Source organism: Neolamprologus brichardi, chromosome 20 (assembly GCF_056152115.1).
Source record: "Neolamprologus brichardi isolate AB-2024 chromosome 20, ASM5615211v1, whole genome shotgun sequence".
Classification (NCBI taxonomy): domain Eukaryota; kingdom Metazoa; phylum Chordata; class Actinopteri; order Cichliformes; family Cichlidae; genus Neolamprologus; species Neolamprologus brichardi.
In genome coordinates, this window is record NC_142123.1 from 31,448,453 (window position 1) to 31,589,955 (window position 141,503).

General features: G+C 42.4%; 7 protein-coding genes across 11 annotated transcripts in view; 3 read left to right on the forward strand and 4 right to left on the reverse strand.

Moving 5' to 3' along the window:
• Window positions 1-9,495: 9,495 nt before the first annotated feature.
• On the reverse strand, window positions 9,496-28,324 carry cdk16 (cyclin dependent kinase 16). Of its 2 annotated transcripts, XM_087834409.1 has the most exons (17): window positions 28,198-28,324; window positions 27,001-27,195; window positions 24,254-24,406; window positions 22,380-22,498; window positions 20,715-20,843; window positions 19,739-19,795; window positions 19,378-19,492; window positions 19,188-19,282; window positions 19,042-19,104; window positions 18,047-18,170; window positions 16,186-16,306; window positions 15,907-16,004; window positions 15,577-15,682; window positions 14,214-14,256; window positions 13,983-14,073; window positions 13,824-13,901; window positions 9,496-13,730 (listed from the first exon to the last, which is right to left on the reverse strand). In XM_087834409.1, the coding sequence occupies exons 2-17, from the start codon at window positions 27,122-27,124 to the stop codon at window positions 13,693-13,695; spliced, it is 1,554 nt and encodes a 517-aa protein (XP_087690535.1). In that variant the 5' UTR covers window positions 27,125-27,195; window positions 28,198-28,324; the 3' UTR covers window positions 9,496-13,692. The 2 variants fall into 2 exon arrangements, with proteins under 2 accessions (XP_087690535.1, XP_087690536.1); XM_087834410.1 differs by lacking the exon at window positions 24,254-24,406.
• Window positions 28,325-28,723: 399 nt separating this feature from the next.
• abt1 (activator of basal transcription 1) lies at window positions 28,724-35,155 on the reverse strand. 2 transcript variants are annotated; one of them, XM_087834230.1, is made up of 5 exons: window positions 35,088-35,155; window positions 34,593-34,952; window positions 31,429-31,604; window positions 31,124-31,309; window positions 28,724-31,033 (listed from the first exon to the last, which is right to left on the reverse strand). In XM_087834230.1, the coding sequence occupies exons 1-5, from the start codon at window positions 35,146-35,148 to the stop codon at window positions 30,854-30,856; spliced, it is 963 nt and encodes a 320-aa protein (XP_087690356.1). In that variant the 5' UTR covers window positions 35,149-35,155; the 3' UTR covers window positions 28,724-30,853. The 2 variants fall into 2 exon arrangements, with proteins under 2 accessions (XP_087690356.1, XP_087690357.1); XM_087834231.1 differs by having other exon boundaries at window positions 35,075-35,141.
• Window positions 35,156-36,070: 915 nt separating this feature from the next.
• Window positions 36,071-39,310, forward strand: rad51c (RAD51 paralog C). The gene is made up of 4 exons (XM_006803706.3): window positions 36,071-36,236; window positions 36,616-36,856; window positions 37,003-37,219; window positions 37,311-39,310. The coding sequence occupies exons 1-4, from the start codon at window positions 36,119-36,121 to the stop codon at window positions 37,809-37,811; spliced, it is 1,077 nt and encodes a 358-aa protein (XP_006803769.2). The 5' UTR covers window positions 36,071-36,118; the 3' UTR covers window positions 37,812-39,310.
• Window positions 39,311-40,598: 1,288 nt separating this feature from the next.
• grm6a (glutamate receptor, metabotropic 6a) lies at window positions 40,599-74,071 on the forward strand. The gene is made up of 16 exons (XM_087834431.1): window positions 40,599-40,620; window positions 43,511-44,140; window positions 49,871-50,087; window positions 50,166-50,301; window positions 51,925-52,079; window positions 52,196-52,336; window positions 52,428-52,628; window positions 60,797-60,936; window positions 61,036-61,158; window positions 61,612-61,876; window positions 61,964-62,199; window positions 62,290-62,451; window positions 62,557-62,706; window positions 68,415-68,555; window positions 68,642-68,757; window positions 73,474-74,071. The coding sequence occupies exons 2-15, from the start codon at window positions 43,556-43,558 to the stop codon at window positions 68,729-68,731; spliced, it is 2,742 nt and encodes a 913-aa protein (XP_087690557.1). The 5' UTR covers window positions 40,599-40,620; window positions 43,511-43,555; the 3' UTR covers window positions 68,732-68,757; window positions 73,474-74,071.
• A 10,094-nt stretch (window positions 74,072-84,165) lies between these two features.
• On the forward strand, window positions 84,166-91,908 carry tsr2 (TSR2 ribosome maturation factor). Its single transcript, XM_006803707.3, has 5 exons — window positions 84,166-84,321; window positions 87,608-87,698; window positions 89,434-89,525; window positions 90,642-90,800; window positions 91,537-91,908. The coding sequence occupies exons 1-5, from the start codon at window positions 84,244-84,246 to the stop codon at window positions 91,639-91,641; spliced, it is 525 nt and encodes a 174-aa protein (XP_006803770.3). The 5' UTR covers window positions 84,166-84,243; the 3' UTR covers window positions 91,642-91,908.
• Window positions 91,909-92,919: 1,011 nt separating this feature from the next.
• On the reverse strand, window positions 92,920-111,174 carry srpk3 (SRSF protein kinase 3). 2 transcript variants are annotated; one of them, XM_087834439.1, is made up of 17 exons: window positions 110,672-111,174; window positions 109,583-109,676; window positions 104,049-105,178; window positions 103,827-103,935; window positions 103,651-103,738; window positions 103,471-103,558; window positions 102,564-102,670; window positions 102,312-102,477; window positions 101,939-101,964; window positions 99,348-99,440; window positions 99,204-99,255; window positions 98,907-99,125; window positions 97,827-97,924; window positions 97,617-97,724; window positions 95,564-95,633; window positions 95,309-95,401; window positions 92,920-95,141 (listed from the first exon to the last, which is right to left on the reverse strand). In XM_087834439.1, the coding sequence occupies exons 1-17, from the start codon at window positions 110,679-110,681 to the stop codon at window positions 94,957-94,959; spliced, it is 2,736 nt and encodes a 911-aa protein (XP_087690565.1). In that variant the 5' UTR covers window positions 110,682-111,174; the 3' UTR covers window positions 92,920-94,956. The 2 variants fall into 2 exon arrangements, with proteins under 2 accessions (XP_087690565.1, XP_087690564.1); XM_087834438.1 differs by having other exon boundaries at window positions 109,583-109,679.
• A 2,005-nt stretch (window positions 111,175-113,179) lies between these two features.
• Window positions 113,180-141,503, reverse strand: part of plxnb3 (plexin B3) — a 105,285-nt gene continuing 76,961 nt past the window's right edge. For both annotated transcript variants that reach the window (XM_087834380.1, XM_087834381.1), the window contains 35 exons: window positions 139,489-139,617; window positions 139,237-139,337; window positions 138,847-138,979; window positions 137,172-137,331; window positions 136,834-136,942; window positions 136,632-136,740; window positions 136,434-136,550; window positions 133,276-133,389; window positions 133,082-133,172; window positions 132,152-132,321; window positions 131,673-131,824; window positions 127,490-127,592; window positions 127,271-127,407; window positions 127,012-127,188; window positions 126,768-126,933; window positions 126,551-126,682; window positions 125,692-125,796; window positions 125,441-125,602; window positions 125,130-125,281; window positions 124,799-124,899; window positions 124,369-124,586; window positions 124,092-124,270; window positions 123,664-123,730; window positions 123,248-123,394; window positions 123,088-123,168; window positions 120,808-120,886; window positions 120,529-120,632; window positions 120,335-120,422; window positions 119,990-120,156; window positions 119,393-119,553; window positions 119,149-119,296; window positions 118,989-119,053; window positions 118,764-118,839; window positions 118,596-118,670; window positions 113,180-117,177 (listed from right to left, as the gene is read on the reverse strand). In XM_087834380.1, coding sequence (XP_087690506.1) covers window positions 117,073-117,177; window positions 118,596-118,670; window positions 118,764-118,839; window positions 118,989-119,053; window positions 119,149-119,296; window positions 119,393-119,553; window positions 119,990-120,156; window positions 120,335-120,422; window positions 120,529-120,632; window positions 120,808-120,886; window positions 123,088-123,168; window positions 123,248-123,394; window positions 123,664-123,730; window positions 124,092-124,270; window positions 124,369-124,586; window positions 124,799-124,899; window positions 125,130-125,281; window positions 125,441-125,602; window positions 125,692-125,796; window positions 126,551-126,682; window positions 126,768-126,933; window positions 127,012-127,188; window positions 127,271-127,407; window positions 127,490-127,592; window positions 131,673-131,824; window positions 132,152-132,321; window positions 133,082-133,172; window positions 133,276-133,389; window positions 136,434-136,550; window positions 136,632-136,740; window positions 136,834-136,942; window positions 137,172-137,331; window positions 138,847-138,979; window positions 139,237-139,337; window positions 139,489-139,617 — 4,380 coding nt within the window. In that variant the 3' untranslated portion in view covers window positions 113,180-117,072. The remainder of the gene's footprint in view (window positions 117,178-118,595; window positions 118,671-118,763; window positions 118,840-118,988; window positions 119,054-119,148; window positions 119,297-119,392; window positions 119,554-119,989; window positions 120,157-120,334; window positions 120,423-120,528; window positions 120,633-120,807; window positions 120,887-123,087; window positions 123,169-123,247; window positions 123,395-123,663; window positions 123,731-124,091; window positions 124,271-124,368; window positions 124,587-124,798; window positions 124,900-125,129; window positions 125,282-125,440; window positions 125,603-125,691; window positions 125,797-126,550; window positions 126,683-126,767; window positions 126,934-127,011; window positions 127,189-127,270; window positions 127,408-127,489; window positions 127,593-131,672; window positions 131,825-132,151; window positions 132,322-133,081; window positions 133,173-133,275; window positions 133,390-136,433; window positions 136,551-136,631; window positions 136,741-136,833; window positions 136,943-137,171; window positions 137,332-138,846; window positions 138,980-139,236; window positions 139,338-139,488; window positions 139,618-141,503) is intronic.

A 141,503-nucleotide genomic window follows, 5' to 3' on the forward strand; every position in this document is an offset into this window, starting at 1 on the left:
ATCTAAATCGTCATCTGTGAGGATCCTGATCTATCAGAATATGTAATTTTTGTTCTTTTTAAAAATGTTCTCACAAGTCTATTCTAATTGGCATACATAAAAATCTGTTAAGTTTTTTTTTTAATGAAAAAGTACTTCTTCCAGGCTACAGCTGGACACCAATGACAACTAAGACCTCAGTGTAGTAGTAGCTTTTTTAAAAGTCTAACAAATCATTCAGTGTAATTTATAACACAAAAATGTGAAACATGAGTTGGTATAAGATACAAATATCTTACTGTAGCTTTAAATTTGTCTCAAAACTATGGGTGAATTAATTTTCTCTATTGTCATTATACAAACAAATTGTGAAGAACGGTTCACTCAAGAGCTCAGTGAATTCCAGTGTGGTGCCAACAAGTCCAGTCATGAAATACTAAATACTCCACAGTCAGTTGTTAGCAGTATAATAACTGTGGAAGCAGTTAGAAACGACAGTTACTCAGACAGAATGAAACATGGGGATAAGAAATGAGAAACTTTCACTTCTGCAACAGAGTATTTTTGCATTGTGTTAAAACTAAAGTTATTCAGTAAACAGCCTGAATACTTAATTCACAGCTGGATGTCAGTGATCTGCCAAATTAAATCTAGCCTTAAAACAGCTTGGTAGCTTATGTTTTTAGGCTAAATATTTTCTTTTATTACACTACAAAATGAAACCTGTTCTGTAGATTATAGTGCAGAAACATCAGCATTACACACACTAAAATGTGCAAATAAAACACAATGAGGCAGAGAGATTAAACCTTCAGGTGGCCCGACAGTCATCCAACATCAGGTCTTTTTATCCAACTGTCTGAATGAGAGCAAACATACAAAAAGGCACACAGCTGTACTGCACGAGCACGATACTTACTATTATGTTCAGCTGCATAAAGTCAGTCATACAGACGATGAAAGTGCAATGATGCTGAAAGAGGCATCTCTTATTCCCAACGGCAGGGTTCTCTGTATAAGATTTTTTTTAAATACCATTAGCAACAAGTTGGACTGTGTTTAGATAGACAGTCTCTGCTGAATACACACCTACAGGGAGCTGGATCCCCCCACCCCCTCCAAAAAAAACACGTTTTCATTACCATTATGTGATTTGCCTTCATCGTCATTATGTTCAGAGCATTCTCATTCCCAACACGTAACATACCCACGATTTTTCATGGCCTGAGGCGTCTCAGGATGCAAAAGGTACCCTTCAGTGTCCTTATGAGACACTCTGGGTTTTCAATTGCATGCAACAGAATTCACATGCGTCGCTATGTTACGCTTTGGGATGAGAACGTGTTATGTTATAAATAATCAGACACCAACAACACCAGTCCTATAAAAAGAAACATAAAACATGACTCTAGAAATGGCAGAAATCATGTGTATTTTGTTAGCAATTTCCAAGACTATGCTGACTGTAACTAGCTTATACTTTAATACAGCTAGCTACTCTAACAAGCTGACAGCCAGTGACATGACTCAAACGCCCAGGTGTGTAAAATCGACTCATGATGCAGAGATGGACATGGCTTTACTTCTAGCTAAGCTAACTCAGCTAACTTCCACAAACTAAGCTAACTACTATCAAAGTAAACAAATGAAATAATAGCTGTGTCCCAATTCCTAGGCCACATCCTTCAAAGGACCCGGCCTTCGCGTTCTACGTGGGCGGGTCCTCTGAAGCCAGAGAAGAGGCTGTGGATTGGGACGGTCTAGGCTTCAGATTTGCATCACCAGCTGTCTCGGTGGAGTTTAATAAACTCAGCCGTCTGCTCCTTGCTATCTAATATATAACAGGACACTGGAGTATATTCTCGACCATCTCACACTTCTGTTTATTCAGTTTTCTGTTTGATGTTTATTCAGCTGTGTGAAAACTATAACTTTAATCCCAGCCAAACTGATTTACTCAGGAACAAATAAAACACTGATAAAGCCAAACAATAACATTTTTAAGTTATCTAAGTGACTTATATATCATATTTAATTTAAGTAGCGAAAGACCGCGGGGGGTCTGAAAACGATGTGCCGGGAGTTCACTGTTCTCGCCGGCTCCAGTGAGCCTTGAACTCCCAGCTAGCTAACAAGCTGGTGGGTAACAGACGTCTCCGCATACGTCGCAGCACTTTTGCAAATATGTGATGTCTTGATAAACCGAGCAGATATTTGAAGTTTACACAGCTACATTCTTGCCTGGAAATATGTTAAATGTTTATTTTGTGACCCAGAAAGATTAATAAGAGTAATATTAAACTAACTAGCTTCCGCCATTGTTGGAAACTGGACTTGGCTGTGAATTCTGGGATAGGTTGGGCCATGATGGATACGCCCGACCCATCCTTCAAATGAAGGACACATTTGTCGGCCACATTTGAAGCAGCCTTCGAATTGGGACAGCCTTCGTCGCCTGGCTGTGACGTAATCAGCCTTCAAATGCAGCCTCCGAAGGATGCAGCCTAGGAATTGGGACGCAGCCAATTTGTTGCTAGTGGAAGTTAGCTAAGATAATTTAGCTAACTTAGCTAACTTTTGCTTGTTGAGCTAACTAATGTCAAAGTAAACAAATGAAATAATTTGTTACTGGTGGAAGTTAGCTAAGATAATTTAGCTAACTTAGCTAACTTTTGCTAGTTGAGCTAACTAATGTCAAAGTAAACAAATGAAATAATTTGTTACTGGTGGAAGTTAGCTAAGATAATTTAGCTAACTTAGCTAACTTTTGCTTGTTGAGCTAACTAATGTCAAAGTAAACAAATGAAATAATTTGTTACTGGTGGAAGTTAGCTAAGATAATTTAGCTAACTTAGCTAACTTTTGCTAGTTGAGCTAACTAATGTCAAAGTAAACAAATGAAATAATTTGTTGCTGGTGGAAGTTGCCTCATTCAAGTATCTTCCCCCACATTTACAGCTAGACTAGCAGCATTTAGTTATTTTTAATAACATTTATTTGTTATTATCATCTCCACTCACCACTGTCATTCTTTTTCTTTCCTCTTTTTTGTTTTTTCATTTTTGACTTCTCTTTGGATTTATCTTTTATCATCGTCGATTTTGATGTTCACTTAATAAAAGGGTTATTTTATCTTGTTCTGCCTGCTTGGTGTCCTGCATTTGAGTGAGTCCAGACATAAGATTTGTTCCCTGCACATCATAACAATTAGATATCTGTATGCCAGTATAAGTGTGCTGTGGATACCATTGTACCAGGCCTCACTCCTCTCCTAAACCTACCTATGAAAAAAACTTGATGTGCAAAACACCAATTCTGAAGCCAACCACAGTTTCCTGGCTGACAAACATGCAATTTATGTCAACATCACTGCTCCAGTAACCACCTAATGTGAACTTTGTAGATCTCTAAAAGTAGAACGTTACATCCAGGCAGCCACTCTGTCAGGGCACTGATGCCACAGCGGGAAGATGCAGAAAGCATCTGACAAAGCAGTTGCACTTGATGCCTTGGGAAAGGAACAAGTTGTGTTGTTTTGAATAGCAGGCTATCCACTCTAGATGACACTGTCAGTGGTGAAGACTGTTAGCTCAATTGTCTTTCCCAGTTTCCATGGCAGACCCCTGAGCTGAAATGAAAAGGAAGACTTTTCTTCTCCGTGCGTGTGTGTTTGCATGCGTACAAATGCTGCACTTATCTAAATATAAACAGGCTTTAAAGCACAGATTTGAAAATATATCAGAGTCTCTGCTGCAACGCTGTAACCAGTGGAAGAGAGAAACGAATAAGAAGACGACAGGCAGAGGAAGAAAAGAAGACAGATGAAGGAGATGCAGAGGAGAGTACAGAGCAGAAACAGAGGGAAAAGACGACAGTCTGAGGGAGGGAGAGAGAGATGCAGTGACATCACAGCAGAACAGTGAGGTAACGTCTGTGACACAGAAGCTGAACCCATAGAGCAGACTGTCATTTTTCACATCGATCAGAGCTGTTGATGCTGCAGCTCATGAATACTTAAAATGTTTTTATAAATATATTTAAAAATCTGACACCGGAATTAATTTTTTAAAGGAGCTGTTTACCAACTGAGAGTACTAGACGGTAATTTTGCAAGCCTGGGTTTTTCAAGGTCGATGCACTTTAAGGCTGCAGTAAGTAGAAGGAAATGAGGAGGCGGCAGAGGAAGTCGCATACTAGGACACTTTTTCAAACACCTAAGATCTGAGTAAGAAGGTTAGAAGTGTTGTTGCTAGTTTGCTAAATAATCCTCAGACAGTGTTGCTTGACCTGTGGTTTTCAGTCAGCCTCAGTGATACAGCTGGGATGTGCACGTTCCTAAGAAGCAACCTAGAACACAGATTGTGTGTCATGTTGTGTAACGTGCAGGAAATCTTGGACAGAAATCATTCTGACACACTTCTGAGCTTTTAAGGTGGAGACAGTGGCCTGAAAACACAAATTTAAAAGCTTGTTATACCCTAACTCTTATGTCTGCACCCAGGCACAAGAGGACAGCAGAATAGTTACTTTTGCATGAATAATACGACTTCTGTCTTTGTTTGTATCTAAACACAGGTTCCCTTTCAGTTGGTACAACACACAGTGTGGAATATCACAACCCCACATGTCATCCCGTACGCTATATCTCACTTCCCTGTATCTTCAGGGAACAGAAGTTACAGACATAACTGTTTGCCTTTTATTGTTCTTTCGTTAGTACTATGTACTTTTACTGGAATAACCGTGTACCAGCCTCACTTTCTGAAACATTTTCTTTGTGAGATACCTCTCTGCTCTCTCATTGTCTTTAAAAGTGTCGCATAAACACAGAACTTCACATGCCTTCCACATCTGATACCGTGCTTCTGGCACAATCTTTGTCGCTGTCACTCCATCAGGATAGAAAAGCCTCTTAACAGCTTTGACACAGAAGCTGCATTCACAGCCCGCGTTTGGAAGAAACCATCTGAAAGCAGAGAGGGTTATGCTGACAGCTATAGTATTAAAGTAATGTGCTGGTGTGTCTGATCTATCAGCTTTACTTCTGTGTTCAGGGTGCCTACGCTGGCTTGATGGGACACTGATGCTGTCTTGCTGCCATCTGCTGATTACAGTCTGTAATGACATCACGATCAGAGAAGATGAACCGATGCACTGAAAATCTAAAAAAAAAAAATAATAATACCTTTAATAGTAACTATTAATAGTTACTTTTCCTTAATTAGTAATAGTGATTGCACTGGCTAATTATTATTAACCACTGATTGCTCAGATGTTGCAAGTTAAAATGTTTCGAGATCATAGAACTAAACTTTGTATAATATAACATATAATTTGAGTAAATAATCCATTATTGTAACAGGACAGAAAGGAGATAAAGGAAGGTGTAATAGGTCCACTCTAACTTTGCTCTGCCCCTCTCTGCCTGCCTGTGTTTGTCAACTCTGAATTAGGACTAATAGAGTCTTAGCATAGAGGCAATTTAAGATCCACCCATCCACTTATCCACTTCAGGGAATCTGTCCCAGCACAGGACAAAAAGCAGGGTACACCCTGGACAGGTTACCAGTTTTGCCAGGGTAACAAAGGCTGTATCCCAATTCAGGGTCTGCAGCCTTAAAGTACGCAGCCTCAACGATCCTCAAGGGCCGCGTACTTAAAGACCGCTAAGGCCGGAAGTGCGAGGCTTGTGAAATGGGACGGTCTAGCCTCCGTTGCGCTGCCCAGGTCGCCTAGCAACCATGATACTAACAGCTGGAAACGTTTCATACAGCTTTGTTTGACAGAAATGAAGGAGAAAATCTTTTGTTCATTTGTTTGTTTGTTTCTACATGAGCTTTGATCATTCTCTGTCAGATTAAGCTCAGCTATTGAACGGTGTATATTTTAAAGTAAAGGCTTTAAAACCAAGTTAGTACAAACGTCACTAATGTCACATAACTTTGCAGCCATGTGGCCAACAGTAATGTTTTAATGTTCTTCGTTATTAAACATTTGCTCATAAATAAGTGACATAATATTCAGTACTTACTTAAAGTTTACTCTTCGGGCGCCCCTCATCCGCCGTTTTTTTCGTCAAAATTATCCACACCCTCCGCCGCGCTATGCATTCTGGGATATGTTGGGCCACGAAGTCTACACCGCCACGTCCTTAAAATTCAGGAAAATGAAGGACGCATTTGAGGGCCGCATTTCGAGCAGCCTTCGAATTGGGACAGCCTTCGTCGCGTCGCGGTGACGTAATCGGCCTTAAAATGCGGCTTTAAGGCTGCAGAACCTGAACTGGGATACAGCCAATGACTGACCACCTCGTACAGTTACATTCACACCTGTGGCCAATTAAGAATTGCTAATTAGTCTAACCCATGTGGGAGGAAGCCTGGGCGCTCGAGAAAACTCATGCAAGCATAGGAAGAAGTTGCAAATTCCATGCAGAAACAATGATAATAATAATAATAATAAACTCAGACGGTAGCTGATTTGGTAGTAAGATATTTGGTTATAAGTGTTATCGTGGCACTTTGCAGTTCAAAAATCTTATAATTGAATCCAGCTTCACAGCTTGTGATATAATTCAGCTGGTTTGAACTCAGACTTCCAGCTGAAACCTTTAAATTATATAAGTTTTAACTTGAATAAATTATGTTTTCTGTCTTTTTTGTTTCAAATGAAAAACATCTCTGCTCACAGTTTAGAGACTGCTGAGCTCTTATATCGAAAAAGACTTGAGCAGGTCATTCTGAAGTTTTTATCAAGGATGATGGTTTTTATCCAGTATTTCATCTTCCTCTGCTTGTCCATGCAATAACAAACTAACAGCCAGACAACATAAATCAAAACCTGCAGCAGATCAACTGGAAAACTTTCACAGACACACAAAAATAGTTTTGAGAAGGAAACAAAATCTAAAAAAAACAAATAAATAAATCTGTGTTCAAGAAGAATAAAAATGTGAAACGGCCAAATTAAAACAAAGAACTTTATAAATTAGGCAGGAAAAACATAGAAACACACTCTTCAAATGAAGGTAAGTCATGCTGAACTTTTACCTGCATTGAATCGAAGCCTCGGGTTTAACGTGACTTTGTTGAATCCCAAACCGACTTCATCACAAACACTAAAGAAAGAAAAGAAGACTAAACACGCTCCAGCAGCCTATAAAAACAAAATCACTTTACAAAAGAAGAGTGTGCTCAGACAGATAGCGCTGGATGTTCGTGCACGTCAGCAGCCCGCTCTCACACGTTTCATGTTTATGGAGAGAGAAGCTCAAATCTGCAGCAGCGTTTTGACTCCATTCTGGCAAAAAGCACCGATATCTTCATTTGTCTCTGCATAAAATGAATTCTGACGTCTCAGCCCATTGTATGCAGTTTATCATTATCACTCTCACAAATGTTGCCTGTAGGAAGCCTCAACATGCAGACTCAGCAGGCTCAGAAAGACAGAACGGGAAAATGAAGAGGACGTGGAGATAAAGAACAAGTGCAGTGGGCAGGAAAATGGCGAAGATAAGGACTATATAAGTTGTAAATGACTTTAGTTTTATATATTGAGGGATGTCCTAGTTAGTAAAAGTGACTGACTTCACACAGTATCTGTGTTTGAAAACATTCCCTAATTACATGTATCGATTACACCAACTTTACTGTGGAGAAGTTTGTTCATAAAACAATTAGATACTGTCTGTAAGCGCTGTGTGAAGTTTCCTCACAAGTCAGATTCACTTCATTTATCTTCCATCCATCCTTCTAACAGCGTATCTGCCTGAGACTCACCGGGCAGCTGAAGCCTATTCCAGCTGTCACACAGTAAGGTCCAGCCTGTACATGTCAGACAGAGTCTATACTTTTTATGACCGCCTTTATTCTCAATTTCATTTGGTTTACAGATTAGGTTGCTTGATTCACTGCACTCTTTACTGTTTAAGAATATTTCATTCACTGAACACAGGCTTTTTTTGTACTTGGTCATTTAAGTTACTTTTCTTTCTGTTTTAGATTTAGTTGCATTTTGTAAAGTGATTTTGTTTTTAGAGGCTGCTGGAGCGGGTTTAGTCTTCTTTTCTTTCTTTTAGTGTTTGTGATGAAGTCGGTTTGGGATTCAACAAACTCACATTAAACCCGAGGCTTCGATTCAATGCAGGTAAAAGTTCAGCATGACTTACCTTCATTTGAAGAGTGTGTTTTTATGTTTTTCCTGCCCAATTTATAAAGGTCTTTGTTTTAATTTGGCCGTTTCACATTTTTATTCTTCTTGAACACAGATTTATTTTTTTTATTTTTTTTTTAAATTTTGTTTTCCTTTAAAAAAAAATCCTCTCAAAACATTTTTATTTTTTCAAACGTACTCCTCTCTGTCTGCATCTTATCCAGGATTTCCACTTCACTCAGTCCTCCAAACAAACCTGTTTTAGCAGTTACTCTATATTTCCAAAGCATCTGCTTCTCTGCCTTCACACACATATGAACTTATCTCACTCTTAATCCACAGGTCTAATATTACAGCCGTCCACCCTTTCGGGCTATAACTGCTTCAACCTTCCTGGGAAGACTTCCCACAAGGTTTAGCAGTTGTTTATGGGAATTCTTTTTTTTTTTGTAATTGAAGTCTTTATTTGTTTTTAACATTTAACCACATGAAAACACAAACAAAACCACAAACAAAACAACAACAGAAAAGAAAAAAGAAAAGACAGCTTCCAATCCCATGGTTAATACTTACTAACTATCAGTAGACTCGCAAAAAAAAAAGGACAATAAAATCAAATACTTAAGTTATTCCATTACTGAGTGCCTACACAAACATACAACGCAGCAAGCATAAAATTTAACTAAAGATAATTGCCCTGACCAAATCAATTCCAACCATCTCAGCCAAAAACACGTCACCATGATTTGTCAAAACCCTCCCTATCGTCATTAATCCTAGCCAAGAACTTTTCATACGACACCATTTTCAGCGTATTTTGTTTCCACCTATTATATTCTGGAGGAGATGGTTCCTTCCACACACTGAGAATAACTCGGGCCGCTGCAATCACCCCCACCTTTATAACCACAAAGTCATATTTTGAAACCCCAGGTAACGTTTATGGGAATTCTTGACCATTCTTCCAAAAGCACATTTGTGAGGTCGCACACTGATATTGAACAAAAAGGCCTGGCTCCTGGTTTCCACTCTGATCCCGAAGGCGCTTTATCGGGCTTGAGGTCCGGACTCTTCCTACAAAATTGGGAACATGAAATTGTCCCAAATGTCTTGGTGTGCTGAAGCTTTAAGAGTTTCTTTGACCTGAACTAAGGGGACAACGCCACACCATAATCCACCCTTCGGCACAATGCAGTCAGGCATGTACTGTTGTCCTGGCAACACGGCCATGGAAATGATGGAAACACCTGAATTCAATGATTTGGATGGACAAGTGAATATTACAGTACAGCGTACCTGTGTCTGTAAGGGTAACATCAAAGTAGAAACACTAATAAAGTCTAATAAACAAACAGCCAACACTGATAATAAATAAAGAATTTTAATATTTATGTACTTTAAATATATCCAGTATACATGAAGTAAACATAATTGTACACAATAACAGGATATACTTTCTTTTTCATACTTGGACTCGTATTTCAAGTATGCAGATCCATTATAGCATCAGATATGTCGCAGTGCTTTCTTGGCAAATGGAAGATTATTCAAATGAACAGCATAGAAGTTATCTGGAAGAATCCCATCATGCAGTGCAGTATATTGCAGATAACTTTGGTATGGTGTCGACCAAAACAAAGCATGTTAGTTCATTTACAAAAGCAGAGAAAACAGCATTTGCATCTATGTGGACCAGAAACATGCATGTTTCTCCACAGGTCACTAACACGTTCCTAAACGTGACAAACGTAGCAGACATGAACCCTGCTGCTGCCTCGCTTTGCACGATTTTGAATGATTCTTGTTTTGTGTCCCGTTTGGTTTAAGAAAAAGCAAAATGTCCAAATCTGATAAAAGCTGTTAATACAACAAAAAAAAATCCCCTTTAGCAACAGCGGATTTGAAGTTTAGCATCAGGAGCACCGGCTTTCAATTTTGAGGACGTTAACTTCCCTCTAAAAGGCATCAAGTGTGTTTTTGTTGTATGAAATAGAGGCAAACTGAAGATTTCATACACCAGGATGTACTGCTCCCATCACAGAGCCGTGCAAACTGGATCTAAGCAAGAGGACGCATATGTACACGTACAATCTCTCTACTTCCACAAAGCAGCACGATATGGGCACATTTAACAACGCTGCCAGTTCAGGGTCTGTGAAACGTTTGGTTTGTGGTGGGAGCAGCACACAGCTTTTGATTTTAATGACGTCTTTTTGTTGTTATAAATGGAGGCTATTTAAAGAAGGGAAACGAATGGCTTCATACATCACGATGTACTGTTCCCTTCCCTGAGCTTCAGTAACTGGATATTATTAGAATGGAAAAGAGAGAGAAGACATGTACATGTGAAAATACAGCGTTTGTAGTTTGAGAACCAGCCCAGTCGGACTTACGTGCACCTTTTAATAAAGTAGTACACGCCATTGTATGATGATCTGTTAACTTTGCATTAGGCAACACACTGTATGTGGAAAACTCAAGTGATGAATGCTGAAAATGTACCTGTAAAATGCTGTCCTGAAGGATTTCTGACCATTTTGCTTTAATCTCAGATTAAAAAAGTGCTTTTCTTTCAACAACCGGGACGTAGCGTGCTCCTGAGTTCTTTTACATCATTTCATATTCCTAAAACCGAAAATGCAGATCGATCAGTGACCTCTGAAGAAACATGCGCTCTGAGCTTTCACATCTATACGCCGTTTCCTGTGCGATTGAGCAGCAGCTGAGGAACAACAACACTGCAGCGTGCAGATTAAAACCTGTGATTATCTCTAATAATCAGTAACTCTGTACACATTATTACTGTAAACCCAGTCAACATTAAACTACTGACCACATCAACGGTTTAGAGTTACATTCAACAGTCATTTGTTTTAACCCAGCATTAGCACGGCTCACAGAAGCTTCACCTTTAGTCTGACTCTCCCCCCCATCACATCACTTTGAACACATTTAAGTCCTAAAAGAAAAACACACAGGTTGCAGTCAAATAGTCAGTTTTCCTCAGGAAAGGTAAGCAGCTAATACCCATGCCTAATTTGCAACAATTATATGTAATTAGGTCAAATAAAACAGCCACAGGGAAGGTTGTAGTCTACCTCAGTTTGCATGGATATGTTCTCTCTTTGTGCATTGCTGTGTTGCCAGCTTTGAGGGTTATTACTGTTACTTCAGAGATACTGAAAGCTTTAGACAAAGGTTGGTGAGGAAGTCTGTATTTATACTCTTCCTGAAACAGAACACATGGGACAAAATAACTAAGACGAGATTTTTGCATCGCTGGAGACACAAACACCAAAGCATCTGCTGCCAGTTTAGTGTGTGAGCAGTCTGAGCACTGTGGCTCGCTTTGAAGTCCTTATAAATCATCCTTTTGTAACAGGTTTCATTGAAGTTAAGGAAAAGTGATTAGAAAATTACACATGTGATCATTTTTTTGACCATTTGACTGCAGCCAGTGTCCAATTTTATTCACAGAAACACAGTAAACACTCTGAATTACTACCTATAACGGCAACTCACCTCCACAATGTTGTATTGTTTCGTTTCAATGATTCGCGGGGAGCAAAAGTCTGAATATTTTCAGTCTGATATCTTTTTCTGGTATTTAAAAAAATGTACACCTCTAGAATCCATTCGAACTTTTTAAGACTTCAGACTTCTGCTGCCGTTCAATAAAACAATCAAACATAACGGAGGTGCGCTCGTTTACGGGTACTGGGTGTCTCTAACCTCCCACAAACATACAACTGTATGCAACATTTTTACAGCAGATTGAAAAGTCAGCTTCCTCTGAGTCAAACGCCTTGTTCGATGGTTATTATTGTCTTATTATTTCTCTATTGCTAAGATTTCTTCACAGCTAAAAAATAAAGATTCACATCAAGAACAGCTTATCTCTTAAAAATATGAACACTCTTAAAACTGATAAAAATACAAAAAAAATGAAATAAACTTAAAAACTGGCTTTTTGAAATTACATGTTTTTGAAGGGATGAAATTTGAAAACTACCTGAAGGTTATATGAATCCCATCCAGCAACACCTGGACTGTGCAGGGGAAGATTAGCTCTCAACGAGGATGCGAATCTCTTTAAAATGTTCTTTTGCAGTCTGTTTCCACACGGGCTAAAAACTACGAGCTGCAAAAAGTGCTTTATGAAAGAGAACGCGATGCTGCGCGTAATTTGCCATCAAAAATTGGGAATTTCCTATGAAACGCGCAACAGACAATCGGCTGACTGCTGGTTGAGTTTGTGCAGAAACAAACTTGTTTGCTGCTGTTTAAACAGAATTAGCCAATCAGAGCCCTGCATTTTCCTCTGGCATGTCATGGGGTCTAATGAGGCAAAGGCATCACACTTTTTAACAGTCTCCATGACTAAAAAAAAAAAAAGAAAAAGAAAAAAAAAAAAAAAAACAACTTACTCATCTCCAATAAACACAAAAAAACAATAAATAAAACTGAAATAAATTCTCTGTGATAAGCTATATACGGCAGATTTATGGTGTTACCGTCTCTTGGTATTAATATATATATATATATTAACAGTATTACAGTATAAAGTTCGAGTGTACGACACACACATGCAGAACAGCAGAAATCAGGTTCACACTTTCAAAATAAAAGCAAAGGTTTAAATTTCCACAGATGTTGTGTTTGGCTTCTCCTGCAGGCTGTTTAATAGTAACACTGAAGTGTAAAATGCAACACTGTAAACCGAAACACAATCGGCAGCTCGACACCGATAAGGAGACGGCTGAAGAGCTGCGGGTTTAAAACAGAGAACATTCGTCTTCAGCCTTTAATGTGAAAACCGCGCCTGCTTTCCTCTCGCTGCAGGGTCGATGTTACTCTGACGGTTTCATCTCGTGGTCGGTAGCACGTTAAAAAAATATTTGAATAAATCAAAGCTGCAATTTAGGGAAAAGTTTGGAGTCAAAATTTTTGAATTTGTTTTTTGTGTTTAACAAACTGAATTTTTATTGTGTTTCATCAGGTGTTATTAAAGTTTAAAGCAGGTACAGTTCAGCACGCTGGGACTGGATCGTGGCTTCAGTTTAACGCTGACGTTGCTGCCGCAGATGTTCACACGGGTGATATGACGTATACGGCTGTTTCCAGGCGTTTCCATGACAGCAGAGCTGAATTCCAGGTTTTCCAGGACTTTCACCAACTTGATATTTATGCGTTTAATCTGTGCAGTGAAAATGGAAGACAGAACCTCCTGGAGAAGCTTTTACTACTATTCACCCGTTCATCTCCGAGGTGTACCAAGGTGAAGCTCTGAAGCCTGTTTCCTTTAGTCACAATAATCTGTGCTCTGATTGGTCGGGTAGCTGCAGCGAATCATAATTTCCTCTCTGTGTAAACAACAGGCTTCATCTTCTCATCATAAATAATAGTAACTTCTGTTTTCTTCTACTCTGTTGCACTTGCTGTTAGTCAGTAAAGTAACTTGCAGTAAATCCTCTAGGAAAAAAAGCATCATCATCGTCGTCACTTCCTGTCCTGTCAGTTTCCCTTTGTTTGTCCAGCAGCAGACTCCGCCTCTCCACCATGTCAGAAAAGCATACTCCGCCTCCTGTTTGGACTGTTTGCTGGACAGAAAGACAAAAATAGACGATGTCAGTGTCAGACGACCCCAGCAGGGAGCCACGTGGCTCCGCCTCCTTCCCCACACAGACTGTTACCTGGATCCGGCGCTGCTGCTGTTGGTCTCATCGTTTCCTTTTCAAGCTGAATCTCTGGCAGGGTGAAGATGGACGTCGCTGAAACAAAAGCAACCACAGCGCCTCTGTGACGTTACCGTAACAACAGGGACCAAATGGGACCAGTAACTTTAAACTTACTGTCAGGAAGTAACTTCACTCTCTTTCCAAGGTTACTGAAGTAAGAGTGGTTCATCGACTCGTCTGCAGAGATCCTCTTCTTCCCCTCAAACTAAAGTTTAAATGAAGTTTAAACTTAAAATTTTTATTTTCCCATCACATAAATGAACACAAAAAACCCCAAAATGTTATTTATTCGTTATGATTCAGAAAGAAAAGGAGACGCACAAACACTGTGAGAGGTTAACTGACCTGTAGGAATTCGGACAACAGCTCCACTCCATCAGTGCTGAGCCTGAACACAAAAACAAACTTCGTTATCTGGTGCAGTGAGCCTTTAAGATTAATGCACATCTGTGTGCAGCTGCAGATCTGGTGACTTAAACTAAAAGTAAAGAGGAAGGCTCTGTGGAGGCCACTGCAAAGGAATCACACGGATCCTGGTGGGTCAGCAGTAGGCTGGGTTTTTATAATCGATTTATCGATTAAAATCGATTCTGGCTTGGATAACGTAAAATCGATTCATTAAAATCCTGAATCGATTTTTTAATATAAATTTATTTTGCCTGAAATGCCAGAATCTCTGGTGAAATCTCACAAAATTTCAACAACCACCAAACAGCTAAGACAGTAAATGAGAGCAGGAACACGGATTCTGCACAAAGACGTAAACACACAGAGGGACCCGCGGATCAGAATCAGTTAGATGTCGCCTTTCTCACGGTGGGGGCTGAAAGCCGACAGCTCGCTGATTCTGATCTGTTGGCGGGTCCGCGCTTCGTGTTCACGCCCTTTATGCGCTGATCATAAAGCTGTTAGTTTGATCTCTCTCCAAACAATACTGACCGAGCCAGCAGCAAAAGAAGATCCAAACTAAGCTTCACATAAACATCGTCATGAATTCACTCTGACGTTTACTGTTTTGCTTCGACCACGATGCACAGCTCTCTCTCTCTCTGTACTGTTTTCTGCATTATTCGCTTGCTTGTTACGCACAAGTCTACCGTTGTTTACAGCGCTGTCGGACGCTGTTTGTTTTTTTTTTCCCTTTTACATTCTTCCGAACAGAAAACCTAATTTCTGTCGTTCAATACTGAACAAATTTAAACTTTTTAAAATTATGCAAAATGCAAAACGCTTAGCCGTGTCTCTAATAAAAACCGCTGTAACGTCAGAGGTAACGTTCATGTGTTGATTAATGGTTTTCTTTCGTTTTTAAAATCCCAGGCCAGGAAAACCACCTTCATGTTTTTCTGTGTTTTATCTTCAGCTACTTTGACACAAAGGCATCTGCTGTGATGCTCACACCTTTGATAAAAGTCTTGCATGTGTCAGCTTCCTTTTTATAGATACAAAAATATGTAAATGTACTGATCTGAATTATAATATTTCTGACTGTCAAAATTTCCCAGATTCAAATCGAGTTGAATTGAATCGTGGATCGAATCGATTCGGGACCTTGTGAATCGGAATAGAATCGATTCAAGAAATCAGTGATGATACCCAGCCCTAGTCAGCAGCAACAGGCTGGACGTATGGATGAGGAGGCTTAGTGTTTTAACCCCCGGCTACAAAAACATGTGTAGTTACGGTGTACATGTGTGCAGCTCTGCACCTGGGAGTGTGGTTACTCAGTCTCTCTGCTTTGTATTGAGGATAGTTAAACGCCACAAACTCCTCATTAGAAGTGATTCCAGGCCAGGTCTGCTCTGTGGGAGTGCCTGCACACAAAATACAAACGAGGTTTATTATAAATATAAATAAAAAGCTTAACAGCTACTATTTCTTTGAAACATACAAATTTAAATTAATTTACAAAATAAAGCTAAAAACAGCAGCATCTGGTGAGACGTCCCTCCCACGTCCAACCTGAGGCATGCTTTTAATCAACAGAGGTCGACGGTGTCCTCAAAAGATCACGAAGTAGAAGACGATTGGTTCTCACCCAACAATTTAAAGATAAAGTGAAGCTCCTCCTCGACTGTGGAACCAGGAAACAGAGGTCGACCTGTCGCCATCTCGTAAAAAATGCAGCCAACACCCCTAAAAACAGAAAAGCAGACAAGCGCAAAGACACGCACACACGGCAAGAGGTTCGTCTCATCAGATGGTTTAACCATAGTTGATCATTTCACCACAGAAGATAGATTTTTTTAAATGTAATTTATCAAAGTTTCTAGTAGCAGTACTACAATAGAGTAGTACAGTGTACTGCATCACTGACCACATGTCGATGTGAGTGGAGTAGTCGGTGCTGCCCAGCAGGATGTCAGGTGGTCGGTACCACAGCGTCACCACCTCGTTGGAGTACGTCTTTGTTGGGATCGACTTCGCTCGAGCCAAACCTGAAACAAACACACGTGTCATTAAAGCCTCATCATCACTGTCTTTACACTGATTCAGATTACATTTGTATCCTAACAGCTAAAATAAATGTATTCATTCTCCGTAAGGACCACGACTCACACGGCCTCAAAAGGCATTTTAAATACTTTCTGGGCGTTGCATTACAAACAGAGTGACTCTGCTGTCCTGAATTCACCGAGGAGGTCATCCTGTCTCTGGTTGTGGAGGTCAGACGTGTGTCTGTAATCCTCCTCTGCCAAACTGCACAGAGCAAATCCATGTCTCTGGCTCATCGTCAAAGTCCAGGCATAAAAAGGAATCGGTCGCCCTCTGTGTCTTTAACCGCCTGAAGCAGTTTTAATATCCAATCCTCACAAGAACCAAAAATCGACTCTCTTCCAATAAAACTGTCTCCACAGGTAATACAGGAAGAACGGCTCTCTGCAACGCTGTGATAAATAAATAAATGAAGGTCTGAGAGAGGTCCCTGAAGAACTTCACATCTTCATCACTAACATGACATAACTGCCAGCTGGTTGGAATGACAACAACAACAAGATGAAGAAAATCACGAGGTTTAGTGATAATCGTGGAGCTGGAGAGGCAGGGATTCAGCCGGGGCTCCCACTGGCCAAGCGTTCGGTCTGCAATTTAATAAGTAGCACTTGTTGTGTGTGTGTGTGTCACAGATGGGCTTGGCAACAGCTGGGCAGCTCTTCACACACAGTTGATTTGGTCTTTTACTTTCTTGTAATCCTCTTCCAGTGTCTTAATTTTCTCTCTACGCAGCTTCACTGAAGTCAGAAGTTAAGAATAAATAAAATTTGATATTTTGTTTAGACAAGCACGATGTTCCTCCAACCAATAAATAACGGACTTGACTGTCGGTCCATTTCTTCATGTTTTGTTCCACCTTCAGAGCCAACTGGTCTTGTTTTCTTGTTTGCCTTTTCCTTAGTTTTAGTGTGACAGGTGCCGGTAGCTCACGCTTACACCATTACACATTTACATCACTCAAAGGTGCGTTTTGCACAAGAAAAACCTCAGACGCTAAGATTTAAATAGTAGAGGTGGGAATCACCATACATCCCACGATACGATATTATTGCAATTTTTTAAAATATTTTGCGATATTCAGATTCTGTACATAAAGGTAAACTTTATCAATATTCATTTTCTCTAATAACAAAGTCTCGCACTCAGTCTTTCTCTCATTTCAGTTTTATTGTTGACAAACTGAACGGTTTGTATTACAGTCTAGTCCAACTTAACTGAATCAACCATCTGGTACAATTATAGCTATTCTGAACTATGCAGTTTATGAAAACTATGCAGCCCCTTCAGCAACTGAAGAATTTGAAAGTAAATTAAAACAAAATATAATTTTACATTAAATAAAAAAGTTTTAAACTTAATTAAAATAAAACACGTCTTAAATTAAAATAAGTAAACTGTCATGTTTATTGCTGACAAAACAAGTTAAACACATTTGGACAGTGAAGGAATGTCAGGATTCTTGTTCAGAAAAAGGATCAACATGCTCTGAAGTCAGAGCACAAAAACCTTTTTGTAACAAAATATCGATTTCTGCTGTCCCTGTATCCATACATTATTAGCAAACAAAATATCACCATACTACACAGAATCGATTTTTTCCCCCACCCCTAGTAAATAGGTCCTAACTTTACAAAAAAAAAAAACAACAAAAAAAAAACTAAGACAGTGTCTGCAGGACTCACCAAAGTCTGCTAGCTTGAGCTCTCCTCGCTCGTTGATCAGCAGATTTTGTGGTTTTAGATCTCGATGGAGAACTTTCCTCCGGTGGCAGTACGACAAACCTCGCAGCAGCTGGAAAAGGAAAAGCTGAGGACAGAAACCACTGCAGTTACAGGAAAAGTTGATGAGCACACGATGCAAAGAAAAAACCCTCAAAAACAGGGAAACAAAAGAAGAAGAATTCCTTCTGCTTTTTTTTTTTAATTTATTTTTTATCATTGTTTAAAAATCTACCAAAATCAGAAAAGTTAAGGCTACGTCCACACGTACACAGGTATTTTTGAAAACTGAGATTTTCCGTTTTCGTTTTAAAAAATAATCCCGTCCACACGTAAAAGCAGAAATGAAGGAAAACGCTGCTAGGAACATGCCAAAGCAGCAGGTGGCGCTATATTCATAACCGTGTAGAAATGTTGGCCAATCAGAAGTCTAGAAGCCTCGGTGGGAAATAGTAAACAAAGCTGGGGAATAGAAGCAGAACCGAGTCGTATGTGTGGAGGGACAGTAACTGTGTGTGTATATGTAAGCATTTAAACACTGCAGAGACAAGTAACAGTAACAGTATTGTAGAAATTCATTTCACCGAAACAATAACGTGGCGCACACTGTGACGTCAAAAAAGGCGCACACCTTTGACGCTGCGTTTTCTCCGTTTTTCTCGTCCACACGTAAATGCAAAAACGGAGTTTTAGAAAATATCCACCCTGGCTGGAGTTTTTAGAAATCTCCGTTTTCAGTGACCGAAAACGGCGTTTACGTGTGGACGAAAGGCGCAAACGCATAGAAAAATCTGCGTTTTCAAAAATACCCGGGTACATGTGGACATAGCCTCAATCACCAGCAGGTTTGTCACATCAGTTTGTGCCACACACACACACACACACACACACACACACACACACACACACACACACACACTTAATTTCATTATACTAAGAATAAAACAAACTTTTCTCACTTTGACATTGTGAACATGAATGACATTTCCACAGTCGTCCAGATACTGCTTCAGATCCTTGTCCTGAAACACACGAACACACACATTCAAACACACCAAAGAAGAAGAAGAAGAGGAGTTTGTGTATTATTGTGTGCGTTTCTTACCAGGTACTCAAACACCAGTGTGAGGGATTTCTGCGTGTGGATGATGTCATGAAGCGTGACGATGTTGGCGTGTTTCAAATCCTTCAACAGAGACACTGACGAGTAAAAAGCACAAACATGCTGTCATTAGTACTTCTACTACTGTAGTACCAGAAATACTTCTGTTGGTTCAGTGTCAGTGATGCAGTACCTTCTCTGATAGCAGTGCACGGAGCTCCTTCTTCATGTTCCAGTCGAATTTCCTTCAGAGCCACGAGATTTTCAGTCAGTTTACTCCGACCTTTATACACTGTGGCATAGGTCCCCTACACACAGGTGAGACACAGAGAGGAGAGAGGCGGGGCATTTATTTATTGATTTCTGGAGCCAAAAGCAAACATTACAACACAAAGAAAAGCTTTTTACACTTAATTTGTAGAAAAGGTCAGAAAAGTTTACATGTAGTTAGTAAGTCTGAAATGAAACCTTTAAGGAGTGTCACAGGGCAGCACGGAAACAGTTTCAAAGATCTGTCTGACATCAACAGACAGAAGGAGATAATGTGGCCTCACCTCTCCCAGTTTGTCCAGCTTGATGTAAGTCTCCAGCTTCCCAAAACCAATCTCTGACTGCAGGCAAAGAGGCAGACAGACGGTTAAAATAACCTGCGCTGGCACACTAAATGTACGAGAAACAACACAACAAACATCCTGCATTGCTTGAAACAACAGAATCAGAAACCGGTTTCACACTTGCATCCCCCCTACAGACACACAGTCTGCAGCCCAGCGTATCCAAATTCAGGGGCCGCATCTTTCCGAGGTCGCATTTGTAGGCCGATTACGTTACAGTGGCGCGACAAAGGCTGTCCAAATGTCTGCGTCACAAAATAAACGTTTAACATATTTTCAGGCGAGAATGTAGCTGTGTAAACGTTTTCGGAGATGTCTGTTACCCACCAGCTGGATAGCGAGCCGGATTCAAGGATCACTAGAGCTGGTGAGAACAGCGAACTCCTGGCACATCGTTTTCAACCCCCGCGATCTTTTGCTACTCAGGTTAAACATGATATAGAAGTCAGTTAGATAAATTAAAAATGTTATCGTTTGGCTTTTTTCAGTCTTTTATTTGTTCCTGAGTAAATCGGTTTAGCTGAGATTAAAGTTATAGCTTTCACACAGCTGAATAAACATCACACAGAAGTGTGAGATGCTCGAATTTACTCCAATGTCCTGTTATATATTAGACAGCAAGGAGCAGATGGCTGAGTTTATTAAACTTCATTGAGACAATCTGCAAATTTCATTAAAAGTTTAAGAAACCATCATCTTGTCTTTATTTTTAGTTAGAAATGATGGTTATATAAGAGCAGATGCTGTTGGTCCAATAAGCTGTACTTTCCACGTCCAGTGGATGATGATCTGATTAGTCGACTAATCACAAAAATAATCGGTGACTAGTCGACTATCAAAATCATCGTTTGTTGCAGGCCTACGCAAAACTGTCCCAAACACCTGCGTGAAAACGAAAAGAAGCAGTTACACATACCAGAGACACTCTACGCAGCCGCCTGCTGATTGGCTGCTCGAACAGAGCTGGACCAATCACATTAAACTTCTCCAGGTAATCGTCTGGAAGACGGATGTCAGCCGGTAACGACAGACGTTTGTTGATGTCCTGAAACGGAGAAGAAACACAACAGAATTCACGTGAACGTTCGCCTTCATCCTCCGCAGCACCTGACAGTTTATTTTCATCAGCAAAGACCTTTTACCGCTGCCGGTAAACGTTCAGTCGTCATGAAAGGAACCGTTTCATTTTAAGATGAAATGTCTGCATTGGATCTGAAGTAGCACTAGAAACAAACAAAGGGCAGACAGCACTGGAAATGCAGGCCCTGAATGCAACCTGTGACCGCTGCAGCAAACTGTAATCGCACCCGATTCCTCTTAAAGATGGCTGCCTGAGCGAGATTAGAAAAAGAACCCACGAACTCCACAGCTGCTCGTTTGGCTCTCGGTCTCAGGGTGAGACCAACAGGAATCCACCTGTGCTTTAATGTAGCAGCAGAGGTCAGGATCTACAGGAGGAGGCAAAAGAAAATACAGGTCTGACCTGATCTGACCCAGCGGTGGCTGCAGACACATGGAGGAGAAGGCCTTTACAGACTAATGGAAGAACAATGTGAGATTATGAGCTGGATCAAGTCTGTCCTCTGACCTGAATCCATCAGAAAACCTTTGGAGGATTTTAAAACAGAAGGCAGAGAAACAAAACCTCCGGCCAGGAGTCAGAACATCTGTCCACAGATGTGTGACAGACTGGCATCACCCATTAGCCGCGAGGGGAGGTGTGTGTGGGAGTGTGGGGGGGATGGGGGGTGTCACATCTGCCTGCAAAAACAAAAGCCCACATAGAAAATAAAAAGCTCACAGATGAAAGAGTCCTCGCTCTCTAAGCTGTTTGCTTTCAATCAGCCCACACTTCAGCCTGAGTTATTGTAGCCTATTGGCTCATTCACAGCTTTACCAGCACAGCACAGGTAAACCAGCTTTGTTAAGCACCAGCTCGAGTCTGACGCTGAAACCAACACATTTTGCTCGCTCGTTCCTTAAAAGCAGGACCTGGACCAGCCTGCATCACAGCTGTGCATCTGTACCCGGAGACCAGCCGAGTCTTTCAGTCGCGAAAAAGACGAAGACAAGCTCGCTGACATGTTTGGGAAGCTGCAGGCTAAAGCACTCCAACGCATCTTTGCATCTGATAAATATTAATGTTAGAGAAACACACGGCACCATCTCAGTCGGAGCAGCGTGAAGGGCCTCCGTCAGCAGCTACGACGCGCTGGACCGAAGAGGCAACAAGAAATCTCAAACCACACTTAGCTCTGTAACACATTTGGCTGAAGATGTTTCTTTCCTGCAGAGCACGCGAGCTGAAACACCCACATCCAAACAACTAAAGAGCCAGAAAACTAGCAGCTGGAGAAGAAAATATCAAAAACAAAACCAACCAAGGAGGCGAAGAGCTGCACCAAAGCGCTAAAAGGTCCTCAAGGCTTTGCAGAAAACAAATAGTGAGTGCTCTTTAAAAACCGGGGAATATCCCAACATCTCTGCTTTACTCCAGTAAGCTCACCGTGTGTGTGTGTGTGTGTGTGTGTGTGTGTGTGTGTGTGTGTGTGTGTGTGTGTGTGTGTGTGTGTGTGTGTACCTCAGTAGAGATCTTCTTATTCCTCATTCTGACTTTAACTGGACTCTGAACATCATCAGAAGAAGAAGCTGGATCGCTTTCTCCATCCGAGCTCATTTTCACATCTTCGTGGACGATCTCTGAAAACACACACGAATAACAGTCACACGCATACAAAGAGTAGAGCAGGCCTTAAATTCCCCATATCACCAAATTCACCAAACAAGTCCAATCTACAGAGGCTCCTCCCTACAACTCGTCTCAGAGATCCCGTGTCCAGGCAGGTCAGAGCTGTTTTGGTGGCATGACTCACGACTAATCCTCCTCTGCAGTCGCGTCAAAAACGGGAATATCCTGCCTGAGAGTGATGCTGGAAACCCACTCCGCTGTCTACTGTAATTGATTTGTATCAGGATGTACTCATAGCTCCCTGAAAAGCCTCCAGCTGATACAGAAATGCTGTAGTACGAGCACTAACGAGGACTAGAGAAAGAGCCATTTCTCCCATATTAATTCTCTCATATTAACTCGTCTTCATTGGCCCCTTGTGAACTCCAGTATAGAGCTTAAAATCTTTTTCATCACATACAAAGTCCTGAATGAGCAGAGTCCATCATGTCTTAAAGACTTAATAGTATCGCATTATCCCAGCAGAGCACTTCGCTCTCACAGTGCAGGCTTATTGTGCTTCCTGGAGACTGCGAGGCAGAGCTGATCTCTTCTATGGCACGACATCATTTCCTGCGACACTCCATAGAATTGGAGGCAGAGCCCTGAGCTATCAGACGTCTCTCCTGAGTCAGAGTCAGACACCCTCCCTGATTTTAAGCTTTTCTTTTTGGAAACAATCACATTTCGGGCTGGATCAGGTGACTCGGTCACGTTACACAACTTCTCATATTACGCACCTCTCCTGTGCTCTCTCTTACTTGTTATATGCTGTGATTGCATTCATTGTGTTTCTTCCATCTCCCCACAGTCTCTGCTCTCTCTGTATCTGCTCTGCAGGCCAACCTGCTCAGTGTTTAATCTTATATTCTTTCTATTTCTACGTCGCTCTGCTTGTTCCTGTCACTGCGACCGGTTGCAGCAGATGGCTGTTTAAGCCTGGGTCAGCTGCAGGCAAATTCTTCTTTCTCAGTTCGGAGTAAATGGTAAAAAATGGTAAATGGCCTGTATTTGTATAGCGCTTTACTAGAGAGCTGATATGCAGCAGAATGCAACTATGCAGAGCATGTTCTGCACAGTCAGTCTGCAAAAATTTGGGAAAGAATTCCTCAGTTTATGGACAAAACGCAGCGCTGTTTGGATGACGTGGCTAAGAAAACATCCACAGAGTAGACTTTGTAAATTTACAATTACAAGAAGAAATACAAAAACCATTTCTGTGTAAAATAATCGTGCACGCCGTGTAAAACAAAGTATTTTGACTGGTGTGTTTTTATATTTATGTAGTGCATCTCTGCAGCACGTACACTCGAGCCCAGAGAAGCCACTTTCATTGATTAGAGCAGAAGTGTAACGTTGCAGCATTCACTCTGCCAACACATGAAGCCACAGCGACGTGGGACTGTTGTTTTCTGGTGGTGCTGTACTGAATTTAAATGGAGGGGAAGGCCTCTTTCACTGCTCCAGCATTCAGATTTAAACTCACCAATTATGACTTCATTCCTGTTTCACAGCCAACAACTGATCTACGTTTTCACTTCACAACAGAAATTAAATTTAGTTAGTCGTTAAACTCCTCGTCTACATTTTCAAGCACACAGCAAATTCAGCTTCTATTTTTATGTTGATAGATGCGCAGTACATGATTCTACTGTATATATTCAGCACGCATGTGTGTATTAGTGGTGCAGTACTTGTGCATGTACATGTATTTGCGGCATTAGTACCCAGTCTGGTGGCGTGGTTCAGGTAGGAGCTCAGGCTGCGTCCGAGGCCTCTGGGCTTCCTCAGAGAGGTGCTGTACGACTGAAGTAAAGACTGAACTGAAGAGGATGAAGATCGAACCTTCAAACCTCCAGAGGAACGAAGAGACACCACCTCTGAGGGGAGAGATGAAGGGGCCAAGTGAGGGAAGGATGTGGGGAGGAAAGGAGGTAACAGGAGGGATGAGGGAGGTGTAGGAGGTGAGGGGAGGAGGCGGGTAACGGTTGGTTGATTTGGAAGGGAAAAAAAATGAAAGTGGGGTTAAAGGAGAAAAAATAAATTCAAATTAAACAAGTGTTATATTATTGATTAATTGATTGATTGACAGGTCCATAGGCAACCAATCAAATCACAGATCCAACCAACCAGTCAGATTAGAGGGAATCAGGCAGGAAGTGTCAGGAATTAAACCAGCAAGCTTCCAGTTACTGGTTTGCTGTGTGAGTGGCAGACCAGTTTATAAAGCTGGTTAGCAGCTGGTTAGTTCTTGACTGTTTTAACTGGGACTAATTTTAATTAGTTACATATTTAAAAAAAGAGGGGGGAAATAAAATGAATAAATATATTTTATTCATGTTATTTACATATTAAAGCATTCAGCCAATCAGGACAAAGTTCTGCCATCACAGAGGTGGTTCCCTATTGGTGGAGCTGGAGGAAAAGGTCTGCAGCTCACTGCAGTCGCCAAGCTCACGGCAGGTTATGTCACCATGTGACACAGTGACACTCGGCAGCACCAGCGGCCTTCAGACAAATCTTTAACCAGCATGCATCACGGCAAGCCAGCGCTGCACAGCCGGTCACGTGGTCGCCCGAACTACAACATATGTCCAACATGCTCAGAATATCTTTGCCTTATCGGGCTTCACTTTCTCTCACATCCACAGTCAGACTGAACAGTCACACAAAGGTGGCCATCAACTCCACAAGCTTTCAGTCAAGTTACAAGTGAGTTCCCACGAGCTGTGACAATCTGCTGGGATCAAAAACACAAAATATAACAAACACTATACAGTTGCTGTGGTTCAAATGGAAGCGTGTGATAGGAAAAGCACTGGATACACAGCATTTAAATCCAAGGGGGTGGGATCTGTGTAATTAAAGCTGCTTTTCCTTATTTTCTGTCATATATACATATACTGTTAAAGCAGTCGACGCTAGGGCTGGGAAATTGATCAAGTGTGTAGTCTTTGGAACAAAGTCTGGAGTTCAAATCCCAGGTAGAGCAAGCATCCAGGCTACTCAAGCCTACTGCGGAACATGAGCGAGGTAATCAAAGAAGCTTGCAAAGAAAAGCGTCTGGACTTCTTTAAGTTACTTGAAGACGTTTCACCTCTCATCCGAGAAGCTTCTTCAGTTCTAAGGTCAAATGGTGGAGAGTCCCAGATATAAACCTAGTGGGAGTTTCCCCCCACAGAGGGACAAAAGGACCCCCTGATGATCCTCTAATCGCCTGAGCCAAGGTGTGAAACTGGGTGTGGGTCCCAATCAGCCAGAGTTTCGGGTGAGCTCATTGTGAAACCTGGCCCCACCTTATCATGCGAATTCCTGAGGTCAGATGGCCCAGGATGTGAGTGGGCGTTAAGGCATCTGGGAAGAGATATCAAAACTGGATTAACTCCCACTGGGTTTAAATCTGGGACTCTCCACCATTTGACCTTAGAACTGAAGAAGCTTCTCGGATGAGAGGTGAAACGTCTTCAAGCAACTTAAAGAAGTCCAGACGCTTTTCTTTGCAAGCTCCTTTGACTACGATGACCTGGATGACTGAGAACCTTCACAGACATGAGCGAGGTAAGCATGGAAGCAGTCCCAGCTTAACAAGCTCTGTGTCAGGTGTTGCCGGGACATACTGATGGGAAGTGGGTTACTCTTTGCACTGTGTGACATCAGAAAGCGAGGACGACCCCAACGTGGTCACCACGGAGGATAAACACATAAGCCCCAAACAAATCAGGAGCTAAACTACTGAGCACAAGTCTCCTTTAATAGACCTGTCATGGCAGCACGAGTGGATACGACTATAATTACAACTGTGTATTGCATTAAACGAACGCGTTGCTTCGCTGTATTCTAATGTGTAAAACAGAATTAGCATCATTGTTTCCCTGAGGCTTTTTGACTGTCTGAGAACAAATGGGAACATAATTCTAAATGGTAAGTAGGCTGCTTTGCAAATTTCATATAACATATAAAGTATTTAACCCTAGAACACTAACGTCGGGTGATGTTCACCCACGCGGTGAATAAAAATCACTTTACCTCCAACACATGACAGTTAGCTGGTCATTTCTCTCTCTCACATGTCAGTAATGTAGGGAAACTGGACAAAGCTCACATGTCCCAGGAATGGGTGCACCAACGAATTTCCCAGTTTCATTATTTTTTTTTAGGACTTTTTTGTTCCACATGTTACCTTTTTTCTCTTTATGACATGTTGTATACGGGGAAAAATAAGAGTACTTTAATTTCCCGTTTATTGTTGTATGTTTTTATATATAGGTCTCTGTCCATCAAGGTTCAAGACATCTTCTAGGAATGGTGACAGTATATCCAGTGGACAGCAATTTTCCATGCCGATCTCTCATCTCAAGCATGACCTGCACCTGAGCAGCCAGGTGTGTGGCATTAATTAAAGCCACCGTCATAAAACTTGAAAACCCAGCGCTAAATCTCAGCACAGGCCTCTGTTCACACCTGACAGGATTACCTGAGTCGCTGTGTGACGTTGCTTCCTGAGTGATGGTGTCACTCAGTGTCCTGTCCCCTCCCCCTGACCCACCCCTCCCCAGAGTGAGTGACAGCTGCCGTTTGATCTTCCTCATCCTCTCCATTAGCGGGGGCCGAGGGGGGAGAGGGGGACGTGACGCCAAGGGGGGCGGGGCTGCCAGTCTGGAGACCACGCCTGGACAGGTAGAAATAAAAGGACAAAAATGTAAATACCCAAACAGTTGGAAACACCTGAACGCCTCAACATCTGACTCGTGCCTGAATTAGTAGTTATGCATATTCATCTATCATTCAGTCACCATCATCATCCTCACCTGCCACACCACAGCCGAATAGGTCTACCTCACAAGAATCACTCTTCTTACCTGAACATCATCACCTGTAGATCATCAGCTATAGATTCAGCTCACCTGTATTCATGCCACCTGTATTCATGTCACCTATGGATTCAGTTTACCTGCACGTCACCACCTGTCATGTCACAGCTAAATTGGTCTACCTCAGGAGAAGGACTGTTCTCATCTGAAGATCCAGTTTACCTGAGACATCATCATCTTTATGCTCATCTCACATTGAAACCACTACATGCACTCTCATCTCACCTGCAGGTAATCGCGTGACACTTAAAACTAATCCCACGGAACACCCTGAAAACGCGGGCACGACTTTCCACAGGTGAATCTGACGCACACAGGTGAGTGTGATGTTACTCAGTGTTGATGAAAAGCCTCGGGGCCTCGGGTTTGTGTAGCAGGAAGTACCCGCACTCACTAATGAACCCAAACAGCCACTTAGATCCGCTTCATGTCACGTGCACACCTGACGGCTAACACCTGGCTGAGTGACAGGACATGTACCTGACAGATGCGTTACGTCACTGCCCGTGGATCTGACGGCACGGAACGGGAACTGAAGCTACGTGTGTGTCCCCGTGGCAGCTGTTGTTTGTGTTCTGCCGCTTCGGGTGTCGTGTCTCCGTGGACCTGCCTACGCCTGTGTGTTTCTGAGCCGGAGAGCCGAGGACGGGAGCCGTGTATTTCCTGCAGTAAACCGTCCTCCTCACTGTTATAAATAGCAGCGGAGGCGGAGCGGCCGCTGCTCCCTCAACGACTCACTCACCGTTTGATAAAGACGGTTTTCCGGTTACACGCGAGGCCCGGGGGTGACCGTTACTCACCGGGAGGGTTTATCCCGGTCTGTCCCGGGTTATCCGTGGCTCGGTTCAGTCTGACGGCTTCTCGGATCTTCCTGGCTCCCAGTAATCTGCAGCCATGTTGCTGCTCTGCTCAGCTCCGCTCCTCCGGTGCGTCCTGACGGAGACGCTCACGGCACCGTCGGTGACGTAACAACCCGGCACGTGTCCCCGCCCCTTTTCATTTCTTTATATATATTTTTTATTAAATAATATGTAAACATGTTGATTATACAAACAGAGCAGCTAAAAACAACAAGAAATCTGTTCCGAAAAGAAGCCAGTCGTTTGTTTGCTATACAAACAATTTAGTTAATAATAAGACACACTTGAATATTTATTTTATTTATTTATTTATTTAGGACAGTGCATGTTAATGAACATAAATGTAAAAAAAAAAAAAAAATTACATGAATGTAAACATACCAGATTATAGCCAAGAGCTAATTTCCATCTGTTGTCCTTAAGCATAAAAAATAGACATAATTCTTAAAAATTCATCATTCATTCATAATAAAAACTCCATCACCAAACTTACACATACACACCATTCTGTTCCCAAATAAAACATTAAAACTATACAACTCATACATGATCACACACTTGATTTGTCCATAACCAGTTTTTAACCTTTGCCTTAAACAAACTGAGTGTAGAGCATTCTCTAATGGGTTGAGGAAGACTGTTCCACAGATGGCCACCCTTGACAGAGAGGACGTTCTGCCCAAATGCTGTCCGTCTGTGGGGTATAAACAAGTCTCCTCGGATTGTAGCTCGAGTGGTCCTGTCTGAGCTTTCTTTATGCCTAATGAACTGCTTTAGTAGTGGAGCAAGGGAGTGTAAGACTTTATATATTAAGCACACTCTTTTAAGTTTCACTAAGTTATTGAAGTTCAGTAATTTGTTTTTTTTAACACATGACAGTGGTGGTGGGAATATGAGGGATATTTTTATACTTTTACTAAATAAAAAGTTAATCACTTTGTTAGTAGCTTGTCACAAACACATAATTTGTTCGTTCATTGCTTTTCAATCTATAAAAAAAAATGACCAAACATGACTGTTAGACCAGCAAGCTGATTCGCTGTTATGTCCATATGTTGACATAATGTGGAGAGTAACTGGACAAGTGGAGTAATGTCCTTTAAGAAACAGGGAAAAAAAGCCCTGACACAGGCCCTGAGACATGTCTGGTCTTTGAGTTGATCCACTCATCACAAATGGTATCAGTGGAAGGATGGCTACAAAGGAACATGACTCAAAAATCCTGCCTCAGGTTGTCCAGAGTTTGGTTTAAGTAGTCATCAATATGTATGGAGGAGGTCAGGAGAGAGTGAGCGTCTGCAGCCATCTATAAAACAGTCTCTGTCATCATGTGGGTTTGCATTTCACTGTTATTGGAGATTTAGTCAAAATTGATGGAATTATGAATGCAGAAGAGAATCAACATCTTTTGATACATAAAATATCATCTGTGGGATCTCTAATTAGCAACAACTTCATTTTTGAACATGACGGTGATTGCAAACATACTGCCAATGCAGTAAAAGCTGCATATAAAAACACAATCAGTCATGGATCGGCCTCCCCAGAGCCCACACCTCATCACTGAAGCAGTGTGGGATCATCGTCACAGAGAACAAAAGGCAGCCGACGTCCAAAGAAGTTTGGAGAACTATTCCTGAAGGCTGTGCTGAAAAAATAAAGGCGTCATATCAAATATCGAATTTCATGCTCATGAACCCAGGAGTTTATTCAAACTGTTTCCCAATTTCCAAACAAAATATCAAGAAACCAGAAGTGGATCAAGACCTTTAAATAGTAATTCTCCAGTGATCAGCAGATCCAGCCCACAGATTTTGTCCCCAGTGATTTTCTTCTCTCAGAAATGATCCAGCTTCTGTCCTCAAGCCTGACGACATGTGAGCTGATCCCGAAAAGATACCCAGGCAGAAATGTCTGCTCACCAACACCGTGTCGCTGGAACAGCTCACAAACATTAACATAAAATAACACGTGAAGAAAAAATATTGAATCTTTCCAAAATCTTTTAATATAATCCAGAACTCCCACTGCAGACTCACAGTGGACACTCACAGGGTAGCGTGTACCATGAGGCCCTGTGGATCTTCGACTGCAGTCAAATATCTTTCTGAAGGTTTAAGAGACCTCGCAGCACCACATTCTGCTGAAGTGAGTATCAGAGAATTTCTGCCAGCATCCTGGATCCACACATGGAAACTTCCTGCTCTGGTTAAACTAAGCTCGTAACGCCTGTTGGAGTCATCACTGGGAAACGAGGCTTCGAGGTGACAACCAATCAGCATGTTTTAGCAGAATGCTAGCATCTTATGAGCAAACTCAACTTTGCTTTAATAAAATCTAAATATAGGTGTTGTGTAGTTCAACTCAGACATGTTAGCTTCACTGGGCGCCCTCTTCTGTACCTGTAAGTTAATCACAACAATTTCTATACAATGAGCTGAAAAGGAAGTGGAATGACTCCACCATATTAGCTCTCCTCCACTCCCTTTGCTCCGCCCCCTCCCCTGCCAAAACTGGCCTTTGATTGGTTGGGGAAAGGACTCTACACTTTCTACAGAAACATTTGTCCAGGAGTTCTTGAAGCATCTCTCTGTTGTCATTGTGACGGTTTGGAGTTGAAAATTTTAGCCAAAAGCGAGACGTTCGATTGGCTCTTCTGCTCCATGAGGCGGGCCTTGTCCAGGTGCTTCTGCAAAACAGAGTCCTTCTTCTTCTTCTTCATCTGGATCTCCTCCTCCGTCTGGCGCTGAGTGAAGTCCCACGTCTTCTCTTCCACCTGACGATGACAAACAGTTTTAGAGCGAACGTGCGTCTCTGCCTGAGCAGGGCTAACGTTCATTGCTTCAGCTCGTGCTTCAGCGTTTACCTGCTCTCCGTCTCTCTGCCTCTTCTTTCTCAGCTTGTCCAGGTGAGCGCTCTTCTCCACGTTGTTCAGGTAGAAGTTTGTTTCTCTCTTTGCCTGCGAAACTTCAGTCCTGAGCCTCTGGTTTAGGACCGTCTGCTCGTAGGCCAGCCGCTCACTCAGGTGAATCCACTGGAACCTGTGCAGGTACTGCGGACACACAGGTAAGCAGTAGGGACAAATTATTTGACACTATGATGACATTAAACAACTGTGTGTCTGCATTTTCAGCGTAATCGGTGTGCATTAACAGGGAAGAAGAGACCTACCTTCATGCACCACAGGTCAGAGGAGAAGCGCTGGCGTTTCCTGGTTCCCATCGGCGTGTTGTGGAGCGACGCCGCCACTTTCTTAGCCACGCGTTTATCTCTGAACTCCACCCATCCTTCTGTGAAGTCACACCTCCGCAGCCCAGCCTTCTTCTTCCGTTTCCTCACCTGTCTGTCTGCAAGATGAGCGCATCGAACATTAACAGGTGATAAATATCTGAGGGGCTGTGGTGAAAGCTGCACTTTTCCTCACTTGCTGTTCATGCAGTGGCGCTGACGTGTGAGATCAAAGTAAGTGTTTAACATGGCTGAAACTAGGGCTCCCACGATTAGTCGACTTAGTCACGATTACGTCGATTATCAAAATCGTCGACGACTGATTTAATAGTTGCGTCGTTTGAAGCTTTGTAAGATCACAAAAGACGTAGGAATAAGTAGTAGGATTTAAGTGTAATACCGGACTGAAACAGAAGATGGCAGCACTGCATGTACAAGGATGCCAGCTGCCGTTAAACCCCGAAGAAGAAGAAGTAGCTGTGTCCCAGAATTCATAGCGCGGCCCAGCTCAGTTTCCAACAATGGCGGCAGCTAGTTAGTTTTAATATTACTCTTATTATTCTTTCTGGGTCACAAAATAAACGTTTAACATATTTTCAGGCGAGAATGTAGCTGTGTAAACCTCAAATATCTGCTCAGTTTATCAAGACACCACATATTTTCAAAAACGCGCCGACGTTTTCGGAGACGTCTGTTAGCCACTAGCTCGATAGCTAGCCGGGGGCAAGGCTAACTAGAGCCGTGAGAACACCGGACTTCAGGCAAATGTTTTAAAACCCACCGCCGTCTTTCGCTACTCCGGTTAAACATATAAGTCACTTAGATAACTTAAAAATGTTATTATTTGGCTTTTTTTTTTTTTTGTATTTTATTTGTTCCTGAGTAAATCGGTTTGGCTGAGATTAAAGTTATAGTTTTTACACAGCTGAACAAAGGTCAAGCAGACAACTGATTATCAGAAGTGTGAGATGCTCGAGAATATACTCCGGGGTCCTGTTATATTTTAGATAGCAAGGAGTTTATTAAACTTCACCGAAACAATCTGCAAATTTCATTAAAATTTAATAAACTATCATCTTGTCTTTATTTTAGTTAGCACATACCTTAAACACTTAAAGCTGTAAGCTAATGATAGTTATATAAGAGCAGATGCTGCTGGTGCAATAAGCTGTACGTTTTACGTCCAATGGATGATGATCTGATTAGTCAACTAATCGCAAAAATAATCGGTGACTAGTCGACTATCAAAATAATTGTTTGTGGCAGCCCTAGCTGAAACGTACCATCACAGGATCAGGTTAGCCTCTCAGAACTTTACCTGTCCCCCAAGAGGACAGGTGGACCCACAAAACTGGTAGCCACGTTCTCCAACTCCACATCAGACCCACTGATTCAGCCTCAAAGCAGGTGACACATATTCAGGTTTCTTAATTTGTCACTCATTTGATCTTTGATTGTACATTTTCTCAACACAGATTAGGTCCCTTAAACTTTTTTGGTGATAAATTTAGAATATTTATCGTAAAAATTTTAAACATGTTACGTTTCCTATATTTCAATAAAAACAAACCTTTTTGAAAGCAGCTGACTCACAGTCTTATAGACATCCAAGGTCTCAATAAATACATCCGTTAAGAGTTTAAATAATGTTTACTAAAGATGTCACCAAACAGACTAGAAGTAAGGATATTTCCTCTATTTATTTTATTTCAGTTAGCCTCCCAAGGCCCTGACATCTTTGTTAGTTAAAAATCTTTTGTTGGGATGATCAGGTCAGCGGTAAATCTGGAGTCGATTTATAGAGCAGTACAGACCCGTTGCAGTTCGGGACATCTTGGCATAACGCTGCCTCTTATTGATTTCTGGAGGAGGAGTTCTGTTTTCCTTTTAGGATGTTGTGGGCTGAAGTGAGATGTTCTGAAGGCTGACTCCTGCCCACATGTGATATAAAACCATTGACTGTAAAATTACAGCTCGAGTGCGTTTCGTGGAGTGTTTTATTTCGAATAAAATAACCTTTCAAGGAGAAATAGAACCAAAAAACAAGCAGAATGCAGACAAAAATTCTGCTTTAAACATTTAGTATCGCTCCATAACAAAGGCATCCACACAAGGTTTAAGACAGAGTTCAGAGCACTGCCTGTCTGTAGGATATACAGCAACAACACTGTAAGGTGGGTTTTCCATATTTGTTGCACTCAGTTTACTCTGCAGTCTGCAGACACGATGGAGTGAGATTAATAAAATATCTGACTGTAAAAAAGGAGAAACTGGAAGTAGTATTTGAAAAGTGAAAATTCCTCATTCGGTTAGAAAATGGTGCTTTCTGACTGATGATGGTAATAAAATGTCGAGTCCACTGAAAAATGAGTTAATCAAAAAAAGGCCTTTTTGGACTGGACCCTCTGGAATTTTTATATCCAGGAGAAGCTTTTAATTGTGTATTTTTTTTTCTCAGGACTTAAACCGAAAGAACAAGATCGCGAATACAAGCAGCGGAAATGAGTTTCCTCCGAAGGGTGGCTGGCCTCTCCCTTAGAGATAGGGTGAGAAGTTCGGCCATTCGGGAGGGGCTCAGAGTAGAGCCGCTGCTGCTCCACAGCCAGCTGAGGTGGTTCGGGCATCTGACAAGGATGCCCCCTGGGCGAGGTTTTCCAGGCATGTCCCACCGGACAGAGGCCCCAGGGCAGACCCAGGACACGGTGGAGAGATTATATCTCTCGGCTGGCCTGGGAACGCCTTGGTGTTCCCTGGATAAGCTGGAGGAGGTTGCTGAGGAGAGGGAGGTCTGGGCTTCCGTGCTTAGGCTGCTGCCCCCGCAACCCGACCCCGGATAAGCAGAAGAAAATGCATGGATGGATGGACATAAACTGTGAAAAATGAAACAGTGACCCTGGTTTCATTTTTTAAATTTCATCACTCCCAGAAACATCTGGAAACACCCAGAAAACACAGAGAGCTGGTACTCTAGATTACTGATCCAGGTACAGTTTGTTTTTATTCATTCGCTAGTGTTGTGTGTGTATCGAATGAGTATATCTGCACCACACACTGTCTGTGTTATACTGTGGTAATAATATCTGTGTGTATTCTGGTAGTACTTGTACCTTCAGGCTGTAGAAATATGCGTCCGATCTCTCCGTACACTGATAGCAGGTTCCTCAGCTGTTTGGGGCGGAACCTCGGAGGAATATGACCCAGGTAGATGATTCCAGGGACGCACTTCCTGTCCTGAAATACGTTCTTTACCTTCTTCTTCTTCTTCTCTTTTACCTCAGCAGCGTCTTTGTCACAAACATCTTTATCCTCATCATCTCTTCTGTCTGCAGCAGCTCCCTCCTCCTCCTCATCATCATCATCATCATCAAAATCACCATCTTCCCGCTTCTCCTCGTCGTCTTGTTCTTCTTCATCTTCACTCCGAGCAATCGCCTTCGTGTCCTCGTCTTCCTCTCTTCTCTCCATCTCTATAAAACAAAACGTGTTTGCACGTGACTCAGACTGACGAGATAATCGCGAGAGCAGCAAAACTGGACCCAGAATAACTTCCGCGTGCAGACTTTTTCAAACTAAAACATTAAAAACTCACAATAAATGCTTACTTTGAGATTTCTTTGACGAACTTCTGTCACAGTTACGTTTCACGTGCGCAAACCGTCGCATGTGATTGACGAAACAGAGCGGCGCACTAACAAAGATCAGCTGACAGTTGACTTCCGGTTATGCCTTCAACATAAAACATTAGGTGGTAGTTGTATAATCTTCTTTCATAAAGGAAAAATTTTTGTCTTTCCCCAGCAGTTTATTTGTTGAAACAATTTTTTAAACAGATTTTTTTAATGTATTGTGTAAAATGATGGCAAAGCTGGGGGAGGTGGGCAAAATGTACTTAAACTCCATAGCATTTATATTAAAGCTTTAGGTATTACTTGTTATTTTACTACTACGTTCTGCTGTATTATTATAGCCATCGCTGCCTGACAGTACAGAAATAATGAAAAACTTCTCAATTACAACATTAAAGTGGTATACACATTAATGGACTAGTATTTCTGATTCATTAGTACCATGGATATGATTCTGAATAATTAGTTATAAAGTATTTTCACATGCTGAAGTTCATGTACTGTTACTTCTGTAGATTATGATATTTACTTAAATAAAGAGTCTGAAAAATCCTTTCTCGACTTTGTAAAATATTTCTTAAAAACAAAATGATGTTTGAATTCTAGTGCAGCTCCACATTTCATTTAATTGCATACGCACATCTTTAGGACATGGGCGGTTCATGAGTCTAAAAATCCTGCAGTGTTTTTCTCTACAAACTTTAATCTAAGCTGTATTTCTTCCTCCTTGTTTTTTCAGTTTTATAAATCCTAGGAACCATGTTCTGCACTCAGTCATCGAACCTTCAGGAAACTTGGCGAGAAATGCTGCAAATAGGAGGATCCTAGACCCAGATTCAGGACCAACATTAGATGTGTTTTTCGAAAAGTGATCATTAACAGCCGAAGGAAGTCAAACGGCTCTTATTTTGAAATTCAAACCGGATGTAAGTTTTTGTTTTCGCGTGTGAAAAACGCACGCCGGTGACGGCGGGTTGCTTTGAAGCTGTTAGCGTTTAGCAGCGAAGATGCAGAGACCGGTGTCCAGTTTGCCTCTGAGCCAGGCTGTGAGGCTGAAACTGGGCAGTGCTGGTTTCCAGCTCACCGCGGACCTATTGGACTTCAAACCGGACAAGCTTAGCAAAGGTACCGCTCCATTTCCCCCCACAGTTCCCAAAAACTCCAGTCAAAATATGTCACATTTTAGCTCGTCTGTCTTTTAAAGCCTTGCAGCAGTAAAAATCACAGCTAAAACAGGTTCACAGCGTCCTGGTAACTCGTGGTTTTGTCTTTGGAGAAGACCATTTGTAATAAGGAGCAGGGATGGCTGAAAGCTGTTTGTTCGTTTACCTTTTATATTCTGCTGAAATGCAGACTTATGGACAAGAAGGTGCTCGAAACGCTGACACTGAACTGAGTCACGTTCTTCATCACAATAAACATCAAGCTGCTTTTTATGTGAAACACAGCTGAGCCTTTGGAAGAAAACAAAGTACGCGAGATTTATCGAGGAGTTTCATTTCAGAGACCGGCCTGAGCGAAGAGGATGCTGTGGAGGTGCTGAAGGCTGTGAAAGGTGGAGGAGGAGGCGGAAGTGGTGACATCTCAGCACCTCTGACCGCTCTGGAGCTCCTGCAGAAGGAGGAGGAGTTAAGGAGCATCGTGACATTCTCCTCTCAGCTAGATGAATGTCTCGGAGGAGGAATCCCTGTCGGGAAAATAACGGAAGTCTGTGGAGTTCCAGGAATCGGAAAAACGCAGCTGTGGTAAGAAACACACACACACACACACACACACACACACACACCATCATCTATAACCTTACAGATGTTTTGGAGCTGTGATGATGGCGTGAGGAAATCAGTCACCGTGATGTGGATCAGTAAAGTGAGTGATGATGTCGCCCTTTCAGTCTGCAGCTGGCGGTGGATGTTCAGGTGCCTCAGTGTTTCGGGGGGGTCGAAGGTCAGGTGATGTTTATCGACACAGAGGGCAGCTTCCTGCTTCAGAGGGTCACCGACATCGCAGCAGCCGCCGTTAGACACTGCTCCTTATTGGCTGAGGACGATGAGCAACGAGCCGCCATGGAGACCTTCACCGTGGAGACCATCCTATCCAACATCTTCTTGGTAATGTCTACTAAGTGATGTATGCAGTGATGTCACTATGCATCTGCAAACTTCTAAAATTCTGATTGGCTCTCTATCTCGCCTCACTCAGGTGCGTTGCCATGACTACGTGGAGCTGCTAGCTGAGCTCCATCTACTTCCTGACTTCCTGTCCCAGCATCCAAAGATCCGCCTCCTGGTGATCGACAGTGTGGCATTTCCTTTCCGCCTGCTCTTTGACGAGCTTTCACAAAGGACACGCCTCCTTAATGGCGTCGGCCAGAAGCTAATCACCATGGCAATAAACCATAACATTGCAGTGGTAATCACCAACCAGATGACGACCCGGATCCGGGACGGCCAATCGCACATTGTCCCTGCCCTTGGGGAGTGTTGGGGCCACGCCCCTACAATCAGGCTCCTCCTACAGTGGGAAGGGTCGCGGCGTCTGGCGACCATCTTTAAGTCTCCATGTCACGTGGAAACCATGGTGCAATACCAGATCACCCCCGAAGGCTTCAGAGATGCCGATCAATCAGAAATGCCGCACAGCAAACGGCCTCGAATGGACACTGACCAATCAGCTGCTGATCCAAAAGACACAAGCAGCTGATTGGTTGGAAACTGTCCAGTAAGAAGAGGCTGATTGAGTATTTGTCTCGTGTGGATTTAATGACACTGCTGTGTTCACACTGGAGGTTCCTGTTTAAATAAAGTTCAGTTTGAGTCCAGCAGGTGGAGACACAGAACTGGTCATCAGTCAGTGGCTCTTCCTGTCTGCGCCGTTCATCCCTGACTTTCCCGAGCAGATGCTGAATACTTCTGCGTTTAGAGAAGCTGCTCTGCAGAAGAGCAGGGGTCAGAGGTTAGAGGGTGGCTCTCTTACTTGCAGATTCTTCATATTTAGATATGGTGATATTTATAGAGGGAGATTAGCACTACAGACACATCTGGATTCATTTAGTTTATTAAAACACTGATTCTGTTGTTTCTACTGAGACGATCTTGTCTTACCCTCAGGTGCAACACACATTACTGTTGTGTTCAAGCTTTAGGATTGTTTCTTCTGCTGGAAATAGGCAGAAACACAGGCTCATTTCCAGTCCACCCTCTCAGTCCATGATGAGTGTGATTCTGTTTAGAGTGCCTTAATTAAGGGGTGGGGTAGAAATACAGCGGCGAGCTTTGGGATGTCCTCGCTTTTCACTGATGGAAAACAGGAGGATTGATGTGTTAAAGCGTCTTACTGACTGATGACTATGAGCATCAAGCCACAATGGAGACCTTCATGACTGCTTGTAAAAATCGTGTCTGGAATTTTCACCTGTTGAGTTTAAATTTAATTTAGGTCAAGTCAAAAAAAATCTTTATTTATCCCTGAGGGGCAGTTAAGATAAAGTTTTTTGACATGAAATGAATTTATTCTTTTCTTTTATTATTGTGACAACAACAATTAAAATAATGAACTTCATTGATGAAGCACCTTTTCAGAAGCAGAATATGGTCAGATCCAGCCATTTTTAGACAGAAATGTTATGGCCAGGGTCGCCACCAAGGGGGGGCCAGGGGGGCCACTGGCCCCCCCTCAAAATATACAAGACTGTCTAGTGTTGGTTATTATTTTTAAACATTTTTATTTTAAACATGAGCACAAGAGACAGGAAGACACTTCACAGTGAGTTGAAATATTGTGTATAATTTTGAATTCATTGTTTACAATTGTTTTGTCATGCCTTCACGATTTCCCGTCGTCCCGTCCTTCATTGCGTCCCTGCACTGTTCTGTTTTTGGTGCGCCATCTCAATATTTTTAGTGGCCCCCATATGAAAAAAATTCTGGAGGCACTCGTGGTTATGGCTTCAAAATCCAGACGCTAACAGCAATGCCCGGTGTCCATCTTTTATATACAGTCTGTCTTTTCTCATGGGAGAGTCCACACACAAAGCCTGTTGGGGTTACTTCAGGTAGGACATCTGACATAAATACAAATCTAGCAAATTTAAACATGTCGAGCTGCCTGCTGTGCTGTTGTGAATAAGGGAGCAGCTGAAAAAAGTTCTTCAGTGTGTGGATTTTCCACACAGAAGTAAGGAGAGAAAGGGCAGCTAATAAATAAACACCATCTCCCATGATGCACTTCTGCTGACATGATTGGCAGCTGCAGAAATAAACTGAAATAATTTCAAAGAAGTTTTTGTCATTCCGAACTTTTTCATTATTATTATTGTTTTTGACATTGAATATTTACAGGCAGATGTTCCCTAGCAACAGATGTTGTTATCACTACACACAGGAAGATCAAAGTGGGTTTAAACATCAGGAGGTAAACACTGAACACCTGTCCGACACCTGAGCAGGTAAACACTCAGAAGTGACAGAAGCCAGCCGTGGTGGCTGTCAGTAAACAAAGGGTCAGCTTGGTACATTTTGGGCACTTTTCAGGGCATTTCCTATCACTGCTGCCCAGAGATGTTTCTGAGTTAATGAAATTGGACATGCATAGGCTTTATTAAAAGTTGGGTGGTTACTGTTTTCTCCAGCTTAGTGAAGACCAAACAGAAGTCCTTCAGCACAGATTTGTGCCTAAGCTAAAGGAAACTCCAGGTCCTTTTCAGAAACCTCGGCTTTCAGATGTTCACTCACTTAAAAAATGTTTGTCATTAATGCTTTTATTTCATCACCCCTGGATTGTTGTTGTTCATTGTTCATTTGTCTTCATAAAACCTCCTCATTAGCTTCAGAGTCCACTTTAAGAATCTGGTTTTTAATGGTAGAGCTCCGTATGGACGGTGAATCATCCCCCATCTCTCAGCCTGAGGTCGGTGGATTCAGTCTGTTTATAAAAAAATACTCAAAATCATTCTTTTAAACTTGTTTATAGGTAACTTTTTTGTTGTGAAGCATTTTATATTTACCTTGAAATGTCCTATATAAGTAAAATTGTACTTTTTGTCACACCTGACCTTCAGAGATCGACTCTAAAATAATCACTGGGCTAAATTAAAAAGCTAATAATAAAGTAAAAACATGTTCACGGCACACACACACCTACTTTCTCGTTGTGTGCTCGCAAAGACCCTCATTAACATGATGCAACCTGATTTGCAGAAACCTTCAAACAGCAGCGAGCAAAACGTGGTCCTCGCACTGCAGGAAAGTCCTCATAAGGATGGTAAAACCAGTGCACGCCGAGCGTTAGTGTGCATGCTTTAATTAGACAGACAGACAGGCAGGCGGAGAGACAGACGGGATATTCAGTCCGCTGATTGGAGGAGCAGCAGGAGGCGAACCGGAGTTTGACTCAGTCGCCGGGACCAGCGGAGAGTTTACCGGAGAGGAGCGGCGGCTGTCTGCGGACCTGCAGGCGGAGCGGAGCGGGTTCGGGACTGAGCTCGGACCGCGAGGAGAGGGATCCCGCTGCGGTGAGTGCAGAACCCGGTGAAGGAAAACCAGTTAGAGAAAACGATTCCAGCAGAACCAGAGAATGAAACCAGTCCACGATACAGCAGGACTATCAGGCGAACGCGGAAAACAAGCTGCTTTTATGTAATAGTCAACTGTGAGGGTTATTTTTCTTTTAAACCCAGATAACTGTTTAACCTCCGGGGAGGAGTGAATGTGATGTGCAGCGCGCATTTGGCTGAACTCATCTGATCAATATATTTGTGACTTAACTGATCAATAAATAGACACATGAAAGTGATTAATGTCTATGTTCTGATGGTCGCTCTATTATTGTTAACTTTAGATTGCTTTGTTTCAATAATATTGAATTTTTGGAGGATGTTGAGCTGAGAGATGCTTCTCGCCTCACACGCTGCAGATCATTTTTTCAGGACTTCCATCTTCCTCTTTGAAGACTCATTCTGTTGAAAGCCCCTCCGGCTCACTGATAACGGGCTCTCGCTGCTCTCCAGTAACCACCAGGCTCACTGGATGATCCTGTTAATAAAATCTTAATTTAAGATTAAAATATGACACATATCAAACTGACTTTCTACTTCAAGAACAAACCGAGCTGCTGATCCAACATCCTTAATTAAATTCAGCACAGACATAAGTTTCTGACTTTCACTCAAAAGTAAAAAAGGCTAAGTCTGCATTTTTTATTTCAGTATAGGAAACAAAATTTTTCCATGAATATAGAGATAATGCTTTAACAGGCAGTGCTTAGTGAGAATACATCATCTGATCATGACTAGATTGCTAATCTAATCAGGAAGTGTTCCTCTGGGAAAATCAAGAAGGAAGGAGGAGGAAAAGATCTGAGTGAAGCTGGAGTCTCGTTAACATGGCTCGCACTTTTGTTTAATTTGTGTAAAAAGCGGTTTTCTTTTTTTTATGGTGAGTTTGAAACGTGCAATTAAGCTTATCTTTGGTCTTCTCTGGTGCTTTCATCTGCCACGTACGATGTGTCAAACTGCCGAAGGAGCAAAAAATAAAGAGTACAGTAGAGCTTAGAGAGCATTTTATCTGATTCAACTTTAATTTGATTAGTAGTGTGTTAAATGGCAGTGATTATTGGAGTCATTCATCATTAGATAGTTTATTATTTCTAACGGAGGTTTGGAGACTGTGACACTGACAAAAGGATAAGAGGTGGTGCAAGGTGCAAAAGACAGCTCAGCGGTTTGGAGGCAAAGTTAGAGACATGAGGTTGAGAAGGTTTGGACATGTGCAGAGGAGCAGATATGTTGGATAAAGGATGCTGAATATGAAGCTGCCGGGCAGAGGGAAAGGAGGAGCACAGAGAAGATTCATGGATGCAGTGAAAGAGGACATGCAGGGTGTTGAGGGGATGGTTTAGAGCACAGGTGTCGAACTCCAGGCCTCGAGGGCCGCTGTCCTGCAGGTTTTAGATGTGTCTTTGAACCAACACAGCTGATTGAAATGGATAAATGACCTCCTCAACAAGTCGTGTCCAAATTCATGGGCTGCATCCTCCTGAGGACCCGGCCTTCGCGGTCTATGTGGGCCGGGTCCTCAGGAGGTCGGGTAGGCCGGAAGTAAACGGCTATGGAATTGGACGGTCTAGCCTTCTCGATCTACTCCCGCCCTTAATTCAGAGTATTTCCGGTTGTCAGCGCCACGGCACGAAAATCGAAAATGGACCCCGAAATCTTTCTCCGTTTTTTGTGTTCATTGTTAATTATCAACGAGCTAACCCACATTCTCGCCTGAAAATATGTTTAAAGTTTATTTTGTGGCCCAGAAAGATTAATAAGAGTAATTTTAAAACTTAGTAGCGGCCGCCATTGCCGGAAACTGGAGTTTGGCTGGGCCGCGCTATGAATTCTGGGATATGGTAGGCCAAGAAGGACACACCCGACCCATCCTTCAAATTCGGGGAAAAGGAGGACGCATTTGTCGGCTGCATTCGGAGGAGTCTACGAATTTGGACAGCCTTCGGCGCGTCGCTGTGACGTAATCGGTCTACAAATGCGGCCTCAGGAGGATGCAGCCCATGAATTTGGACACGACCGAAGTTCTCCAGAAACCTGGTAATGAACTAATCATTTGATTCAGGTGTGTTGACCCAGGGTGAGATCTAAAACCTGCAGGACACCGGCCCTCGAGGCCTGGAGTCCGACACCCCTGGTTTAGAGGGTGCAGTGGAGGTAGATGATCTGCTGTGGTGACCCCAAAAGAGAGCAGGTGAAAGAAGAAGAACAGCAGCTTTTCCTCTGTTCCACTGGAACATTGTGATTGCTAATAAAGTTTATCTCTTTAAAATGTTAGCACAGCTGAAAACCGCTGTGATCATCAAAGAGGAAGTAATAAATCTGGCAAACTGAACGTGTGAAGCAACTGTGGGTTTGACTGTAGCCTCAAAAAGCCCCTAAAAGCTCAACTTGTCCTTTCACAGCCTCGCAGAGTTTGGCTCTGACCATTTAACGAAGCAGCCGTTTGAGAACCTGTGCTAGTTTCTGTTTGTATTTTGCTTATCACATTTTTGTGGTGATATGTGATAGCACAGCAAACACAAATTGTATCAAATTTATTTTATTTTGTTAATTTCCATCATGGAGGTGAAATAAAGTTCACGCCATCCTTTTGGCCGTTATCAAACCCACACAAGCTGATTCTCCTGACTCTGAACTAGACACATTTATTCCTAATGTAGTGAAATATTGAGAGTTTGCCTCTGTATGCCTACACAGAGAACCAGTCTAATCATTAATGATTATTATGCAACAGTTCTGATCATTTTCAGGTTATATTACATCAACCCAGGTCTTATTTTCTTCACAAAAACCAGGACAACCTTTGAATCGTAGAGTTACTGACACTGACTGTTTCTTGTCACTTTAGGTTTCCACAGCAGGATGAAAGCTCAGCTCTGAACATCACCTCAGTATGACATCATCAGGCCCTGCCCTATCCTCTCTCCCCCTCCGCCATCATCATCATCATCATTACCTTCATGTCTTCTTCTGCACTTTCTACCAATATCACCTGTGGCCCCGCCTCCTGCTATCTCTCTGCCTCTGGACTGGCGGACAGGTGGTCCAGGTGAGCGCTTCTCACCAGCACTTCCACCCCCACTCCATAAAGATACCAGGTGACATCACTCTGGGCGGGCTGTTCCCCATCCATGCCCGCGGACCCCACGGTGTAAATTGTGGGGAGCTAAAGAAGGAAAAGGGGATCCACCGCATGGAGGCCATGCTGTACGCTCTGGACCAGATTAACAGCGACCCTGAGCTGCTGCCAAATATCACACTTGGGGCCCGGATCCTGGACACCTGCTCCAGAGACACCTACGCTCTGGAACAGTCACTCACCTTTGTCCAGGCTCTTATCCAGAAAGACACATCCGACATTCGCTGCTCCAATGGCGAGCCGCCCATCATCCGAAAGCCGGAGAGGGTGGTGGGAGTGATCGGAGCGTCAGCCAGCTCTGTGTCGATCATGGTGGCCAACATCCTGCGGCTTTTTGAAGTAAGAGCACACCTGTCTTTATACAGCATGAATATAGAGATTATAGCGAGTTAGCCCTGAAGATGGTTAAAATAACTGGAGGTTGTGAACTAAAAACTGAGAGATTACTCAGTATTTACTCCACACAGAGCAAAATACATCAAATGTCTTGTTTTAGATTATATGGGGTTGCAAAAAGACTTCATAAACATACACTGGTGCTGGAGACTGGTGCACATATGGACTGGGATCCCTTTAAAGTAAGGATGCAACGATACCAATTTTTTCAAACCGATACGATACCGATACTTGGATCTGAGTACTTCCCGATACTGAGTACAAAAACCAATACTTCTACCACACACACACACAACTGCAATGAATTGGAAGACAGGTTTTATTTTATTCTCTGCCGATAAAAAATAAAATCGTAATAAAAATGACCACAAAAAAAATTTCAAGTGAAAAATAAGCACTTGTGTTAAATTATTGCGGAGTGTCCACATTGTAATTTAACAAAATATCACTGAACTATTGGCACTGTCTCGAGCTTTCAGAATAATAAATAAACACTTCTGTGTCGAATAAAATAAACTTTTAAATTATTGCAGAGTGTCCAATTTCATATCGCAGCTCGAGTATGCTGAGAAGACGTTTCAATCCTATGTTTTCCACGACCGGCATTGGCTGGTCATCCAGAGCGATAAAATGAGTCAGAGCCTCTGTTATTTTAACTGCCCGTGGATTTTCTCTTGACATTTTTCATCGCTTTTCCAAAACCTGAGTTAAAGTTGGCTGGTCCACACTGCTGACATTTTGTTTAGCCTAGCTACAGCAGCCTCCACTTTCTCTTTTTTATCTGGAGCTGCCAGTCTCACCCTGTGCCTGTTTAGCGCGGGATGTCCCCCTAGTGGCCAATCTAAAAAACTACAACAGAAATGACATGCCACCCTCTGATTAACGAAATAAGTTAGTATCGGTTCATGGTATCGGTTAACTTTTACGAGTATGAGTACACACACATTTTACAGTATCGGCCCGATACCAGTATCGGTATCGGTGCATCCCTAGTTTAAAGTAAAGTAATGAACAAGAAATAGAGTGGCTATTGGAGTATATGTATCACTGGCATCGTTTGGATGTTAAAGAGCTTCTTGGTGGATTTTCTTGAGCAGTTTGAATTTTTGAAAAGCAACTGTGGAGGGGAAGAAGTTCAAACACAAAAGCTGGGCAAAATCCCAACATTGTTGGTCAGATTAAATCTGGTAAATCCAAAAATGGAGAGCTTATTGTTTGTTAGATTACAATTACAAAACAATAAGTATAATTTTCCAGTCAGATTAGACTCTGCACAGTTAACAAAGGGATGTTGCCATTGCGTAATGAAACAAGAACACAGCAGTGTGAGTTAAATCAGATGTAGAAGGAAGTTCAGTATATTTTAGACTATATCATCATTTACAACAAAAATTGTTTAGAAAGTTGAGAATTTGTTAGTTAATTTTTTATTTTACTTTATGGTTTATTTATTTATTTATTTCATTTTTGAACGACATAAATTCTTCATGTAAGTGAAATTAAAATGTGTGTTCATTTGTCTGGTGGTCTGAAAAACACGTACAGAATTAGATTTGTTTTTTGTCAACTTCATTCTTTATTTATTATTTATACAGCTCTGATCCATTCAAAGCTGTTTCTATTTCAAGATAAAAACCCTGTCTCTCTATAGAGAGAAGGCCAACTGTTCTCCTATTAGCAACATGAGGGAGAATAAAACACCCTTTTAACAGGAAGCCGCCTCGAGCACACTTAGAAAAGATCATAGGGAGACAACAAACAACATAATAATAACACACAGTGTTGATTTAGCCCAGGAGCCGATGATACCGGTACGAGGAGGTGTAAGAATAGCAGTGACAAAGCACAAACTACAGGAGACGAAAAACGCAAAGTTAATGATATTTAATAGTTATTAATAACGCATAAATGCAGGGAGAGCAAGAGACAGCAGAGTTGGCTGAGGTGGTGCATTATAAGAAGTCCCCCAGCAGCCTGGGCAATATTGAAGCATAACCTCAGTAACCTCATTCAGCGCTGACGATAAGACCGTGACCCAGACTTTGACCCGTAAAGTTTAAAAAGTACCGGCTCTATCACAGAAGCCTGTTTGCATCATTCTTCATTAACATGAACTAAATGCAGGACTGAGATCCAGCAGGACAAATATGGAGACGAGTCCATGCGTGAGTCTTTGAGGAGATAGTTAGAGGTTGGATATCAGCAAAAAGGCTCAAAGTTAAAGGTTTATGCAGCCCAGCGGTCCTTTTTTGTGCCACGGACCGGTTTAATGTCAGACAATATTTTCACCACCGGCCTTTAGGTTTGGGGATAAATACAACAAAATAAAATGATTCGACCAAGACAAAAACTGTGGTATTTTTTTAAATATAATAATAAATTCTGTTTATAATTGTGTAACTTTATTAGCAGCGTCCTCCTGAAATGCACCAACAACACTGAGAGTAACATCCTCCTCTCTGCCCCTTAGTGCTCTCTGGTCGCTATGGTAATGCGTAAATATTTATTTCAAAATAAGACACAAAACTACAACAGGGGAAAAGACCCAGGGAAACTGAGGTAACAACAAAACCCCTCAAAACCCTAAATTTCACACCCGAGCCTGGTTTGGATGGAATACTGAGGTTGGTTTAGAAGCAAGCATCTGTGCTCGGTGATGTTTGGTGATGTATCTGGGCCATCTGCAGGAAGCAGCTGAAGATCAAAAAACTAACCACAGCCTTTATTTATATAGAACTTCATAAAGTATTTAATTCTGAGAACTAAAGGAATACAAGGCTCAACAGAGCTGTGACCCTTTTGTGTTAAAAAGAAGCCTGAAGTTGTTCTTGGTTTCTTAATGATGAATATGAGGCTACGTCCACACGTACACGGGTATTTTTGAAAACGGAGATTTTCCGTTTTCGTTTTAAAAAATAATCCCGTCCACACGTAAACGCAGAAATGAAGGAAAACGCTGCTAGGAACATGCCAAAGCAGCAGGTGGCGCTATATTCCTACCGTGCAGAAATGTTGGCCAATCAGAAGTCTAGAAGCCTCGGTGGGAAATAGTAAACAAAGCTGGGGCATAGAAGCAGAACCGAGTCGTATGTGTGGAGGGACAGTAACTGTGTGTGTATATGTAAGCATTTAAACACTGCAGAGAGAACAATTAACAGTAACAGTATTGTAGAAATTCATTTCACCGAAACAATAACGTGGCGCACAGTGTGACGTCAAAAAAGGCGCACACCTTTGACGCTGCGTTTTCTGCATTTTTCTCGTCTACACGTAAATGCAAAAACGGAGTTTTAGAAAATATCCACTCTGGCCGGAGTTTTTAGAAATCTCCATTTTCAGTGACTGAAAACGCCGTTTACGTGTGGACGAAAGGTGCAAACGCATAGAAAAATCTGCGTTTTCAAAAATACCCGGGTACGTGTGGACATAAGTATACCCGCCACCACAACTTCTATAGATTAGCATTTTTGAATTGTACAATTTCTATGAGTTGTTTCTTTTGGTTTCAAAGGGGCTGCGTCAACTTAATCGACTTATGTAGGAGTACACTTTAGATCGCCGCTCTCTGTCATATATCAAGAGTGACGGTATTATAATAATTAAATGTGGTGTCTGGCTTTCATTTTCAGTATCTATAGTTCAGGTTTCCCATTTTGGGTGCAAAACTAAGAGCAGTCAAGTGTAGGTTGATTGTGCATGTGTGTTGTAATGGTGCTTTTTGCAGATGCCACATACAAATTTCACCCATGCATATACAATATGTACGTATCTTCTAGGTGTGGAAGGTGAAGACACCACTATCTTAAAACTGACTTCATTATAAGAGCTTTGTGGCCAGCAGGCAGTGGCTCTTGTTAGAAAAACATGAAAGGGCATTGGGTTCAAAGGTTAGTGCAAAGGTAAGAGCTAATATTTCGGGTTGGAGGAAAAGGTTTGGTGAGGATGTTGAAGGTTGCACATACTCTTTTAGCAATAGTTTTAGCTCATCTTCTGTTTGTAGTAGACTTCTGCAGGATCCCACAGTATTAAGGCTGCACAGTATTAATGTTGGATGAAGCCAAGAACTTTCATTCAACCAGCGCACGTAGAAAGACGGCTAGAAGAACAAAAACAGTGAGGAACAGGGTTTGTTTTTGGTCTTTTGCACTAGAAAAGAGCATATCATAGATAGAAACTTACTTTGGACTTTTCATTTGGAGTAAAATAGATCATAAACAAGGTGTGATTTGTCATTGAAGAGTTGCTTTCAAATGATTGTGCAGTATTGTTTGGTTTCTCAGTCAGATCCGCCCGTCTTTCATAACGACCAAGACAGCAACGGCGTTGATTTTACAACCTAGTAGGTGACGTCACGACGATCACGCCCATGTTTTATACACAATCCATAACTTCTTATATATATAAGGATGGCTAATCTGGTTTAACATACACTCTTAGAGACAGACAGGTACAGTAGGGCAGACGGTGAATGGATGAAGCAGTCTGGTTGGTGGATTAATGTTTTAAACAGACACTTTGTGTCTGGATGACTGACTGACTCTAATGAAAGCTTTTAATGACTCTGTTACGGGTGCTCTCTGTGTGCGTTTTTGTGAAGATGTGTGTCCTCAAATTAGGTCAGATTTTTAGAGGGTTTTTGAGAGTTCGGAGCCGGGTTTGAAGATTCAGTCTAGAACCGGGTTTACACTCCTGACTGAGTCTCCGTGAACCACACACACGTGTCACGGGTTTATTTTCAGCAGCTGAATTTTAAAGCAAACCCCAGCAGAATACACGTAATCACACATTACGAACTTCAGCTTCTGGCACATATGGAGCCCCATCTGTATTAAATCATGACTGTTATGTTTCGACTGATGAATGGAAAGTGCACTGAAAGCCATTTTCTCCATTTACATACTTTAAGCTCCTTCCTCACACGATGGATGCATTGGGGGCGATTTGGGATGGGTGTCTTGCTCAGACACACTGCTGCATGTATACTAGAACAGCCAAGTGTCAAACCACCAACCTTACAATTATAACCCAATTGATCTCATGAGCCATAGCTACCAAATTTAGCAAACTGGTCAATTAGCTGCAAGCAGCGTTATCTGCGTTAACGCCTTCTTTTATAGAGAACTGAAAGCTGACCCGATCACCTGCTGAGCACAGACCTGCACACCTGCTGGGTGATGTCACAGAGAGTTGGTGGGGGGTTGGTGGTGCCATGGAGCGTTCCTAGGTGCTCACTGTTGACATAAATTAAGTGCAGAGGAAAAAGCGAAGGCTGTAAAGTGAGACTCAGTCCATGTCTGTTTCGCTCCACTGAGGATTCTCCCTGATGATGATGATGGCTGTCATAACGAGGTCTGCTCTCATTAATGTGGAGACCTTCATTATTTTGCTCACAGACACACACACACACACACACAGGCGCAGTGTTGTGCGTTAATGTGATTGTTATTCTGTTTATTGAGGCTCTGACACACATTCTGCTCAGCTGTTACACAACATTAATCCTCTATGTGCGTGCGTGTGTGCGTATTGTGTTCCTGGCCTGTTAAACTCCAGCAGTGTCTCCAGTCTGACCAGTGTGTTTAATTTAACCTGAGCGCTGACTGTCAGGATAAAGGACGCGTCTTTGACCAGATTCTGTTTAAACCTGTCACCTGTTGGATGATTGTCTCTCAGATCCCTCAGGTGAGCTATGCGTCCACAGCTCCGGAGCTCAGTGATAACAACCGGTACGACTACTTCTCCAGGGTGGTTCCTCCGGACTCATACCAGGCTCAGGCCATGCTGGACATCGTCAAAGCCATGGGCTGGAACTACGTGTCCACCCTGGCCTCGGAGGGTAACTACGGAGAGAGCGGAGTCGACGCCTTCATGCAGATCTCCAGAGAGGCTGGTACACAGAGCTTTCTTTTAACTCGCGTGTTTTTCCTGATCTGTCCATCTCTTGGTAACCTCTTTCTTTTTATGTCAGGTGGGGTGTGTATCGCTCAGTCGGTGAAGATTCCTCGCGAGCCAACAGCTGGAGAGTTTGACAAGATCATCAAACGTCTGATGGAGACGAGTAATGCCAGAGGCGTGATCATTTTTGCCAATGAGGATGACATCAAGTAAACACACAAACATCACTTTGTAGAAATTCCCTTTTTATTGATGTAGCAACAGTTCACAACAAGGTCCATTTCACAACTGCCTCACTGTATGGTAAAGACCATGAAGTAGAGTGAACTACAATTACACAGTCTCCAGTGAGAAAGCATTTGGCAACAGTGGGAAGGAAGAACTCCTTTGTAACAAGAAGAGATCTCCAACAGACCAGGGGCAGCCATTTCTGGTGACATTATAGGAAGTCGTTCAACAATCCTATGGGAGCTTAAATAAGGGATGCTTCAAGATCAGCTGATTCATCACTTACTTTAACCTTTAATAAAACCCAAACTGAGAGCTGGCTCCACTGATAGCTGAATGCTCTGCCTCCCATTTCCCTTATTGAAACTCTAAAGAACCGTAAGTAAGCCTGCAGTCTAAAAGCGAAGCGTTCTTTTGGTATAATATGATACTTTGAAGTCTTTGAAGTCTTTGAAAATGATGTAACAGGGAGCCAATGAACAGAAGCCAATATGGGACACATATGTTCTCCATTTCTAGTCCCTTTCAGTAATCACTGCAGCTTTTTGTGTCCACTGAAGGCTTTTTTTCATGGAGCTTTTAGAGCAACCGGATAATAAAGACTTACAATAGTCCAGCTTAGAAACAAATGCATGAACTCGTTTTTCATCAGCACTTTGAGACCAGATGTTGCTGATTTTGGCAATATTGCACAGATGAAAGTGGGCGGTCCTAGAAGTCTGTTTAACAAAAAAAAACCCAACCTGACCACAACTAAGTCCATTAATCCTTTTACGTTTAGTCCAGATCAGGAGTTTTGACCAGCAGTGCAGGTGATTAGACACTATGAAAAACCAGTGACCTCCAAAAACCACCAGCAGATATTTTACAACATTGTCATAATATGAAGAACTTATTGGAACTTTTCTCAGGTTTTTTTATTTGTTTTTTAAATCAGTTATTTATTAACTGATTTTATTTTACTTCTCAACCGTTTAAGGTTGATGGAATTTGAAGTGTTGTGAAAATCCTGTTAATGCGATAACTCAGGAAGGAAGTCAGAATTTTCAAATTAATACCATAGTTGCATTTATTAAAAACTTAGATGAGTTTATAATAATAATAATGATGGATTGGATTTATATAGCGCTTTTCAAGGCACCCAAAGCGCTTTACAATGCCACTATTCATTCACTCTCACATTCACACACTGATGGAGGCAAGCTACAGTTGTAGCCACAGCTGCCCTGGGGCAGACTGACAGAAGCGAGGCTGCCATATCGCGCCATCGGCCCCTCTGGCCAACACCAGTAGGCGGTAGATGAAGTGTCTTGCCCAAGGACACAACGACCAGGACAGAGAGCCCGGGGATCGAACCGGCGACCTTCCAGTTACAGATACGCTTCCCAACCCTCCGAGCCATGGCCGCCCCGATACTTACGAGAGTTTCAATCTCTTTGACCTTGACCTCAAGGTCAGAGGTCAAGTTTTCTGGAGAATGAGGCAACTTTGAAATCGACACCATATGTGTGTCTGCTCAGAGGCTGAGGAGCAGCAATGGCAGCGGACTCATCCTCATGTGTTGTCACATCACTTACTGTCTTCTTTCTGTCTCTTTCTGGTAGGCGTGTCCTTGAGGCAGCAAAACGTGCTAACCTGACGGGCCACTTCCTGTTTGTGGGGTCAGACAGCTGGGGTGCAAAAAGCTCACCGGTCACTGAGCTGGAGGATGTTGCCGAGGGTGCAGTCACCATCCTGCCAAAGCGGGCTTCGATTGACGGTAAAACCAAGAAAACAAAAACGCAACAGGCTGGAGTCCCAAAAAGTTGATTCATCTGGACGCTTTCAGACTCGATGCTGTTTGTGTTTTATGCGTGTTATACTTTTGTTCTGCAGGGTTTGATCAGTACTTCATGACTCGCTCCCTGGAGAACAACCGCAGGAACATCTGGTTTGCTGAGTTCTGGGAAGACGATTTCAGGTGCAAACTGACCCGTCCTGGAATCAAACTGGACCCCGATAAGAAGAAATGTACAGGTGTGGCTACACCTGAAGGGCGTCTGGGACCAGCTGCAAGTCAACTTATCAACTGGTTTCCCATTATATGACACAGTGTGTGTTCCTGCAGGTGACGAGAGGATCGGACGGGACTCGCTCTACGAGCAGGAAGGAAAGGTTCAGTTTGTGATCGATGCGGTCTACGCCATGGCTCACGCTCTGCACAACATGCACCAGGATATGTGTCCCGGCAGCTCTGGAGTCTGCAACAACATGGACCCTGTGGAGGGACAAGTGCTGCTGAACTACATCAGAACCGTCAACTTCAATGGTAAGAAAACACGCAGACAACACATTACACTGTTTTACGGTAACAGTGCTTTACCTGAAGTAAGGATACGAATGTGTCCCCATACTCAGACCTGCTCTTGAACCTTGACTCGTGAGGCATTGTGGTTGTTAGAGGAATGGGCTGAGAGCTTGGTTTGGTTGCTATTGTAAAACTGGCTCCATGGACATCATCTCTCTAGGGAATAAACGTGATGCCAACTGGGTGTAATTCGTCTCCGCACTCTGGAAACAAACCCCTGGAGAGCAGCTGGACTGCCTTTCCAGAGATATCAAGGTTGGGATTCACACTACGTGGCAGTAGTAAGAAAAACAAGTGGCCCGAGGGGCGGATGCTGTCATATGTGGGTGGTAAACATTAAATTGGCATTTTTGAAGCACCAAAACACCTGAGGACCAGGATGTGGTCAGGTGTACATCTTCAACACTGAGGTTAAGAGGGGAGCAGAGCTTCAGGGCAGAATCAGTCCTGGCTGTTTTGAGTGAGAAGATGATTTGCATGCACTGACCAGGGATAACTGACAAGCAGCGGAAAGAAACTCCTGAAAGTGACGGATCTGTCCTTAATAGAGAAGGCTAATCTGTAAGACTCACACATATCCGTGTAAGTGCTGATGTGAGTCTGCAGGTGTGAACAAGATTCTTCTGAAAATGCTGAAGGCTCGGGACCTGACTGTGAAGCATCACGGCAGAGAGGAGACACAGGCTCATGAATCATTTATGTTAACTAAGAGCTTAATGTTAACACAAATGGACGATACAATGAATGTGGCAGTCAAAGGTGGGCCATGTGGTGAAACGATGCTGGATTTCATAAATCAAACATATGCAGGGGGAGAAGAGCTACTCAGACTGAGGAACAGTGAGAGTTTATAGCAGGGAATGGGCGTTTCCTCCAGCTGTTGGGTCTTTAATGGACTCCTAAAGAAATTAACTAAAAGGTAGTAAAGTGAATATATATATAAACATGTCCAGGTTGTCTGTGTACTGCTTGTAGACTTCATACTGCAGGATTGTGTAGTTTGCTCTCAGTGCAACACGAGTGGAAGAAGAAGCTGCACAGCTCACATTTAGCAAGCAGCAACCTCGAGGGCTGAGGGTTTGTTTTTTTTAAAGCAACCATTTTTATGCAATCTATCATGTTTAAACAGACACAACAAAATCTGAAGCTCCTGCCAAGTAACCTTCAGTGATGCCACCAAACCCCAGGAACACACCCAATTTGACCACAGAAGGACAAAAGAGTAGAAAAAATAAAGCACAGCATGAACATGAGACAGATGAATAATCTTCTGACTAAAATATTTACCGTATGACTGCAGTGTAGCTTTTTTTTCTCTTTTAATTCATATACAAATATGTTTCAGTCAATTCAATGAGCTTTTTTCTGTGTTTTGCCATCAAACATTTAGACGTTGATTAACCGTCAGCTGCTGGTCTCTTTACCATGATGTCGGCTTGACTTACATCTGTTTCATTAGTTTCTAATAAGAATGATTCCTTATTCCAGAGTTACTTTCTACAATCTCTGCATCGAATAAAATGTCAAATAAAATGATATAAACACATTTTTAAGTTGCTTGATGGAAAGAATAACAAGAATCCTCCGTGTTTCCTACAGGAATAATTGACTTGACATTAATCAAGCAGCGTTCCTGAGTCTGTAAGTTCACCAAATGAAACAGAACTGAATTTAAATAACTCGTGTTGCAGCCTGTGCACGTCTGTCCACAGTCATGCTGCTGTTAGTTGTCTTTTTTTTTTTTTCTTTTTTTTTTAAACAGATAAATGTGTTTCATTCTGATCTCTGTTTCTACTTTTGTAAGAGGCGGTTTGATCTCTAAAGATCTCTAATCTTTGTGGATCAATATTAGAGGTGGGAATCACCATACATCCCACGATACGATATTAACACAATACTTAATGCACGATACGATATTATTGCAATTTTTTTAAATATTTTGTGATATTCAGATTCTGTACATAAAGGTAAACTTTATCAATATTCATTTTATCTAATATCAAAGTCTCACACTCAGTCTTTCTCTCATTTCAGTTTTATTGTTGACAAACTGAACGGTTTGTATTACAGTCTAGTCCAACTTAACTGAATCAACCATCTGGTACAATTATAGCTATTCTGAACTATGCAGTTTATGAAAACTATGCAGCCCCTTCAGCAACTGAAGAATTTGAAAGTAAATTAAAACAAAATATAATTTTACATTAAATAAAAAAGTTTTAAACTTAATTAAAATAAAACATGTCTTAAATTAAAATAAGTAAACTGTCATGTTTATTGCTGCCAAAACAAGTTAAACACATTTGGACAGTGAAGGAATGTCAGGATTCTTGCTCAGAAAAAGGATCAACATGCTCTGAAGTCAGAGCACAAAAACCTTTTTGTAACAAAATATCGATTTCTGCTGTCCCTGTATCCATACATTATTAGCAAACAAAATATCACCATACTACACAGAATCGATTTTTCCCCCACCCCTAATCAATATCAGCATTCACACATCTACAGTTCAGTTTTTGCCGTTGTATCGCCAGTTTTGACCAGAAAGAAGCTACAAAAAACTCTGTTATCAGAATCAGAATACTTTATTAATCCATAAGGAAATGATGTGGTTACAGGAAGACAATAAGAACAGCAACAGACTGAACTAAATGAAATAATACAGCATATTACAAAGTTACTGAATATAAGAAACAGCTCTGATACTTACAAATAGCTCAATTAGAAATATCCAGAATATTACAGAGATTAAATATACATTATTGACATTTTAATCTATTTAAATGCTGCATAAATGCGTTAACGGCAACTTTAGTTTAATTTTCAAGAGGAGTTTCACATTTTTAACCGTTAGCATTTCATAGATATGCAGGATTTCACTGTCCCAGTGAAGGAGTCTCTGTGGACCAACATCCATCCATCCAACATCCATTCTCTTCCATGTATCCTTATCGGAGTCGTAGAGGGGCTGGAGTCTATCCCAGCTACCACAGGGTCAGGGTACACCCTGGACAGGTCACCAATATGATGCAAGGCTAACACAAAGAGACAGACAACCATTGGCACTCACATTCACACCTGTAAGCAACAGAATGAATCAACCAATCAATCTGACCCCATCGATGGTTTTTATTTTTTGTTTTTTCAGCATCTCTACATCTACAGAAACTCCTCAGGACCAGGTTTCAGACTTTTTTTTTTTCAAGCAACTGAACAAACTGTTCCTGTTAGACATCAAATCCATATTTTATAAAGATGTGAAGCTGCAGCAGCTGGAAGACCGAGAGGATTTAATCTGTAACCACCGGAGCTGCATGCCACAAAGCACGCCAGTCTCTCTCTCGCATTCCTTCGTCTCCCTCCACATAAACTTCATCTTCTTCAAATCATCAATATTTTATCATTTTAGTTCTTATTTATGGTTCTTTGTGATTTTTAGGAGATTGAACTTTAAGAAAGGCGGATTTTTGGTTCTGTTAGACTAGACACAAACCTGAACAGGGACAACACGACCTGCAGACAGACACCTGGTGGTCATGTGATCTCTGAGGCCCTCTCATACTAATATTGGGATTTTTCTCTATAATGAAAATATTGCATCATAAAGAGCAACAGAATACGAGGAGCAGTGTTTTGAGTTCATGTTCTCTTCATTTAGACTGAAAGTTGCTTTTAAAGGAGAGCCTGGTGATATGTTGATATATTCGGTTATTACTGTAACCTCGGTGTTATGGGCAGCGGGTGCTGAAGGGAGATTGCTCTGATTTTTCAAGTTTTATTTATATAAAAAAATACAAAGTGCCTTGAAATCATAATAATTCTTATTTTTAACAGTTTAAGGTACTTTTTATTGTAAAATCGAGTCTTTATAACATTATTGTGAACAACACAATGATCGACAATCCCATTTGAGGAGCACTTGGTAACACTGGGGAGGATAATATTATTACATTGAAATCTATGTAACTATATAATAATAGGCAAGAAACTGGGGATAATAATGTTAAAATAAATTAATGCCTTTGAAGCAAAACCAGTTTTTATAGGATAGTAATATATTTAACCTGCTAGCAATAAAATGACAATATCTTTGCATAATGTGCAAATTTTTATAAAGTGACTCGTGAAGAGTCAAAGTTTCACATTTATATCTAATTCCATGTTAATAGCCTATTAAAGTAAACCTCAAGAAGAATGATGATAACCTGGAAACACATGTGAGTTTATTTATAATTCCCTGGAGTCTAAACAATGCAAAACTTCATTGTTCATTCTTAATGTGGAATTAGACAGAAACAGGACCACCATGCATGTTTTCAGTTAATATCACACAGTGTTAAACACATTATTTATAATGTTACTTTCAAACAAAAAATACTACTGCAGACATAAGGTAGGATTTATTCAACCATTATTACATGGTAATAATATCTTGAGCCACGGGGCTCAAGAGTTGGGAGTTCGCCTTTTAATCGGAAGGTTGCCGGTTCGAGCCCCGGCTTGGACAGTCTCGGTTGTTGTGTCCTTGGCCAAGACACTTCACCCGTTGCCTACCGGTGGCGCCAGTGTCCGGCAGCCTCGCCTCTGCCAGTGCACCCCAGGGTGGCTGTGGCTACAATGTAGCTGCCATCACCAGTGTGTGAATGTGTGTGTGAATGGGTGGATGACTGGTTGTGTAAAGCGCTTTGGGGTCCTTAGGGACTAGTAAAGCGCTATACAAATACAGGCCATACCATTTATCCTAATATGGTATCAACCAATATTATGCTCATACTATGAGGTTATTGCCACATGTCAATATATAGAAAATTACCATTTTATTGCTGGCAGGTTATTATGTTGTTACCAAAACATCATTATACTCCTACAAACTGGTATTGCCTTACAGGCATTCATTATTACCTGTTCTTACCCAGTTACATACATTTCAATCTAATATAAAACCACTAAACAGCTAAACCCACTGATGATGCAAGATAAATATTTGGATATTACTTTGGCAATTTCCAGTAATTAAGTGGTAAAAATTGTTTCAATTCTATTACTGCCTTGTTTCAGCTTATTACCACACTGTTACCATGTTATTACCAAGTTGTAATGGAAATTAAGAGGACAACACGTTCTGGATCAGCTGGAGTTCTCTATCTTCTGATCGCTGCGTGGTTCGGGTGTTGGTTTAATTTCCACAGCTGGTTTTTGTTTTTATTCAGAGTCACGGAGATAATAAGTTAATGCACTTTGCCTGTTTCCCCCGTGGACTCGGTCTTTCTGATGTACCGTGTGTGTGTGTGTGTTAATAATTAAAGGATGCAGCTGCTGAAAACTCTGAAGAAGCTTTCTGCTTAAAGGACGAGCGAGAGAGTTGTGAGAGTTGAGTGAATGTGCTGCAGTTACAGGCAGTAAAGGTAGTTCTGCTCTCTGAGATCTGCTGAAGTATTCAGGATAAAATCTGATTTAATACAACCATGAATTTCTGATGTCTTGTCTGTATGCACAAATGCAAAAAGACCAGCAGGTTGGCTGGTGTTGGGATAGACCTCAAGAGGAGCTGCAAAGTTAAACCAACACAGAGCTACAGTGAGGTAATCCCAGCAGGAAGTCCAGCTCTGTCAAACTGATCCTTTAAATCCCTCCACCTGAAGCTTCAGTGTTCCCTTTGGGTTCATTAATATGTTGATTCATTCTGTCCTACTGTCAAACTGGATTATGTTCCTGCTATTTCTTTCAGCTCGTTGATGTTGATGATGACTCTGACCTCTTTGCCAGAGGTTTCCTTAGCGTCATGGATTCTTTTCATTTTACTCAGCATGTGTCTGGTCCCACACACACCAAAGGACACACACTGGACCTTGTTTTTACTTTAGGTTTAAACATTGATTTTATTTGTACTGAGGACATTTTTATTTCGGATCATCATTGTATTCTTTTTAATCTGTCCTTTCATTTGTCCCTCTCTCCTATTCGACATGTGGTTAGCTCTCGCATCTTAACTTCCTCTACTGCTGTTAAATTTTCCGATGCTTTTAATTTAGTTTTATCTCCTTATAAAGATGTTCATTTTTTAACAAATCTTTTTAATAATCATTGTCTTTGTATTTTAGACAATGTTTGTCCTGTCAAAGCTAGACTAGCTCCGGTTTCAAAGTCATGTCCCTGGATAAATGACAGCATTCGCTTCTTAAAGCGTTGCTGCCGTAAGGTTGAGCGTTTATGGAGGAAAACGCATTTGCATGTCCATCTCCTTCATTTAAAGGACCTTTTAGTCTCTTTTAACACTTCAGTTCGAGATGCGAGGGCGGCCTATTTCTCAGACTTAGTGTCTAAGAGCAGAGGTAACCCTAAGGTACTATTCGACACCATTAGTGATATTGTTGCTCCTGCTCCACATGCTGTCCCAATTTCATCAAATGAAGATTGCGAAAAATTTCTTTCTTTCTTCGTTGAAAAAGTCAGTAACGTGAGGAACAATATCTCTCCTTCTGTGTCTCTCTTGTCTGCTCCAACTCAAGCTAGGCCTGTAATTTTAGAAAGATTTTTACCTGTGTCCTTACCTGAGCTGGTCAAGTTAGTTAATTCAATGAAAGCATCCTCCTGCTTTCTTGATATTTTACCTGGATCTTTGTTTAAAAATGTCTTTCAGTCTATTGGTCCCTGTGTGCTCACAATTATCAATACCTCACTGGTTTCTGGTCAGGTCCCTGTTTATTGTAAGAATGCTGTCATTCACCCACTGTTAAAAAAACCTTCTCTTCTTAGTAGCTACAGACCGATTTCAAAATTACCGTTCATTTCTAAGATTTTAGAAAAGGTTGTGGCTAAGCAGCTTATAGCTGTTCTAGATAAATACAGCATTCTGGTTAAATTCCAATCTGGCTTTCGTAGAGCTCACTCTACTGAAACTACACTTCTTAGAGTCTCCAACGACATTTTGATGAGATGTGATGCAGGAGAATGCTCCGTTCTGTTGATGTTGGACCTGACCTCCGCCTTTGATACTGTGGACCATCATATTCTGCTAGATAGGCTGAGACACTGGGTGGGTATATCAGGAGCAGCTTTGGACTGGTTTGAATCCTATTTGCACGAACAATCCTTTTCTGTGGCTACCTCTAAGTACAGTTCCTCTTCTACTTTTCTTGCCTATGGTGTGCCACAAGGTTCAGTTTTGGGGCCTTTATTGTTCTTACTGTATTTACTTCCTCTTCAACACTTATTGAGCACTTTTAAGGACATTTCGTATCACTGCTATGCAGATGATATTCAGTTATATATCTCCTTTAAGCCCCGTGATGTTTCCAAGCTACAGATTTTGCACAAGTCCATAGACTCCATTAGATGTTGGATGGCTGGAAACTTTCTTCAACTTAAATGAGGAGAAGACTGAAGTTCTTGTTTGTGCTCCTAAAAATGTTGTACCTAGTGTTATGGAAAACTTGGGTCCACTTGCTACATTTGCAAAACGGTCTATCAGGAGCCTTGGTGTTAGTATTGACTCAGCTCTGACTTTGGATGCCCATGTAAAATCTTTGGTTCTTTGGTTTTGACCTTGACCTTCAGGGCTCTACATGGACAAGCACCAACATATATAAGTGAACTTTTCCATCCATACATTCCCAGCAGGTCCCTGAGGTCATGTGACCAGGGCTTGCTTGCTGTCCAACACACGAGGCTGAAAACAAAAGGCGACAAAGCTTTTGGAACTGTGGCCCCCAGATTGTGGAACTCTCTCCCTTTGAGCCTGAGATCTGTGGACTCAGTGGTGGCTTTTAAAAAACAGCTAAAAACCCATCTTTTTAAACTTGCTTTTTGTTGATTTTTATTTTTAGGTTTTAGCTTCTGGGAAGCACTTTGTGATTTTTATCTTGAAAGGTGCTATATAAATAAAGTTTTACTTACTTACTTACTCAGGTCCACGTCCATGTGAGAATGACCAACTTTTAGATAAGTGTCCTAACTAGCTACACTCTGAGTTGTTGGGTCTTTAACTGTCTTGTCCAGCTTTCTATCAGCCAAATAATGTAGTTATTGTGCAGCTGGGTGTAGCTGCTGTTTCCCCTTAAAGTGGAGATGCCACATGTGGCCTCACTGAGATGAGCTGTTAAAGGTGACGTGGCCTGTCTGTCTCGCAGGAAGTGCTGGTACGAGTGTTTTGTTCAACGAGAATGGAGACGCTCCTGGACGCTACGACATCTTCCAGTTTCAGATGACCAATCACAGCCACCCCGGCTACCATGTCATCGGCCAGTGGACCAACAATTTGAGAATCAATGTAAGAAGAGTGAACATGAAAATACTCCTGCTGGGTTTTAGTGTTCTGTCTTTCTTCGTGTGGCTGTACGCCTCTCTCTTTCTTCCTGGGTGTCTGTAGCTGGAGGAGATGCAGTGGTCAGGAGGGGATAGATCCGTTCCAGAGTCCATCTGTAGTTTTCCTTGTAACCCAGGAGAAAGGAAGAAGATGGTGAAGGGGGTTCCTTGCTGCTGGCACTGTGAGGTAAACGTGCAGCATGCATGCATCTTTTTATCTGAATTCTGAGAATTTATAATTAATTTGCTGTTTAGATCATCTTCGCTTTATCTGTGCACTATTATTAAATTAGGAACATCCTGTCTTAGAGAAAGCCTGCAGTTGATGCAAAAAGTTGCAGCAGAAACTAGAAATCCTATGTCTCTCCTATATTAGCTTCCTTTTATTGTCCCAGCAAAATCTGACTACAGTTTAATATAACATCACTCTGCTGACATGCAAAGCCCTCAAGCACTAAGCTTCATCAGTTTTCTTCCTGTTAAAAATATTTTTTTTCCCTCACTGGCACCAAGTGTTGCACAATCACTGGATTCGAGTTTGTCTTCTAACCTGTCTTTTCTCTGATTGCTTGAACGTTGTGCTTCTAAAACCGATGACAGTCGTTCTTCAGGCTAAACAGTTTGTCTCCCCTGTCTGCAGCTGTGTGATGGGTATCAGTACCAGCTGGATGAGTTTAACTGTGAGACCTGTCCGTCAGACATGCGGCCGGTCCCCAACAGAACCGCCTGCCGCCCCACTCCCATCATCAAACTGGAGTGGAACTCTCCCTGGGCCCTAGTGCCTGCCTCTCTCGCTATGCTCGGTATCCTGGCGACCAGCGCTGTGGTTATCACCTTCATCCGCTTCAATGACACGCCCATTGTCAGGGCGTCAGGGAGGGAGCTCAGCTATGTACTGCTGACAGGTGTGTATCGGTAATTACATCATCAGCTGTGACGATCAGCTCTGAGGGTGCCGTCACCTATCCACCCTTCTCTCTCGCTCGCTGCAGGTATCTTCCTGATCTACCTGATCACCTTCCTGATGATTGCGGAGCCAGGTGTGGTCGTTTGTGCATTTCGGCGCCTCCTGCTGGGCCTCGGCATGGCCATCACCTACTCTGCCATGCTGACCAAAACCAACCGCATCTACCGCATCTTTGAACAGGGCAAGAGGTCGGTGACCCCGCCCAAATTCATCAGCCCCACGTCCCAGCTGGTCATCACCTTCATCCTCGTCTGTGTCCAGGTGAGTCCACAGGCGCCACATGACTTCCTGTTTCTGCTTATAGCATCTCCTCACGTGATTCCCACTTTTTGTTCTCTGTGCGCGCGGCAGGTCCTTGGTGTGTTTGTGTGGTTTGGCGTCGTCCCCCCTCACACCATTATCGATTATGACGAGCTCCGCCCTCCGAACCCTGACCTGGCCCGGGGCATCCTCAAGTGTGACATGTCTGACTTGTCAATCATCTGCTGCCTCAGCTACAGCATCGTTCTCATGGTAACACACTGACCTGTAGCAGATACGTCAATGACCATCTCATAGAGCGCAGATTCATCGATGTTGCTAGGCAACCTTTATCAATCCTGCTTGTTTCGCTGTTAGGTAACGTGTACGGTGTACGCCGTGAAGAGCCGTGGCGTTCCAGAGACGTTCAACGAAGCAAAACCAATTGGCTTCACTATGTACACAACCTGCATCGTCTGGCTCGCATTCGTGCCCATCTTCTTTGGTACCGCACAGTCCACCGAGAAGGTAAGAACCAGGCCAAACCGAGCCAAGCTAGGTCAAGCTGCAACCAGAATCAGGTATATTTAAGAAGGCACGTACAAAAACATAGATATAATCATGTGACCTCACTTACTGGTTTGCATAGAGCTGTTTTGTGGTGGAGTGCATTACATACACACACTTACACACAGTTAATGCTGAGTAACGTGACGTTCAGATGCTGGAGCTTCACTCACCAAAACTAGACTGCAGACTTTTTAGAGTTAATCACCAGTGTTGGTCAAGTTACTTGAAAAAAGTTGCTTTACTGATTACTTATTTTCAAAAGTAATTATTACTTAGTTACTTAGTTACTTTTTAAAAACACGATTTACAACCTGAATAGGTGATAAAGTGATAGATCTTTCAGCCCAATTCTACTTTTTCTGCATAATCCATCATACAAAATGTAATCAAATGGAAAAGTCTCTTTTTAAAACTTGTTTTATTAGTTTTAATCTTTTAACTTTATGCATCAAGCAAAAATTTAATTATATGCAACATTCACTGACTGGAAGAAATTAGTTTAACATTTAAACCTATTTTCTGCACATTCCAGCACATAAAATAAAATATTTTTTGTGTGTTTACACTCAGTCTCTCAAATAGATGCAAGTAAAACACAGCAGAAAATAAATAAAGTCAAAGACTAGCGGTCCTGTTGCTCTATTTTCACCTGTAAAGCAGGAGTGGGGTAGGCGGAGGTTTACCCTGGTGCAGGTGTGCAGCGGTCAGTTGAAGAATCCGCGAGTTTCTCTGTGAGTTTCCCATTACGTCGTAGCTACTCGGTGCTTGCTTGGACGTTTAGGGGTTTTTTCGCTGTAAAAAGAAGTTTTCTTCCCACGCACAACGGACACTAATGTTTTTGTCACTTTTTATGGAATCAAACTCAAAGTAAGGTCAGTACTTCCACGCTTTAAACGCTGCACGCTCATACTCTCTCCCGCACTCGATATATGATCCATTGTTGATCTGCACACAGCTGTTGTCACGAACGTCGCACTCGCTTACGTCACTGTCATGAGACATTCTCGCAAAAAAAATCACGGTTTTAGTAACGCAGCGTTCCTACGGGAAAGTAACGGTAATCTAATTACCGTTTTTGCAATAGTAATCCCTTACTTTACTCGTTACTTGAAAAAAGTAATCAGATTACAGTAACGCGGAGATTACAGTTACTTGCAACGCGTTACTGCCCATCTCTGTTAATCACACAGCGTTATTTTATCTGTTAGATGATGACATTAAGAATGCTCCACAAGACACCGACAGCACAAATACAGTGAAGTGACCCAGTTCACTGGCACATATTAGCTGAAGTTCAGCAGAGAGTCTGAGCAGATGTGCTTCTAAAATGCATAATGTATTAATAATATGTAGATCTTTGAATTACATAAAAATAAAGCCACCATACTGCTGTTACAGTGGGGGGAAAATAACCTTACAAAGGCGTTTATGTAGCAGGTTGTAACATGTTTATTTCTGATCTAATTTCCTGTTTGTAGAAGACGATTCACTTTTGGACGCAGCCTCTGGTGGACATTCAAAGAACTGCAGTCAACTTGGTCAGACTGTTTTGGTGCTGGTGCCTCTGTGAGCGTTTTTAACGGACTTATCAGACAAACGCATGTCCATGCAGGAAGCCTGTGCTTTGATTGGACAAATTAGTTTGATTTTTATGCACTAATTACCAAATATCAGTCTAACACACAGGGTTCGAAATGTGAAAGGTATGGCTGACATCATATTGGCTTCATCTGTTATATGCATCAATAGATCCTCAGTTTTTCTTGTGACAGACCGTCAGGGAGATTAAACTCAGCAGACACATAAAAAGTCTTTTGATGCTAATATAAAAAATGCATTTCTTTACTCTCATTAACAAATAACCTGAAACGGTGAACCTCGTAGGATCTCGTTAATCTTTAAGGAGGAAACCAGGAGTCACTGTTGAATTCTGGTGAGCTGTGCTTGAACTCATTTCTGAACTCGTCCTTCCTGCATGTCCGCAGTAGGACCTTCATCATCACGCTGAGGAAGGTCATGTGATATAATCGCGAGCTGTGCCTAAACGCTGGGCTTATTTATTTACAGCCACGGGAAAACACAAATACATCCGCACCTGCAGAGCGACGAGCTCCTGCTTTTGTTTCCTGTGAGGGGAAAATTAAAACTGTGAATTGACCCAGAAATGTGGTGAAAGCGGGTTTTAGTGTTTGTGGTTTAGTCTGAGCTGAGGGAGGGACGAGTCTTTAATGCTGCAGATAAACCGGAGCAGAATTAGACACAAAGTGGAGGCATTTCCAGGCTGAGAGGGGAACAGCTGGATTATACAGATTATGGACAAACACAGGACGTAATTATAGAATAACTTTTTTAAACCAAAGTTACAAAGAGCTCCACCAAACAGATAAAAGAGACAATAAAAGACTAAAATAAGAGGAAGGAAACAGCAGCGTTAGAAAGAAGCACGTCCAGCAGATTTATCTCAGAGCGGAGAGGAAACCACAGGGGAAGAAGAAAAGAGGCTTCTGGGAAGAAGAGATTTAACACGAGTGCAAACATAAAGATACCGAGCAGACCATCCTCGTGTGTTTTTGCTTCTGCTCTTTCCACTTTAATAGCTTGGATCCTGTAGCCTGAGGTCACCACTTACTTTCATGGTAGCAGCACAGTTTGCAGTCCTGCTGAATGATTTGGTGACATGTTGTCTGCATGTTGTGTGAAGCTGTACAGCTGACCACAGCAGCCAGTCTGGCAGGTGTTTCATTAGACCTGCACTGGGCAGCTGAAAACCAACCAGAGGTGCCAGAAACAGCACAGAGGTGAAGCACGAGCCAGATTTCCTCCACACGGGAGTGTCGGCCCGAACGGAATAAGCTGCTGTCACCACGGAAACCGAGAAACGCTAAAACTACATTAAGTGTTGTTTGTTTGTTTGTGTAAAATCCAGGAAAGACTGTGCGATATTGTGGAGGAGCAATCACTAAAATTAGAATTAAAATCCTTCCGCCTCCTCCTCTTTTGTTCCTCCTCTGCTCCTCCTGCCTCACTCTGATAACATTCAGTCCTCCTCGCTCCTCGTCTCTCCTCCTCCTGCCTCAGAGTCGAGGAGTGACGGATGCTGGATGGAGGAGAAAATAAAAGAAGCTGTTTTTATTGTCGTCTTTTTTTTTATCTGAGGCCGAGAGAACAAACACAGAGCTGCAGGAGGATTAACAGAGGGAGCGTGTGTGGTTTTACTCTGACTGTGGGGACATAAATCTGTTTACACACTGTGGCCACTCGCCTCTCTTCTGGAGACAAAAACAGGTTCCTGTAAATCACTGCGGTTCAGCAGTAAGAGTGAAGGTCAGACCCCAGAAAGCGAATCCAGCTTAGTGTGATATCGTCTGAAGTGATGGAAGCACAGCTGTGTGGTTGAGGGAATTAACATGTCTGCAGGAGTTCACACGCACTTAAAGCAACACGATGGAAACTTGCTGGCACTGTGTTTGTGGGTTTGTGCGTGCTGCAGTGTGTGTGCTGTATGCAGTGTTGGTCAAGTTACTTGAAAAAAGTAATCAGTAACTAATTACTGATGACTTCCCCCAAAAAGTAATCCCGTTACTTTACTGATTACTTATTTTCAAAAGTAATTATTACTTAGTTACTTTTTAAAAACACGATTTACAACCTGAATAGGTGATAAATCGATAGATCTTTCAGCGCAGTTTTATTTTTCTGCATAATCATCATACAAAATGTAATCAAATGGAAAAGTCTCTTTTTAAAACTTGTTTTATTAGTTTTAATCTTTTAACTTTATGCATCAAGCAAACATTTAATTATATGTAACATTCTCTGACTGGAAGAAATTAGTTTAACATTTAAACCTATTTTCTGCACATTCCAGCACATAAAATAAAATATTTTTTGTGTTTACACTCAGTCTTTCAAATAGATGAAAGTAAAACACAGCAGAAAATAAATAAAGTCAAAGACTAGCGGTCCTGTTGCTCTATTTTCACCTGTAAAGCAGGAGTGGGGTAGGCGGAGGTTTACCCTGGTGCAGGTGTGCTGCGGTCAGTGGAAGAATCCGCGAGTTTCTCTGTGAGTTTCCCATTACGTCGTAGCTACTCGGTGCTTGCTCGGAAGTTTAGGGTTTTTTTTGCTGTAAAAAGAAGTTTTCTTCCCACGCACAACGGACACTAATGTTTTTGTCACTTTTTATGGAATCAAACTCAAAGTAAGGTCAGTACTTCCACGCTTTAAACGCTGCACGCTCATGCTCTCTCCCGCACTCGATATATGATCCATTGTTGATCTGCACACAGCTGTTGTCACGAACGTCGCACTCGCAAAAAAAATCACGGTTTTAGTAACGCAGTAACGCAGCGTTCCTACAGGAAAGTAACAGTAATCTAATTACTGTTTTTGCGATAGTAATCCCTTACTTTACTCGTTACTTTAAAAAAAAAATCAGATTACAGTAACGCGCCCATCTCTGGCTGTATGTATTTTATGTCCTCACATGTCTCTTCCTTTCTTTATTTTTTGCTTCCAACAAGCCAGAGTTATTTCTTTAAACTGGTCTTGAACCATCGCTCTTCAGGCTTTCTGAAGAGGTTTTTCTTTGGACATTCGCTGCTTTTTCTCTCATTTTCAGTCCAGTTTCTGTACCTCATTGTTTTTTTATTCATTAAAGATCTTAACGTTGACCAATGAATCATTCAGGCATAAAAAACTCTCTCTATGGAAGTGTAGTGTCTACACATAACAGGCACTGCTACTAACACACAATGTACTCACATTTCTTTAGCTGAATCCAGGCAAAATGGCAGAGATAACAAAGTTTGATTGGCATGAAATATTATTTATGCACCGACGACGTGATTCACAAAGAGGTTGTAGCTGAAAACGTGGCATATCTCAGCACTCAGTTCTCTTACAAATGTGAGGAAACTAAACAAGTAGAGGACAAAAGAAGAAGTGACAGGCGTATAGAAACATCTACAGCAGATGAACATATCTGAAAGTCTGACACGGGACATCTGAGCCGTCAGTTGATCTGTCTACTGTTCGCTGAAGCCTCAGGAGAAAGCGAGGCAGGAAGAAGCTGAGGTACCAAATTATTCCTGAAGACTACTTAAGAAATTACAGAAAGCTGCCTTGGAGATTTCAGCATGTCTTGAAGAACAAAATTATTCATAACAAACTTTTATTTTCCAGCTTGTCAGACTTTCAGTTCAGTTTTTGTCTTAGTTTCTGTATTTCCATCTATGTTTCCTGTTTCACATGAAGCATAAACTGGTAAACTGCACAGCAACACCCAGTACTGTATTACACCTCCGTGTTGCAGTGTGTGTTTTTGCATATTTCACAGGTTCACCAGTAAAACATTCGAATAGCAAACTGGTCGTCCAGTCGTGACCTTTAAAAAAATGTCCCTTTAAGCCTGATTTGGTCACAAATTGATTGAAATCCTTCTTTTCAGGCTGTTTCAAAGGCTTACTGAACTCCGGGCGTTCACCGATATCCCACTGAGCAATTTTCTGCTGATTAGAGTTCTAAAAAAAATCTGCCTCGACCATGAAAAGTTTAAAAAATCGTGACTGTTGGTGAATCGGCTGGACGTCGGGGTTGCTAGAAGTCAAAGTAATGAATTTGCACAGAGGTTACCCGTTCTTCAGCATCAGCCTCTCTTTCCACAGCTGTTCATCCAGACGGCCACTCTGACCGTCTCCATGTCTCTCAGTGCGTCCGTCTCTCTCGGGATGCTCTACATGCCCAAAGTTTACGTCATCGTTTTCCATCCCGAGCAAAACGTCCAGAAGAGGAAGAGAAGCTTCAAGGTCTGAGAGCGTCTTCGACTTCCTGTCGTTGTCATTGCTTCCAAGTTGCTGTGTTGCCTCACAGTTGCTGTGTTGCTGTGTTGCAGGCTGTTGTCCAGGCTGCCACATTGTCTCAAAAATCTCCAAGTGACAAACAGAACGGAGAGACAAGGATCGAACCTGACAGAACGCAGTAATGCTGCAGTAATACTACAAACTAAAGGTACTGAAACTACAAACTGTACACACTGATGATGCCTTTGTTTGAGATGAGTCTTAAATGTGGGATAATTCGAGCTCCCCTTTATTGCCATTGGTAAACTTTTCCACTATTTAGCTTCTTCCTGTCAGCGCAGTTTGTTCGGCTTATGAGGCATCTCACAGCGCCCTCTGGTGGTGGCTCTTTTGCTAACGCAACAGTGTGGTTAACCTTCAGCAACTGCCCCTCTAACACCAGTGTTGGATGAGTGGATGAAGCTGTCCACAGAGGCTGAGCCTTTTTCATTTACCAGGCTGTTAGGTCTCCTAACATGTGAGTTTATGATAATTCACTCATTTTTAGAGGCAGCTTCAAGTGGCCATTAAAGGAATTGCAGTTTTTTGCACTTCAGCCTTTGTCTGGTACTAGTAAGAGACGGGCAGGATGTGAGGAAACACAACCCTGAAGCTGCGATGACTCCAACACTCGTGAATTTATTCTGCTGGTTTGCTGTTAGTCCAAGACTCCTGCGTGGATGGCAGGTGGAGGTTACATGTGTCTAATGAACAGAAGGCAGACGACTCCTGGCTCGTGGAAGCCGCTGCAGATATTTTTGGAGCTTCTGATGAATATTTCAGCCGCTGGTTAAAGATTTATCTTGATGTTAACAGCTGAGGTTCTTTGTCCTCAGAAGCAAGGCACTAACGGGTGGCGGTTCAGTTCCCTGTGGAACAGTACAGTGAGCGTCTTATTCCTCTTCTGTATTCTCTGCTGGCTGATGCGACTGCTACCTTTCTCCTCGGGGAAAAGCACCAGACTGTTGGCCACAGGGTGAACTTAAGAGAGCAGAGGAACACCATCTTTACACGTCCAGTGGTTTCCAGTATTGTGTTTGATTACCTTTCAACTGTTACACAACTCTGATTGTTGCTGATAAAGAGGTTCTGTTGCTTCTAAATTGAGGTTTCATGTTTTCAAATTTGAAACCCTAATCGATGGATGCTCCACAGCTGAGCTCGCATTCACTTCAATACAAACTGCACGTTGTCCATGTACTCAGCTCCTAAAGTACATTTCTGAAGGCAGACCATAACGCAGACACAAAGCATGAATAGAAAGGGATGCCAACACAGAAGATGGGTGAAGTGGAGCAGGAAGGATAAAAAGTGATTTAAAAAATGCATTTTTCTGCATTTACAAGAAGTCGTAATTACTGCATCTTCTAGTTTTTTTTATTTGCTTCAAACTTTGATATATAAGTTCAAGACATTAAGATTGAAGTTCTGTTTTTAGTATCCAAATGTTGCAGAAAAAAATCAAGACTCATCAGACCAGGCAACGGTTTTGAGCCTTCTATTGTCCAATCAGTGGTCCCCAACCCGTCCGTGAGTCGTTTGGTACCGGGCTACGTGAGGCTCGGGGGGGAAATTTATGGTTTTCAGGGTTTTTATCGTTAACTCGGTTTCCCTTGGTCTTTTCCTGTGTTGTAGTTGTGTCTTATTTTGAAAGAAGTATTTACACATTACCATAGCCAGTGTTGGTCAAGTTACTTGAAAAAAGTAATCAGTAACTAATTACTGATTACTTCCCCCAAAAAGTAATCCCGTTACTTTACTGATTACTTATTTTCAAAAGTAATTAATTACGTAGTTACTTAGTTACTTAGTTACTTTTTAAAAACACGATTTACAACCTGAATAGGTGATAAAGCGATAGATCTTTCAGCCCAATTCTACTTTTTCTGCATAATCCATCATACAAAATGTAATCAAATGGAAAAGTCTCTTTTTAAAACTTGTTTTATTAGTTTTAATCTTTTAACTTTATGCATCAAGCAAAAATTTAATTATATGCAACATTCTGACTGGAAGAGAACACAGCAGAAAATAAATAAAGTCAAAGACTAGCGGTCCTTTTGCTCTATTTTCACCTGTAAAGCAGGAGTGGGGTAGGCGGAGGTTTACCCTGGTGCAGATGTGCCGCAGCGGTCAGTGGAAGAATCCGCGAGTTTCTCTGTGAGTTTCCCATTACGTCGTAGCTACTCGGTGCTTGCTCGGAAGTTTAGGGTTTTTTTTCGCTGTAAAAAGAAGTTTCTTCCCACGCACAACGGACACTAATGTTTTTGTCACTGTTTATGGAATCAAACTTAAAGTAAGGTCAGTACTTCCACGCTTTAAACGCTGCACGCTCATACTCTCTCCTGCACTCGATATATGATCCATTGTTGATCTGCACACAGCTGTTGTCACGAACGTCACACTCGCTTACGTCACTGTCATGAGACATTCTCGCAAAAAATCACGGTTTTAGTAACGCGGTAACGCAGCGTTCCTACGGGAAAGTAACGGTAATCTAATTACCGTTTTTGCAATAGTAATCCCTTACTTTACTCATTACTTGAAAAAAGTAATCGGATTACAGTAACCCGTTACAAGTAACGCGTTACTGCCCATCTCTGACCATAGCGACCAGAGAGCATTAAGGGGCAGAGAGCAGGACGTTACTCTCAATGTTGTTGGTGCATTTCAGGAGGACGCTGCTAATAAAGTTACACAATTACACCGTGAATTCGTGTTTATTATTATATTTACAAAATACCACAGTTTTTGTCTCGGTCGTATCGTTTTATTTTGTTGTATTTATCCGCGACACCTTAAAGGCTGTCTGACATTAACCCGGTCCGTGGCCCAAAAAAGGTTGGGGAGCGCTGCCTTAAATCACCTATCTTCATTTTCAGGCACATCGATTCTTAAGATTAGGAACTGAATCTCTAACCAAAAATGTCAAAAGCTAAAATGACTTTACTTTTATGAAACAGGAAGTTGTGATGTTTTACAGTGTACAGAGAGTGTGAAGTGTAAAGCCCACATCAGTCAGGATTTATGTTTGTATCCTGCAATTGTCTCAAACCTGATTGGCTGATATCCAGTTTGTTCTTAATAAACAACAGCACGATGTTACACTCCCACCACCTGGCAGTAAATAGCAAATGTTGTAGCACTAAACTTTTAATAAATGCCCATGTTTGTTTGTTTTTCTAATTTTGTAATTTTTGTTGAATAAGAGATGTGGAGTATCTAAGGATCTTTTAACACTTCATTATGTGTCACTGGTAGGTCGTGATCAGCTGTTTGCAGGTCGGACAGAGAATCAGAGCAGGCTGGGTGTAACACCGAGCACATACCAGTGTGTGAATTCAACAGCTAGGTTTGCTCTGCCCTTATAAGACATTCAATCTGGTTAAGTGGCGACATACTGTCAGTCAGATATGGGTCACTCTTCTGCTGGTGTTTTCTACAGCTTTAGTCAGCAACAACAGTGAGAGAGAGAAATGCATCAGCTACGTTTCAAGTATTAGCACACTGCGTATAATAAACACCAATATGTGTGTGTGTGTGTGTGTGTGTGTGTGTGTGTGTGTGTGTGTGTGTGTGTGTGTGTGTCACCAAGATTAAAGAGTGCAACTAAACCAAAACTAAAAGCACCAGATTATTTATGACAAAGCTGAACTTTAAAATGTGTTTGCAGCCAAAACATCTACAGGAGGCTGTTGCACCACCTCAGTGCAGCCTGGTGGTTTTGTGTGGGTAGCTCCCGAAATGCACAAAACATTTCAGCCTTTCAGCACAAGTTACATCCTGTAAATCTGGAGTTTTATAGTAAATGCACTGGAAAGACGACATCAAACCAGCTTCTGCTTCTTGCAGTCTGTTCAGTTTGTAATGGATGTGAAACTGCAGAGAAAAGTAAACAATGGAAAACTAAAGATTACTGATGATTTTAGCTCCGCCAGCTAAAGGCCTGCAGGTATCACTGGGTCCAAGTTCATGTCCTTGGAGGTTCATATATGGACCACGTGCTAGTCAGTGGTACCCTGACCGCTGTTAGGTACCAGGTTAACATCCTCACATTACTGTCAGTCATGGGTCCTCAGGTCATCCTGGTCCAGGACCATGTGATGCCCCATGTGGCCAGCGTGTGTAGACAGTTCCTGGATGATTAAGCTTCTGACAGGACAGACTCTGGGATGTTATGCATCCAAATAACACCACAAACTGTACACTGTACACTCACTAATCATCTATTGTTGACTTCTACAGAAAAATAAAGAGGTTGCATATTCAGATATGTTTAGCTGCCATCAGATTAATGAAACGAGTGCATGTCAGACATAAAACTTCTTTCACCTCATTGCCTGATCGACTGCTGCTTCTTTCTGTTCAGACGTGTGCATGAGATTCAGGCATCATGTCATTAGAGGTTTGTGTGCCCACCTGCAGCAGACTTTCAGATCCACACTGCAGAGGACAACCCATCACTTTCAGAGTGGCTCGTCGCTCCGATAAAGCAGCACCAGCGTCTGCTGACTGTTCAGAGTGCAGCGCAGCAGCTGGCTGTCAGCCTCACCTGCCTTTAGTTCAAATCAATTTGATTTTCAGTCCCAAATCCAAAGTTATGTAACGCAGAGCCACTTTTTCATAGGAAGGTCAAGACCTTCGGTATTAGAGTGAAAAAGCCAGCCATTCTCCACTGAGCATCAGATTAGTGCCCCTGCTTTACAGGAGCGTTCAGGACGTGTTGTTTTTGGTGTTGGTGGCGGAGGCTGGGCCGTCACATAGGCAGGCGCTTTCACACAGTTACAAATGAAATCAAAAAGGAAATGTGAATAATAATCAGGAGGAATGGAAACGTGTCAGGTAACACGACTCAAGCACTCGTTTTTTGCTTTTTTCCCCTTAGGTAGCTGTGGACCAATCCCCATGCAGAGCCTGATGACATCATCATGAAGATCACATGGTCACACACACACACACACACACACACACACTCAGAACAACAATACACTCAAGTGCATAATATTATGTCAAAATGCAACTATCTGCTGGAGCATCAGGAGTTCCTGTGGGTTCAGGCAGAAAATCATCGCTCATCTGTGAAGCTTAAATACGAACAGGAAATGTTACAGAGACGTGCGCTAATTGGCTCAAATGATTGGCTGAAGCTTAGCATTCATCATCATGTTGACGCTCTGTTGTCACTAAAGAGATAATATCAGTGAGGACAAAAAGTCACAGTGGATCCTCTAACATCTCAGAGGTCACGCTGAAGCGCCTGTAGCCTCTCCCTTTGATTAAAGCCACACGGCGACCTTTCCACAGCTCTCAGATAACAAAGTAACCTGAGAACTTCCTGCCTGAAAACAACCGACAACTTTACAACACAAACAGGAGATTTTTGTCTCGTGGAAGAGAAAACCTGAATGGGTTAAACTGGTCTACAGTCCCGTTTGTGGCGTATCCTGTGGTCAGTCTGATTGGCTCGGCTGTTTATCCCAAGGTCCCCCCCCTGACCCCGACTTTCAGATAAAGCAACACCGGGAGCCTCATTCATAACCATTACATACGCACAGGCACAGGTAATATTTGTGATCTAAACTCTCATTTTTGAAACTAAAAATGAAACAGAAATACGACACATTTTATTTCTCACTTTCATCTTTCCAACTTATTCCTAAACACTGAAATCAGTCATTTTATCATCATTTTCTCCTGCGTTAAACCTTTCAACCATAATTCAACCAGCTTAAACTTCAAATCAAATTCTGTTTACCACGGTCACCATCACACTCCCCAGCCCTGGAGTGCAGATGAGAAGCCCAGGCTGTCTGCTGTGACTCAGAAAAGGAAAACCTGAGGACTGTTTCTTTTTTATTATTCCTTTTACACTAATTATATTTGGTGATATAGCTCTGTTCTGGGACACGTCTGCTCTTAAAAGCAAATATGTGTAAAGCCTAAAGGCAGAGAGCTAAACAGAGCAGCCACCGGTGACGATAATTGTTTAAGTCAGAAGTAGCATGAAATAGAGGTGTTGGGGTGGTGGTGGGTATCAAAGTGGCTTGCAGAGTGAGCTGATCTACTGGAGCTGCTGGCTGAGCTTGACTGAGTGGCAAACCAGAGCTAATGTTATGTCTACTTAGTGGAGTAGCTCAAATGAAATGCATTATGATGCCAGGATGTAGCAGCTGGATTCTGGAAAGACTCAGTTTTTCCCCAATATTAACCTGTTAACCTGTCAGAAATTTTCTTCACCTCACACAAAAAACACGATCAACCAAGAAAACCAAGTCCCAGTTTTAGTGGATCACAAAACATTTAATAGTTGTGAGATATTTTTTTTATTTCAAAAAGGAATTTTCATATTTTCTAGGAAATATTTAAAGACTTTTTTTGTTTAAATTTTGAAGAAATCCAATATCTCAAATTATCAGGACATTTCATTCTGTCCTGATGATTAAATCATTAAATAACTTGCTATTAAGACGGCATCATTACTGTGTATCTCTCAGTCTAGTTTGTTGCTGAAAAACCTGGCTGTTCAGAGCGATGTATAGACGCATATTAATGGAAGGTCGGCTGGAAGGTAAAGGTATGCCTGGAGAAAAGGTGCGGAAGCAACAGGGATGACCACAGCCTCGAAAAGATTTACAAGAAAAGTCAGTTCGGAAATATAAGAGCTTCACAAGGAGTGGGCTAAGGCTGGTGTCAGTGTGTCAAGACTGATGCATCAAGTCGCTCCTGAACCAACGACAGCACCATGAGCATCTTACCTGGTCAAAGGAGAAAAAGAGCTGGACTGTTGAGCAGTGGTCTGGTTTTAGAAGAAAGCACATTTTGTGAAAGTCCAATCCTGGGATGCTAGAGAAAGTCCGGGAGTCTGGAAGAAGAGGTGAATCCAAGGTGTTTGAAGTACTGTCTACTGTTGGTGGTCACGCAATGTCAGGTGCCATTCGGTTCATCTGGACGCAGCATTTTCAACAGGAAGAACATTTCTTTAGTCATCCAAGTGAGTTCTTCAGTCTTCAGCTGACTGCAGGTTTCCCCAGCGCTATCAACAGTACAGATTCAGTTGGGTGGCTGAAGCTCAGGAAGCAGAGCAGGTCACCTCCCAGATATCCTTGGACCAGATAATAGCACATATTAACAATCATGAAACTGAGCTTGTAGATTGTTAAGCAACGGTACTAGTTTTGGTTGTAAGATGGTGAGATATGTACTCTTAGTCCTCCTCTCTGGTGCAGAGATGGTCTTCCCCGTTTCATGTAAACTGCCTCCTCGACTTCCTGCTCAAACTTGTGTTCCTTCCTGTCCAGGATGCACACATGCTCCTCTCTGAAAGAGTGGTTGCTTGCCTTCAGGTGTAAATAGACTACAGAGTCCTGGCCTGATGACGTATCTCTTCCCTGAGTCAGCACTTGTTTGGTTTGCTCAGTTCAGAACCTGATCCATGCGCCCGATCGCTTTCTGGCATGGCGCGTTTTCAGGTTTGAAAGTCACAGAGACCTGATGTTCTGTAAAATATGTCTCACCTTGATGTGTGTGTCCACCAAGTTAATAAGATCAGTGAGCTGTGGTTCATCCTCAGATTTGATTTTCACCCAGGTGTCATCCGCATACCTGAACCATTAGCTCGGTGGTGTTTCAGGGATGATGTCAGAGCCCTCTGCTTGACTTTCTCCATATGCAAGTCAGTCACAATAGGGTCAAGTGGAAAACCCACGGTGCATCAATGTGTCTGTCTGATGTCCTGACCCTTGTAGCTTAAAGTAACAGCTCTCAAAAATCTGAAACCTTCAGCCTTGGTTAAATAACGCCACCCAAGCACTCCGACGGGTGTGTGGGAGAGCTGCACAAAAACAGAGAAAGGAGAAACTTCTGGTGTCTTTTCCTGTTCTTAGAGAGTCTCTGTTAAATGATCAGAGGCGTTCCAGTAAAAACAAAGTGTTTGTCTGATATTGTTTCTCACAACTGTCACAGACGACCGTGTTTTATTCAGCATTATTAACTCTGTTGTTAATCCTGCTGGTTCCTCCTCTCATAGAGTCCAAAGCAGTAGATGAGAATTTGATTTCGATGCCAGGATTGTAAGTATTCGGTCTCATATCATCCCTCCTGGCTCTGACCCATCGTTTCACACATCCTCTGTTGCTTTTGACCACTTTGAGTTTGTGTCTTTGCCCCTTAAAACCCACAACATGTCTCCTGGACATTCATCTTGGCGACTGATGGATATTTTTGGCACTATATCAATGAGTTTACTCACTATTATCAATGGCAGTGGCATACTGTGGTGGAGTCTATTGTTTAAAAGCAAAACCTTGATCGAACAGTTTTATCCGACTTCAGACTGATTTCTAAACGTCTTTTTAGTCTAAGTTCCTGGAGAAAGCTGTTTTCCTTCTTTCTATTCCTTTTTTGGGTCAAAGCAGTGTTACTTAAGAGTTTCAGAATAAGAGTTTAAATCCTGCTTTACCAAACAATTTTACAGCTTAGGCGTGCATCTTCCTTTCTTACGTGGAGCCACTCGAGTCCATTCTTGGTCCTTTTTTCATTTTTAGATGCTTTTAGATGCTCTGGCAGTTGACAGTATTTTTATTCTTTGGCTTTTAAACCGAGCTGCGTTCTGAGGACTTTTTATCCACGCTGTTTTACTTATCTTCTAATCTTTTTTAGATATACAGCACTTTTTACATCTGTTGTTTTCAAATGTGCTTATAAATAAGCTTGACTGGACAGAGACACTTGGCTTGTCCTCTAATCTCTTATGAGCTACCGGCACTGGTCCGGTAACTGAAACACAAGTGAAGAAGATGTAACGGCCTCATAAGAGGCCGTTGTTTTATCTGGTGTCGTCCAACGTGATTCGAATGTTGCGTTTGGTGCTGCACACGAAGCCAGAAACTTGGAGATAGGTGACAGAAATTATCATATCAAGTTGGGGAAACCTGCAGTCAGCTGACAATGCTGAATCCAGATGAACGAAATCAACTTTCTGAGATTTCCTTATCTGGATCATTGATAAAACCACGACATCTACCAGGAGGTTTTGAAGTAATGTTTCCTTTCACTGAAAGTTTTATGGAGATGCCAAATTCCTTTTCACCAGGACTTAGCACCACTCACATTGTTAAAACTGCTCCCAAATGATTTGCTGACCATGTTATTTTCATGCTTAATCATACAGCCAACTTGCCTGATCTGGATCCCACAGAGAATCTGTGGAGATTGTCAAGAGGAAGATGAAAAACCTGATCCACAGAAGGCTGCTGTCAAAGCAACCTGAGCTTCAGTAACATCCATACCTCCATGCCATAATTCATGGAGCCTGAAAAGAGTCCTGTGTATACAATCCAAAACATAATAAACTACACATTATTACATTATTATTGTTATTAAAATATATTCTGCCCACAATTCTAATTTTAACCTTTGATTTTATATATTTCGGGTTTTTACTCAAAATAATTGCTTCATGTTTATTGAAGATGACAAATCTTGTTTTTTTATTGTATAATAGATACAGTTTTCAAAGGTTTCTGCATTTCCTTTTTAGATTGATCTTTGGAAATATCCTAATAATTTGAGATACTGGATTTCTGATTTTCATTAGCTGTAATGGTGTAATTAGCCATAAACACCAAAATGAAAACAAAAACCATAATTTTTAGTCAAAATATTCAAAAGTTATTTATTGAAATTACCACAAATTTATTTTTTTGTGATATTCAATTGTTTTTAGATGCACTAGTAGATTGTAGCAACACGTGATCCTGTTAGATTTAATTTTGTTTTGTTGAAAATTACTGCAGTTAACACAACTGTCCTGTCAAATAAAAAATAAATGATGTTCACGTGAGAATCCAGAGGTGACAGTACTGTAGTTGCCATAGTTTCGGAAAGTTTTGGGTCATATTCTCATTTTCAGTACAAATACTGCAGATAAACTAATGCGTAAATGGACTAGTACTTAAATGGCACTTTCCTCCCTGACATGCGTGTAAACATGTTTTATGAATGAGGCTTCTGGACTCCTGTTCGCGTAGCGTTTATTTTATGAAGAGGACTTAGTTTGATGGTGAAGTCACGCGAACCAGCATCAGTTTGATGTCAGACTCAGATCAGTGTGCCAGATGTTGATGGTCAGAGGAGTTCGGGATGACTCACCTTGTAGGTGACCAGGATTTCTGCCCCGCACACGCTCAGTAACGTTTATTCAATTCAGTTTTATTTATACGGCGCTACATCCCAACAACAGTCGCCTCAAGGCACAGATGTTATCCAGCTGCTGCACAGACTTCATGTGTTTTAAACCAGCTACCATTTGAAGACACATAAAACATTGAAATAAGCCAATGACTGCTCGGAGTGGGCGTGGTCATAGACAGGAACCAATCACAGTGCTCAGTGTCCTGGATTAAGACCCAGAGACTCTTCTGCAGCTGCAGCTCCATCGTTGCTTTTAAACCTCCTCATTTATTCATCCCTTCATGTCAAAGTGTTTCTTTTCCCATCTCATTCAGACAGGATTGAATATTTCAGACAGAGCAGGTGATGAAATATTAGTCTGATACTCAAACACCTGCAGCTGCTGGTCCAGGATCTGGTCTGGGTTCTGGAGCCATGAAGGGTTTTTTTTGTTTTTTGTTTTCTTCTGAGGTTTCTAAATTCATATTTAGTTCTTAAAAATGGACTTCACCTCCAGATCAGCCCTCACACACTGCAGGAAACATCACATACATACAGAGGATTCACAGATAAACGTGTGGGTGCTGAAATCAGTAAAAGAAGAAGCAGAGCACGAGAAGGAGAGAGTGCAGGAGGAGGATTAAAAGCCTGCAGTGAAATCCTGTCTGAATGAGCTTTTATTCTGAAAGAAAAAGACGACCAGCAGGATTTTCACAATAAATTGGTTGTCAGAGAGACAGAAAGCTGCAGGTCAGCAGCTGATTAATTCGACACTCACTTTTCTCTGTCTGTGAGGACCCGTGATTTCATACTGTACAGCCAAAAGTACGTGGACGGCACCGGCTGGGTGTAGCCAGATATTTAGCATCTTGTTGCCTGTTAAAGAAGAAACTCCCAGTTTCCATCTGTTGTGTGCAAAGATGATGTGGTGATGATATAATGAAGTGTTCATTATTTAGACGAAGGTGTTTTTTTCCCAGGTTAAATCAAATATTAATGACACGTCTTATTTTATAAAGACTGAAAGTTTTATCTTGGAATAAATCACTTGTTTTACTTTATATTTATCATGTAATTAGACGACTTTTTGAGGATGAGATTACTGAAATATTTTAAGGTGCTGCTGAAAGATTATTTTTGCGGTTTTAAAGTTCGTCTTGAGAAACGTCGTCGGTCCTTTTGGGCGTTTGTGGTGATTTTACGGTTTAGTTCCACATAAATGTGTTTTTAAGGGATTTGTTGTGTTTGTGTTTTGACACAAACAGCTGCATGTTACGCTGTCATGTGTGTACAGCTGTCCACATACTTTTGGCCATAAACTGTTTCTATATTTGCTGTGTTTATAAAGTTGATGTGATCGTCATTTCTGCACTGACAATAAAGGTTTCTGTTAAACTGATCGAGGATTTATTTATTTTTATTAGTTTAACTGTTTCTGCCACTTTTTTGTCTAATAATCCTTTTTCTTTCTCTGAGGCGTCCACGAACTCAATTCTCAGACACATCAATGTTTCTTAATAGGTGATGGAAACATGACAACCACCTTCCACCACTTTAACTCAGTTAATTTGCAGTTTTTAAATGGTAAATGGCCTGTATTTGTATAGCGCTTTACTAGTCCCTAAGGACCCCAAAGCGCTTTACATATCCAGTCATCCACCCATTCACACACACATTCATACACTGGTGATGGCAGCTACATTGTAGCCACAGCCACCCTGGGGCGCACTGACAGAGGCGAGGCTGCCGGACACTGGCGCCACCGGGCCCTCTGACCACCACCAGTAGGCAAAGTGAAGTGTCTTGCCCAAGGACACAACGACCGAGACTGTCCAAGCCGGGGCTCGAACCGGCAACCTTCCGGTTACAAGGCGAACTCCCAACTCTTGAGCCACGATTTTTATTTCCTTTTATCAGAGGTAGCTTCATCATGTTCCAAAAAAAATTGTTGCATATGACTTTTAACTTTAGGCGGAGCACAGAAAGCAAAAGATGGTGACCAGCTCACCAGCAGGCGACATCTTCATCAACACGTATCAGAGTCCCCCTAAAGAGGGACATCTGCTCACCCTAAGCGGCACATGGGGGACTGAACAAAGCAGAAAGGGAACACATTCAGTGTAAAGAGCTGGTTTAGAGCAGAGTGTATTGGTTTTAGTGATCACGGGGCTCATTTGCAACCCTGGGCCCGCCTACTGATGTATTACATGAAAATGGCTGCACAGTTAGTTTAAACATTTCCCTTCAGTTTTATTTCTATGGTGCCAAATCGAAACAACAGTTGCTTCAGGCTCTAAAACTCTACAATAATCATATGGACAAAGTTTGCATCCAAAATTTTAATAAAGCAGAAGAAGGAAGCATAACACAGAAATACTTAGCAAACATATTTGGACATTGACACAAGTTTATGTTTTTTTTCACCTGTTTACTGAAGCATGTAACAATTCTAGTTATATAATGGACATAATGTGCAGACCCTCAGCTTTCATTTGAGGGTATACAAATATTTATGGACCTACCTGTAAATGACTGAAAGCTCAAATGATCATTTTGGAGGATTTCTGGTTATTTTTATAAATTATATACACTGCCAATTTCCAGTATATGTATTCCCAGGACACTTTAAACTGTAAGGTAAAATAAATAGCAACGATCACAGAGATAAAAGCATGTGGAGAGAAAAAAACTCCCTTTTAAAAGGAAGAAGCTTCCATCAGAACGGACACCAAATATCTGCCTTAAAAGGTTGGAGTAACTGGAAAAGAGAAAAGATGAACACGAAGTGATGACAAACAGCAACTCAGCGGGTTAGTGGAGCCATCAACCAAACATTAGGAATATGCAGGTCCAGTGTCAGAGATTCCTTTAAGTGGGAATTTATATTATTCCAGGAGAAAGGCACAGAGATAAAGGACAGAGCACAAACTGTTGAAGAGAGAAGACAGAAAGGCAACGGCATGCAAGAGCGGTGCATAAATAAATTCAATGAGTGAGAAGGAAATTAGAGATGAAGAAAGCTCCTCCGGGCCTATAGCGACAGAACGAATGGATGCTTCAGGGTCACATTTAAAAATATAATACAGACTAAAACAACACAGCTGCTGCTGCTGCTGCTGAAAGAAACCTGGAAAAATGTGACTGTGAACATGTGAGTTAATATTAATAGGAGCACTGGGGAGGTGAGGAAGCATGCGTTGCATCCATTCATTAGGTGAATATTTGAAAATGTCTGGAAAAGTGAAACAGCTGCAATAACACAATCTGCACAGCTGCAGACGCCGAGGTAACGTCAGCCAATGAACTAAAATTCTTCTTTATGCTTTGATTGTGCGATTAAAGTTTCATTATTATGCTTTTTTCTTGTTCTCTGTCTTGTGTTACGATGATGGATGTTCACTTTAAACATGGCTGAAGTTTTAAATAATAAGTTTGGCTATAAAAACGATCCCTATGAGTCAAAACCTCCAACATTTTATTCAACAGCGGCGCCGGGTGGAGAACAGCTCCATTTCATTAAATGTATGAATTGTTTAATTCAGTTTCAAAATGCAGTTCTGGTTGTTTAAAGGTCGTAGGGAGAGTGAATACACAAACAACAAGTAAATGATTTCAGGGTCTGCAGTTTAGGATCACATCCCTGTACAAACACTATAAAACACTCGGACTGCAGCTCAGTGCCGTCCCTGAGAATCTCTTTTTCACAGTGATGTTAATCAGTGAAAGGTGTCGAAAAACTCCTTAATAACTCTCACAAATGGCACACTGAGACCTTTCAATGTCATATTCCTGAGAACTTATTGCTTTCATATGAGCTGAACTGATATCTGGAACTTAACCTGCTTTCACTCAGGCCTCTGGCCATCCGGAGGCAGACATTTGAGAAGCCTCAAACTGAATCAAATCCTTCCTCGGACAGCAGATGAAGACAGCATGAATGTAGAACATTTCTAAGTAAAATAATAATAAATAATGTGGACAGTAGGTTTGTTTTTTTTGTAAGTCTCGCTTATGTTTAGGTGGATTTCTGTTGAGTTGCTGCCACCTGCAGGTGGACAACAGAACCTGCACAGACCGAAACTGGACAACAGTACATATTTGATTCTATTATGCGTAAATACATATCAGTCAATCCATCTTACATCAGTGTTGAAAAGGATGATGATGTGGTGACCCTGAGAGGAAAGAGAAAAAATGCTGCAAAAGCTTTAAAAATATCAGGAAAGAAATTGGAAGTGTTTCTGGGACACTTGACTGAACAGCTGCAAAGAACTGCAGTGAGGCACGTTCAAAAGAAGCAGAGGGTTCATTAGTGTTGTGAGATCTAAGGATGTAAGGCAATGAGTGATTTAATCACATTATTCGTTTAATACTCTACACACACGTTTGTTACTATTTACTGTCACTTCCACCGGCGTTCCGTCAAGTTTTTGTTTCCCAAGAAACGTTTCTGTTTTCTCTCCTGATTTTTTTCCTCAGTTTTTTGTTGCTGTTTTTTTCTATTTCCTTTGTGTTTTGTGTGCTTTTGCAGCATTTTCCTATTTGCTGGTGTGTTTTTTTTAAAGTTGCAGTCCATTTGACCTCTCAGGGCCACCGTACAATAACAGTTGAGCAGTCTCCTGTGTGTGTAATGTCTGGTTTTAAAAAAAAAAAAACTAAATAAAATGACAACAGTGGAAACCAGCAGCTACATCCATCATTTATATACAGTCTATGAGAGTTTACGTGTTTCTCATTTTCTCATTTGTTATTTAAAAGTAAGTGCGGTTAGTCAATGGTCTTCCTAGTGGAAGACATTCTTTCAGTTACAGAAATGGTTACATAATCTGTAAAACCTTAGATCTTCCATGTCATGTTCATCCCTTTATGACCACAGTGTGCCCGTGTTCTGATACCAGGCTAACATACAATGTCACAAAGCTATAAACCGGTTTCTTGAACATGAGAGTGACTTCACTGTACATCTGGGTTGTGGTAGAAAAGCACATTCACATCATGGACAATTATGAGAGCTGCGAGTGGCAGAACTGATTAATTAAATAATGAATTAAATGTTTCATTAATTATTTAAAATTGGAATGAATTCATTGAATAAATATTTCAATAATTAATTAAATGGCCATTAATTTCATTTAAAACATTAAATTATTTATTTACAGTTGTGTTTAATTGATGACATTTTAATTAATTATATATTTAATTAATTATTGACACATTCAATTAATTTTTTAATGATGTATTTATTTAATTCATTTTGGCACTCCCGGGCCTCCACAGTACAATAATGTCAACATGGACTGAAAGTTTCCAGCACCTTGATGAATCTGACAGTTAGAGCCGTTCAGAGTTTACATGCATGTCTGTTTATTTCTTTAGCTTTTTGTCACAGTCCCGTTTCGATTGGAAGGAGCACGCTTTTCCTGAACGATCGCTTCTGTCTGATCTCTGTTTCTGCACTCGGCTCCTTCCGTCTGTCAGACCCAACATGGCGGCCTACGCGGCTTCACGTGAGGTCTTCACGGAGGGAGTCCGAGCGGTTCTTCAAACCTGGCCGGTTCTTCAGGTGAGTTGGAGCCGATCGAGTGCCTCCTGAGCGGCAGGCAGACGGGTCCAGCTGATACCCGGACGGGTTCCTGATTCAACGGATAACCGATATGAAGCTAACATGCTAACAGCTTCTCACGTGAGGAGCTTTTATTCTATTAAACCAAATCACAGACCTACACAGAGCATTTGTATGTCAACGGGACCTTTTAACTGGATAAATAAAAGATAAATACAAAAGTCACTCTGCCAAAAACTGACTGCGACTTCTACTTTGTGACAGGAATGTTGTTTGTGGCTCAAGATGACTTGATATCATACATGAGGGAGACAGTTACACATATATCTCACATATTATAGGTCAAAATGTCTTTTTTATGGAAGTGTAAATACCGGGAATCACTTTTTGGCACACGGGCGTTGTGTTGTGATTGTTTTTATGTCGCTAAGTAGACTGTAGAGGGCAGGATTTAGAAAGCAGTTTTATATCAAATAAACAGAAGACCTGTTTTGGAAGTATCTTCATGATTCTGCGTTACTGTACCCACATCATCATCAATCCAGTCCTTCTTGGCCAAGATGAGTGTTATTTATTGAAGTGTGGAGCACAGTCCCAATCTCCTCTTCTGTTCCTGTATAAGTGGGATGAATAATGGCCAGAAAATCAGATTTTAGTGCGCGTTGACTTTGGAGAAGAAGTGTGATGAAGAAGTGATTTGCAAGAACAAGGGTGGAGCAGGTGGAGACAAGTGTCAGGGGTGCTTCCAGGGCTGGACTGGGACAAAAAATCGTCCCGGGTATTTTGACTAGAGACCGGCCCCCCAGGTATTACAGGAAAAGCCATAAAGCCTTTGAATGAAAACAGACGCTGTTGTGACAGTGATGTACAGACTTGTTGGTATACGTATGATTTCTATACATGTTACATCAGATAAAAACTTTGGTTGTAAGATTCAGATAATTATTTATTAAATGAGAATAAGAAAGAAAAGTATTTCTTTGTGCCCCCCTTTCCCTGTTAATGCCCTACCTGGTCCCCTGGCAAAACTTTGCTAGACCTGCCCCTGCACAGTTACCAGCTGTCAGCTACTTAGAAAAGGATCCTGGTGTTATTTGTCTCTCAGAAACAGTTCATAACTTCCCTTCAACTCATTCATGTTAACTAAAAGTAGGGGTGGGGGAAAAAATCGATACTGTGTAGCATCGTGATATTTTGTTTGCTAATAATGTATCGATACAGGGACAGCAGAAATCGATATTTTGTTACAAAAAAGGTTTTTGTGCTCTGACTTCAGAGCATGTTGATCCTTTTTCTGAGCAAGAATCCTGACATTCCTTCACTGTCCAAATGTGTTTAACTTTTTTTTGGCAGCAATAAACATGACAGTTTACTTATTTTAATTTAAGACATGTTTTATTTTAATTAAGTTTAAAACTTTTTTATTTAATGTAAAATTATATTTTGTTTTAATTTACTTTCAAATTCTTCAGTTGCTGAAGGGGCTGCATAGTTTTCATAAACTGCATAGTTCAGAATAGCTATAATTGTACCAGATGGTTGATTCAGTTAAGTTGGACTAGACTGTAATACAAACCGTTCAGTTTGTCAACAATAAAACTGAAATGAGAGAAAGACTGAGTGTGAGACTTTGATATTAGATAAAATGAATGTTGATAAAGTTTACCTTTATGTACAGAATCTGAATATCGCAAAATATTTAAAAAAAATTGCAATAATATCGTATCGTGCGTTAAGTATTGTGATAATATCGTATCGAGGGATGTATGGTGATTCCCACCTCTACCTAAAAGGTAAACCTGTTTCTCCATCACCTGTTCAGCTCTTATGATTCAGTAAGGACATCTCCTGGTTTCATCTTCATGTTTCCCTCTCAGCAGATATACAAACTGATATCATGACCAGCAGCTTAACAGCTGTGGCTCCAGCAAACATCAGCTGATACTAGAAATTAATATTAAATAAATTCTAACAACAGCTGATCAAGCTTAAACGTGCTGCTGTTGTTTAGCGCGACATCCACTGGTTTCCTCTTTCTGGTGCAAAGTGGGCGATAAACAAACGAGAGAAAAGCCGATCAGCTGATCATTGATCAGTTTCATGATTGAAGTAGCAACAGGAGAGGGAGGGGGAGAGAATGAGAGAAGAAGAGGCAGTTGCAGCGTAAAGACAGAATAACTCCAGCTTTGTGTCTTTTTCATTGTAGTTCACTATCAGTAACATCATAGCACCCACCCAGCTGTATAGAAACTCCGACATGCTAGCTCACGCAGTACGAGTTATTGTAACTGACTGTAAAAAGTCAGCATAACGAAAATAAACTCCACCTAAACTTGGTTCATATCTGACCCAGATAGACTGCAGGTCATAACTTCTTACCTGAAGTTCAGTTCACCTGGCGCTCGGACCGGCGGCCGCCTCGGGTCTCTCCACCTCCTGCCTCCCCTTCCCTCATCCACCTGCTGGTCTCTGTGGAAGCTCCGCCATAGCCACCATTAAACAACTGAGTTATTTTTACACATCGGCCAGCATCTGGCCAATCCACCACCTCTCATTGTCCATGCCATTACCAAAAAAACAAAAAAATCATCGGCCCATTAAAAACAAAAGATCACCATCGGCCCACCGGGCAAATGACCGGTGGGCCAATGGCCAGTCCAGCTATGGGTGCTTCGTGACAGAAGGATGGCATGAAGACTGAAAGGAAAGGTTCTTGAGATCGTAGTGAGACCTGCTGTGACGTGTGATGAAGATGTGAAGACCTTTATTGGGAGGATTAGAAACAAGTCCATCACAGGGACAGCTCAGCTAGGGCCGTTAGAGAGACATGGCTGAGATGGTTCGGATGTGTAAAGATGGAGCTGCAATGCAGGAGGACAATTTGAAGACGGGGATTAGATTCACCGATGTAGTGAAGCAGCACATGCAGAGAGTTGGTGTGACTGTAGACAGATGATCTGCTGTGGCGATCCCCAAAGGGGGCAACCAAAAGAAGGTGATGAACTTTGACCTTTGGATAGTTCATCTTCTTATTACTTCAGCAGAATGCAGGCAGAGCTTAGAGTTTGGGCGTATGGATGCTGGGTGGTGGAGCGAGAAGTGGGAAATTTAAACAGACGTGTGGGGAGGATGTTTGAGTTGGGTGCCTGTAACATCTCGCAGGATTCTCTGTTTATGAGAATTTATTAATTAGCTTGTTTATTCTTAAGTCAACATTAGAAATCTGATGTTATGTATGATGTGAAGTCACAGGAAATAAAATGTACCATCTCTGTTTGTCGGACAGATTGCGGTGGATAACGGGTTTGGAGGCGTCTACGGCCAGCAGAAAGCTGATTGGATGGTGGATGTGGTTCAGCAGTATTTCCATGACAACGGTGGGTATGTGTAGTTGTTACGGTGCTAATTAGAAGTGGGTGAACGCTTTAAATCGAGTTTAAGCTTTCAGTGATCATTAGATGTGATCTGGGTTGTCTCCGTTTGAGCTCGTGCAGCAAACAGGATGCATGAATAAAAGTGACTTTGAACCTCCAACGGTTCAGTCTGTTCTTTGAATCTGACAAAGGACAGCGTGAGATATGGATTACATTTAATGTTGCATAAGAAAAGACAAAGAATTAGGCAACGTTTCTGTCAATATCAAGTTGATTAAAGGGAAACTCAGTCAAGTGTGTCTCAGAGGTTTAAAGGGCTCCTGTTGTCCTTCTTTTCTGCTCCATGTTCACGTCAAACTTAAGTCTCAAATAATGAGGTATGTATGTAAAAGCAACCCATGTGAGCCTAAAGGCTTCAGACTGCTCCAAATGCTCCTCAATAAGATGCCAGAGAAAGAGGGTATGTTTAATATTATCTGAACACGGCTCTGCCTGTAGACGCTGAAACCCCGCCCACCTGTAGTTTAAGCCCTCTGTTTACAGAAGAAGTTTGGTTTAAAGGGAGATGATCTATAATATTTCAGACAGGATGAACTGAGGAGCAGTTTAAGATGTTTTGAACTGTGCGCCATGCGGAGCTTTACTAGTGGAGTCTAAGAATAGAAATAAGGAGCAGAACCACATTTAATTAAACAGCGAAGCCTCAGGGTCATTTTTCATGTTGTGTTCAGTAGGGCTGCCACAAACGATTATTTTGATAGTCGACTAGTCACCGATTATTTTTGCGATTAGTCGACTAATCAGATCATCATCCATTGGACGTAAAACTACAGCTTATTGCACCAGCAGCATCTGCTCTTATATAACTATCATTAGCTTACAGCTTTAAGTGTTTATGGTATGTGCTAACTAAAAATAAAGACAACATGATAGTTTATTAAATTTTAATGAAATTTGCAGATTGTTTCAGTGAAGTCTAATAAACTCCTTGCTATCTAAAATATAACAGGACACCAGTGTCTCACACTTCTGATAATCAGCTGTCTGCTTGACGTTTATTCAGCTGTGTAAAAACTATAACTTTAATCTCAGCCAAACCGTTTTACTCAGGAACAAATAAAATACTAAAAAAAAAAGCCAAACAATAACATTTTTAAGTTATCTAAGTGACTTATGTATGTTTAACCTGAGTAGCGAAAGACGGCGGTGGGTTTGAAGCCGGGAGTCCGGTGTTCTCACGGCTCTAGCGAGCCTAGCCCCCGGCTAGCTATCGAGCTAGTGGGTAACAGACGTCTCCGAAAACGTCGGAGCGCTTTTGAAAATATGTAGTGTCTTGATAAACTGAGCAGATATTTGAGGTTTACACAGCTACATTCTCGCCTGAAAATATGTTAAACGTTTATTTTGTGACCCAGAAAGAATAATAAGAGTAATATTAAAACTAACTAGCTGCCGCCATTGTTGGAAACTGAGCTGGGCTGCGCTACTTCTTCTTCTACGGGTTTAACGGCAGCTGGCATCCTTGTACATGCAGTGCTGCCATCTTCTGTTTCAGTCCGTTATTACACTCTTAAATCCTGCTACTTATTCCTGCGTCTTTTGTGATCTTACAAAGCTTCAAACGACGCGTCGGCTATTAAATCAGTCGTCGACGATTTTGATAGTCGACGTAATCGTGACTAGTCAACTAATCGTGGCAGCCCTAATGTTAACATCTCCGTGTGTCTGTGTGTGTCAGCTGACCTGCAGCAGTACGAAGTCGAGGACTTCATCGCTGAGCTGATGGATCAGGAGTTCAATACAGTGGTGGATGATGGGAGTTTACCACAGGTACACACACACAGACAACACCAGTAACAGTCTTTCTTTTTTAAATCCTGTTTTTAAAATGCATTCATCTTCATTTAAGTCTTCTGTGGAGAAAAGTAAACCTTCGAGGCTACATTTCTCATTCTCTGTATGGATATGATGTTATAATAAAAACAGCATGTATATGATGTGTCTGCATGTAAATTCTGGTTGTCTTCATCACCTTCCTGCCTCCTGATGCCAGCATTGTATCTGCGTGGTCTTATTAACGTCTTCATCAGTTAGTTCAGTAGAAAGAGCGAGAGCGAGGCATGAGTTCATCGGTTTCTCTTCTCGCCAGGAGCTGCAGCGTTCACTATGATGTGATTAATGATGCAGAACTCGTGGTTGAAAATGGGCTGTTCGTGTTTTATGGTCGAGCAGAGATGGTGCGTTCACTGTCCGCTCCAGAGCTGGCAGCGAGCTCTGTAGTCAGATGGAGGCGGTGCACGATGTGCTACAGCCAGTCTGTGGTTTGCAGAACATAAACACTGTTTGATGATGAGCTCCCAGATGTTTCCATCCTGCTGCTTCATCACTTTTCTTATCCGATGCCTCCTCTTTCCTTTATGCGCTTTTTGTTCCGGGTGTTTCCTGGTCGTCCTTCAGCTGGCGTTGAGTCCTCAGAGATTCATGTCGGTCTCATCCTGGAGAAGAGTCACACCTGCTGCTTTTCTTCAAATTTAGCATCCACCTTAACAACACCTGCTTCTCCGTCACTTTGAAGTTTTGCTGCCTTTTGAACAAAAGCGCTGCGGATTCTGTTAACGCGGCTCCGTTTGATCTCTCCTGCTTCGTTTGAGCCTCGTTATTTCTTCTTTCCCGACGCTTTCCAGGACGACTCGGTTGCTCCGAGCTCTTTGTTCTTGTATAAACATTCAAGCGGCCAACTTTTCACTGTTCAAACCTCCAAACTCTCCACACAGTTGTTTCCTCATTGACGTCAACTTGTTTGAACTAAAGCGCAGCAATTAAAGTCGTTTTATTATTTTATTCCACACCGAACAAAAACTGAAGGAATGAACACAGAATGGTCCGCTTGGTGCTGGTCTGCAGGTGTGGATGTTTGAAGGTGACGTGACGTGTGTGTGTTTGCAGGTGTCCGCCAATCTGCTGCAGATGTTCAGTCAGTGGCGGCACGGGGCACTGGAGCAGCTCAAACACACCATCAACACTCTGACACAGAATAAGAGTCAAAGGGCAAAGGTCACGGCTCAGCCCACACAGTCTGATGAAGAGAGCAACGATGACGCACAGGTACGGCTCACCTGACACACACACACAGGTCAGAATCAGGACTGTGGATTTTGATCTCCGTCACTCCCACTGAGAATCTCTGAGCGACGTTCAACCTTTTTGAACGAGTAATCTGAATCTTTCACACCTGAATTACATTTTATAGGCTTTGTTAAAACCTGCAGCCAGATCAGTTGTGCGCCCACTCGAGCAGAAATCTTCAAAAAGTGCATTTTGTGTGAGTTTTGCAGGGTTGATGACATCTTCTAGCCGTGATTCCTTTTGTGGTTTAAAAAAATGACTGTATCACATAATTACGGAGTATTTGCCATGGACTGTCCAGTATGTGTCTTGCTTTCAGCTCCAGCTCTGGATGGACGGAAGGAAACTGTAGTAAAATCTTTCAGCTTCTCCTCTGATGCAGTTGCATCCTTGTTCTGTCCGTTTGTGAAGTTGTGCTGCTTCTGTGCTCATATTATAATGGTAAACAGACAGAAAACATTACGATATGTGGAGTGGGTGTAGAATGGATTTGGTTGCTGTTTTAAAACAAAACTCAAATGTGTTTCATGAAGTTATGAAGGTTAAAATTTCCTGGAAAAACCACGATACTAAAAAGCCAAATATGGCCCCGCCCCGTGTATGTCGAGGGGCTCAATATTGTATGAAGACACAGCTGACTGAGGGCTTCAGGTGGGAACTTTTTTTTAAGATAATGAAATCACCCGGGTTGAGTGATGGTTGTTTGTGTGTGCAGGAGATGGAGTGTGAAGCGTCTGGTCCATCGGTCAGCAGGACACATCCTCCTCCTCCTATTCAGGATGAAGAAGATGGCTGGACGGTGGTGAGGAAGAAGAAGTGAAGATTTTAGGATGAACTGTTAAACTGAGAGACTGAAGCAGCTGACCTTTGACCTACAGGAAGAGACTTTTTAGTGAAAGTTGGGCCTCAGCCTCCACCTGCTCTAGACTGAAAGGGTCCTGCAGGCTCAGAAAGGCGAGACGTTTGTCGGCCGCCTGCTGGGACGTTCAGTCTGGAGCAGGTGGACGAGGACGATGTCCTTAAACCGGAGTCACTCTGCTTCCTGTGGATGAATCTTTTATTATTATTATTAAACACTTTGACCATACTCAGTGCTGTCGCTATACTGTACATCACAACATATAGAATTATACACTCACTGACCGCTTTATTAAATACATCTTACTAGTACTGGGTCAGACAGACTTTAGCTTTCAGAGGTTCGTGCAGTTGCTTCAGGTTTGTGGAGACCACCTGAGTCCAGTGAACTCGTTTTCATAAACTATGTTGCCAAAAGTATTCACTCACCCATCCAATCACTGAACTCAGGTGTTCCAATCACTTCCATGGCTACAGGCGTATAGCATCAAGCACCCAGGTATGCAGACTGCTTCTGCAAACATTTGTGAAAGGGACCCCAGCGTGGTACCGTGATTGGATCAGATCAGAGCCAAACTTTATGTGGCCTTCAGGTTAGCTCAGGAACAGTTCGTAGACGGCTTCATACTGTGTTTAAGAAGCTGGTCCTCTGTGCTGTGGACCACTGCATGGATGACATCGACCTGATGAGCCTCTCTACAGGAACACACCAGGTTCACGTCCGACAGCTTTGTTCAAGCTTTCGCTCAGCTGGACTTTCAGTCTGCGTATATAGACTGCCTCTATGTGCCAGACCTGCTCTCCTTATTTGCTCTGTGCAGCTTGACTTTGCATTAAAGGAAAAATATATATTTTTAGCCGTGAGCAGAGAGTCAACTGCAAATGCGTCTGCTCGAAATGCAAGCATTGTTTTGAGTGAACACGAGCAGCTTAGTCTACAGGCAGCTGTAGTTGAACTACTCACAGCAACTTCTGGCCCGTGTCTTTCTCTGCAACCAGTTACAGTTCTCACCAACCAGCTGGGGAATACACGTTTTTCCCTAAATAGGGAGGGGGTGGGGGGTCACTGATGGGTCACTGGGCCTGTGTGAGCGAGGCCTTAACCAGCCCACCACAGTTGGAATGTAATGCATCTGCAATTGGTGTTTTCCCAGGATCAGTTTCTGCCACAGGCACATCAGCAGCTAAATCCGGCTCTGACACAGAATCAGTCCCGGCTTCGTGTGCACTGATTTATGTGTTGAAAAACAGGCTCCCCTTCAATTTAAGGAGATACAGTGAAATAAGCAGATGTCTCTCGTCATCTCAGGAGGTTATAAAGCAGTGAGAACAGCTCCAATCAAAGGCGACGTCAGTTTCAGGTTTTTTTCTAATGACTGATTTTAAAAAGTCAGAATTAGCCATGAAATAATGAATGCATATAAAGGAGGTGATAACCCAGCATTTACTGCAAGTGATCAATAAAGCTTCAACTAAAAGTCAGGTGAGTGTTCGTTCATCTTTATTTTCACAGAATAAACATTCCACACTGACATGTAGAAAAAAAACCACCTTATTATATCAATGTGATGGGGAGGAGGGGGTGGGGTTATTTCAAGGCACTATTTATCATATGAACATAGAAAGAGGTGAGGGCAGGTGAACAGGGGAGGTCAGAGGTCATCAGAGGACAATTCGGTTTGACCTTCAGCTACAAAGATCAATACCATCGTCAATAATACTGTGGTCAGTGTGGGCGGGGTGAGTGGGTGGGGGTGAGTGGGTGGGTGGGGGTCAACCGTTGTCGGGAAGCTACAGTGTGCTCATCTAAACGAAAGTCATCAGGAAGATTCACGAGTCCTAGAAGTCTCTGATCAGTAATCAATAATCATCATCTCACAGGTTCAGCAGGAAGTGACAAAGTTAAATATGAACTCAGCAGAAATCAGAAATGCAGCCGAGTGACCGGGACAGAGAAAGTGCAGGAAGGAAACGTAAAACTCGCTCATTCGACAACCGAGCCAAAGGTCAGCAGAGGTGAGACGACTGAGGCTGAATCCAAATGTTTCCACCGTAAGGCTTCGTCAACACCGGCTAGGCTCATTTTAGCATTTCAGCATAGTTTTATATTTCATTAAAAAAGGCTGAAAGCAGTGGATTGCTTACAGAAAACTGCGCGAGGAAGAACAGCAACGGCAAAAGGTTCAGAGCAGAGACATCCTTGCTTTACTGAAAGTGACAGACGAGGATGAAGCAGGTTAGGACGTGAGCCCAGCTTTCATTTTCCCGTCATTTTTGTGACTAATAACAGATAAACTCTGGAGTAAAGTCGACACAAAGGTGTCAACGCAGCAAACGCACAAAACAAAAACCTCTCGCTCATCAAACGCCCTCGCACACTTCACTGGCACCGCGAGTGCTCGACGCGGCAGTGAGACGTTGACACTGAGATGTTTCACCGAACAGTGTCGTTCGCTTACAGTGAATGAAACGTAACTAATAAATATTAAAATTTACATTTTTTAAAAATTCTTAATATAAGGAACTTTGATGTGCTCTGATTCAGTTCATTTCCTTCTGCCGCAAACCAACACACTAAACATCATTTCCCATGCTCATTAACACTAAAACTATATTTAACGTCACAACACTACGCTAATATCCTCAAGCAAAGCCTGCAAAAATGCAGACTTTTGTGAGGTGTGCATAAAGAGATAAAAACGACTGCGAGCGGCTGATAAAAGTTATGAGCAGGACGGCCCAGATCGCTGACGTTTGACCTCGGGGAGGGCAAAAAACTCACCTCCGCACAGTCAAACTTAACACAGGAAGATCAAAAGGAGGAAGAGTACAGCTTATTTCGCGTCAGTGGACACATCAATAAAGACTGTGTGTTGGTTAAACTGGTCTTTAGAAACAGGCTGTGTTTACCGCTGCATCAGCTGTTCGGACTCAAGTCCACCTGACTCTTATTTAAACACAGGAAGTCCCAGAACAAGTCAGCAGGAGACGCAGGTTTAAGTTCGATGTAGAAAAAAGAGAAACTTGGAAGAACTGTGAAGTTTTCTATCAGAAATTATACTGAACGTATTAAAATACTCACATATGAGACGTGAGGACTCCGATTCAGTTTGGATCCAGCCTCAGCCAATCAATCAATCATCCAGTTACTTCAGGAATCAGCGCAGACACATGATCAACATAACAATTTCCCACATTATGTGAACTCGACAGACGCTTCCAACCCTCCCCGACCGCCGACTGTCTCTGCGTGCAGCCCCTGAGGCTGCGTGCGCATCTATGTCTGCAGCCACGGGTGCTGCAGGCACTCCGCCGCCGTCGCCCTCCGCTCAGGCTGCAGCTCCAACATGGTCAGCAGGAAGTCGCTGAACTGAGCCGCCTGGTCCAGTGGCCACTCGTACTTCTCCAGCAGAACCTCGAACAGACCCCACGGCTTCAGGTTGGAGATGTGACGCAGGTCGCCTGAGACAGGAAGAGGAAGAGTGAGGCATCTGGTTTTAAAAAACAACCAGGTTCACTGAATAAGGAGGACAGAAAAACTCCCAAGCTTTACCATCTGCAGCAACAAGAGTTCCAACTTTCCCCCCCTTTCTCTACAGTTTAGGATCACTGAAGGTAAACTGTCTCACCTCTCCTGCTGAAGTACTCTCTGGAGTACCTGCCAGACAAAGCGAAGGGCAAAGGAATCGGCCCGAGCAGCTCGATGATGTGAGCGATGTGATCTGAACACACAGTGAAAAGTCACACTGAGGTAGTGTAAACACAGTCAGTCTAACACTACAGTACTGTCTGTGTGTGTCTGTGTGTGTGTGTGTGTGTGTGTGTGTGGGGGCGGGGGGGGGGGGGGGGTACAGCTGAGTGTACTGCCAGCTGTGCAGTAGTACCTTCATCTCTGGTGTAGTCTTCTCCTGAATGGGGCTCGAACAGGTAATCTCCTGTTGCCAGCTCAAACGCCTGAAACACCAAAATCAATGATTCGTTTAGTCATGTGACCACTGACTGAATCACACACCAATAACTTGTCAGGAAAACACAGATGAAGGACGCACGGGTGGCACTGTGTACATTCACTGCATAGATCAGTGTACGCAAGGTAATCAGAAGGTCTGCTGCCTGCACCTATAAGAATACCAAGTGAATTTAAATTTGCCTAAAGCAAAACGTCTCAGGACCGAGCTCGCACTACAAATCTGTCTGGGAGACGCTTTGACCTGACAAATCGATTTACTCTGCCTTACAGAAACCTGGTTGCAGCCGGATGATTATGTTAGTTTAAACGAATCAACACCCCCGAGTCACTCTAACTACCAGAAACCTCGAAGCACAGGCCGAGGGGGAGGTGTGGCAGCAATTTTTCACACCAGCCTATTAATCAACCAAAGACCCAGACAGACTTAATTCATTTGAAAGCCTGATGCTTACCTCGTCCACCCCAGCTGTAAAACTCAGAAACCAGTCTTACTTGTTATCATCTATCGTCCACCTGGGCCTTACACAGAGTTTCTCTCTGATATCTCAGACTTTATATCTGATTTAGTTCTGAGCTCAGATAAAATAATTATTGTGGGTGATTTTAACATCCATGTAGATGCTAAAAATGACAGCCTCAACATGGCATTTAATCTGTTATTAGACTCAAATGGCTTCTCTCAAAATGTAAAAGAACCCACCCACCACTTGAATCACACTCTAGAATAGAAACTGAACATTTAAGTGTTTCCTGAAAACCCTCTCCTGTCTGATCATTTCCTGATAACATTTACATTTACAGTAATTGATTACACAGCAGTGGAGAGTAGACTTTATCAAAGTAGATGTCTTTCTGGTAAGAGAAAGGCTCTCCCTCCCATTTGTTCCTAGAGTATTTAAAAGTAGAATGGGAGGGAGAGCCTTCAGTTTTCAGGCCCCTCTTCTGTGGAACCAGCTTCCAGTTTGGATTCAGGAGACAGACACTATCTCTACTTTTAAGATTAGGCTTCAAACTTTCCTTTTTGCTAAAGACTATAGTTAGTGCTTGACCAGGTGACCCTGAACCCTCCCTTAGTTATGCTGCAATAGACGTAGGCTGCCGGGGATGCATTGAGTTTTTCCTTTCCAGTCACCTTTCTCACTCACTATGTGCTAACAGACCTCTCTGCATTGAATCATATATGTTATTGACCTCTGTCTCTCTTCCACAGCATGTCTTTTATCCTGTCTTCCTTCTCTCACCCCAACCGGTCGCAGCAGATGGCCCCGCCCCTCCCTGAGCCTGGTTCTGCCGGAGGTTTCTTCCTGTTAAAAGGGAGTTTTTCCTTCCCACTGTTGCCAAAGTGCTGCTCATAGGGGGTCATATGATTGTTGGGTTTTTCTCTGGATCTACTGTACAATATAAAGCGCCTTGAGGCAACTTTTGTTGTGATTTGGTGCTATATAAATAAAATTGAATTGAATTGACACCACCACACTAAATAGGAGACTTGCAAAATCCCTTCTGAGCATCAGTTTGTGCAGTGACAGCCAACACTCCCATTACTGTGTGACCCTCAAACCAGTCAGAATAACAGAAAAACACAGATCAGCAACTTTTACATGTTGCCAGATGGGTAGAAACTGCATTTCATAAACAATCTGTCAGATCAACCTTGAAACAAACAATCTTCATCAAATTATCCAGATCAGATGACTTTAATGGAAATGGGATCGTGCAGGGACCGTGTATAAAACACAGAGTTTAGGCTGCCTAATTTCACCAGAGTTGTTTCACACACCACTGCTCTCATCTCGTTTATTTTAGGGAATTGCTTTCGAAATAAAAGGCCTATTTATTTATACACAGGGACAATATTTAATAGCTACATACAACAATGGTCTGATGAATATGCTGTAACAGTCAGACTGGGGAAAATCCCGCATGTAAAGCATGTCTATGTATTTTGCACCAGTGAGTACGTGTACCATGCAGGCAGTGCTCCAGATGTCAGCCGGGGGTCCGTACTCTGCTCCAATCAGAACCTCCAGAGCTCTGTACTGTCTGGTCTGAATGTCCTCTGTGAAGTGTTTGTGCTGGAAAAGAGACATAAGACGGGAAAAGAGAGAGGAGCCGTCTGATTGGTCTGACGGGAAACTAAACGAGAGGAAGAGATGACCGTGAAAAAGGATTCTCACCACCCAGCATGCATTTCCCAGATCAGCGATCTTCACTCTGATCTTGTCTGCGTTCTGGGAATCCAGAGGACTCAGGACAAAGTCGGAGGCGCTGAATGCTGAAATTTAAAAAAAGAAAAATCAGTTAAACCTGATTGGTTTAACTGCTGTTTGTGTTAATGCAGCAGTTAGAAGGATTTGGCTAATTTGCAAACACTGAGTGAGGTGCTAGAAGAACTTCTGCTGGGTGGCTTCAGTGGTCACGTGGACAAACCTGGTGGTCCGGAGTGGTGGTGTTCTATTATTGGACTCGTAGTTTGCCCATAACACCATGTTTGAGCATTAGCATGTTCATCAGTTAGCAACAGGACATCCTAGGCTGCCACTCAATTCTAGATTTTCTGACTGCATCATCGGACCATCATCAGACTCTTTCAGCTGTTTGGATGAAGAGGAGCCAAACTGTCAAAAGATCACCACTCGGCGGCAAGTAGGATCATGAGGTGAGGGAGCATGTCTGGCATACTAAAGCATATAGCGAGGGTGGCGTGGGAGCGTTTGGCAGAGGTCCCAGTCCAGGAGATTTAAACTTTCATTTGGCAGAGATTACAGGACTCTGAGAGTATAAATGGGCCACGTTCCACCTCCAGTTCAGCGTTCCCTAACCAACCATTGAGCTGAAGAAGTTCCATCAAGTGTGGTTAGCTTATGCTGTGTACAGAACATATTTGGATAGAATTTTGGGGACAGTGGGCTGTCTGAATTGTTGAGTCTGAGGATCACTTTGATACAAGGAGTACAAATCAGCTTCCTCGAAAGATCTGTGGGAGGAGCTAAGAGTAGAGCAACTCCTTAGCTTCATCATCATATCATTGTAGGGGATGCCTCCCTGGGCTGGTCCTCAGTCCCCTGATCAGAACCTGCTCTTTATCCTAAAATCTGTAGAGTAACTTAGAGCAGTGTGGAAAGATAGTAGTGAAATATAAAACTGGAGGTCTTTCTAGGGAGAATGGGCCAAAAATCTCTCAGTTGCTACAAAAACAGACTACAAACGATGACTAAAGGCGAAGTATTAAATTGAAACGTGTGAGCGTGTCCAACCTTCTCGTCCACTCGAGTATCCGGACTGAGTAGAAAGTGCCGATTCAGACGTTGCTGACATCACTGAGCTGGAGAACCCTGATAGGCCAGAAGCGGGACTTGAGAACCGTCCGGGGGCATGGCCGTTACACCCATCCTCAAACCAAGAGCAGTTGGACTCTGGGCTGGTTTTGCTATTGGCTATAGAGCAGGACGTGTTGCCATTGACAACCAGAGAGCCTAAGAACAAAGAAACACCGTATTTATACTGTGTTGGACAACAAATTCCACTTCAGCCTTACTAACGGTCGCACTCACCGATACTGTCTGCATCCACAGCCTGCAGCACACCATCCTCTTCCTCCATCCTCTGAACACACAAACAGAAGAGTTAACCCTGCAGTACTGCTGGAGGACTAGTGCAACATGTTTCACAGTACTATTACTGCAGTACTACTGTACCTGTATATCAAACAGTCTCTCCTCTAACAACTTCTGCTGTCGCTTTGCTTTTCTTTTCAACTTCTTCTTCTTGTTTTTAGACAGTTTTCCGATCTGCGCGCACACAGGATGAGACAGGCAGCGGGACAGTGAAGCTTCAACAACAACAGTAACAATTTTATGTTTCTGTAATCAAGACGCTCAAACACACGCCTGTTGTTACTGACAACACACACCCATGCACACAGTTCCTTTTCTTGACTTTCGGCCAATCAGCTTGCAGTAGTTTACTACATCTGATAGCTGTACTACAAGGCAGGATCTGAGGCTGAGTGAGGTAACTTCAGGTTTGAACTCAGCTTTTCAGTGTCACAAACGCAGTTCTTATGGGAGAACAGCAGCAGGATAACTTATCCTGTTTGAGATACTTTAGAGCAGGAGTGGGAGAACTCCAGGCCTCGAAGGCCACTGTCCTGCAGGTTTTAGATATATCCCTGATCCAACACAGCTGATTCAAATGGCTAAATTACCTCCTCAACATGTCTGGTAATGAACTAATCATTTGATTCAGGTGTGTTGACCCAGGGTGAGATCTAAAACCTGCAGGACACCGGCCCTCGAGGCTGGAGTTCCCCACCTCTTCTTTGCAGGTATGCAGCACATATAATGCTCGCAGAAGGAGTTTCTCCAGTTTTTTGAGACCTAAATAATTTTTCATTCCTGATTAGCTTCAGTGAGAGATACAGACTCAGCAGAAGTAAAAACATAATTCCTGCCTAAATTTCTGTCCAACTGGCTGCAAGTAATCTTAGAGCCATTTTGCTCCATATAAAAACAGCAAACCCTTTTAGTTGCACACCAGCGTATTACCAGGTTGATTGTGAATGTTTTACCTACTTGTGGCTCCATAGTGCAAAAGGTCCCTGGTGTGAAGCTACCTGCTGTGGCGACCTCTCATGAATAAGGGAGCTTCTACATTTGTATATGCCTGCTCTCCCCTGCTCTCACATTTCAACACAAGCTGAAGAATAATTATTTTAAAAATGATCTTGCTGTGCCTCAGTGTTGGGACGGTGATACCGATCAGTCTAATAATTCACACAGTCTGATTTTTTTCTGGTTTTAACAGGACTGGTTCCAGGGCTTTCCAGTTTTACTGGCCACCAGTGTTGGTCAAGTTACTTGAAAAAAGTAATCAGTAACTAATTAAAAAAGTAATCCCATTACTTTACTAATTACTTATTTTCAAAAGTAATTATTACTTAGTTACTTAGTTACTTTTTAAAACACGATTTACAACCTGAATAGGTGATAAAGCGATAGATCTTTCAGCCCAATTCTACTTTTTCTGCATAATCCATCATACAAAATGTAATCAAATGGAAAAGTCTCTTTTTAAAACTTGTTTTGTTAGTTTTAATCTTTTAACTTTATGCATCAAGCAAAAATTTAATTATATGCAACATATTTTCTGCACATTCCAGCACATAAAATAAAATATTTTTTATGTTTACACTCAGTCTTTCAAATAGATGCAAGTAAAACACAGCAGAAAATAAATAAAGTCAAAGACTAGCGGTCCTGTTGCTCTATTTTCACCTGTAAAGCAGGAGTAGGGTAGGCGGAGGTTTACCCTGGTGCAGGTGTGCAGCGGTCAGTGGAAGAATCTGCGAGTTTCTCTGTGAGTTTCCCATTACGTCGTAGCTACTCGGTGCTTGCTCGGAAGTTTAGGGGTTTTTTTCGCTGCAAAAAGAAGTTTTCTTCCCACGCACAACGGACACTAATGTTTTTGTCACTTTTTATGGAATCAAACTCAAAGTAAGGTCAGTACTTCCACGCTTTAAACGCTGCACGCTCATACTCTCTCCGCACTCGATATATGATCCATTGTTGATCTGCACACAGCTGTTGTCACGAACGTCGCACTCGCTTACGTCACTGTCATGAGACATTCTCGCAAAAAAATCACGGTTTTAGTAACGCAGTAACGCAGCGTTCCTACGGGAAAGTAACGGTAATGTAATTACCTTTTTTCCAATAGTAATCCCTTACTTTACTCATTACTTGAAAAAAGTAATCGGATTACAGTAACGCTGGCCACTCACACCGTTTTACACTCACACATTAATACAGTGCTTTTTTACACTATACCTGCATATAAAAATATGCTAGTAGATCTTTCCATGTTTCCAGTCGACTACATACTGCCAAACAATTGCCACTGGAGTTTGTGGTGATTCTAACTAAACGTATCAAGCCGATAAGACTGCTTAGCCCGATTGATGATTTTAGGGTATTTGAAGCCAGATAAGGAAAAGATATCCTAGGTCAGGGGTGGCCAACTACAGGCCTTGAGAGCCGGTGTCCTGCAGGCTTTAGATCTCACCCTGGGTCATCACACCTGAATCAAATGATTAGTTCATTACCAGGCCTCTGGAGAACTTCAAGAAATGTTGAGGAGGTCATTTAGTCATTTAAATCAGCTGTGTTGGATCCAGGACACATCTAAAACCTGCAGGACACCGGCTCTGGAGGCCTGGAGTTGGCCACCCCTGACCTAGGTGTTTAGAGGTTGCACTTGAATACAGTAGGCATCACATCTGGACACTTACCTCTAGATCCCTGGGAGCCGTGCTAACTAGAGAGAGAGACACACAGGGACAGACAAACAGGGAGGAAACGGCAGAAACAGGAAGAAGAAAAGGAGGAAAACAGAGAGACAGGAGAAACAGTGCAGTTAGAGCTGTGTAAGAAAGGAGAAGGAGACGGCTCAGAAAGCAGACAGACAGGCAGGTAGATGTCTCTCTGGATGGAGTGGAAACCACAGCTCCCAGTAACTGTGTGTAACACGTCTTAGCATTAAACATTTCTATTTCTCACTTTGATTGGAAAACACTTGACAAAAGCTTCATTAGCAGGTTCCTAACACTTAATAAGAGACACTAACGCTTCCTAGTTCCGACCAATCACATAGCAGCTGATCACCTGATGATCCAGAAGGGGGTGGGGCTCCAGCTCTCTGCCAGACAGTAGCTTCAGCTGCCAATCTCCTGACGTAAACCTCATCAACCTCCAGCAGGATGTTCTCTGGTTTGATGTCAGTGTGGATGATCTTACACTTGGTGTGGAGGTAATCCAGACCCTGCAGCACCTGCAAGCGCACAGCCGAGTCCGGGCAGGTCAGCAAGTCCAAGCCACTGTATATATACTGTATAGATCTCTGTTTGCATGCGCTACCTGTCTGATGATGGCCTTGACACAGGCCAGAGGAAGTCCCATGTAGTTTGACTTGATGATCCACTTTAAGAGCTGGTGGCCCAAAACTTCCAGAACCATACAGACATCTGAGAACGGCTGAGGAAACTAACAGCCCACTCTTTCTAAAATTAATTATTAAACAGTACCACACAAGTACCAAGTCTACTTGGTAAAAACTAATGGAAAAACATAATCAGCTCCTTCGCGGATGGATCTGTCCTGCTCTGCAGCCTCGCTGAGCTTCGTATAGCGGCTCGCTAACCGGTTCTTCGTGTGCTGGTGAATCTCCAGAACAGAACCAGCAGATTTGCTTTGATATGATGTCGTCAGCCCGCGTAGATTTACACAACACCACCTTAAAATACCTCAACAAATATAAATATTCTTAATTGATAATAATCAGGAAAGTACAGCAAAGAGTTTAATTCATTCTCATTCTTCTTCTTCTCCTCGATTTCTGTAATCTGCCGACCTTAAGGGCGAAGAGGAAGGATTCCTGTTCACAACTGTGCAACGAAAGACCTGTGACTTTTCACATTTGCAGTAACAGGGCTCAGGATTGTGTCGATCCGAAACACTGTGGTGTATATCCACGGACAATGAAAGGATAACACAGGTCTTCATGTCTGTCCCACTGCAGGGCCAGACTGTGGCACAGCCGCTGAATGATTCAATGAATCACAACAACAGCGACTGGTCAGCTTTCCAGTATGAAAAAGCTACATGGGAAATGCTGAAGCTAGCTCCACAGCAGCGACTGAACTTTCAAATTACAAACAAGGGGGTCGTTTTTTATATTGACCACTAATTAGCATGTAGCGTCATTCTGAAAGACGGAAAAATAAATCTTTTAAAAAAGAAATTAGAAAACTTGGTTAAAGGATACGCACTCCATTGACTCCAGAGATCTTGAAGTCATCAATGAGCTGGACGATGGTTTCTCTGTAGGGGTCAGAGGGGTCGCTGTCTCTCACCTGGAGGGACAGACAGACTCAGACTGGTTACCTGAGCCACAGCCCACGTTGTTGCCGTGGTTTAGAGAAAGCATAAGAGTGCAAACACTCACACATCGCAGCAGTTTGATCTCGTCCAGGGCCGTCTCAGTGTAATGAGGAGCGCTCTTCACCACTTTCAGCGCCACAAAACGCTTCTTCCTGAATCAGACACACATTCAGATCATGTGACAACAGAAACTGTGCAAAAAGCCAACAAACTGTCTTCAAAACATCATGTGTGCCGTACTGCAGATCCCAGCAGAGCCAGACGGTGGAAAAGTGTCCCCAGCCTAGCTTCCTGACCACGTGGTACCTCCCGTTAAACAGATCGCCAATATCCACAGGGTAGTATCCACCTGGAGCGCATGGAAAGAAGAAACGAGAGCTTTTATTTGATTTTAAACCCACGTCAGATCTTTACTCTTGCAGGGATCCAGTATGAACAGAGGTTTCTCTGATAAATTCTCACCTTTACAGTAATCAGACGGGTCCTCCTGTTCCTCATCATCAGAGCCCAGCAGCTGGGCTGGGGGTGGGGTTAACTCTGGAGGGGGCGGGGTCATAGCTGGAGGAGGTGAGGTCAGCTGATGGGTTGCCGTTGGCATCACGGGAGGCAGGCTAATGGGAGGTCCCAGAGAGTCGAGAGAGCGCATGAAAGAGGGGGAGGAGGAGCAGAGGGGGGAGTACAGGTGGGAGGAGACACTGGACGTAAAGGTCACTGAGGTAAGCAGGTAAGGATCGGGTTGGGAGGGGCTTAATGGAGGAGTGGGAGGAGCTTTGGCAGGCGTAGCAGACACTGACGGGGACTTAGAGGCATTGTGGGTAACCGTGTGCGGTGAGGTAGGAGGCGATTTGTAGAGCTCCGTTTGACCGTCTGCTGTGACGGACTGAAGAGTTCTGTGAGGCGATCTGGAGGAATCCTGGGTATTATTACTCTGAGTAACAGTTGGCAGTGGTTGGCTGGGACTGTGAGGAGAATGTGGAGAAGCTGCAGGAGGTGACCGGCTGCAAAACTTGTAGCTGCTGAGGGTAGTTTGAGGAGGTACCAGGGGTTCCTCGGGGGAAATTATTGTGCCTAGAAATGGTGATGAGATCTGGAGGGGAGGTGGTGACGGTGTACGGGGAGCATTCAGCGCTGCGATTTCAGTGGTTAACGGGGGTGTTCGTATGGGCTCCTGCGGAGGTTCTTGGTGGGGTGCCGTGGTGGTTTCATAGGGATCTTCTGAACATGCTGAGGTGTTTTCATGTGGCGTGGTTACTTCTGGAGTGCTTCTGGGATCATCTGGAGATGTTGACATGTTTTCGTGTAGTGTGGTTGTGTCTGAAGCGCTTCTGGGATATTCTGGAGATTTTGATGCGCTTTTGTGCAGTATGGTTACTTCTGGAGTGCTTCTGGGATCTTCTGGAGATACTGACATGTTTTCGTGTAGTGTGGTTGTGTCTGGAGTGCTTCTGGGATCTTCTGGACATGCTAACGCGTTTCCATGCGGCGTGGTTGTGTCTGGAGTGCTTTCATGGGGTGGCAGAGCGGTCTGTGGGAGTGCTGTGGGTACCCTGCTGTCAGCATCCAGAGTCTGAAGGTTACAGAGGTCATCAGACCTGATGGTAAAAGAAAGTAGAGTATATTGAGTGGATTGAGAATACAGGGCAGAAAACTCCCAATAAAAATAAATAAATAAATAAAAAATAGAAAATTCATAATCGGCAAGAATTATGGGGACATTTTTTAGACATTTAGTTTGCTGACAAAAGTATTAAAGAAAAGGCAGCTACGTGAGCCCGATCAGGATTTCTCTTATTTATAAAATGTTTCATCCACCAAAAGTCAAAAATGGACAGTGACAAAAATCCTGCTTTTTAATTAGATTTTAAATTAAATGCCTTTGTGTCTCTCAAAGGGCTAAAAACACCAATAAATGCAGAGATTTCAGTTGAATAAAGTAACAAAGACTCTGTGTCTCATCATTATGCAGCTTTTATATACGACCAAGAGACCAGTCGTGCTTATGTGCAATCAAAAGGCACATTTTTAGCCAGGAAAACCCCAGTTGATAGAATAATAACAAAAATATTAATGATAATTTCACAGTGTTCAACCATGTGGAAAGATTAAAAGACTTCGAGAAGGGAGTAAGTCATGTGTAATGAGACTACTTCAAAGAAATTTGAAAAGCTCCTTTAAATCTGGGAGAAAATAAACCAACGAGGATGAACCTCAGTCGCTGAAATGTCACAAAGTTACTGGAAACGTTTCAGGAATATGAACTCTCAGACCACACGACAAATCAGGTGAAACCTCGTACACACAAAAAAGATGCGGACAGTAAAATATGAAGGTTGAAGGAGTCTTTTTGACATTTGGATGAAGATTTGGAGAAGTTTATTTTGTGCTTTTTGAAATGAAGCAGGTGTGTGTGTGTGTGTGTGTGTGTGTGTGTGCGTGTGTGTGTGTGCGTGTGTGTGTTTTGTTTGCTGGTGTACAAACTGCCGTGGGTGGAATCAGAGAAGCAGTTTGTTATGTTTGTTTATGTAAAAATAATTTGAAGAACTTTTGAAAACAAACAAACAAACAAACAAACAAAAAGACTAAACCCTTAGCTCTGTGGACTGGTACAAGCTCAGTAATTATCTCATTCTGGACACATAAACTGCAGAGATCAAATAACACAAACACACAGACAGACACAGACAGACACAGACAGACACACACAGAGCTGCTTTCTGTCATATCTGAGTCATGGACATTGTTGAAGTTTGCCCGAGCTGCACTGAAATAGACTGAAGTGCGCACGTGTGTGTGTGTGTGTGTGTGTGTGTGTGTGTGTGTGTGTGTGTGTGTGTGTGTGTGTGTGTGTGTGTGTGTGTGTTGTGGGATCATAATTCAGTCTCCGGTTCTATTATTGGATCTGAGTGTCTTCAGACTGAGACCAAACCTGTTTCTGTCAGCGGGACAGCAGCTAGCTTAGCAGGAAGCCTGCAGCAGGCTAGCTGCTGTTTCGCTGACATTTCGTGTGTCGTTATGTGACGAGCTGTTTATCGACAAGACTCACAGCTCAAAACTTTCACTGGAAATCTGTCAGTCATCATTCGTGGGCAGTTAAACTCAGTAAATACCCAGTCTGATTGAGTTAACTGTCACGTGTGTTGATGCCCTCACTTCGGTCTGGCAGGCAGCTCTTCAGTCATGGAAAATTAAAGGTCATTACTCAGCCAGCGCAATGCCAACCATGAACCATGAAAGGAGACATCTGCTTCGTCTTCACGTCTGTGTTACTGTTTCTTCAGTTACCTGAAAAACCAAAGCTACCAGCAAACTTTGGGAAACTTGAGCTTGTTCTCCATCACTCCAAATACTTCACATGGAAATCAGCACCTACTAATCAACTCATTTTCAATCAGACCCAGGTAGCAGATAGCAGATAGCAGGCTGGATGGCTCCACAGAGACTTTCCCTTCTGTGCACAAATAAAAACTTTGTTTGTCCCTGTCAAATATTTAAAATACTGCCAACCACCAGTGCTACCCCTCAGCCTCTGAGTAGACACACCTATGGGATCGATTTCTAAATGATACATCACCTTGTTATAGAGTTATTACATTCACAAGTTATTCAGAAAACTTGACCTCGAGTTCCAGATCACTGAGATTTGAACTCCTTCGAGATGTTTAGCAGATACACCTAAGGTGCTACTACGTCACCTCGTTTTTTAGTTATCACATTCACAAACTTGGGTATCATCACCGGCTGCCTGCCTGACGGTGACAACAACACCCCGTCAGCATTTTACGGCTCAGGAGTAAAAATACTAAACATTTGACGTGGTAGCTGTTCTTCAGTTTAAACCTGCAGAGGCATAAAGTCAAAGGTAAATGGTTGGGAGGTCATGTAAACGAGGCTCTGTGTAGTCTCCAAAACAGCCAGTGACTCGATAGCCTCAGTGTGAAACGGTAAAGTACTTTCACCTGCATTCTTTCTAATGACCAGCAGGGGTCGACTCATCAGAAGTCTCACTAAACACAACCGGATGTCCAGTTTGTAACATACGGTTCCATGATCAATGACAATGACTACCATACACTGTGAGTTATCAGTGAGTACCCCTGATAGCTACAAGTACTGCCTCTCAGCAGGCTTCCTGGAGTTGGCCAATCAGAAGAAAATGGGCTTTTGGGGAAGGTGGTCTTAAAGAGACAGGAGCTAAAAGACCACATTTAGACATGAGGACTGAGGGAGCTTCTTAAACTGCATAAACATAAACAGCTGGATATTAGCAGAACAGAAACACTCAGGTGCAGATGTTGCACTCATTTTGTTAGGGTCCGTGTCCACAGCGAGAGAGATTGTTGTTGCTAGGTTACAAAAACCATCTTCTTTAAATTTTTCTTCTCTATCATTAACTACAGTGTTGATACTGTAAGTCACGACCTTTCTTGAATTTAAGTGGTCGTGAGAGAGAGAGAGGTGCCAGTGAAGAGCACAGAAGTGTTCCCAGAGATGGACTAAGAGCACCGCGAGAGCAGAGCAGAGGGGAAAAAGAAAAAGAGTGTGCCGAGGCTGTTTTTGTGATGGATTTCAAATACCATCAACGCAGAGATTCAAAAGATTTATTTTCTGTAAAAAAAAACAAAACAAAACAAGAAAGAACAGATGACCAAAGAAAAACAGTCTGTGCACTCAGAGCTTTACTCTGGTACAGCTGATCTGCAGTTTTCTATATTTCTGCACAAAGATGTCATAGAGGTAGAAATAAGAACCATATTAACCAAATTCAATATAAATATTGGTCTTAGCTGTTGATTCATTTACATATCAATAAAAGGGAAACAATATTAACCTGTGCTTCAGTAACTGGTGCAAACCCATCGATGCTGCGATAACTACAACTAAACATAACTCTTGATTAGTCCTGCACACCGGCTTGCAGGAGTTTTTAGTCCAAACTTTAGCTCATGTAACTGACGTGAACGCCTCACACACTCGGTGTGTATGCTGATGCTTGTTTTCTTGGTGCATGATCGACTTTCTCCTATTTCAGGTTTCCTGAAATTATCCTTCGAAGTTTGCTGCCATGATTCAGAATTCAGAAAACAAGCCCAAACCATGATACTACTGCCACCATGTTTCACAGATGGGATTAGGTTCTTATGCTGAAATGCAGTGTTTCCCTTTTTCCAAAGTTCAACCTAAAAAGTTCTGTAACAGGCTCATCCACTTACAAAGCACTGCTCAAACAGCCTTCTGTTTCCTCCACATAATGTGACTTATGAACATTAACATTAACATGGGTTACGATAACCACACTTTGATAGATCTATGACCTGCAAGGGGAAAAGCGAGGATTACTCACACCTGATTGCAATCCCACTGAATAAAAAACATCTGATAACAAGTTCATCTTCAAATCTGCGGCTAATCCTTCAAACACTTTCACCTTCCCCTCACAGATAAATAATACTGAGTCATTTTCTGAAAATAAATCAACAACAAATTACAATATTTGCATTTTATCCATTTAGTTAGGTTATTTTTGTCTAGTTTTAGAACTTGTATAACGTCACTTTCATGCAGAAATAAAGAAAATCTGAAAAGGTTTCCCCACAGCTGAAGATGCTGGTTAAGTTCAGACAAGGGGAAAATGAACAGGTTGGTTCTAATGTGTTTCTGTGATATTAAAACATAATAGCACATGAAGCAATCTTGAACTTTAAAGTTACACAAATTAGAAAAAGTGAAAGCTCATTAAGACACCAGAGATGATTCTTTGATAAGATAAATGAGCTCAAACTTTTCAGAACTTGTTAATATGACGCGATCAGGAAATCAGATTAAGGAGTAAAAATCAATGCTCTAAATGAATGGAGGTGACACACAGGAAGTTAAAACCAATTTTCTTGGAGTGCACCCACATGCACTCACATTAAGACAGGCCTCTAAATTTAGCCTGTGAGTTTGTGTATGGGATAAGCAGCTGATCCAGTCTACAGTCTGTGCTGGTTTCTTACCGGTTCTCTTCGGCTCGGATTCTCCGGTGTTTCTTGCCTCTGCGGCGGTGTTTCTTGCCCGTGCCGGCAGGGTTTCCGGATCCGGCACCGACTGCTGCTGAGAGGAGGAACAACGTCTTTAAAATACATCATTAACATAAGGTTCAATCACATAACAAACACCATTAAAATGTGAAAATCCAGTGATGTGAGCCTTCCTGTTAAAAATAAAATCATCATAAATAAATAATCAAAATACTTTAAAATAACACTATCATAACTCTGATAAGTCTGTTTGATAAATATTAGATAATTTAGATAAGCATTATGTTATCAGCATTTTACAAAAAGTAATCTTTTGTATATTGTATAGTTTAAGTAAGATGTAAAACTGCCAGATTACATGTTACTGTTTATTCTGATGTTTGATACTAATTAATAAAATACAAGAAAACAGTACATAGCACACACACACATCACTGCTACAAATATCCAACACATTGTAACCAGCTGTCATGCATATATTCCCTAGATTCACGACAAAACAGTAGAACACAAACCAAACACCATTCATAAAATTCTTAAATTTGGGATCTTTAATAGTTGTGTAGCACCTACACAACTATTAAAACAGAAAACAGCACCGGATGATGGTAACCTGACACAACCCTACAGTACGGCCTGAAAACACATAACTCAAGATTGCACGTTTATGACCGAAAACTATAACTCCAAAGATCCTGTTCTCCATAACCCTGAACCCGGGATGGGGTGGTGTAGAGGCGACAATCATGAAATTCATTAGAGATTTGAGTTAATGAAGTGTCACCTGGAGGCTCAATCGTGTGCCGAATTTATCAGCAGACGTTTTTATTTAAATTGAGACTTAAGTCAGGTCGGTGAATTCGACAGTTATCTGATAAAGAGGCAAAACCGCTTAAATGCAACATTTTTCGAATGGAGTCTGGCATTGAAGTTGGCGGAACCCGAAACCCCAGTCCGTGTGTGTCACAGCCTGGTACCTCAAGCTGATGCGAGCTAGCTTAGCATGTTAGCGTTGACTCCAACTGTATCGAGCCGGAACACCGAACTAAATCCAGTCTACTTTACCTATCAGCATCTCGGCTCCCGGTCCCCAGTCCGAACCGGCCAGAGAGCGTCTATCCCGTCCGGACTGACGTGCTCTGACGGCTCTCGAGCGTCCTCGAACCGGTCGAGCTTCACAAAAAACAGCCGCTGGACTCCGTAAACAATGCGGCTGCAGGAGGTTCCGAAAGTCCAAAGATTAGATCGGGTCGAGGTGGATCCGCACGGTGCAGCGTGGTTACCACGAGCCGCTGGCCTGTCCGTTAGCCCGTTAGATAACAGCTGTCGGTCCGCTGTCAGTTAGCCTGTTAGCTCCGTTAGCTCCAGCTGCAGATCACCAGCTGGTCCTGCTGAATCCGCCCCGACCTGTTCGTCTCTGAGCCGGTCCAGAACCTGGTCCGCACGCTTTATTTGGGTGTGTTTAATTCGCTGTCTCGGTCTTGCCGTTCATGGACTCAACAGCTGCTGACAGCCTGACACCGGACACCGGGCTTTACGCATGCGCAGTGACCGGCCACGAGCTAAACTGGGAGCAGTGGCGCATCTAGAAGGTAATTTAGGGTGTCTGTGATAACAAAACAGCAACAACCCAGTGCAGCTTCTTATTGTTGATGTGCAAAAATGACGTCAGAGAAGTCAGAGGAAGTAAGCTGAATCTGCTGCTGATGCTGATGTTGGGTAACACCTGGGAGACCAGGATAGGATACATGTGTACATAGTTACTATTTCTATTTATTTATCAGTGTCTAAGTGTCCTTTAGCACGATGCTGCTTTCTCGTGGCATTCCTGTCAGTGGGTGAATGCGAGACACATTGTTAAGCACTTTGCAGGACTGCTGAGATTAAACGGTGGAATATATGCACAGCATTCACCGTTTAGGTTTAAGCCACAAAACTCCTTGGCTGTGGTTTCTGTTAAAATAGACCCTGTCGCAATGTTAGGCAAGCTTAGAAAGAATATCTGTCAGAAAGCTTTTCTTCTTCTTCTTGCTGTCAAAAAGTGCTGAAGGCAAACTTCTCCTATGTGTGCTGGGATGTTGTTAATTCACTATCTGTAATCACAGCGGGATGGCAGGCTTCATTTTCCTCCAGCATATGCTGCAGCAGAGCTGATGCTGAGGCAGATTCCAGATGCATTCATCAAGAACTTGAATATTGTGGAGTTTTGTGCACACAAAATGCTTACATTCATCAAAGGGCTTTCGTCATTTCTCACATTTTTTGTCTCATCGACGGGAAATTGATCTCTGTGAGCCATGCTCAAGTTCAAGAAGTGCATCTGGACGTCAGACGTGGTTTGCCAGGGGAGCTGTAATCCAGGATGCACATATAAGAGCCAACACACACACACAGCTGGAATATTAGCACAAGTATTTTTCTCTAGAAGTAGTTTCAAATATTTTTGATCAGTAAGGATGATCACACATTCTTACTGCCCTTTGTTTAACTGAAAGGAATCTTGTCACGTTGCCTTATTATGAATTTAAATAAAGGTTCAATATGAAATATTGTAATATATGTTACCATAATCTCCGCTACAAGTGAGATCATAAAAGCAGCTGTAATAAGGCAATAATATAACAATAAATGATGCACACTGCAGCTGTGCCAGATATTATTTCAATATGGAGAGATCATTCGGAAGAACTGAACAAAATCTATTGAGACAGAGAAATTAATTCATCTATTTGGCCACTGGACTCTGATGACCCATCACGGCAGGACCCCCGTAGTTTAGGTCCTGATGGTGGTGAAGATTAAGATGAAGGCTTGGGTGGAGTGAGTAACTCGGGTGAGGTGAAGATGGGAAGGAGAGTCTGAAAGGGAGAATGTATCTCAGTGCTCTTCATCAAAGCATGCAGAGTGGCGGCTGACTGGGTCAAAGAAGGCGGCAAGAAGATGACTGGACTGGTGTAATGATGAAATGATGATGAAAATGGTAGTGACTAGCAGCTAAAGATCCAGGAAAGCAAGCAGATGAGTTAATATTACAGATTGTTCTTATTGAACTTATGCATGAACTTCATATCTTATTTGAAAAGCTTGAAAATGAAGGAGATGAAGAAGGTTTCATGTTGTAAAAAGCCTGTTGTCCTGACTATTCTTTCCTTCTCTTTGGAGCAGAGGGAGACCAGAGGGCAAAACACAAACTACAGGAGAGAGAGAGAAGGCAAAAGTTTGTGACTTTTCCAACACCAACATCTCTGCTGCTGCTCATTTAATGGTCTGAAATCAAAATGGTTGATGCTATAAAGTGCGTCATGGGGCTGTGACAACCCTAGGAGCTAAAGAAAGGTGATTTATTACAATTCATTAAAAGATCCAAACATATTTTCTCACCTCTTCCGTCAAAAACATGATAAAAATAATCCAGAAGGAAAAATGTTTTATGCTACAGATCCAGAGGGCCTCGTTATCGCTCGCTAGCGCCCCCCAGGAAACAGAAAATCCAGACTTCTCATGATGATGTCGTGGAAAATGATGTCATCATGACATCAGAACTGAAGTTTGAGATGACACAGCACAGCTGAGAACTGTTAAAATTATAACTTTATTTTTACATGATACAAATTGTGTTTGGCCTCCTGCCTTTTCACAATAAAAGCACATTTCCATTGCAGACTGAATCATCATCATCATCATCATCATCCTCAGACAGGTATTTACAGGCACATTTACACACTGTTAGCAAACTGTACACAGTCAGTAGAAACAACTGATCCTGGAGTTCTTTTATACAAACCCTTAAAGTTTCTTTTATTTATTTTTTATTCCCTTATAGTAGAAAAAAAAAAAACCAATTTCGTAACAAACAGAGCTCAACCAATTAGAGCGGAGGATCAAACTGTACAGAGATCAGGTGACATGCGCATCATCACTGACAAGGCAGGTTTTAAGCCCCGCCCCTCACCTTTAAAACAAAAGAAAGAAAATTATACTGAAGAAGCACCATAAATCTGCATCTGCATCATCATCATCAACACACGCATGCAGAAATCTATTGTGACCGAAGAACTACAACTACGGGTCAAACACAGGCTCAAAAAGCACACAAGCAAAACACAGAGTCAGAAATAGAAGAAGAAGAAGAAAAGTCCAGCAGGAAGAACTGGGTCAGCAAAATCTGGTTCAGGTCTCTGGTTTGGTTCAGTTCAGTAGCAGGGACCATCATCAGAGTCCACCTGCTAGGTTCAGTCCAGCCAGAGGCCAAAAACACCGGGGACGCGCAACCAGTGTCGTCAACGCCATCCACAAAGACCAAGACGACACACTAACAGCTGGAACATCACGGCTGCCTTGAAGACCCAGCTGTGACGTCGAGCAGAATCCAAATATCCCGAGAGATGTCGACTCTTTAAACCGGGATCTGGAATTTACACGACCCTTTAATCCCGGTATGTGCAGTGAGTCCGGATCCTCGAGGGCTCCGACCGTTTTTGTGCTATAAACATTACAATACTGATGAGAACGAGAAAGCATCCACAGATTTAAAATGTGGCACTGGATGTGCACAGGCCAAGACCTGAAAGCTCTGTGGTTGGTGATTAAAACCACGCAGGGCATCAGCAGCATCCATCTACCCAGTAAAAGTGATACTGGTGAGATCCATGCACAGTAAAACCCACCCCATCCACAGCCTGTTCACCCTGCTGCCATCTGCCAAGCCATGCAGCGGATCCAGCGGTGCACCACCAGATTTCTTTCTTTTCTTCCTTTTTTTCTTTCCTCAGGCTGCGATGCTGCTGAATTCATCGTCCATCCTTTTTTCACTAGTAGCATGCAGCAGCTACGTCTACAATTTCCTTTTACCACCGTGTGTTGGGTAATGGTAATAAAAATGAGCCTTCGATCTCTTAAACTTCACTCATTAGATTCGGGCAGATGTAATATCAGAGCTGTAAACTAACACCTGTCACGTGTAGCTCAGCAGATCTAAAGTAGATGAAAACGGCTACCATAACAATGGCTGTGGCAGCAGCCGGTAACAACCGTGGCACGACACCCGGACCAGTGTTTCAAGTTACTCGTAGCTTCGTTCTTGAAGTACACTGCGTCCACCTAATGATAAAAAACATTTTTAACAGTTGCAACTCAGCGGAAATGCTGGGGGACATACACGCCAAGCAGAGAAAAACAGGAAGCTACAATCGCCGCAATCTGTGACCTGAAACAGCAGCCGAGCACAGCGTGGTACGTGCTGTTTGTGCTCAGGGTTTGTGGCTTTACTCTGTTGTGTTTGGTGGGGGTGGGTTCTTCTGGCATATTGTCAGGGTTTGTGTAAGTTGCTGTTGTTGTTTTTCCTTCCCTGGTTCAATACAAGTTAAGTATTTAAACTGATTTATTTTCCCAATTAGCAGGGGGACACATGATCAATAAGGCTGCTGTCAGAACAGACAGCGCCACCTAGCTGCAAGAGTGAAGGCACAGCTGGGATTAAATAAGTATAAATAGGACTTACAGTATGTACACACAATAAGTTAGTAACTAGCTAGCACACAGCCACTCTTTATCTCTTTATGTCGCTTACACAAACACACAGACACACACAAGCACACACACACACTCTTTAACTCCTCCCACAGATTTTAGATTGTTTTTTCAGCAGGTTCGACTTCAATGTTTCAGTTCAACATTCAGTGTGACTCCAGTCTCCGTCTCCACCACTGCCTCCTTTCACCTGCACAATACTGTCTAAATTAAGGACATCAGTCATTCGTAGGCTGGACTTTTGTTCAATTCCTTCAGTCCTAAGAAGCTCCAGCTGCACTCTGAGAAGCCTTCAATCACCTAAAATGCTCCAGCAAGCGTACGAGCAGGAACAGGGACCGAAACATGACAGAAAAGAGCTTCAAGGGTTCCTTTCAAGGAGAAAAGAGTTAAAAAGGTTCTTGCACACAATAGCCATAGTGACCTGCTTCTTAGCTTCATTATGGAGTTACAGGAAAACGGTTATGAACCCTTCTGTATAGACAACTCAAAAGGGGTTATTTATAACATTAAAATAATCTATGAACTTTAACAATTAGAAATAAAATGACATTAGAGCGCATATCCTTCAATGCACGTCAGCAATAGGCAGGTAGAGCAAGATAAAGACCAGCACAGGGCAGAGCAGGCATCAGTGAAGACATATCACTTTGAGATGCACCATGAAAGGTGAAGCTGGGCTGCAAAGCAGCTTGCACATCAAAGCAACTGCGGGCAGGCTGAAGCAGTTAAAACATGCTGAGCTACCAGCTGATGTGGGTGAGGACTGTGGCTGAAGTTTGCAATTGTGGTGTGTATGAGCATGCATGACACCCACCTGATTCATAACTACTTCTGTAAGTGGTAAAAGTACTTTTTCCTTTCAGCATATCAGAGCGGAGAGATGCTGCTGAACACATCTGGTGAAATCAAAAGGATTGTCTAGAGTGAGAGTTTCCTAAAATAGAAAGAGAAGTAGAGCCAGCTCCCACTTTGGCTTTGGGAAGCAGACACCCTGTTTACTTTGAAGACTAAGCTTCAAACTCTCACTCTTCTTAAAGCTAAAGTTCAGACTGGATCATTAGTCTGGGACAGTCTAGGAGAGGACTGTCACACTGGATCCTGTTACCACTGCAGTCCCTTCCTTGGAGTCAAAAAGATGTGGATTAAATTTGTTTTCATCTCTGACAAAGATCCTCACTTGGTCACATTCAGCACTCGCTGGTTTAGTTTCAAACTAAATCTAAAGCTGCGCTCATGCAAAACATATTGATGAAGCAGTCTGGACCCACACCTGTAACTGAGGAAGGCTGGAAGGACTGGGACCAGCAGGTCACTGTTAATGAGAAACTGGAGTCACGCTGAAACGTGGTTTAAATGCTCCCTGATTTTGGTTCTTTTATTGCGCTTCTTAAAACTCTGCCCAGATCGGCAACATCAGAGCTGCTGGTTTCAGTAGAAAAGGCGAAACTTACAAACAGCACGTCTGCGACCAGGAGCTCAATAATCAATACATGAGAATCTGAGTATTTCATTTGTGCTTTTTGACTCACAGACAGTAGAACAGCAGGGAACTCTGGGAAACATAGTGCAAGGCAGCAGGTGATGGTGATATTCCCTGATCTAATTGGTAAGATTGTCGTTCTCCACCATAGGCTGGTGTCAGTCGGCGTAATGCGGCTTCAGGTTTGGTTTAGGTTAGTTTAACTTTAGTTTCAGTGCTGCTGCTCTGTGAGGAAATCTAAAGACCTGGGATCTCCTGAGTCGGACTATAAAAGCTCATATATCCTGACACACACACACACACACACACACACACACAGATGCACACAGCAGGAAGACACAGTGCCACAGCAGTCCAGGCATTTCCACTGCTTCAGTCTTTGTAAAGATGTTTCTTATGATTCTTCATCCCCATCCTCCATCATCCTCCTCTCCTCATTTAAGATAAAAACACATCAGAGGTCCGTGACCTTGTTCTCCACCAAGGCGGCGACCTGCTGCAACCGATAGGCCAGCTGCATCTTCTGCCCTGAACTGTCCTCCTCCAGAGACATGATGATCTGAGCAGAAGACACAGTACAGAGAGGGGGACAAGTGCAGAAGTGTAAGATTAGTCTAGTGAGCTGCTAATAACCAAATACATGTTTGTTTCTTTTTTTGTAATCTGTCATTTTAACCACTGGATTGCAAAAATGCAATGTAATCTGAATACTTCATGATTTCTTCAGAAGAAAAGAGTGCACCTGTTACCAAGTATTTTATATATATACTACACTTTATGCACTGCAAATGTATATAAAACATTTGTAGTGCAATTAAAGTGCTAAGTGAGAACTTATAGGTGTTCACAGTAAATAAACTTTATACGAACTATTCAGACACAAACTGTTTTTTAATCAGAAGACTTGTGGAGGACTCACATATTGTAGTATAAGATAAGTTTTCCTTCAGAACTACTTTTATATTTTATTTTTCCTATAAATAAAAACAAATAAAATGGCTATTTTTCACAGATTATCATGAAAAACAGATAATGATCTGGCAGCGTGGCTTACTTTGATATACTGACTTCAACATTTAGATTTATTTAGAAACAGATGTTGAGTTAAAATCAGATTTACTGTTCTGTTTCTTTTCTTGTAAATAAAATAATTTATTTTTTATTTTATTTTATTTTATTTTTAAAAAGTTATCAGGTAAACCTGACAATGAACCTGTAATCTGCTTACAATTGCTTAAAAAAAGTCAGGGCTGAAAATAGATTTAGTGAGAGGTGAAAATGCCTGTCAGACATAAGATTTGACACCCATATTTCTGTATTACACTTTCTTCTAGCTGTTTCTAAGTTCATAGTATGATGGCGCAATGTTAATGTAATGTTATAGTTTAAAGTGTACATACTGTATTAATTTATAGCAATTTGCACTACTCTCTTGCACAATGCCAGTCTTACTTCTTTACTGTTTTTTTATCACTTTTATATAAATACCATGTAGCACTCTCTCACAGTATAAGGCCCTCATTAATAGGTGGCACCTTTATTTTAACTATGTTGCTTATTTATTGTAGACTCCATTATTTTTATTTTTATCCTGCTGCTGTAACACAATATTGATGCCACAAGGGAAATTAAAGTATTAAAGTATCCATCCATTGATTTGTCCATCTACATTGATCCCAATAGCATCCAATCCATTACCAGCCAATAGCCTGTGTGTGTGTGTACATGTTTAGACATCTATGTGAGGACAGAAAATTTGCATGCTACTAAAATTGTGGAGACCAACAGTCACTTACGGGGACAAAATACCCATTCCTACGAGTTTGAAGGCATGTTTGAGACTCAAAATGTGGTTTTAGTGTCAGGTTGAGGGTTAGGGTTAGGCATTAATTTTTGATGGTTAGGGTTAGGGGCTAGGGAAAGCATTATGCCAATGAGATCTCCTCACTAAGATATAAAAACGAGTGTGTGTATTACCTGATCATAATATTTGTTGATGTACTTGTAGAGCTCATGAAGAGCCACGAGATTGTTCATTTCTGATGCAAAACTCTGGAGGCAGACAAGCAAAGACAGTTTTAACATCAGTTTTTCTTACAGTTGAATTTCAGTATTTCAGGCTCTGTTCAGTCTGTGTTTACTGACCCCAGAAAGTTCAGTCAGAGTGGAATTCATCTCTTGATAACAGCCTGACGCAGCACTGTGGATGTCACTGTAATACCTGAGCGCATACACAGAAAGTTATCAGTACTGCGGCTCTCGGGCTCCAAGAATCATCAGCTAAATTAGATCTTATCTTCCCCACAGCATAAAAACAGTCTCTCTGTAGTGCATTATGAGTTAAACAATGGGGACAAGAAGCTGTCTCACCTTTCCACCAGCTGTTTGTATCTCGGGATCTCTCTGGCGTACAGCAGCTTGTTTACAGGCGAGTCCTGATTGGATAAAAAGTAACCATGAAGCCTAGAAAACAAAATCAAAAAACCAAAACCAATACATAGCCAGGCTGAACAAGAGACAGAATTTTTACCCGTCCCACTTTGTGCTCAGAGGTGGTGCAAGAGTCTATGAAGGTCTGAGCGATGACAGACAGAACGGCGTCGATGCTGTCGGTCACCTGAACGTCCAGAACGAACTGAGGGTTCTTCAGGATGTTGACCCAGAACCTGAGAGGGAGACTGGAGGGAGAAAGACATGGGTCAGAGAGATGGGAAAGGGGTGAGGGAGTTGTGGGAGTTGAAAATCTCGATCAGATAACCAGATGTGTGGCCCACCTGTTGGTCTTCCAGATGTGGACAGTTTCTGGGTCGTCAATTCCATGTTTCTCAGCCATGTCGTCCAAAAAGTCGAAGAAAAACCTCACGGCGATCGGAGGAGGACGCTTTGTACTGAGTATCGCCACAAACACGTCATCCACAAACTTTTGCAATGTCCCCTAGGGAGAGACAGAAAAGTAAAGCTGAAGGACAAATAGCCAGGCGGTCAGTTCTCTGGGGTGTATTTGTTTGTACTTATCACATGCCAAGGACAGCTACCTCATAGAATGGAGACCAAATAAATGAGTCTGCACAAAAATAACCTTAAATTTAACAGGTATACCTGTAAAGGTTTTAGTGTTTATCCCACACACTCCTCAGACCAAGAGTTTGTCTGTGGAGGTGTGTGGTGGAGAGTTAACTCTTTGCCGCCCCCTAGTGGTAGAAGATGGTATGGCAACAACACGCACACACTAATATCAGGACACACACACACATCTATTTTGCACATATCTCCACCATGTGAAATTCATTTGCTGTTTAACCTCCAGAATCAATGGTGCCCACAATGTCTGACGTCCCCACAATGCCTAAAGGTAAGAATATGTGTGTTACCTTCATGGACAGCAGCCTGGTCAGGTAAATCTCTGGGATGGCCTTGGCTCTCTCCCTCTCCCTCATACTGCTCTTTCTGTGTTTTGGGATTTCAGGATCTTCACTGCTCTTCACCAGGTGCCATAGACGGAGACCCTCCTCCTCCTCACCCTCCAGCATTGGCGTTTCTGCAGCCACCATAAAGAGACGGTCAGCCACCATGTTTTGGTGTAATACTTTTACACCAAAGTTTTATTTTTCATCTTTTTTGTGCTACATTAATTTTAATCTCTGGGAGTATTCGATTTTAGGGTTTTACATTATATTTTTAAATATTGAGATATTCTGTTAAGATGTGTTTCTTACTCTCTCCAGTTTGGAAGACCTGGTTGACTCCCACTCCACCTGAACTTTGAGAACGAGGGATGAGAGCGACCGTGGCGCCGTCGGGAACCTGAAGAACCAAAGAGCAGAGAACGATGTGAACAAGGAGATGGACAACTGGAAGGAGGAGCAGAGAAGGTGGTGGTGGTGGAACACGATTGGCCAGTTGTTTTCACCTTATAGTGCTGCAGTGTGTTGAGTCGTTTCCAACGACCTTGAACCACTGCTGTGACATCATCATCCGACAAGGTCAGATGACCTGCTTGGCCTGAACGCCACTCTATTGACAAAGAAGCAGGTACATATGAGCTGCCAGTCTGGATCTACGGATATGATGACACTATGCATTCGCAGATCCACTAACCGAATATTTAAAACACCCACTAATGCTTCGGCCAATTTAATCTCCTACTTTCAGAAATCTCAAACAACAGATAGGTGAGACAGGTGTTTACCGAGGTCAAGACTGTCAGCTGATGGTCTCTGAGAGAATGGAGCTCCTCTGTAGACCTGATCCAGAATCTTATCTTTCACCTGAACACAAGCAGACAGCAAAGTGACAAAGGTATTTAGAAATCCCAGTGGCATTAAGAATATAGACGACTACTTCTATGAATCTGAAATTAAATGCTGCAGTGAAATTTTGTAGTGTAGTGCAACAGAAAGAACATGCCACCAGAGGGCACTTTTTATCGATGGATCGATGTAGCTGAGCTCAGTGAGCTGTGAAAAATAGCGAGACCGGGAGGGGCTTACATTGCAGAAGGTCAGAAAGGTGAGACAAAAGATGGCAATGCTAGACACTGCAAATGCCACTGGACCCTTCGGCAACCAGAAACATGAAGGTGGGCATTTTCCCAAAGAGAAATTGCCTAAATGAAAACTAGTCAAAGGTGGCTAACTTTAGCAGTTACTAACTGCAGGGGCTTTTCATTGCAAATGAACACACACAGTATTATTAGTATTATTAATATAACCAATTGACTATGTGGACGTTAGCATATGCTACTTCCGGTGCGGAAACTCCTGTGGGGAGCTTTGTTTCCGGTGTCCTATTCGCGCCCTGTTTACGGTCCAAAACAAGTTAAGCAAATGAATGAATCAAGCAGCGATTTACATTTCTATAGATGTCTCAGGCATTTACCCAATATATCTGTAAATGATGTTCATCGACTTGTCGATATTTTTCCCCCGCGCCTCAGAGCAAAAGAGAAAAGGGATTCAAATGTTATATTTCTCAGTTGTCCCTTGTTTATTGCGGGTGTTATGTTCTAAAAATAACCAGCGATAGGTGAAATCAAGTAGCCAATTGTATTTTTGGACGGTGCAAAATGTTTCGTGGACATCGTGGACATACAGCACTGCTCTTCAGAGTCACACTGCCAGCGATCGATGCAGCGATTCTGTACTGTACAGGAGAGACGTCACGGAGGAGATCGTCTGCAGCGATCAGGACACAATGTGATGTAAAAAAATAAGCATGCAAACTTGCACTAAAAAAATCTGCGAAACAGCGAGGTGAAAGGTGAACCGCGTTATAGCGAGGGACCGCTGTAATTTTGAAGGTAAGTCACAACATACCCTTCGTAAATACTAATGTATAGAAACCGTTACCAGCAATCATTCATTTTTTGTGTGCCTTTGTTCACGGTTTGTTAACATGCTGTGTACGTGTGTACTTGACGAGCTGATCTCGACATAACGGGGAAACATCTGGTTTGACTATTCTTTACCTGTAGTTTGAATGCTGAACATTTGCCTGTTTAAATCATAAGACCAGTCACTATACAGAGATGTGCTTCTGAATGTGGACGATGTGTCTTCTGCTGCAGTTCTGCTTGTGTTTAGTGATGTAAACAACCGATCGATCTAAACTCTTTAAACGTCAAAATTGAACATTAGATTTTTTATGACACACAGTGGTGAGTGTTCCCACCTTCTGCTCTTTGTAACTTAACGCGATCTTTCCGTTTTCGAGTTTTGGACATGATTTTGGAGTATATTTTCGCAGTAGCGATTGACCGCAAAGTAAAGCTACCGGAAATGTACAACCCCACATCCGGTCTCAAACCAGGAAGTTAGCATTTTCTCGTGCACAGGGTCAATACAGTTTAGATAAAATAACACTTATTTTAAATCATCATTTAACACCTGTTCCGCCTTCCAGCTTGCACGTTTACAACATCAGGACTTCGGTTTTGACAGAGTACAGCTTCCCTCAGTTGCAGCTATATGGGCTGTAGCCACTTGTATTGATAGCTGCTTGCATGACCTAACAGTTGTACCTTGATGAAACATTAGTAATTATTAAATCATCTATTATTTCTTATGCAGCAGCATATGGTTGCAGCAGATGGCCGCCCCTCCGTGAGCCTGGTTCTGGCATAGGGTTCTTCCTGTTAAAAGGGAGTTTTTCCTTCCCACTGTCACCCAAAGCGCTTGCTCATAGGGGGTCATATGACTGTTGGGTTTTTCTCTGTATATATTATTGTAGGGTCTACCTTACAACATAAAGCGCCTTAAGGCAACTGTTGTTGTGATTTGGTGCTGTATGAATAAAACTGAATTGAATAGAAATTATGCCAAGCAAGGTTTATTCAGCTAATCAAATATATATTTGTAGCCACAATAACTTCTATCACCATCACATATCACTTACTATCATATGCAGTATAACCAAAAGGTGTGAAGGCATTAAAAATAGACACCGCGCTACCATACAAACAAGCATGTACCTGTGTGATCGTGTCGGTGTCGAGCACTTTAACAGGACATGGCTGAACTTCGACTCCGTTTTTCACCAGCACCGTCAGAGTCTGAGAGAAAGAGATGACTTGTCATAAATGAATCAGTGATTCAGCTGCAGATCAGTGTGATGTCTGTTACTCTGGTTACCACTGAGCAATATTCAATGTCCTCCCGCAGCAAGTGACTGTCATTGAGCGTTCGTTTGGCTTTTCCCGTCACAGCATCCACCGGCCCTTTGTCCACCTGATACTTTATGGCTCTGTAGAGCATGTAGAGAGGCTCTCCCGCCACCTCCTGATAGACAAAAAGAGCAGTGACCGGGTGGCCAACATTATGCATGGTTGTTTTATACCCAACACTGAGACAATCTCGCGTTTTTTGATTGGTTCTAATTCACAACACTCAAAAAGAAATGTATCAATCTCTGGATACACTCTGCTGAAATGTGAATTAACAATTATGGCAAAAGAAAAATGGACTACACCTCAATGATTCTACTGGGATGTGGTCAGGGACCTGGTGAGATGGGACAGGCAGTGGGACAGAGCCCGAGAGACAGTTACCTTCAGGAAGGAATAGAGGCAGATGGACATCCAGTTGGTCAACATCTTCTCAACGACCGTCTCTGTTCTGAAAGACAAACAGGCAAGCCAAGACATCAGCAGGACAGACAGCTCCTCCCAGCTGAAGGTATAAATCTGAGCCATAAATTTCTGATTTCATACATATGTTCTGTTTTTTTATGTCGCAGTGAACGCTGAAATTAACATTATGGCTATCTTTCCACTTATTTAGGGATTTGGTCATATTCGCCCAAAATAACTACCTAGAGCCGTTCCTAAGGTGGGGGCCAGTGGCAAGGCCTGCTTCTACAAAGACTTTGACTGGTTGTAATAAAAATGTTGGGCTCTTTTTAGGGAACTACATCTAGAATCTAAACCTGAAAAGACTTCCTGTTGAGTTCTAATGTGACTGAAGTTGCTTTGCGTACCGGCGCAGCATGAGTTTGGGGTTCTTGGCAACATACTGCTGCACCAGGTCCTGCAGCAGGCTCTTCATGACTTCAGTGAAGTATTCCAGTTTGTCGTGCAGAGCCATGGTGAGCAGGCTGGCCACGTAGCCACGATCTCGCTGGGAGAAACCCTGCTGGGCCTCCAAAGTGTGGATGAACTGAGACACACACACAGAGGCATATAGAAAAAATGTCACCTGTGAGTCTTAGATGTCATATGACCATTCTCCTGCCTCCTCCCACTATCTCCACTCACCCTGGTGAGGAAGAGTCTGTTATTGAGCAGGTTGTTGAGCTGCTGCAGGCCCTGCTCCACAGTCTGCCTCCTCGACTCAGGCAGATCTAGCTGACGACTCAGTGGCGCCGTCTGCTGGCCAGGGAAGAAAACTCTCTCTGCGTATATCCTGTAGTCCAAGAGGGGGACTCCTGGTCCTCCCACATCACTGCTCAGATCCATCATCTCTGTCATCAGGTCTGAAGGACAAGAGGTATACGAGGAGCAAATGGCAGCTTGAGATTTCAAAAACTTAAAGAGTTTAAATTTAAATGTATCCAATCAAACACAGAGGGCTCAGTAAATCTTTAGTTTTAACATTTTTGGGTAGATCTGCCATCAGAAATCCAGATGAATAAGAAGTCCAACACAATACGAAGGTTTGCAGTTTATTTAAAATGTGTTTTCATACCAGTGAACTCTTTGCGGCACTGATCTCCCACGTTGATCTCCAGAGTTTCTAACTGCAGTAAAACCTTTTTATAATCTCGGAGAGCCTGTTTACTTTTCCTCCTGCACAAAGCAAAACACAACATGACGAGATGAAGAATATTCTCATAAAAACATTGACTCGACTTTTAAAATGTCACTGCAGACAAAAAGTGATTGTCCTTTTTGTTTTTTAAGCACAAAAATACAAATAAAGCCGTTTGAGAGGAAACAAAATCCAAAACAAGATGTCACAACAGCAGAGACAAGTTGCCTAAAAACACACCTGGTTTCAGACACAGGTGGATACTTACCTGTACATGAGGATGATGACCAACACTGACAGGATGATGACAGCTGCTCCTGCCCCCAAACCGATCTGAGCAGCCAATGGGACAGCAGGCAGCAGAGAGTTGCTGTCGTACTGAACCAATCCCAGGTCCACTTGCAGGTTTCCCATGAAAACCTAACAGAAGACATGCAGACAGAGAGTGAAAAGGCTGAGTGTGAGAATGAGTAAACCACTGGTCCTTGCATACCAACCGAGCTGGAAAATCCCTAAAACGCATCTCTGCCTTGGATATGAATCCCTGCAAAAGCCAACAGCTCAAAAACCAAAGAGCACCTTGAGGCTAGGAAGCTCATTGCTGTCATCCACACTGAGTGGTTGGACCTCTGGAGGGTCACAGTACAAGTGAGTGCTGTCCAAAGTTTTCACGTCACACTCCTGATCTCCAAGCCAAGCCTTCACTTCCTCTTTGGACATGGCTCTGGTCAGGTCCTGGCCCTGACGGACGAAAAGAGACAGAAACGGAGGTTAAATCTGAATTTACAAAGTCTGCATGGCTCAGGATTCACGTACGACAGTTGCTGTACCTCCACAGCGATCACTCCTCCAGGTTTGAAACGGAACGGCACGTCTAGATTTTCTCGGTTGATTGGAAATAAAACTGGGTTTGGATAGTAAGTGAAGCTTTTACCCTGGAAGACAGACAGGCAAAGAGACAAAAAGGTTTTCCATCAAGCACTAGAAGTGGAAAATTGTTCAGTAAGGCTTCATTCACACTGGATTTCTGTCCGTCAGGCAGTGCGGCAGGTTTCAAAGCACGTATGCCTCATTTTTCAGCCTCGGGAATAACTCCAGTTAAAATCTGCTGTTTTTTTAATCTCCTTTTATTTAAAACCCTTTCAGTCCCTTCCTTTTCTTTTAAGTAAATTGCTATTCAAATCCTTTTAGAGCCTCATCCTTTATTTTCAATCATCTGCATCCTTTTTTTATGCTTTTATATTTTACTATGTGAAAATTAACGAAGTGGAAATTTTTGTGTGGCTCTGCTAGACATTAGGGAAGCAACGTGTTGCGTGACAACATATGCCCCATTTGTTCATATTAATGCGTCACACTGTGTTTAAAGTGAAGTAAAAAATTAGGCTTTGATAAAGAAATGCATGTGTGCCGCTTCACTCCTAATTCCAATAAATCCATACAGCAGCCCAGTATCACCCCTTAAAAAGTATTTGAACTGACAAAATTCAGATTTGGAGATTTAATCTGCTCCTATGAAAGCAGCAGAACTGACTCTGAGCAGCTCGTGTTCGCAGTGCATCGTGGATGTACGATCAAACGTCACAGGACCAGACGCTGAAGAAAACTGGACGAATGAATGAAGTCATCAAGGATGAATTCCCACTATAATCCACCCTGGTGTTTGACCGTTTTAATCATGGGAGGTACCTTGATGCTCTCATAGTGGACTCTGACGTTATCAAGCTGAAACCAGACGCCCTTAACTTTGACCTCTGGGTTCACTCTGGGGGTCGGGCAAGTCATCTGAGAGGACGACAGGATGGAGCAGCGCTCTGATACCTGAGAGGCAGACGGGGAGGTAAAACAGGCGTGAGACAGGCTAAAAATTTTAAAAGCTCGTCTCCGATTGGTCCGTTTGTCTTACCGTTGTCATGGTGCTGTTAAAGACGAGCTGCTGCTTGGAGGTGAGAAGAGCCAGTCGTTTCTTCCGTTTCACCCTTTGTACCTCTAGAGGCTCCACCCACACAGATATGATTGGCTGCTGCACCACATCCAGGTTCCTGCCCTCCACTCGTATGACACGCCCACCCCTAAAATAGTCAACAGCTAATTAGCAGGTGTGCGCGTGTGTGAGGATCGAGCGCAGGTGTAGGGCGACTGGCGCTTACGCGTAGAAGCTCTCGGCAGGTATGGCGCTGATGATGACGGGGTCTTCGAGGTAATGGAAGGTAACGTTTGGAATAGTCCGCTCGGCTTTACCAAACAGAACCCGAACTGGGACGAGACCCGTCCGATTGCTGGAACCAGTCTGACACACCAGCTGCGTGTCATTCACCTCTTCAACTCTGAGAACAGGCGAGGAGACGGACAGTCAGGGACGTAGTAGAATTAGTGCTGCAGTACCAGAAGCCGTAGAGTTGTACTTACATGTAGCAGGGCTGGGTGCCCAGGAAGGCGCTCAGGTCAGACGTCTGCCCGGTGAGCAGCTGTCGTCCTTTGATGGTCAACCTGGTTCCTCCGGAGACGGGACCTTTATTAGGAATGAGATCCTGCAGCAGGGGATCCTGAACCACAACACGTTAGACATCAGATATAACTTTATACTGGTGACCAGATACCACGTAACACTGGGCTACTCAGTCTTACCTGATAGGTGAACATCTTTGTTGACCTCCCACGAGTTGTTCCCACAGTAACCAAGATGGGCCCTTCTTTCTGCTTCCCACTAGGCTGCAGCTCACACACAACCCTGATGCACACACACAAACACGCACAGAAAAAGCAAACATGAGCTTGTGTGTCCATGCAGAGGAGGACAGCTACACTGGCGTACCGACTGTGGAAGATTCCTATTGGTGGAACAACACTGGGAAAAAACAACTTTTTCTTGTTTATTCCTTTGAGCTCTGAGTCACCACATCCCAACTGTTCTGACGTGTGTCACTTATGTGTGTGTTTATCTATTTATCCAGTGACTGTTTTGGAAAATCAATTTTCAAGGTCAAAATCACATATTCTCATAACATAGCCCTGCTATAAGACACACGCTGCAGTCTTACTACACCTACACGACAGGTGTCACAACTAGGGATGGGTACCGGTATCATGGCACCGGTTCTGACATAAACGGTAGTAACCAGACCGAAAAGCAGCGCACATTTCGGTGCTTTTTTTTCCTGAGCTGTGATACACTTTAGATTCTAGCCAATCATTTTATGTTTCCGAGGATAGTAGGCGGGTCCAGGTACGTACGTTCTTTTAGAGCAGAGCTACAGATTAAAAATGCCCAAAGTGAAGCGGTCAAAGTCTGGCTGTACTTCACAGCAAAAAATGCAAACTCAGCAGCTGCAACAAGTGCTTTAAGCTGATACTGTGATACTGTCAAAGGAGGTAACACCTCAAATCCGATGAAACACCTGGCGACGCATATCGTTTTTTTTAAAAGCCGAGAAATGCGCCGTATTTGATAGGTTGCTGCGAGACCTCACACCGAGCACATCTACTGCGGGTGTGATGCCTGTTATCGGACACGGAGTTAGCAACATGAACCCAAAGAGGAGAGTCCTGGCCCCTAGCCCTGCCAGTGTAGCAGAAATGATGATGATGATGATGCAGCAGCAGCCGAGTAGCTTAATGTTGTTCGTGTGTAATTTACGTTGAGTAGGCTAACCATGTTATTACATTAATGCATGTAAGGTGAACTAGCAAACACCATCATAGCTACATGCAGCTGTCTTCTTGTTTGATGGCAGATACTCCCTTCACCCTGGCCAAAAAGGCTAAAATGACCAAAGAAAAAGTGGAAACAGCTAAACATGAGAGGTTTTTGGACCAATTTTGTGTTCTCCATTCTTTAAGCACTGGTTTGAGCACCGTTTAAGCACCGGCACCGTTTCAGAAGTACCGGTTTGGTACTGGTATCAGATAAAACCTAAACGATACCCATCCCTAGCCACAACTCAGAACCTGATTGGTTCCACACTGGAATAGAAATGGAAAAAGTCAACTCAGGAACCAAAGTAACCATCCTCAGAACTTTCCAGATTTTTAAACTGCTGTAGCAGTCTCACCCTCACTCTTTTTACTCTTTAAAACATTTTCTTTCTGATTAAGATAATAGTTAGGGCTGAATCAGGTGACCCAGAAGTACCTGTGCGACAACCATATAATAAACATGGCTGGTTAAACCCTGTGAATCTCATTTATCAAATGCACTGGAGCATCCTTCATGGAAGTAAAGGAGATGATGATAACCCACAATTCAACGAGTGCACCATAAGACTATTAATGAAAGCAAAGATAAAAATATCTGACACGATGATGGAGGCCAGCGTGTAAATTACAGCTACGGCTTCCATCTTTTATAATAATGCATATGCTTTGAACTTATAATAGCCTTTTATTAAAATCTGCGTGTTATCTGTAATGTCGATTTAGAAATATAATAAGCTTAATTAAAATGATCAAAGTGAAGCGAGGGTTACAGTGTTACACTGGCTATGTTCTCATTTGGGATATTTCGGGATTAGCATCATTAATTCTATTTCAGAGATGCTAAAAGCCTTAATATGGTTAGAAGATGTTAGATTTAACACTATTTCTTAATACCAGCATTTTATTTCACCAGCATGGATGTTACATTATATTGTTCATATTTATAAAGCCTCCATAAAACATGAAGATAAGAACACAAGTTTTTGTAGTCCCCCTACTAAAATTGTAGTTTTATCACGGAAGACCAGCGTCAACAAAATTCACAAGCTTTTACATCTTTTCTTGACCTTGTGACATTTTCCATCAAGGTCAAATAAGATGTGACCCAGTTCTTTTTTTGCCCTTGTTCTTTAGCCTCGTTCCAACCTCGAGGAAGCTTTAACGTGTTTGCCTTTACTTACATCAAGCTGAAGTTGAGATAACAACATAAAACTAAACTGATAAAGTTTTAAACTTTGGAGCAGGTCCCAAAGTTCCTAAAGATACGAAATCCCCGAGGCTGAGTTGGTGAAAGTATTCTAAAATTAAACAAAGGCGTGCGGAAGATTTCAATCTGATAGCTTATTCAAAAAAAGCACGGAGGCTAAATCAAAACGGAGATTTTGCTCCCGAGGGAGTGAGTTCAAACAGAATCAGTTCTGAAGAGAAAAAGGTTTCGCTCCATAAAAGCTCGTGTTTGAATTTTCTCCCTGTGTGAGCATCAGATAGATTTGTCTCCTGTTAAAGGCTCTCCCTGATCTAAATCGAGGCTCTGAGGATGGGAGGCGTTGTGCGCTGTACAGGTTGTAGAGCTCCTTAGGGCAATAAAGAAAAGTGACTCAACGGGCTGCTGGTGTCACACAGACAGGAATAAGAATATTTGACTATGTTAGAGCTGCTGAAAGGAAATGAGAGAGGACACGTTAGAGTGGCGTCCTTGGAGGATTTCACCTGATTCTAGACTTTTTCTGTTTCGAGGTGTTCACTGAAGACTCTTTCAGCGCTTTAATATGAGACATATGTGTACAATCGAGCACTGAAGCATGGCTGGAAGTGTTTCTGATTTTATTATGATGTCGCAAAGGTGACCTGTAACTGTTTGGATTTAACAGGTCATTTCACGTGTCAGAACTTTTTTCAAGTAACGGGTAAAGTAAGGGATTACTATTGCAAAAACGGTAATTAGATTACTGTTATTTTCCCGTAGGAACGCTGCATTACTGCGTTACTAAAACCGTGATTTTTTGCGAGAACGTCTCATGACAATGATGTAAGCGACAACAGCTGTGTGTAGATCAACAATGGATCATATATCGAGTGCAGAGAGAGTATGAGCGTGCAGCGTTTAAAGCGTGGAAGTACTGACCTTACTTTGAGTTTGATTCCATAAAAAGTGACAAAAACATTAGTGTCCGTTGTGGGAAGAAAACTTCTTTTTACAGCGAAAAAAACCCCTAAACTTCCAAACAAGCACCGAGTAGCTACGGCGTAATGGGAAACTCACAGAGAAACTCGCGGATTCTTCCACTGACCGCTGCGGCACACCTGCACCAGGGTAAACCTCCGCCTACACCACTCCTGCTTTACAGGTGAAAATAGAGCAACAGGACCGCTAGTCTTTGACTTTATTTATTTTCTGCTGTGTTTTACTTGCATCTATTTGAAAGACTGAGTGTAAACACAAAAAATATTTTATTTTATGTGCTGGAATGTGCAGAAAATAGGTTTAAATGTTAAACTAATTTCTTCAAGTCAGAGAATGTTGCATATAATTTAATTTTTGCTTGATGCATAAAGTTAAAAGATTAAAACTAATCAAACAAGTTTTAAAAAGAGACTTTTCCATTTGATTACATTTTGTATGATGATTATGCAGAAAAAGTAGAATTGGGCTGAAAGATCTATCACTTTATCACCTATTCAGGTTGTAAATCGTGTTTTTAAAAAGTAACTAAGTAATTAATTACTTTTGAAAAAGTAATCAGTAAAGTAACGGGATTACTTTTTTGGGGAAGTAATCAGTAATTAGTTACTGATTACTTGTTTCAAGTAACTTGACCAACACTGCTAACCAGTGGGTGATGTCACGGCTGCTACGTCAGTCTTGGCTACAAGTGGGTGTCTGTGGTTTTACACCTTTCAGAAGAATATTGTTGGATTGAAAACTTCTGGACTATCATCACGAAGACATCGAGAATCCCAGTTATTGATATGTTATTGTGCTGAACTGGTGACTGGCAGGTTTGTTACAGAGCAGACGGAAAGGGAGGTCTCATCACATCTCTCTGTGATTCAGTTATGTGCTGAACGTTTGCATAAAGGAATCCCGTAAACACTAATGTAATCATCATGTTACCTGGTGGAGATCTTGTAACCTTTAGACTGAGGCAGGCATTGAATACCCGCCACAGTGACTCCGCCCACCACATCCTCATACTTCATGCCCAGGTTCGATCCTGTGATCGTCACCAGAATGCCGCCCTCTAGAGGACCGGAGGCAGGCTCCACCTGCAGACAGACAGGTAGAAACAGTTTGACACACAGACTGATCTTCCGATCATTATAAAAGGACGAGAGACGGAAATCTGCGGGAGAATTGTAGGAACACAAAGATGGCAGCTGTCCTGCCCCCAAATAGCCAATAACCACCTTTGAAGCTGCTTTTATTGGATGTGACTGATGATTCTGTACATGCAGTTTTTAGGTCCCAGTGACCACTGAAATTAAAGTTATACCAGGTTCACTCAGACAGGGCATCAAAATTACTGCCTGGATTTGATCCAGTATGGTGCACAGTTGCGGGACTTCCTCTACATGAACTTTGACGAGACCCACCTTTATGATCTGAGGAGGCGGGCAGGTGTCTGCAGGTTTACTGGAGCAGGTTCGGCTGTACACACAGCTCGGGGCTGGGCTTCCAGGACACCATACACAGCCGTACTCTTTAGGCACCGCCCTGCACTGTGAGCAATCTGATTGGCCAGCTGAGCAGTCATACAGCTGGACTGTATATTAATAAGAAAAGGAGACAAATATCATGAATGCATTTCTCTTTCTGTCTTTGTGAAAACATTAACCCCCATCCTCACCCAGACTTTGGTCAAACACAGTGGGCCTCATTCACTGTGTGAATGCATGAGTAAGTGTTTTTCACACAGACTCAGACTGTATGCACGGGTATACAATGACACACAGCTGTCCTAGAAAATGTTAATGCAGATATTTAAACTGAATAATACTAGTAGTGACATTAATACCAGAAACAATATCAAAAATAGAGTTAAATTTATAGTTGCTCGTTTCTAATTCTAATAAGCAATTGATCTTTTATACTATATAAAAAAAGACTTAATAAAGATAATATCTGAGTTTCAAATGTTTAAATTAGAATTATTAAACTGCTTTAACATTTAAAACCATTCATTTTCTAATGCTTTGGTATTAGAGCTGTGTGAAATAACCATGAAATTGATGTCCTTTCATCCTTACTGCTGAACCCTCATTTCTTGGCAATATTCCACATATGGTTTCAGTAACTGCAGTGAGGCTTTTGTCGTAGGTTGGAGCTTTCCCTTTCCCTGCTGCCTCTTCTCCTGGTCTGTGTTTAGTTTATGTATCACATACAGTTCAGGATTCAGGGGACACAACACTCTGATTCACTAGTTGTCATGAATCCAAGTGTAATTTCATGTGTGTACTTATTTTTTATCTAAACATTAGTAAAGGAGGCCAACGCCCACATCTGCACACAGGTAAGGCTCTTACGTCGGAGTCCAGGTGAGGCATCAATGCGTCGTTCCCCTCTCCGCAGGTAGACAGGAGCAGAATACTGAAGCTGACTGACTGGATGTTGAAACTACAGACGGTGGGACAGGTGGACAGACAGAACTTTAAATATCAGCTGTGTGGTTACTGCCATTAACTAATTATCTGCAAAAGTGTTTGCGAGCGTCTCTTACTTGATGCTGCATGCAGGTGAAGGTGTGCGTGTTGTCGTGCATTTTCTCCACAGAAGCTGTCAGATTAGTCGGGGATCCTTCGATTTCAACAACACACACATACGGAGCTTCATCCTGCAGAGACACACACACAGACACTCAGCTGTTTGATTTTAGTGATTCAGGTCAATAGAACAGACCAACGCCCGAAGGCTGGTACCACGAAAGTAGTTCAACATACCCGGGATACCTTTGCCTTATCTGGTACATTTCATCTAAACGGCCAAACTCTGTAAAGTAGGTACCAGACAAAGCCTGGGGGCTAGAATCAGCCTGCCAATGATTCCAGTCTTTGAAAATGTGAAGGAGGGTGTATAATCTAGACTTTTAACTGTGTTTTTAGATTCAGATTTTTTTATTTATTTATTTTATTATTATTTTTTGCCTGTCCCGTTTCGTTCTTTTGCCATCAGAATTATTGTCTAAAGGCGAGGAAAGATGCCCAACAGATTTACTTTACCAAATGGACCATCCCAGACTTGCCGTGATGGTCTATTTGATTCACCTTTTATTGTTTATTTTATTTATTTTTTTATTTTCACTTGCTAGATACGGGACAGACTTGAATGAGGAAAAGAAAAGGGAGAAAGGAAGAGGGGGGAAAAACAGCGGAGAAGAGGGACGGGGATAAAGGGCAAAGAACAAAAACCAACTAAATAAGCAGACAAAAAAAATACATATATCGATCACCTGGATCACCTGTTGAGAAAGAAAAAAGAAAACAAGCAGAAGAAAAAGAGAGCAATACAATAAACAACATCACAATGATCTATGTGAATATAACAGTAAATACTAAATATTAAACATTATTGTGCAGCACGTAAGGTCGACAGTGCACAGTGTGCTTTGAGGTAGTTTGTGTGTGTGAGCACCCGTGTGTACACCTGTGAGCATGGACGCGCTTGTTTTTAAAAGGTTCCTTCATGTAATGATCTGCTAGAGGGTGTGGGGGGGCCACAGCCCCGTCCACCAGGGCATGAAGCAGGTATGGAGGAGATCAAGACTCCAGACACCCAGAGGCCCCCAGAACACAAGAGACCAAGGACGACCAACAGAGGGGCAGCCGTGCCACTGTCCCAGAAAGAGCTGAGGAGAGTCCCAGATGAGGGGTCACTCATCAGCCGCGGAGCAGAAGCCAGGGGGGGTTGCAGTGACGTGAGCTTGTACTACTGATAAAGACCTCCCCCACGCCTATTAATACTACACGAAAGTAAACACGATGTATATAAACAATTAAATAACAGAACATTCCCGTTTTTTCACTACTACAGGAATTCATGATTTTTACAGTGAGTCCACAGGAAAAACATGTTAATTAACAAAAAACAATCTGCGCACTGAGCTAACAAAGGTTTTACACATTAATTTCTTACAATTTAAGCCAAAAGTATCATTATTCTATCACACAGACCAACTGAGATGTATTGTTGAATTTGCACTTTTTTGTTGTATTAAAGCGTCTCAGGATTTAAATGTGTGGTTAAACTGTGTGGTTTCACTGGTCCACGATCACAGTGGGCTGTATGTGGCTCATGATGTAAAATGAATTTGCTATCGACCCTCTCACTATCTGCACACAGAGGTTCACAGGATTTTGCAGTTTTGCACACGTTGATCTTGTTTCTTGTTACGAAGAGTAAACCAAGGTTAAACCTAAATAAATTCAACCGAAAGTCCCAAATCATAAATTGCAGCACATGCTGAACATAATATAGGAGGTCGTTTATTTTAATTGAAAGCAATACTTTTTAAGTGCATGTTATCACAGTAACATGACGGAGCTGCAGCTGCTTTCAGGATTAGTTCAAAGCAGAATTTTTATCTGATGTTGGAGGTTTTTTGATGACAACGGCTCTGAAGATGAAGAAATAACTGAGGCTGCTGATGAGGATTCTGCGCCTTTTACTATTTACATTCAGAGTTATTGCAGTTGAACGCAGGCTTCATAAATGTCAGTTTACATAAGAATGAAATTAATTTATCCAACCTGATAATTAGCTCAAACTAAAACACTGAAAATGTATTTATGATTCTCTCAGCTGCCTCGAACTCGCTGCTGTTAACAAACAAGCAGATATCGAGTAAAAATGTCCTTTTTGTGGAGCCAGAAGACCTGACGCACTCCTGGAAACACCTGCCTACAGCTGCTGCAGACACAGATGTAGAAACACGATGAGGAGCCAAGGCTTACTGAAACTAACAGAGACTCCTACACTCTTCAGTCTCTGAGCGTTTCTTCTTCACTCACCTCTCTACGTGTTTATTCACCACTTTGCATTTAATCGTTAGTTATGATTAATCTCTGGCTCTTTTCCACAGTGTGTCTCTTGTCCCTCCCTGAGCCTGGTTCTGCTGGAGCAGGGGTGTCAAACTCCAGGCCTCGAGGGCCGGTGTCCTGCAGGTTTTAGATCTCACCTTGGGTCAACACACCTGAATCAAATGATTAGTTCATTAACAGGCTTCTGGAGAACTTCAAGACATGTTGAGGAGGTAATTTAGCCATTTAAATCAGCTGTCTTGGATCAAGGACACATCTAAAACCTGCAGGACACCGGCCCTCGAGGCCTGGAGTTCGACACCTGTGTGCTGGAGGTTTCTTCCTGCTAAAAAGGAGGTTTTCTGTCCCACTGTCACCAAGTACTTACTCATAGGGGTCATCTGATTGTTCGGGTTTTCTCTGTAATATTGTAGGATCTTTATCTTACAATATAAAGCACCTTAAGGAAGACTGTTGTTGTGATTTGACGCTATATAAATAAATCTAAATTGAACAGCATCAGATCGGCTTCATGTTTATATGCACGCCACACTCAGACAGAGAACAGTGTAGCAGTGCAACCAGATACAACAACCAGGCTCCAAGAAACAAAAGCTCTAACTTGGTTACGCTAAGTGTCACTTTTTGGGAGGTTACAGCAGACGTTGCGGCACCAGACAGTCAAAACATGAAATATCAGTCTGATCTGACTAATGTTCATCCACTTCAAACAAAGACTGTTTTTACAGGTTTTTTTGGTGTTAATTTTGTGGTCTAAATATTACTAACAGCGTTTGACAGTGTTCTCAAGTTCCATTTCGATCCCCGTCAGACTGAAATGAGGTCAGAGACGCGGACTTACAGTGTAGACGTCCAGGTTTCGTCCCCGCAGCACCACTGTGGCGCTCAGGCCCATGGGAACTAAAGCAGAGCTCTGTAGGTCGTAGACTAGCGGACAGGAAGTAGGACCAGGAGAGTCCTGCAGACAGAGAGGAGGCGGGGTTAGAGACAGGCTGACGGACAAAAAGATGGAGACGGACGGGGCAGCGGGCCGTCTTACTCTGTGGTTGAGGATGATGTGCTGGTTTGGACAGCTGTGGTTGTGAGTGCAGAGTTGATCCAGAGGACACCAGTTACAGCGCCACACACTGCTGACACACGCCAAACACCTGAAACACACACCACGGCCTTCAGCGTCTCCTCCATCACTGGTTTAGATTCAGATAAACGTACAGCACCGTCACTGTGCCTACGGGACTTACTGGGAGCTCTGGTTCAGTCGGCTTACAGCCATGCAGTCATAGAAGGTCATGTCGCCCGTTGTGACGGTCACATGACCAAACATCAGTGACACGGGCAGGATCATGTGATCTGCAGGTGAGAGCAGTAGCACACCTGAATGAAGACGTTTTCACTGCGTGCTGCACTCGGACTCAAACTACTGCGTGCTGTAAAATGCTTCACATGCAGTTAAACCTCCTGATATTTTTGGCAGACTCGTTCTGAAACACTGTGTACTGGGACACACTAAATCTGTTTCTGGCACGCTAAGTAGGATGGTATTATGGAGGATTGGAACGCGCCCACAGTTCCTACTCACCGCTTCCTGTGGGCAGAGGTGGGAGGTGCTCCGGGGCAGGGGATTGGCAGGTGATGCTGTTTCCCATGACAATGGCAGGCTGAGGCGGGAGCAGCCCGAAGAGGCAGGACAGAGACTCCTCCTTCGCGAGGGCGGGAAGCTGGGGGACCGACAGCGTTACCTGAGAGGTGAACACAGAAACACGGTTACTGCTTTTCCATCGGGACGCTTCTGTCTGTCTCTAGAGCAGCTGTGTCTCGTATCAGCAATCCTTCCCTTGTCTTACTGTCAAAAAAAGAAACGCCCATTGACAGTTTGGGGTCTTTCTATTATTTTTCTTTACTTATTTATATATTTTGGGTTTACAAACGAGAACAAAACCACTTCTGTGCTGGTTGAAAAGCTCTCAGTGTTACTTTCTTTTCCTTCTATTTTAAAAATAAATATTTTTACTTCACATCACAAAATCTTAAAAGGTTCACAACCACGGTTATTGTCTATTTTAAACCTGTTGTTACTGACCTTGGTTTTAAGTTGGACAGTGATTTTAAACTGGACAACCAAAGCAGAGCAGTGGTGAAGTCCAGTTTTTATCATTTAAGGCGACTGGCAAGAGTAAAATCTTTTCTTTCGAGGCAGCATCTTGAAACAGTGATCCATGCTTTTGTTTCTTCCCGCCTGGACGACTGTAACTCACTTTATGTGGGGGTCAGTCAGTCATTAATCTCACGTCTGCAGCTGGTTCAAAATGCGGCTGCACGACTCCTAACAGGAACTCGAAAAAGAGAGCATATAACCCCCGTGCTGGCCTCTCTGCACTGGCTGCCTGTGTCTTTTAGAGTTAATTTTAAACTTCTTATGTTTGTTTTTAAATGCCTTCACAGTCTTGCCCCGCCTTACCTCTCTGAGCTTCTTCATCCCCACACACCCTGTCGGTCTCTCAGGTCAGCTGACCAGCTGCTCCTGGAGGTACCGAGATCCAGGAGGAAGCTCAGAGGGGGCGGGGCCTTCTCTATTGTGGCTCCAAAATTATGGAATAATTTGCCCATGCACGTTAGAGAGGCCCCTTCACTGTCCACTTTTAAATCACGTCTTAAAACTTTTATTCCTTGGCTTTTAACCTCAGTGAGACTTAGTTTCTCTTTTAATTGAGGTTTAATGTTTTCACTCTTCTTTTATTTGGTTTTTACTTATATCTCATGTAATTTTATTTTACAGTTCCAATGTGCAGCACTTTGTGTCAGCTGTGGTTGTTTTTAAGTGCTTTATAAATAAAGTTGATGATGAATTCATTTCACTCAGTCCACAATAACTCCTATGTTTGCGCTGATCCTTATAAACCCTGAAGATACTCGGTGAGGCACTAAATATGAAGATGTTTCATTCATCCTGTCAGCGCTGCAGCTGTAAACAGCTGCTGCAGATGTTCATCGGCTGCTGTGAATCTTCTGAAGGATTGGAACTGGCTGGACTTGCAGTGCCTCTGCAATAACACACAGCCAACACAACAACACAACCTTCAGTCAATCAGAGAGCTGCTGAACTAGCACCTCAAGTTTTCTTTCAACCTGGACTGATACAGACACCTGCCAGCAACACCTAAGGGTGCCCTGACCCGGGCTGTCATCACTGCGGGAGTGGCTGACTGCATCATAACGCTGTCAGTCAGAATCAGATCAAAACAACAGCAGCCTACCTGCGTCTGCTCTTCTTTGCTGTGATTGGCCGGCTGCAGGCTCTGCACTGTCACGCACTGACTGGTCGGTTCAAAGCTCCAGAGCCAGTGGTTGGGCTGCAGGTGACGCTGACACTGATGTTTCCGGGAACATCTGCACAAAATACAAACATTTACAGATTAGTAACAACAACAACAGCAACAAACAACCAAACGCAAAACGGCGTCAGAGCGATGTCACATCAACGTGCAGATGCTGCTGTGATCAAACCAAATCTACTACACTTTCTTCTTCTACTGTCAGTCAGACTTTTTACAAAAAAAGTAAAAAGTTTACATAAAGTTTACAAAAAGATATAAAGAATAAAACTTTTAAAAAGTTACAAACCACCAGCCGACAGGTAGACCTACCTTCCCTCCAGGACACACCAGCCACAGTACGGGTCTCTGACAGCGAGACAGGAGCGACAGTCTGTCTGTTTCTCACAGGATGACACAGGAACCTTCGACAGCTGAGAGAAAGACAGGAAACGGTTTGTTTTCATTTTTTCTTAAATGGATCGTCTGATTGGATATTTGGGACAAAAGGAGGAAGGAGGAGGGAAAAAACTGAAGAAAAGAAAGTGAGACAGGAACTGAGGAAGGAGGTCGGCTGTCTCTCACCCTGCTGTTTGTTAAAACGTAAACATGTTCCTGGCTCTCATCCAATAGGAGATCAGCGCTGACGGCACTGCCACTGTCCACCAACTCGCTGCCATACAGATGGCCTGACTGACTGGAGATCACCAACACCTGAAAAACAACAACACAGGTGAGTCCACAGAGTCCGACACTGTGGCTGTATCCCAATTCAGGGTCTGCAGCCTCAACGATCCTCAAAGACCGCTAAGGCTGGAAGTGCGAGGCTTGTGAAATGGGACGGTCTAGCCTCCGTTGCGCTGCCCAGGTTGCCTAGCAACCATGATACTAACAGCTGGAAACGTTTCATACAGCTTTGTTTGACAGAAATGAAGGAGAAAATCTTTTGTTCATTTGTTTCTTTGTTTCTACATGAGCTTTGATCATTCTCTGTAAGATTAAGCTCAGCTATTGAACGGCGTATATTTTAAAGTAAAGGCTTTAAAACCAAGTTAGTACAAACGTCACTAATGTCACATGACTTTGCCGACATGTGGCCAACAGTAATGTTTTAATGTTCTTTGTTATTAAACATTTGCACATAAATAAGTGACATAATATTCAGTACTTACTTAAAGTTTACTCTTTGGGTGCCCCCCATTCGCCATTTTTTTTCGGCAAAATTATCCACACCCACCGCCGCGCTATGCATCCTGGGATATGTTGGGCCACGAAGTCTACACCGCCACGTCCTTAAAATTCAGGGAAATGAAGGACGCATTTGAGGGCCGCATTTGGAGCAGCCTTTGAATTGGGACAGCCTTCGTCGCGTCGCTGTGACGTAATCGGCCTTAAAATGCGGCCTTTAAGGCTGCAGACCCTGAATTGGGATACAGCCTGTTCTGTTGTTTGGTTTGTGCAACCTCAATCCCTTTCCTCACTTCCTTTCCTGTGTCCTTTATACCAAACAACAAATTACACATGAGACACTCCCATCAGTGTATAAACCTTTGTGGTGGTTTCTGTTACAGCCTCCTGCTTTTGTTACTTTTTATTGAACTCACATTGTGGCAGAACGTGACAAGAGTCTTCTCTCTCTCTCTCTCTCTCTCTCACACACACACACACACTCGACTGGAGAACAGCAGATTTCTAACATAAGGTATGAATACAAAAGAGAATCATTGTCCTCCCGCTATGTCTAATGCCTCTTTTAAACATCACAGGTGAAAAGACGTCCACCGAGGGTACACCTGTGCCTCCTCTAATCACGGTTCCTACAGCAAGCCTCCCGTCTCCAACTTCAGGTACTGACAAACCCTATGACTGACTTCCAGATCAGAGACACGGAGACAGAGAGAAACAGGTTGGCCCTGGTCGGACCCTCCCTGCTGTCAGTAGATCTCAGTGAAGGGCGGAAAATTGGCTGACTCCATCCCAGTTTCACTAATTGGCTGACTCCATCCACACCCTGAGATGTTCTGGATCTGTACTAATGCCACTAAAACACAAGCACACATCTCTGTGTACTGCGCATTGTTTATTTGTTCTGAGTACAACAAAAGAGCGCTCTTTCTCTGCTGCACAGTATTTGTCACTGAATGCCTTTCCTGCTCGAGCGATGAGACATGATCCTTTCATGTGGACTCCTGCTGTGCCGACTGTGTGAAGTATTTTGAAAAAGTTAACTCAAGACGGAGAAACTCGTGTCAGCAAATATAAAACGTCTAAGAGCTGAAATGTTGTGACAAGTAAAAATGATGATCATCAACATTTAATTTCAGTAAAGTGACAACATGAAAGCAGCAGCGCCGCAGCAGCAACAACCCGCCAGCAGGTGGAGCTGCTTCACCCCGACAACACCCCTCAAGGCACCTCCACTATCAGCAGCGTGTGACAAAGAGAACAATTCAGACTGTGAAAAATGCAGAAAGGAGGATCGTTTGAGTTTGAACAGACTCCATCCTGCTGTGCCACATCCAGTTATTCTTGCTGAGATGGAACAGCAGCATCCCGACAAAGTAGAAACTCTTTAAATCTCTACCATATCTCAGCCACGT

What these genes read in the sequence shown, in the direction of transcription:
- cdk16 (XM_087834409.1), bottom strand. Translation starts at nt 27,124, where the DNA reads ATGGAGAGGATGAGGAAGATCAAACGGCAGCTGTCACTCACTCTGGGG. An exon ending in GGCTGCGTAGAGTGTCTCTG is followed by an intron (nt 19,796 to 20,714) that starts GTATGTGTAACT and finishes CTTTGCCTGCAG; the next exon opens with TCAGAGATTGGTTTTGGGAA. An exon ending in CACTGGTGTTTGAGTACCTG is followed by an intron (nt 19,105 to 19,187) that starts GTAAGAAACGCA and finishes CGTGTGTTTCAG; the next exon opens with GACAAGGATCTGAAGCAGTA.
- grm6a (XM_087834431.1), top strand. Translation starts at nt 43,556, where the DNA reads ATGACATCATCAGGCCCTGCCCTATCCTCTCTCCCCCTCCGCCATCAT. An exon ending in GCAGATCTCCAGAGAGGCTG is followed by an intron (nt 50,088 to 50,165) that starts GTACACAGAGCT and finishes TTTTTATGTCAG; the next exon opens with GTGGGGTGTGTATCGCTCAG. An exon ending in CAGAACCGTCAACTTCAATG is followed by an intron (nt 52,629 to 60,796) that starts GTAAGAAAACAC and finishes TCTGTCTCGCAG; the next exon opens with GAAGTGCTGGTACGAGTGTT.
- srpk3 (XM_087834438.1), bottom strand. An exon ending in TCAAGGCCATCATCAGACAG is followed by an intron (nt 102,478 to 102,563) that starts GTAGCGCATGCA and finishes GTGCGCTTGCAG; the next exon opens with GTGCTGCAGGGTCTGGATTA. An exon ending in CGGCTCCCAGGGATCTAGAG is followed by an intron (nt 99,441 to 101,938) that starts GTAAGTGTCCAG and finishes GTGTGCGCGCAG; the next exon opens with ATCGGAAAACTGTCTAAAAA.
- abt1 (XM_087834230.1), bottom strand. Translation starts at nt 35,148, where the DNA reads ATGCGACGGTTTGCGCACGTGAAACGTAACTGTGACAGAAGTTCGTCA. An exon ending in TTCGTCAAAGAAATCTCAAA is followed by an intron (nt 34,953 to 35,087) that starts GTAAGCATTTAT and finishes TTTGTTTTATAG; the next exon opens with AGATGGAGAGAAGAGAGGAA. An exon ending in GGCAGAGAGACGGAGAGCAG is followed by an intron (nt 31,034 to 31,123) that starts GTAAACGCTGAA and finishes TGTCATCGTCAG; the next exon opens with GTGGAAGAGAAGACGTGGGA.
- tsr2 (XM_006803707.3), top strand. Translation starts at nt 84,244, where the DNA reads ATGGCGGCCTACGCGGCTTCACGTGAGGTCTTCACGGAGGGAGTCCGA. An exon ending in ATGATGGGAGTTTACCACAG is followed by an intron (nt 89,526 to 90,641) that starts GTACACACACAC and finishes GTGTGTTTGCAG; the next exon opens with GTGTCCGCCAATCTGCTGCA. An exon ending in AGAGCAACGATGACGCACAG is followed by an intron (nt 90,801 to 91,536) that starts GTACGGCTCACC and finishes TTGTGTGTGCAG; the next exon opens with GAGATGGAGTGTGAAGCGTC.
- rad51c (XM_006803706.3), top strand. Translation starts at nt 36,119, where the DNA reads ATGCAGAGACCGGTGTCCAGTTTGCCTCTGAGCCAGGCTGTGAGGCTG. An exon ending in ATCGGAAAAACGCAGCTGTG is followed by an intron (nt 36,857 to 37,002) that starts GTAAGAAACACA and finishes TCGCCCTTTCAG; the next exon opens with TCTGCAGCTGGCGGTGGATG. An exon ending in TCCTATCCAACATCTTCTTG is followed by an intron (nt 37,220 to 37,310) that starts GTAATGTCTACT and finishes CGCCTCACTCAG; the next exon opens with GTGCGTTGCCATGACTACGT.